Source organism: Oncorhynchus nerka, linkage group LG18 (genome assembly GCF_034236695.1).
Source record: "Oncorhynchus nerka isolate Pitt River linkage group LG18, Oner_Uvic_2.0, whole genome shotgun sequence".
In the NCBI taxonomy this organism is placed as follows: Eukaryota; Metazoa; Chordata; class Actinopteri; order Salmoniformes; family Salmonidae; genus Oncorhynchus; species Oncorhynchus nerka.
Genome location: NC_088413.1, coordinates 23,515,685 through 23,659,863, shown reverse-complemented (window position 1 = coordinate 23,659,863; position 144,179 = coordinate 23,515,685). Strand labels below are relative to the sequence as shown.

Genomic DNA, 144,179 nt, shown 5'->3' with positions numbered 1-144,179 from the left:
TATTGGTGTCAGTGAGAACTGTAGTGACATGTTCTCGCGTGTGTGTGCGTGTGTGTGTGTGTTCTTCGAGTCTTCACATATAGGGTCGTGTGAGGTTTGACTGTTGCATATTGGATTATTTAAAGTGACTGTGCGTGTGTGATGGCTCATATTTCCAGCTCCCATGGCCAGAGGGCCGGACTGTACAGAACTCTGGGAAGAGACGGGGGATTGTGTTCCCTACTCTGGCCTCTGTTAAGTCTTTGTGAAGACCACGCTCGACGTCTGGATGGGCTGGCAGCTTGGAATCAAGCTCTCACATCTCTCTGGCTAAAATCTAGGACTTATCGAGCTAACACATTCCTGTATGTGCGTTAACTCGACCCCTCTGTTTTCCCACTGTAGAAAGTGCATGTAGAACTTGTGCACTGGAGTCAATGAGAAGTGCTATTTGAGTCGTTGTAGCAGATGTATAGCTTCAGGATTACTGTGGTTTAATAGAATGCTCCTCTTTGGATCCAGTCCTAGTTTAAACTTCTGTCACCTTCTCATCAAACATCTGAATTTGAGGATGACAACTTTTAACTTGGAACCACCAAGCCTGTAACGGTGGCAGCCATTTTCACACACTACCTTACTTTAAATCTAGAACTTTGAATCCACTACCTTGTTCCGAGCATAAGTCGAGGATCTCCAAGCACCCAGTCTCCAGCCTGTCAGTGCAGCATTCGGGGAAGATGGAATCGCCATAGCTGATTTTAAGCTGGGCTTTTGGTGTGCAGAGAGCTGAGGGAACCATTCGCTGCCCCTCCCAGGCCATACCTCCCTCCCCCTGTCTTCCCCCTCGGTGGCGGGCCCTTGTGGTGTGTGAGAGCCCGTGGGGGGAGACTGCGGTTCCCCTTTGATGTCAGCGAGAACGTGACGGATCTCCTTGGCGGCGTTGCGCGGCGGTGTGGAATCACTAACCCGGGCTTACCTAACGGGATTTACCGCGCTCCCCTTTTCTCGCTTACATCCCAAATGGAACCATATTCCCTATATAGTGCACTACTTTAGACCAGGCCCCATATGACTAGTCAACAGTAGCGCACTAATAATAGAGTGCCATTTGAGACGTACCCCTCGTCACCCCCAGTGCCATGTGTATCTGTCCTCACGGTCTCAAACCCTGGCCCCATTCAGCACCGATCCCTGCTATGAGAAGACCACATTTCCCAGGAGCCCTTCATGTCCACGCGCAGTGTAGTCTGTGGCAACGTGCGGCGCCATGTGTAGTTCTTTATCCACGACTGCGGGTTTGTAAAGCGGTTCGAGGCGCTGAATCGAGCAGAGCGTTCTGTTGTGATTTGTGAAGCAGCTGGGATCTATTTGATGTATCAGTCTGCCGCTGGATGTCGTTGCCTAAAATTGGCCTACAAACATATACAATATTATTATATTACTATATTTTGTGACCAAACATGACATTTTGAAAAGAGTCAATTATTTAAAGTTTTGAAAAAACATTTTATGGGGGTTAAATTTAAAGGACCATCAGATGATCATTGTAGCATTGATGTCATCTGCTATGCAGGTCTGACAAAGAGCAGGGTGTGTGTGTGTGTGTGTGTGTGTGTCTGTCTGTCACACTGTGTAGACCTCACAGAAAGCTCCAGCATCCTCCCACCCTTTGTGTGCTTCTGGGTCTCAGCTCTCTATAAACAGTATCATTGACACGGAGCGTGCGTCAAACTACTGTACCGTATGGTACATGGCGAGGAGGCTGGTCGACACATTTATTCCATATGGCGTTCCCTCCACGGTAATGATTCCATGTGGTTGCAATCCCCTTATCAAAGTCTTTCATCTTGTTAAGTGGAGCTGGGAGGAATTATCCTCTCCCTAAATTGAAACGACTGGTGTTTTTTTTCTTTCTCTCCCTGTAAGATGAGAAGACAAAATAAGTCCAGGCAAGGATGCACCAAGTGTTCACATAATGTGGTGTGAATTTGTGTTACGACGCTGACGGACTGTGGGACTGTGTATGTTGGTCGCTCATGTTTTGACTATATGGACAGTGTGTCATGTTTTTTTACTTTATTTTATGAAACTTGTAACAGAGCATTGTGGGAATATGGTAAAACATCTATCGTATCGTTTGTGTGTGTGTGTGTGTGTGTGTGCATATTTGTGAGTGTTTGTTTTCATGTGCTCTCTCATGCTCTCACCAAAACGAGACTGTCATCATAGCTGAGGACATCACAACACTCTAGCCCCCCTCGCTTCTCCCTCGTTCATCCATCCTACTGAGGGAAAGATAGCCTGTCTCTGCTCCATGGAGCCAGCCAGCCTGCACAGGCGAGGCCGGGCCCAGCCACAGCACCTGCTGAGTGGGGCTTCACAGGGAATACGGAAAGGAGTGGACAGGCGTGTACTTGAGTTGGGGTGGGGGTGGGTGGGTGGGTGGGTGGGAGGGAGGGAGTGGAAGGTTAGAGAGGATAGTGGCTTTTTTTCTCTACGTGTGGCGTTGGTTGTGTCACTCCAGCTTGTTGTTTTGACTCCCACAGAAGGGCCCCGGTGAAAGTCCCTCCACTCCCCAGGCTGCGTGGCTCCTATTGAAGCCACTCTGTGGGAGCTCAGTTCGGCACACAGGGACCGGAGCCCGACTCCTAGCCTCCCTCCACCACCTAAACACTGCTGATAAGACTGGCTCCACCACAAAGCCAAGACGCCAAGCAAAACAATGTTGTTTTTCCACATTGACGCGCTTCAACTGGAGATGAATGGGGAGACTTTTGAAGTGGTGTGGCTGAAACCCTTTTGATGTCACTAGTTTTATTTAGTCCCCAAATAGTTCCTCACTGTTGCAACATTATCATAAAATCATCCCTTTTTTAGTTTAGTGAAAAGCAGGTCTATATTTGGTGCTTTGTACCATGTAGTTCAGGCAGTAACTGACCGGGACAATGGGAGCTGCAGGGGTGAAACAATGAGTGTAACTCCTCCCAGCGCTCAGTACTTAAGAGAGACCCAGCAAACAGCCCTGACTTGTCCTTGTGTGACTTGATCAATAGCCGCTCTGTTACCGTCAACTTACTCTTGTTTTTTTCCCTCCTTTATATTTTTCAGAAGCTCATTATTTCTTTGTGTGTGCTGTGGTGTGTGTGTGTGTGTGTGTGTGTGTGTGTGTGTGTGTGTGTGTGTGTGTGTGTGTGTGTGTGTGTGTGTGTATGTGTGTGTATGTATGTATGTGTGTGTGTGTGTGTGTGTGTGTGTGTGTGTGTGTGTGTGTGTGTGTGTGTGTGTGTGTGTGTGTGTGTGTGTATCTGACAGCGCTGAAAGATGAATTCTCCTCAGTGTAGAAGGTTGGGTATAGGGCCGGTATAGTTACTGTACAAAGGGGTCTGTGCTCCTCACCTTGCCTCGTCACCAGGCTTTATTAACCCAGCTGTTAAATGGATAGATGGATATAGCACTTTTTCCCCCTTCTTTTTGTTTTTGTTTTTGCTAGCGCACATCGAATGCGTAATTTTTTTTCTCCCCTCTTAACTATTCACAACATATACTGTACACATACTGGCTGGAGTGTGAGAGCGACCGAGCGCGTGCGCGCACACACACTGCGGAAGACACATTTCAGTTGAATGCATTCAAAATGCATTCAACTGAGTAGGTATCCCCCTTTCCCTTTCCTTTCTGTTGGAGCTTGCAGAACTAGGGTGGACAGGAGGAGGGGTTTGCTGTCAATTCATTTTGTGTGGTCTTGGCTATAAAAAACATGTAAAAAAACAGCTCTTTGAATGGTCTTTAATTTTTGGGAAACCCATAAAAGTTTGCCGCTCCTTTGATATCGGCCTCGGAATTGAAAACAAATGCAGCATTCTCCCCCCTTCTCATTTCAACTGCCCTATTATGGAGTTGTGAAGAAAAAAAATCAGCCGTAGATCTCTTTCTCTCCCTCCTTTTCCATCCCCCCATTTCCCTTCCCCTCTATCCTGCCTTCTTTCTCCTCCTCCCTCTCCCCCACTCCCTCTTTTTTTCCTCCCCCTTGTTTTTGAAGAAACCTATGGGGGAGGGGGATCACTGATGTCAAAGTAAAAACCAAGAGCATTAAGAAAACTGGCAAAATGCAATACAGCTGCAATCCGACATGACGCTGGAAAATAGGTCTGAGGAGTAGAGAGCCTCCCCGTATCCGTATTCCCAGGGTGCACAACTGCTCCCGGCCTCGGCTTTGATCTCTTCAAAGCCTCCTACTAGCTGGAGAGTCTTGGCTGCTGCTCACGCTGGAGTGCCGGAGAAGGGGAGAGAGGGAGGAGGGGTGTATGCATGTCGAAGGGGAAGAGAGGAGAGGGGGGCGGGGGGGTCGTCTTTTCCTTTCCAGGGCTGAAATCAATCACAGTGCCGAGGCAATTATGTGTAATTCAACAGGGCCAGATTAGTAACTCTGTTACCTGAGTGACTGACTGCGTGTCTGTAATCTCAGAGACTCACTGACTGGCCTTCGCCAGCCAGCCAGGAGAAGTCACCACTGGGTCACGGACAGGGGAGGGAAGGAAGGGGAGCGAGGGAGAGGTGCTGAAAAGCAGGCCGCCATGCCGCCGTCCAGCAGAGCAGAAAATCGGGCCACAATGGAGTGATTACACTTGCAGATGTAGCCATATTTATGACTGAGGCGAGCAGAGGGAGGGAGGGAGGGGGAGAGAGGCAGGCAGTGATTGCCATGGAGCTCTAGCTAGCTAGCTCCGTCTCTCTAACGAGCCCTGTTCCCTTTGTGTTGGGGCTCGTGCCTGGTGTCGCCCCCTCACCACCGACCCGCTGCTCCCTCCGTCCCCCTTCAGTGCCATATCTCTACCCCTCATGCCCGGTGCCTCGGATGGCCCCCAAATGCCAGGCTTGGCCCAGGCTTGCACCCCGGGCACCCAATTTGCCGTGGCTGGAGAGAGGAGCGCGGCTGGAGAGATAGTCTGCATGGCTGCGGGTCACAGAGAGAAGAGGGAAACAGAGTAGAATGGCACTCCTGCCTCTCTCTTTCTCTCTCCTCTCTCTTGCTATGGGTCTGGGCCTTATCACTGCTACAGTATGCAACACACACCACACCACGGCACTTAGCAGCAGGTCTTGGGTCCTGGGTCATGTTTTGTTGGGGAACAATGCTGAAATGATGCAAATCTTTGCCTCTCCTGAAGTGATTATGGCCACCTGATTCTGATTAGTGTTCTGTAACCACTAGAATTGACAAACATCGCAATATACCAGCCGTCTATTATTGGAACAGATGACCTCATTTAAAGGGAAAGATATTCTCTCTTCCTCATGAAGACGAAAACAGCTCTTTTGTTTAGCTGTGCTCGGCGGAGAGTCACTTGATGCCGGGTGATGAAACCCATAAAGATATCCAGCAAGAGTGTGTTTGTTCATCTGATGAGCTACACTCTGTTCTCCTCTCCTCCTTCCTCTCTCCTCTATTTCCTTTGATCATCATTTTCATCTGGGGCTAGTCTGGTGGTGATGGAAGGGAAGGCTGTTATTTTCTCCTGGGGATACACACAGACACACACATTAAGGACATTAGATTTACACTGGTGTTAAGACAAGGGGTGGAGTAGAGCTGGGCCGATATGGACAAAAATCCATATTACGGTAAATCGACTGAATTCTCATGATAAAGACCAATTGAACGATGCGCGTATAACATTAACGCACACCAAAGTTATTTTTTTGGCATTTATATTACCCTTAACTGCTGTTACTACTACTTTGGATGTTGTAGCTATCGATTGTCCCATTTAACAATCACCCATATTAGCATGGGGGCGGCAGGGTAGCCTAGTGGTTAGAGCGCTGGACTAGTAACCGGAAGGTTGCAAGCTCAAACCCCCGAGCTGACAAGGTACAAATCTGTCATTCTGCCCCTGAACAGGCAGTTAACCCACTGTTCCTAGGCCGTCATTGAAAATAAGAATTTGTTCTTAACTGACTTGCCTAGTTAAATAGAGGTAAAATAAATTTAACACATTTCTCTAATTGGGCCCTAGAGGTTATTTTTTCTAATGAACGATATCAGCCAAATGTCCACGATAAGTGGTTGGTTTGGTCAGTGTCGATCATTTCCGGTTTGTCGTCCCAGCTCTAGAGTGTCGTACCAGCTCTAGAGTGTCGTCCCAGCTCTAGAGTGTCGTCCCAGCTCTAGAGTGTCGTCCCAGCTCTAGAGTGTCGTCCCAGCTCTAGAGTGTCGTCCCAGCTCTAGAGTGACGTCCCAGCTCTAGAGTGTCGTCCCAGCTCTAGAGTGTCGTCCCAGCTCTAGAGTGTCGTCCCAGCTCTAGAGTGACGTCCCAGCTCTAGAGTGTCGTCCCAGCTCTAGAGTGTCGTCCCAGCTCTAGAGTGTCGTCCCAGCTCTAGAGTGTCGTCCCAGCTCTAGAGTGACGTCCCAGCTCTAGAGTGTCGTCCCAGCTCTAGAGTGTCGTCCCAGCTCTAGAGTGACGTCCCAGCTCTAGAGTGACGTCCCAGCTCTAGAGTGTCGTCCCAGCTCTAGAGTGTCGTCCCAGCTCTATAGTGTCGTCCCAGCTCTAGAGTGTCGTCCCAGCTCTAGGGTACCAGTGATTATATGATGTCGTTGATTGTTTTATAAAGACAAACTGAAATAGTGATTAAATGAAACGGAGTGGATTGACTAGGAACTAAGTGTTGACAGTCTTGCTATTCTGTATTGAAAATATATGAAAATACATGTTTTGATTTATAATTATTGATAGACAATGTGAGACAAGGATTGAGCTCTAAAATGAGAACATTTAAGGGAGCTACAGTGGAAAAAAACGTCTCAGTTGGTGTGGCGTCTGTCTGCCCAATCTACCCACCCCAGTACATAGACCCTCCGTTTCGCTCGGGGAACCAGGTGAGACTTTTCATGTCTCCCGTCAGGGGAGACTTCAGAGGGACGTCCTCGGCTTTGAGCTCCCCGTCATCAAACAATGCATCCAAATATCAAATCGATTCAGAGCCCCAACCTCATCCCCCTCTGCCGCCCGGCACGCACCTATCTTTGAGATGAAAGGGGACGAATAAAGCAAGTGACCCCCCCCACCACCTCCTATCCCTCCTCCTCATCCCCCTCTTCCGCCACCAAGAAAAAAGGAATCAAGATGGGCGCCTTGGTGGAGAGAGGGACGCTTCAATTGCTATTCAATCCCACTCCACCCTTCATGTGAACCCTGTACACAGACAGGGTCTTCTCTCTGCACAGAGATGGACAGCTATAATAATGATGGGATATGACAGGTTCGTAGACGTTTCACCGAGATTCTTTGACTTCATAAAAGTCCACGGCCTGGCTTTGGTTAATTCATACCTCTGACATGGCAGGAGATCTGGATAGAGGTATGAACGAATGCTAGGCTAGTCGCCCACCGGAGTGTTGCGTTCTCTTTGTGTTCCTGTGTTTTGACTGTATTCAGACCACAGAAGCTTTTGAGCATTGTAATGGTTTAATGCAATTACATACTGAGGTGCTTTCATGAGTCGGTGATCTCTGTTGATCTCACGCTATCTCTCGCCATGCTGGAAGAGAGACACTACGATTGGCTCAAACGAGATAGGCCTTGTAGTGTAAAGAGTGACGATTGGACTGATGGGAACATAGCTACCCCCCACTAAGTCTAAAATGAGACTCTGATACACAAAGGAAATACTGTACAAGTCCATTATTTTCAAGAGCCACAGAAAATGGAATTGCATTATAACTGTGTTGTGTTCATTTTGTTGTCATTCTGCATCTATTTCAAGTGTAGTGTCAGCTGAATGAATGGTGCTCTCGAGGCTACATGTGTTGGGCTTGGGCCCATGCAGTTTCTTTCTTTACAATCAGGATTTGAATATATCATGACAATGTAAGACGATTACCATTTCTTAAGGGGTGGTTGAGAGAAAGGTTCGACCGTTGTTAGGGACCATGTTTTAACACGGTCATTGTTTTGGTTTGCCTTACCTCTCTACAAAAGCGTCTCACAAAAGTAACCAAAAGGGGCGGAGCTTTTCTTGTGATTGGGTTGATCCTGGAAAGGCTGGCTGAAGTGCTCCCTCGTGTGCATCGCAAATGGCAACCTATTCCCAATATAGTGCACAAATGTTGACCAGAGCCTCAGGGGCCTTGTTAAAAGGTAATACACTATAAAGAGGATAGGGAGTCATTTAGGACGCGGGCCTAGTCATACATGAGTGGAGAATAGCCATTTGTTCCGAGGGGATTACGCCTTTTAGAATAGCTTTGTTTTCATTCAGATCTGAGGAGACTGGCCGTGTGTGTGTGTGTGTGTGTGTGTGTGTGTGTGTGTGTGTGTGTGTGTGTGTGTGTGTGTGTGTGTGTGTGTGTGTGTGTGTGTGTGTGTGTGTGTGTGTGTGTGTGTGTGTGTGTGTGTGTGTGTGTGTGAGAAGCTGAAAATGTGGGGTTTTAATGACTAATTCCAGGCTGAAAAGCAGGTGTTTAGTGTCTCACCGGTTAATCCTTTAAAAATGAGGAGTTGCACCTAAACAACAGCTGGGCTGCTAGTCGGACCTATTGTACTTCTGTCCTTTACTTTATAAAAGACAAGAATGGTTTGTAACCAGATCCACAATTATGAATGCTTTGGTTTATAGTAACGATGACATCTTGATACAGGGCTAGAGAGTAAGATATATAGTAGTTTAAAGCCTCTTATGTAGAAACACCCACATTTTTATCAAAACATGCATTTAAAAAAAAATGTTGACTGACTTTGTAGGTTTCCCCTTCATATTTGACGACGAAGCTGAAATGACTCACTATAGCTAATCCTATAGCCTGCTGAAGTCTATTACCTGGCTATTAGCTGCCTAGCCAGTGGGAGTAGACGGCTAGGAGGCGTTGGTCTTCAAAAAGCAGAGGTGCGCTGAGGTGAAAAGGCCATTGATCATGTGACTATGGGGTCAGAAGTTCACATGTAAGATCGCTAGGACACAGGCGTCATGGCTCTGGGGAAGAATGGATCCTCTAAGTTGCTATGGTTAAAACAGGAGCAAAATGCTGGTCAGCAAAATTCTTTTTAATGTAATATTCATTAATATACGATAGGTGTGCATACAACACATTTTTCTACATTAGTATATGTATGGACATATTTCTTTTTAGATTAGTAATATAAATATATATCAGCAGACGCAGAGTTAGCTCACTGTGTTGCTCTGTTGTCATTGAATTTAGATACCTGCCATTGTGCCAGAGTGTTTACTTCCCCAAGGTTGTGTGTGTGTGTGTGTGTGTGTGTGTGTGTGTGTGTGTGTGTGTGTGTGTGTGTGTGTGTGTGTGTGTGTGTGTGTGTGTGTGTGTGTGTGTGTGTGTGTGTGTGTGTGTGCGCACGAGTGAAACTAGGTCAGTACACTCCCCAGCTCAAGCGGCACCCATTCAAATCACTCACCCCTGATACACGCTCCTCTCCTCAACTCGTGCCGTTTCAAACCATCCTCGTAAACATTCACTCCCCGCCAGCATGTCGCCATCTGCCCCCCACTGGCTCTCACCTTTTCCATGACCCTATGGCTAAGCAACCTACCCTTTCCCTCAATGGCTAGTGTTTACTGGTTAACGCTGTCAAAGAGGACTACTGAGTCAGTGGTTCCAAACCTGTTATTGTACCACCAACTGAATTCTGCTCTTCCCAGAGTACCCCTGAAGTACCCCCTCATTTTACCAGTAGGCCAGGCCTATGGTCTCATTATTCTTCAGTGGGAACCACTATACTACAGTCGGAACCACTATACTAAGAGATGTTAGGCTAGTGTTACTGTATGAGTTAATAGGACGCTAGTGCTTACATGTCTGCTACCTGCCTACAGCTCTCAATATCACATGTTAGTTACTAGTTAGCATGGAGCTAGCTAGCGCTCTGAGAAGGGTCTGCTACCTGCCTACAGCTCTCAATATCACATGTTAGTTACTAGTTAGCATGGAGCTAGCTAGCGCTCTGAGAGGGGTCTGCTACCTGCCTACAGCTCTCAATATCACATGTTAGTTACTAGTTAGCATGGAGCTAGCTAGCGCTCTGAGAAGGGTCTGCTACCTGCCTACAGCTCTCAATATCACATGTTAGTTACTAGTTAGCATGGAGCTAGCTAGCGCTCTGAGAGGGGTCTGCTACCTGCCTACAGCTCTCAATATCACATGTTAGTTACTAGTTAGCATGGAGCTCGCTAGCGCTCTGAGAGGGGTCTGCCAGCTGACTGCTGCTTCCAGCTCTCTCCTCCACAGGTAGAGCCAGGCACAAAGACCCCCACCACTCCAGCCAGACTCCATTCTCCCCCCTCAACGCTGAGCTCCCAAATCCAAACTGACAGCCATTCATGCCCAGAATACCTGGCTGAGAGCAGGGGGGGTGCACAATCTAGGTGTAGCAGGCAAATCCTCTCTTGTTCCTTGCTTTCTAAAACGTGGCGCATGAGGCTGACTTTCTCAGCACTTTTTCTCCCAATCATTCTGTGGTGTTTTTCTCTCTTTTCTCTCCATTTCCCCCTTCTGTTATTGTGTTGTGAAGACTCAGGCTTGGGTTTTAGCGAGCGCTAAACATTAGCTTGCGCTGCATTTTCATTTGTGTGCCCTTCTAAGGGTTCTGGCTCGCTTACCGTTCGTTGTTGTGAATGTGGCGATAACTTGGCATGAATGTAGCAACTCGGCAATCCAAAAGGTTTCTAGTGATATACCATGCAGTGTGTTCATGCAGCAGTGGGGTAGTAGCTAAAAATGGATCGGCAGGGAGAAAAAAAGACTTGCCGTTTGATTCAATAAGAAAAATAAAGAGCGGTGCCAGATTCAGGTGCACAACATCTACTTGTTGTCAGCTTTACCAGTTACCCGATTCAGACCAGAGGTCCATTTCTCTCCATCACCTCATTAGAAACTCATTAGAAACCAGTATTTCTGTCATCTTAGCTGACATTGTAGCCAACTACATGAAAAAATGTACACTCGATTTTAGGTTTTACTCTATAAAAAATGTGTTGCGGGGATCCCTAGACGGTCAATCACAATTTTGCTTGACATTTTAGGTGAAGTGGGTGTGTGGGAGAGTTTGTGTGTTCTCCCTCTCCAATAAACTCTGCCAGGAAGAAGAGCTGCAGTCTGTTGTGTGACTCATTCATTGTGGGGGTTTTCCACTGTGTTTGCCTGGGCTTGTACATGATAAGTGGCGATTACGTTATATAGGTAACTAAAAAAACGTGTGTGTGTGTGTGTGTGTGTGTGTGCACACTTGCTGGTCTGGTCAAGCTGGTAGGGGGAAGCCAGGCCTGCTGACAGTGGCACTTCAGTGGAATGTTTGCCCTTTCCTCAGCTCTTTGATGTGACCAGGTCCTGCTGTGATAATGAGGCCTGCGCCCCGCCGCAAGGTGAACATCCTGCAGGGTGCCCCGGGCTCTGCCAAAACACACCCAGTCCAACCTCCACATAACGCTCTGTCAACCTTCACACAATGCTCCTACAACCTTCACACAACTACCAGGCAAGGCACTAAAAGGCTTCAAAACATTGCCCAGCAGTGACATCATTTGAGTCAATTGGAGGTGTACCTGTAGATGTATTTCAAGGCCTACCTTCAAACTCAGTGCCTCTTTGCTTGACAATATGGGAAAATCAAAAGAAATCAGCTAAGACCTCAGAAAAAAATTGTAGACCTCCACAAGTCTGGTTCGTCCTTGGGAGCAATTTCCAAACGCCTGAAGGTACCATGTCCATCTGTACAAATAGTACGCAAGTTTAAACACCATGGGACCAAGCAGCCGTCATACCGCTCAGGAAGGAGACTCGTTCTGTCTCCTAAAGATGAATGTACTTTTGTGCGAAAAGTGCAAATCAATCCCAGAACAACAGCAAAGGACCTTGTGAAGATGCTGGAGGAAACCGGTACAAACGTATCTATATCCACAGTAAAACGAGTTCAATATTGACATAACCTGAAAGGCCGCTCAGCAAGGAAGAAGCCACTGCTCCAAAACCGCCTTAAAAAGTCAGACTGCGGTTTGCAACTGCACATGGAGACAAAGATTGTACTTTATGGAGAAATGTCGCCTGGACTGATGAAACAAAAATAGAACTGTTTGGCCATAATGACCATTGTTATGTTTGGAGGGAAAAGGGGGAGGCTTGCAAGCCGAAGAACACCATCCCAATGTTAAAGCATGGGGGTGGCAGCATCATGTTGTGGGGGTGCTTTGCTGCAGGAGGGACTGGTGCACATCACAAAATAGATGGCATCATGAGGTTGGGAAATTATGTGGATATATTGAAGCAACATCTCAAGACAGTTAAAGCTTGGTCGCAAATGGGTCTTCCAAATGGACAATGACCCCAAGCATACTTCCAAAGTTGTGACAAAATGGCTTAAGGACAATAAAGTCAAGGTATTGGAGTGGCCATCACAAAGCCCTGACCTCAATCCTATAGAAAATGTGTGGGCAGAACTGAAAAAGCATGTGAGAGCAAGGAGGCCTACAAACCTGACTCAGTTACACCAGCTCTGTCAGGAGGAATGGGCCAAAATTCACCCAACTTATTGTGGTAAGCTTGTCGAAGGCTACCCGAAACGTTTGTCCCAAGTTAAACAATTTAAAGGCAATGCAACCAAATACTAATTGAGTGTATGTAAACTTCTGACCCACTGGAAATGTGATGAAAGAAATAAAATATGAAATAAATCATTATCTCTACTATTATTCTGACATTTCACATTCTTAAATTAAAGTGGTGATCCTAACTGACCTTAAATTGTGAAAAACTGAGTTAAAATGTATTTGGCTAAGGTATGTAAACTTCCAACTTCAACTATATGTACATTACTGTATGTATACTTGGGTATTGTTTTTCAACAGGAAATGTTTTAAAAAATAGCTGTAAAGCATCTTTAACCCATTTGACGGGGATTATCATCTCTATAGTCCTTTAAGTGTTTCCCCATAGAGGGGTCAGCGACTTTGTTTTTAGAACGCTGTGCTTCTAATGACACAAGGAAAGAACGGAGTTTCTACACTTTGAGAAAATGAAACCTGGGTCTTTTCATCAGAGCGGACTTTTTTACCTCTTCATAAGAGGTGAGTGCGAGCCAGTGTGATTGCTTCGCTTGGGGCAATACACTTGAAGCCGGAGGGTCAACGAGTTTGGGTTATGAAACCCCCCATTCAGCCTCTGTTGAATCCTCAATCTGAAAACTCAAGGATGTTGGGTAATACCTCCTAATTCATCTGTGTCCTATTCAGAGCTTCTGTTTGGTGATATGGAGAAATGACACTTAGCTGTAAACGGGGCCCTTTGTTTGCATATGCAGGCAGAGCAGGATGACTGTGGGTATGGGGGAGGGGGGTGGGTGGGTGTGTACACATGGGAGTCTAATCTAGAATGTGTGTGTGTGTACATTAGTGTTTGTTTTGCGGGCTGTATGTGTGTATAGCGTTTCGCTATATGCCCGTCGTGTGGTGTCTCGCTGTGCATTAATGTACGGAGTTTGTATGTTCTCACGGTGGCGTTTGTTGTTTAAGGGAGGACTTATGATAAGTGACTGCTTATTCGCGTGTTAGATTCCCACTGTAATTCAGTACACATCACTGTCGCATTGAAAAAGGGTTTTTAATGTAAGGTTTTGGAATAACTAGTTCAGGCAGCAACGAGCTGGCTTTAGATGCAAGACTAGGCTGAACTATTGGACTGTCACTGACGCTATGAGATTGAGGACAGGGGTGAGGGGAATGGGGTGAGGGAAATGGGGGGGGTTCCAGTTCATAGATGTACATTTCTCTCCGGGGCAGGCTTTCATTTCCTCCTCCACTCCTCTCTATCCCCTCGTTCGTTCACTCCTCCGCTCCCCTCGTTCCTCTCATTACCCTGGGCGCGTGGCGCTCCCCCTTTCCCTCCCTCTCCCCCCTCCATCCCTCGCTGGCGGCCTGGCTTTCTTCTCTTATTAATTGGGTTTCGTTACATTAAGCCCCCTGGCCAAAAGGCCATCCTGCCAATAAAACGTTCAATTTTTAACACTTCACCGAGAGCTGGGCTGGCTGACTGACTTCCTGGGGGTTCAAACCACTCTGGGAATAGTAATTGGTTATTTATTTAAACTTCACCCGGGTTGGTAGTGTGTTTTGGTGGAGAGGTAGTGGAGAGAGGAGAGTGGCGGTCCCTTTCTTTCTGTGGCCTATAAATGGAGAGACACTGGGAGGGGGACGTTTTTGGAGGGGGTGTGTTTGCTCAACTTTGTTGTGCAAAGGTCAGGCATTCCACACACACAGAGCCACTGAGAGGGAACACCTGGCCAGACTATGTATGTCTCCATAGGGCTTTAGTTTGCCTCACGCCCACAGTTCTCTCTATCTAATGCCTTTGTGTTCACAGCTTTTTACAGTAGCCCTGTACGGAGTCATCAGTGGCACTGTGTCTGAGAAGTGTTTAAACAAGCTAGGAGAGGCAGGATCTGGGCTGGTTTTGCTCTCGTCTTGGTTGGTCTCCCCATTCTTTACTTTCAGATGAATTCTCTCTCAGCTGAGAAAGACTGATATCATTTCAGTAGAGGCTGAAGTGTCATGACGATCTAGTCTACATTAATGTACTGTATGTGTACACTGTGATTTTCCTCTGTACTGTATGTGTACACTGTGATTTTCCTCTGTACTGTATGTGTACACTGTGATTTTCCTCTGTACTGTATGTGTACACTGTGATTTTCCTCTGTACTGTATGTGTACACTGTGATTTTCCTCTGTACTGTATGTACACTGTGATTTTCCTCTGTACTGTATGTGTACACTGTGATTTTCCTCTGTACTGTGTACACTGTGATTTTCCTCTGTACTGTATGTGTACACTGTGATTTTCCTCTGTACTGTTTTCCTCTATGTACACTGTGATTTTCCTCTGTACTGTATGTACACTGTGATTTTCACTGTGATGTGATTTTCCTCTGTACTGTATGTGTACACTGTGATTTTCCTCTGTACTGTATGTACACTGTGATTTTCCTCTATACTGTATGTACACTGTGATTTTCCTCTGTACTGTATGTACACTGTGATTTTCCTCTGTACTGTATGTGTACACTGTGATTTTCCTCTGTACTGTATGTACACTGTGATTTTCCTCTGTACTGTATGTACACTGTGATTTTCCTCTGTACTGTATGTGTGACCTCTGTACTGTGATTTTTCCTCTGTACTGTATGTGTACACTGTGATTTTCCTCTGTACTGTATGTGTACACTGTGATTTTCCTCTGTACTGTATGTGTACACTGTGATTTTCCTCTGTACTGTATGTGTACACTGTGATTTTCCTCTGTACTGTATGTACACTGTGATTTTCCTCTGTACTGTATGTGTACACTGTGATTTTCCTCTGTACTGTATGTACACTGTGATTTTCCTCTGTACTGTATGTACACTGTGATTTTCCTCTGTACTGTATGTGTACACTGTGATTTTCCTCTGTACTGTATGTATTTACATTGATTGTCCTCTAACATGCTAGTATGTGCTGACTGACTCATAGACAGATTGTGTGTAGCTTGTCATCAAACAGTCCTGCCTGAAACACAGACCAAAAGGTCACGTGTGGTCAAGCAGGTGTGCAGCGATACAGACATCAGGATAACGCAGCGGGAATATGTGTGTGAACCGGCCAAGAAGAGGAATCGTCAAGCTAACCAGAACATTAACCTAACGTAGCAGGTGTAAAAGAAAGGCCTGAGCGGGCTCAGACGAAACCGGAAGCATCTGGGTTTCAGGCTTCACCTCTTCTCTGCTTTCCTCCTGAAAAACAGGATGCTTCCGGTATCTTCTGACCCTCTGAGGGTGCCAACACATTCTGTTGTCTGTGGTTATACCTTTGATCTGTCTGTCTGTCTGTCTGTCTGTCTGTCTGTCTGTCTGTCTGTCTGTCTGTCTGTCTGTCTGTCTGTCTGTCTGTCTGTCTGTCTGTCTGTCTGTCTGTCCTGCCTGCCTGCCTGTCTGTCTGTCTGTCTGTCTGTCTGTCTGTCTGTCTGTTTGTCTGTCTCTTTCTGTGTGTGTATTTACAATGGTGTTTGTTCTTGTGGCAACAGGTCACATATATTTCTCTCTCTCTCTCTCTCTCTCTCTCTCTCTCTCTGCCTCTCTCACTCTGCCTCTCTCTCTCTCTGTCTATGCCTCTGTCTCTCTCTCTCTCTCTCTCTCTCTCTGCCTCTCTCACTCTGCCTCTCTCTCTCTCTGTCTATGCCTCTGTCTCTCTCTCTCTCTCTCTCTCTCTCTCTCTCAATTCAATTCAAGGGCTTTATTGGCATGGGAAACATGTGTTAACATTGCCAAAGCAAGTGAGGTAGATAATATATAAAGTGAAATAAACAATAAAAATGAACAGTAAACATTACACATACAGAAGTTTCAAAACAATAAAGACATTACAAATGTCATATTATATATATACAGTGTCTCTCTCTCTCTCTGTCTATGCCTCTGTCTCTCTCTCACTCTCTCTGTCTATGCCTCTGTCTCTCTCTCTCTCTCTCTCTCTCTCTCTGTCTATGCCTCTCTCTCGCTCCCCTGCCTCCCTGCCTCCCTCCCTCCCTGCCTCTCTCCCTCCCTGCCTCTCTCCCTCCCTCCCTCCCTCCCTCCCTCCCTCCCTCCCTCCCAGAGTACGTGACCGGACTCAATCAGTAACAGTGTGTATTTTCAGGTGTGGCTGTAAGGGCCCTGGCTGCATAACAGAACAGCAAGGAGGTGAGGAAGGGCTTTTCAGTCAGCGGATTTAGCAGCATGGGGAATCATGGGAATCTGCTACTTTAGTCTCTCCGTCCTCCATGGTTTGTGGAAACACCCCACGTGGTTCCGACACACACTTGATTGTAGCTACGGGCACGCTGAGTCCTCATTGCATATAAATTACAGAAGTGGGAAGCGATTATTATAAACTTCCCCCTTTTTTAGTTTTCCTTCCCCCCTCACTCGGCAGACGATGGATAATTGAGTGGAGCACAAAAGGCAAGTGGTGGGGGGGGGGGGGGAATGCCAAGCAGGCAGTGGGGGAAGGAGAGGTGGTGGGGGGGTGGAGAATCCCTTCCTATCTGAGACTGTACGACAATGTTAGCCAACTGTCAACTAGCGCTGTACACGATGCAAGGGAAGGGGTGGCGATATCAGTGTTAGGCATTAGGGTTAGCAGTGTGCTTAAGGTTAGATTTCAAATCAGATTCTAGGACTTTGTGGCTGTGTTGCCTAGTGACCACTGAATACATACTGAAAATGTATCAATCCCTACAAAAAATGACCATTTAATTATAATCCACATAATAATTCACATTTCCTGTTGCTGCAGGATTATTTTCCTGTATGAGAAACTGATCAAATTTAGATGGGACTTCTGTATATCCATGCAGGTATACACACATACACACACACACACACACACACACACACACACACACAAATATGCACTTGCGTGATCTGTACCAGCAGAATGACTACGCTCCCTCACAATGGTACCCATACTAGATCCTGACTCTGTGTGGAATACAACCTTAAATCTAACAACAGTGGGGTCACCCAGGAAATGAACTGGGTTGTATCTGACCACCCATCCATCTAACCTCCATCCAACCTACTTCACACAAGACACCAGTTGCATTTACCCAAGCAGCACCCCCCATTTTTGACACACACACACACACACACACACACACACACACACACACACACACACACACACACACACACACACACACACACACACACACACACACACACACACAGAGAGAGAGAGCAGCACGCCAAGGCATTGAGCCTCCCTGTTCTGTTACAAAGCAAAGAGTTGGCGCTAGGGTTTCTCCTCTCAAACACCGTGGCTCTCTGCCAGCTCCAGTTCCGCGCAATGAATTTCTTTTCAAACCACATCTGAGGCCGCTTGAAAAGGGCCGGCCAAGCCCGGTTATAAAATTCTCAAATGGAACGTTTATTTCCAAATCCGTGCCCTCTGTCTGTCTCCGTGTGTGAAATATGAATAGAAAAGAGAACCTAAGCCTATTTCTTCCCTGTTGTTAAAAAAGACCGCTGCCGCCACAGTTTGAGCCATCGTCCCGGGGGACAAGAAGGGGAGATCAAATCGCGGCGACATTGCATGACCCTCAATGGTCGTGGTCAAGTCAGAGCTGTGTAACCACTTCCTCTAACTGCGTAGTACAAAAGTATATAAAAAAAAGAAGTTTATTCTTTGTAAACTTGGCATGAAGCAGGGAGTGGTTTAAAGGAAGGAAGGTGCGGCTAGTCCATAAGAAACCACCTGAACTATTAAAGTTGTAAAATGGCAGCTCCTTCAGTTGTACCCGGTCACCTCCAATGACTTGTTTTCTGGGCGAACAGAAATACCCCTCCCTTCTCCTTGTGCAAGTCAAGTCCCCCAAAACTCTTTGTGTCCATTTAATATTGTGACAATTTAGCATTTTATTTTGGCATCTGTATACAGACATCTTGGTGGATGGTGCTGGCTAGTGGCTAGTAGTGGAGCTATGGGTTAGTTAGAGGATGGTGCTGGCTAGTGGCTAGTAGTGGAGCTATGGTTTAGTTAGAGGATGGTGCTGGCTAGTGGCTAGTAGTGGTGCTATGGTTTAGTTAGAGGATGGTGCTGGCTAGTGGCTAGTAGTGGAGCTATGGTTTAGTTAGAGGATGGTGCTGGCTAGTGGCTAGTAGTGGTGCTATGGTTTAGTTAGAGGATGGTGCTGGCTAGTGGCTAGTAGTGGAGCTATGGGTTAGTTAGAGGATGGTGCTGGCTAGTGGCTAGTAGTGGGCTATGGTTTAGTTAGAGGATGGTGCTGGCTAGTGGCTAGTAGTGGTGCTATGGTTTAGTTAGAGGATGGTGCTGGCTAGTGGCTAGTAGTGGAGCTATGGGTTAGTTAGAGGATGGTGCTGGCTAGTGGCTAGTAGTGGGCTATGGGTTAGTTAGAGGATGGTGCTGGCTAGTGGCTAGTAGTGGAGCTATGGGTTAGTTAGAGGATGGTGCTGGCTAGTGGCTAGTAGTGGTGCTATGGGTTAGTTAGAGGATGGTGCTGGCTAGTGGCTAGTAGTGGAGCTATGGGTTAGTTAGAGGATGGTGCTGGCTAGTGGCTAGTAGTGGGCTATGGGTTAGTTAGAGGATGGTGCTGGCTAGTGGCTAGTAGTGGAGTTATGGGTTAGTTAGAGGATGGTGCTGGCTAGTGGCTAGTAGTGGTGCTATGGGTTAGTTAGAGGATGGTGCTGGCTAGTGGCTAGTAGTGGAGTTATGGGTTAGTTAGAGGATGGTGCTGGCTAGTGGCTAGTAGTGGGCTATGGTTTAGTTAGAGGATGGTGCTGGCTAGTGGCTAGTAGTGGGCTATGGGTTAGTTAGAGGATGGTGCTGGCTAGTGGCTAGTAGTGGTGCTATGGTTTAGTTAGAGGATGGTGCTGGCTAGTAGTGGGCTATGGTTTAGTTAGAGGATGGTGCTGGCTAGTGGCTAGTAGTGGGCTATGGTTTAGTTAGAGGATGGTGCTGGCTAGTGGCTAGTAGTGGTGCTATGGTTTAGTTAGAGGATGGTGCTGGCTAGTGGCTAGTAGTGGTGCTATGGTTTAGTTAGAGGATGGTGCTGGCTAGTGGCTAGTAGTGAAGCTATGGTTTAGTTAGAGGATGGTGCTGGCTAGTGGCTAGTAGTGGGCTATGGTTTAGTTAGAGGATGGTGCTGGCTAGTAGTGGTGCTATGGTTTAGGTAGAGGATGGTGCTGGCTAGTAGTGGTGCTATGGTTTAGGTAGAGGATGGTGCTGGCTAGTAGTGGTGCTATGGTTTAGGTAGAGGATGGTACTGGCCAGTGGCTAATAGTGGTGCTATGGTTTAGGTATAGGATGGTGCTGGCTAGTGGCTAATAGTGGTGCTACGGTTTAGTCAGAGGATGGTACTGGCTGGTAGTAGAGCTATGGTTTAGGTAGAGGATGCATATGTGCCTCCTAGATTCAGTAAAAGCTGTGTCGGTCACAGAAGCCCCCAGGTTTCCCCTGGTGGATTTAGCCTTAAGGACAGCACACAATGGAGGCACAGTTTATTAAGAAGTTGAGAGAAATGGGCTGTGACAGCTGCAACTGGGAGAGCACAAAAGAGGTCTTCTCCAATATGGTGGAGGCAAGGGCATTTCAAAAGCTCCTCGGCTTTCTCAGGTGCCAGAGAGTCCGTCAGCAAGCGGGCCGTGTTGGTTTTTCTGCCATGGGATGGAGCTGGAGATATAGGGGGAAGTGTGTGCACGGGTTTGTGTGTGTACCTGCATCAATGACTGCATGCTTGTTAAATTGTCTCATTTATATGGTTTAGGATCCTCTCTCTTTCTCTCTCCCTCTCACTCTCTCTCCATCCTCACTCTCTCTCCATCTGTCGGAAAGAGAACCCGAAGACTGGAGAGCTTAAATGAAAATCCTCCATCCAGGTTCTTATCTCGTTCCCGCAGGGAAGCAAATGTGAGCTGAAAGGCGTAACAATTAAGAGAAGAGGGGTGAGGATGGTATAATTTTAGCCCCAGCTAGTACAGGCATGTCTCTGGCTGCTCCAGGCCCAATTCAGGCCCTCTATTTGGGAGTCCTCTTCGGTCCTCATCCTGGTGGGATAAAGTGCCATTAAAGCTATTCCAACACACAGATTATCCCCTGACCTTTGACCCTGGCTGACCTGGGTTCTCCTGGGCTTGAGACGTCAGGACTTTAGAGACAGGGTTTAGGGACTAATTAGTTGCTATGAGTGAGCTAATTTTGTTTGAAGTTGGATTGAGAATTTTTTGTAGTTGATACTCACTCTATTTTTGATCAGAACCCCTTTTCTGGGTGTTTTTCATTACTATGCAAATTAGTTCTGAAAATGTTGGACTATTTTGATTGAGGATCCAACATTACGTAAGAGATGGTCAAGCCAAACATACTTGATATGTTTGTGTGTGTGTGTGTGTGTGTGTGTGTGTGTGTGTGTGTGTGTGTGTGTGTGTGTGTGTGTGTGAGAGAGAGAGAGAGCAAAAGAGAGAGGGCTGGAGACCTGGGGGTCTTGATGCTTAACCAGGCTTCGGAATCTGACACACATGAAGGCCATTTTAGTAAGGTGTGCATATCTGAGATCCACCCCACCCTACTGCTAAACCCCTGGTTAGGACATTCCCAGAGCGGGTAGGGGGAGAGGTGGTAGTTTGGTGCTAGTCTGTGAGGGGTCCAGTCCGGCAACACAGGAAATTCCAGGGGGAGTCGTGGCTCTGCCACAAATTAGCATGCTGAGAATGTCACCTTAGCACGAATCGCCTTGCTGCAAATTAAGCCAATGAAAGTTACCTAGTGGTGTTTATATATATATACAGTTGAAGTCGTAGGTTTACATACACCTTAGCCAAATACATTTAAACTCAGTTTTTCACAATTCCTGACATTTAATCCTAGTAAAAATTCCCTGTTTTAGGTCAGTTAGCATCACCACTTTATTTTAAGAATGTGAAATGTCAGAATAATAGTAGAGAGAATTATTTATTTCAGCTTTTATTTCTTTCATCACATTCCCAGTGGGCCAGAAGTTTACATACACTCAATTAGTATTTGGTAGCATTGTCTTTAAATTGTTTAACTTTTTGGATAGCCTTCCCCAAGCTTCCCACAATAAGTGGGATGAAATTCGGCCCATTCCTCCTGGCAGAGCAGGTGTAACTGAGTCAGGTTTTGTAGGCCTACTTGCTCGCACATGCTTTTTCAGTTCTGCCCACACATTTTCAAAAGAATTGAGGTCAGAGCTTTGTGATGGCCACTCCAATACCTTGACTTTGTTGTCCTTAAGCCATTTTGCCACAACTTTGGGAGTATGCTCTGGGTAATTGTCCATTTGGAAGACCCATTTGCAACCAAACTTTAACTTCCTGACTGATGTCTTGAGATGTTGCTTCAATATATCCACATAATTTTCCAACCTCATGATGCCATCTATTTTGTGAAATGCACCAGTCCCTCCTGCAGGAGAGCACCCCCACAACATGATGCTGCCACCCCCGTGTTTCACGGTTGGGATGGTGTTCTTCGGCTTGCAAGCCTCCCCCTTTTTCCTCCAAACATAACAATGGTCCATTATGGCCAAACAGTTCTATTTTTGTTTCACCAGACCAGAGGACATTTCTCCAAAAAGTATGATATTTGTCCCCGTGTGCAGTTGCAAACCGTAGTCTGGCTTTTTTATGTCGGTTTTGCAGCAGTTGCTTCTTCCTTGTTGAGTGGCCTTTCAGGTTATGTCAATATAGAACTAGTTTTTACTGTGGATATAGATACTTTTGTATCTGTTCCCTCCAGCATCTTCACAAGGTCCTTTGCTGTTGTTCTGGGATTGATTTGCACTTCTTGCACCAAATTACGTTCACCTTTAGGACACAGAACGTGTCTCCTTCCTGAGCGGTATGACGGCTGCGTGGTTCTATGGTGTTTAAACCTGCGTACTATTGTTTGTACAGATGAACATGGTACCTTCAGGCATTTGGAAATTGCTCCCAAGGATGAACTAGACTTGTGGAGGTCTACAATTTTTTTCTGAGGTCTTGGCTGATTTCTTTAGATTTTCCCATGATGTCAAGCAAAGAGGCACTGGGTTTGAAGGTAGGCCTTGAAATACATCCACAGGTACACCTCCAATTGACTCAAATTATGTCAATTTGTCTATCAGAAGCTTCTAAAGCCATGACATAATTGTCTGGAATTTTCCAAGCTGTTTAAAGGCACAGTCAACTTAGTGTATGTAAACTTCAGTCAATTTAGTGTATGTCAAATTGTGATACAGTGAATTATAAGTGAAATAATCTGTCTGTAAACAATTGTTGGAAAAATGACTTGTGTAATGCACAAAGTAGATGTCCTAACCGACTTGCCAAAACTATAGTTTGTTAACAAGAAATTTGTGGAGTGGTTGAAAAACGAGTTTTAATGACTCCAACCTAAGTGTATGTAAACTTCCAACTTTAACTGTATATATATATATATATATGTTTGTTTGTTTAGGGATAGCATTTGTTATATATTGGGCAAGATTGGGTGTAGTCAAAATGTGTTGGATGGGTTGATGGATGCCTTTCAGATCAAGCGTATAGCCTTTTGAAATATCATGCTATACTTTTACCCATCATTCTCATACACACCGGAATAGATTGATAGTTTTTTCAGACAAAGCCGTATATCCTTTAGAAATGCTGTTTTGTCTCTACAAGTCAATCAGGTCCAGGGTCAGTGCTGGGTGCTCTGATTGTGAGTAGTAGATTTAGCATGGCTAAGCAGTACCATGTGTTCAGTGCTGTTGGAGTGTGTAAGCGGCTGGGGGGCAGCCTGAGTTGGAGGGGCAGGCCTCTGTGGGGGGTGCAGGCCTCTGTGGGGGGTGCAGGCCACTGTGAGTCAGCCTAAGGGTGGGGGGTGGTAGGGAATTGGGTGCTGTGGCCAGACCACTGCTGACGTGATTAACCCTGCCTTTTGGTTCTACTGCAGACGCCTCTATGAGATCTCTCTCGTCCTCTCTCTCGTCCTCTCTCTCGTTCTCTCTCTCGTCCTCTCTCTCGTTCTCTCTCTCCTTCCCTTTCTTGTCCTTCTCTGTCAATTCAAGGAGATTTTTTGACACGGGAAACATGTTCTTTCTCTCTCTCGTCCTCCTTCCGTGTCTTGTCATCCTTCCCTCTTTCTCTTGCCCTATCATCACCCCTCCTCCATCGCTCATCCCTTCTTCGCTCCTGCTTCCCCGGCTCTGGCTCTGTAATGAACTCCTCTTATTCACCAGCTAATGACTGCCTTTGATCTCACTGCTAAGACCTCTGCTCTAACGCTACCCTGTGGGGCTTTCTCTTTCACTCTCCCCCTTCTTTCCAACCCCCTCTGCCCTTAGGCCGAAAATAGGGGCAGTACTCACTGACCAAGGCTAAACAAAGTTTTGAGGTGTTGGGGAAAGGCTGGAAGGGGAGTACATTGAGACCTCCCTTGCGGGAAGGTGTTTTATTTTTTACTGTGCCATTAAAGCCCCCATGCAGTCTTTTTTAAATATTATTTTTTAGCATCACGTGTTTAATAAATCGCTGTTTATTTCAGGAAAATAACTCCATGCCACTTGAGCAAAATATATTTGTAATAAATTAATTCCCTGAGCCTCCTTTTGCCATTGAAATGCTCAGTCTGATCGTATGGGTGTGTTGATACAAATTTAAATATATATATTTATATATATATATATAAATATTTACATACACAACCCTGATTGTCAGATAAGATCGTTTAGAGACTCTAGAGCCTACCGCAGTTACCCCTTCAAAGTAGGAGGATACATATGCAAATAAAAGATTACTGGTCATTGGTCAGAATAATCAGATCAGATTGTGATGTCATGCTGTTGGCCAGAAACTCCATGCCACCTGAACAGGCTGAAATTCCAGGGGGGTTTACATTTCCAAAATCTGTTACACTAACAGAGCATTTTCACAATTTCAGAGTCTTATTTCGACCTCATGGTGTGGAAATATAATTAAAAACAGGAAAATTGGGACTGCACCACCCCTTTCATCTTACCAGATCCTTTGTGTGTGTGTGTGTGTGTGTGTGTGTGTGTGTGTGTGTGTGTGTGTGTGTGTGTGTGTGTGTGTGTGTGTGTGTGTGTGTGTGGACTACACAAATCACCAAACGGCCGTAACCTTGTCATTTGAGAGAGGGCCGGGACTTGATTTTACGCTGTAAAACTCTGTAAATGCTAGCTGCTAAGTGAAATGAGGAAAGGTAATGTAATTCCTTGTTTAATGTGTTCTGCCTCTCTCATTGTCTCTCTCTCCTTCTCCGTTCCAGTCCAATAAGGTTCCGGTGGTGCAGCCGTCGCATGCGGTCCATCCGCTCACCCCCCTCATCACGTACAGCGACGAACATTTCGCCCCCGGACCCCACTCTGGACACCACCCCCAGGATGTCAACCCCAAACAAGGTAGGCAATGCCCCCCTCCCCTCAAATCACTAAAGCAGTGGACATCATTAACCATGGTAACACAAAGGAGACACATTTTGTACACAAATTTGTTTACATCCCTGTTAGTGAGCATTTCTCTTTTGCCAAGATAATCCATCCACCTGACAGGTGTGGCATATCAAGAAGTTCATTAAACTGCATGATCATTACACACCTTGTGCTGGGGTCATTCAAAGGCCACTCTAAAATGTGCAGTTTTGTCACACAACACGATGCCACAGATGTCTCATGTTTTGAGGGAGCGTGCAATTTGCATGCTGACTGCAGGAATGTCCACAGAGCTGTTGCCAGAGAATTCAATGTCCATTTCTCTACCATAAGACACCACCAACATCGTTTTAGAAAATTTGTCAGTACGTCCAATCGGCCTCACAACCGCAGACCCCATGTAACCACGCCAGCCCAGGACCTCCAGATGAATCCCGGTTCGTCTCTACCGGGCAGATGGCGTCATGTGGGCGAGCTGTTTGCTGACGTCAACATGTGTTCCCCATGGTGGCGGTGGGGTTATGGAAGGGACAGGCATAAGCTACGTACAATTAACATAGCATTTTATCGATGGCATTTTGAATGCACAGAGATACCGTGACGAGATCCTGAGGCCTATTGTCGTGCCATTCATTCGCCGCCATGTTTCAGCATGATAATGCACGGCCCCATATCGCAAGGATCTGTACACAATTTCTGGAAGCTGAAAATGTCCCAGTTCTTCCATGGAAGATAGAATACTGCAGACTCACCAGATATGTCACCTATTGAACATGTCCCAGTTCTTCCATGGAAGATAGAATACTGCAGACTCACCAGATATGTCACCTATTGAACATGTCCCAGTTCTTCCATGGAAGATAGAATACTGCAGACTCACCAGATATGTCACCTATTGAACATGTCCCAGTTCTTCCATGGAAGATAGAATACTGCAGACTCACCAGATATGTCACCTATTGAACATGTCCCAGTTCTTCCATGGAAGATAGAATACTGCAGACTCACCAGATATGTCACCTATTGAACATGTTTGGGATGCTCCAGTTCCTGCCAATATCCAGCAACTTCGCACAGCCATGAGGCAAATGGTGGTCACACTAGTACTGACTCATTTTCTGATCCACACCCTACTTTTTTTTAAAGGTATCTGTGACCAACAAATGCATTTCTGTATTCCCAGTCATGTGAAATCCATAGAATCTATTTCAATTGACAGATTTTCCTAATATGAACTGTAACTCAGTAAAATTGTTGAAATTGTTGCACGTTTTTATATTTTTGTTCAGTGTAGTAAAGATTTTCACATCACACCGTATTCATCACTACCCATCTCCACAAAGAGGCATGAAGCCAAAGCTATTCCTCAGAGGGAAATGCAACGTATAAGTTCACCCAGCCACCTACACAAGGTGGTTGGGTGACGTTCTGTCTCAGAGAAAGAAAACTAGAACACATTCCTCCACACAGCGTATCACATCTTCCCACATACCTGAATGAAGCAGAGCTCCTCAGACAGGCAAGGTGGGGATTTACCACACTGCACTGCTGAAAACACTTTTCTTTCTTCTCTATCGTTCTTTATCTTTCTCTACTCTCTTTTTTACCCCTCCATTTGTCACCCTATATAATACTATTTCCCTGTCTGTCTGGGTAAAAACATCCCAGTAAAACCCTGACAGACTGTCTGTCTGGGTAAAAACGTCCCAGTAAAACCCCTGACAGACTGTCTGTCTGGGTAAAAACATCCCAGTAAAACCCCTGACAGACTGTCTGTCTGGGTAAAAACATCCCAGTAAAACCCTGACAGACTGTCTGTCTGGGTAAAAACGTCCCAGTAAAACCCTGACAGACTGTCTGTCTGGGTAAAAACGTCCCAGTAAAACCCTGACAGACTGTCTGTCTGGGTAAAAACATCCCAGTAAAACCCTGACAGACTGTCTGTCTGGGTAAAAACATCCCAGTAAAACCCTGACAGACTGTCTGTCTGGGTAAAAACATCCCAGTAAAACCCTGACAGACTGTCTGTCTGGGTAAAAACGTCCCAGTAAAACCCTGACAGACTGTCTGTCTGGGTAAAAACGTCCCAGTAAAACCCTGACAGACTGTCTGTCTGGGTAAAAACGTCCCAGTAAAACCCTGACAGACTGTCTGTCTGGGTAAAAACAGACTGTCCCAGTAAAACCCCTGACAGACTGTCTGTCTGGGTAAAAACGTCCCAGTAAAACCCTGACAGACTGTCTGTCTGGGTAAAAACGTCCCAGTAAAACCCTGACAGACTGTCTGTCTGGGTAAAAACGTCCCAGTAAAACCCCTGACAGACTGTCTGTCTGGGTAAAAACGTCCCAGTAAAACCCTGACAGACTGTCTGTCTGGGTAAAAACGTCCCAGTAAAACCCTGACAGACTGTCTGTCTGGGTAAAAACGTCCCAGTAAAACCCTGACAGACTGTCTGTCTGGGTAAAAACGTCCCAGTAAAACCCCTGACAGACTGTCTGTCTGGGTAAAAACGTCACAGTAAAACCCCTGACAGACTGTCTGTCTGGGTAAAAACGTCACAGTAAAACCCCTGACAGACTGTCTGTCTGGGTAAAAACGTCACAGTAAAACCCCTGACAGACTGTCTGTCTGGGTAAAAACGTCCCAGTAAAACCCTGACAGACTGTCTGTCTGGGTAAAAACGTCCCAGTAAAACCCCTGACAGACTGTCTGTCTGGGTAAAAACGTCCCAGTAAAACCCCTGACAGACTGTCTGTCTGGGTAAAAATGTCACAGTAAAACCCCTGACAGACTGTCTGTCTGGGTAAAAACGTCACAGTAAAACCCCTGACAGACTGTCTGTCTGGGTAAATACGTCACAGTAAAACCCCTGACAGACTGTCTGTCTGGGTAAAAACGTCACAGTAAAACCCCTGACAGACTCTCTGTCTGGGTAAAAACGTCACAGTAAAAGCCCTGACAGACTGTCTGTCTGGGTAAAAACGTCACAGTACAAGCCCTGACAGACTGTCTCTCTGGGTAAAAACGTCACAGTAAAAGCCCTGACAGACTCTCTGTCTGGGTAAAAACGTCACAGTATAACCCCTGACAGACTGTCTGTCTGGGTAAAAACGTCACAGTAAAAGCCCTGACAGACTGTCTGTCTGGGTAAAAACGTCACAGTAAAACCCCTGACAGACTGTCTGTCTGGGTAAAAACGTCACAGTAAAACCCCTGACAGGCGCTAGAGCATAAAGGCAGTTGGAAAGCCCAGGCACAGTCAGGGTGAGACTTTGGCAGAGGTTCATAGGTCTTGTACTGGTCTGGCCCCGGCACTCCATATGCGCTCCCCTCCCCTCTTCCTTCCGGCTGCCACGCACCGCCCCCTACTTAAAAGCAGGAGGCAGACCAGACAGGATGCGATGTGTGATGACGGGGCAGTTGAGTAAATAATCCAATATGGCCGCCATACACCAGATCCATCCAGACATCGTAGTGATCTTATGTACCTGTACACAGCAGGACAACTGAATAGGAAAGTCATTCACTTCCCTTGTAGCTACAGGATTTCTTTACAGTAATGCTTTCCATAGGGCTCTGTTTTTTGAACATTTGGTCCTCGTTTACAGTCCTCATACATTTTGGTCTGAGTAGTCCCCAGGGATTGAGTATGAGAGTTGATGATAAAACACAGCACAGGATGGAGTTAAATGAAGAAACCGCTGGAGGAGATCCGAGTCTGAATCGATCCACACACTCCCATAGCCTGGACTGGTCCATGTAGAAGAGATGTGCTAGATGAATTAGCTGTAAATGAAGTCCCCTGGCATTTCCAGGTCTAGATACTGTAAAAGAGCTAAAGATATGTAGGAAGCAGAGAGGGTAGTCTCTATCCATCTCTCTCGCTCTCTCTTTCTATCACACTTTTGCCTTTTCGTTCTCTTGCTCACTCGCTCTCTCGCTCTCATTTTCATCAGCCAATCGGCTCGCTGCACTCCATAGCTGGATCAGGACTTTGATCTTCTCGTTAATTATTTAAGAAATCATGGATGTTCTCATTATGGGTCCTAATAAGCTCTAATATGTGCCGGGCGGTAACGTTGGATCGAATGTCAAACTCCGGAGCCCTTTGAACAGACTTAAGACTTCACATTGTAATTTACAATGAAAAAATGTAACACTTAAAATATATTTTAATACGAGATCATATTTTGAAATACAAGTTATGTCTACACGTGGATAAGGTTATGAAAATCATTCAGATGAGAACGTGAGCGAGTAATTACGCACCTTTTTAGTGCCTTGAGTGACCGTGTTAACACTGAGCTCCCCTCACTCCATCTCTATCTCTCCCTCACTCTCTCCCTTCCCTCCTGACTTTCCTATCCTTCACTCCCTTCTCACTTTCCCTCCGCCCCTTGCTCCTTACCCTTCCTTACATCCCCCATTCTTCTCTCTCACGCTCCCTTCCTTCCCTCCCTCCCTAGTGCCCTACAGAGCACCCTGAGACTGGGGTGGTGAATAAGTGGGCTGGGGGTGCTGGAATCCAGCGTTGCTACAGTGGCTTTGGAGATAAGCCTCCTCTCTCTGCCGCTCCGAGGGAGTTAGACCCCTACAGACTGCAGCCTGAGAAGAAAGAGGGGGGGTGGAGAGAAGGGGGGGAAGCATGGATCCATCTGGGATTAGGAGATGGTGTTAATCTGGAGGCGTTTGCCTTCTTCCTCTTCTATGTGTGTGTGTGTCACTGTAGGGCCTTCTACACGGGCCTACACAGCACTCCCTTGACCATAGCTCCCAGTCTGACAGATCCCTTTACCTTAATTTCCTTCACCCTCCCCCTCCTCCCTCTCTCCCTCCTTCCATCCCAGTTTAACTTCTCGCCAGCCTCTACAACAAGCTGAGGGAGGCTGAGAGCCCTTGACCTTGAAGCCCAAGAGGCCTAGCGTTGATGAAGAGAGGGAGAGCTTAGCTGAGGATCCAGTGACAGGGCAGGGCCCCAGTGAATGCTCTCTGTAGGGAGCATTACAGGAAGCACAGAGAGGAACGGGCCTTAATGAACACTCTGACTGGAGGGACTAGAAGGCTACATAGGGGGGACTAGAGGGACAAGAGGGCTACATAGGGGGACTAGAGGGACAAGAGGGCTACATGGGGGGACTAGAGGGACAAGAGGGATACATGGGGGGACTAGAGGGACTAGAAGGCTACATGGGGGTGGGCTAGAGGGACTGGAGGGCTACATGGGGGAGAATAGAGGGACTGGAGGGCTACATGGGGGACTAGTGGGACAACAGAGCTACATGGAGGGACTAGAGGGACTGGAGGGCCACATGGGGGGACTAGAGGGACTGGAGGGACTAGAGGGCCACATGGGGGGACTAGAGGGACTGGATGGCTACATGGAGGGACTAGAGGGACTGGAGGGCTACATGGAGGGACTGGAGAGACTAGAGGGCTACATGGGGGGACTAGAGGGACTGGAGGGCTACATGGACTAGAGGGACTGGAGGGCCACATGGAGGGACTAGAGGGACTGGAGGGACTAGAGGGCTACATGGGGGGACTAGAGGGACTGGATGGCTACATGGAGGGACTAGAGGGACTGGAGGGCCACATGGGGGGACTAGAGGGACACTTGGCACACACACGTACAGTTCATATACTGAATTCCAACGCTGCATGGCACAGATGTCCTTGTCATGTCAGTGACATGCAGGATCAAACCATTCAAAGATGCTGGAGAAACCATTCAAAAGATGGGAGTTACACACACACCCAAATAATACTGGGTGGTTACCCCTCATTCAGGGTCATTAAATGTTCTAACAATAATGTACAGTATCAATAACATGCAAGTCTCCAAACACTTGCAATATGGTGTCTAATACAGCAACATTTCAACAACGTTGGGACAACGCGTCATCTTCATGGTCGGGTCATTGAATGCATGTTCTGTTCCTTTTCATACAGGACAGTACCACTCATCCTGTCTCTCTACAGGCATGCAGCGGCATCACCCCGGGCCGGACATGACCAACTTCTACCCCCTCTCCCCTGGAGGAGTGGGACAGATCACGCCCCCACTGGGATGGTACGTTTAGGATGACACACACACACACACACACACACACACACACACACACACACACACACACACACACACACACACACACACACACACACACACACACACACACACACACACACACACACACACACACAACCAACAAGGGAAGATTGAGACCAACTATATACAGTACTGTACATGTGGATCCATTGAGAAGGGTGACCAGACAGACAGACAGGCACACAGAGGGGAAATAGAGACCTTGGACTCTGTCTCATCAGTGCTGAGGCCTCACCACACTGGTTCTCCCTGTGCCCAGCACATGTCCCACAGACCAGTCCAACAGACAGCCCCATACATGCTCCCGCATATTCAGCTGTCTATTTAGCTGCTCAAAAGACTCCCTGTGTCAGCGGCTCTCTCTGAGCTGCACTATGTTACTCGCTCTGGTATGAGGCCTCTCTCTCTCTCTCTCTCTCTCTCTCTGTCTCTCTCTCTCTCTCTCTGTCTCTCTCTCTCTCTGTCTCTCTCTCTCTCTCTCTCTCTCTCTCTCTCTCTCTCTCTCTCTCTCTCTCTCTGTCTCTGTCTCTCTCTCTCTCTCTCTCTCTCTCTCTCTCTCTCTCTCAATTCAATTCAATTCAAGGGCTTTATTGGCATGGGAAACATGTGTTAACATTGCCAAAGCAAGTGAGGTAGACAACATACAAAGTGAATATATAAAGTGAAAAACAACAAAAATTAACAGTAAACATTACACATACAGAAGTTTCAAAACAGTAAAGACATTACAAATGTCATATTATATATATATATACAATGTACAAATAGTTAAAGGACACAAGATAAAATAAATAATCTCTCTCTCTCTCTCTCCCACCCTGGATTCTTTATTGCCATATCTCTCTTTCCTTCTCATTTCTCCCTTCTCTGGTTGGTACATGCCAGGACAGTCCTGGTATAGACAGGAGATGCTTTGGACCCAGATGCTTCCCTACTGTACTTTTCTCAAACTTATCTCTTGTGTTTTCTTTGAATATCTTTTAACTCTTATTTCACCTAGTGTGAGTATGTTGGGGAGAGAGAGAGGACGAGGTTCTAAAATTATTGCATGGGTTCTTGTTCCAGGTTCTCCCACCACATGGTCCCGGGTCCCCCCGGCCCCCACGCCACAGGGATCCCCCACCCGGCCATCGTCAACCCCCAGGTCAAACATGAGCCCCAGCACGACAACGACCTGATGCACATGTGAGTCCCCCAAACAGTGGCCCTGTCTGGGTCCACTTCACACAGGGCCAGTCGTGAGTAGAGTGTGGGTGGCTCAAACAAACCCCCATACGCCCCTCTCCACTGTTATGCTGAAAACACACATTCCTACCAAAACACACCTCACTATTCTACTCCTCATGGTATTAGCAGCACATTGAGTTCAGGATACTTCCAGGTATTTGGCCACTCAACCACATGTCCCAACAACTCAGCAGTCCAGCCTGCCTTCTCTCCTATCACCTTGATGTGAGGAGATAAGCAACAAGGGACTCACAGAGCTGATAAGGGCCCCACCACGCTTCATTTGGCCCCTGGCATCACAACATGCATACCAACAGAGACACACACACACACACAGAGAGAGAGAGACACAAACACACACACAGAAACAGAGAGACACACACACACACACACACACACACACACACACACACAGAAACAGAAACACACCGAGACAGAGACACACACACACAGAAACGGAGAAACACACAGAGACACACACACCACACACAGACACACATCAAGGCCCTGTGACGCTGGGGCTACTAAGCGATTGGCAGTGTGTGTGCTGGGGGGGAAGGTTTAGTTGCCATTACTGGTGAAGTAATCTCTCTCTCCGCTTGAAAGCTCCAAGACTGTATGGCTGTACCTGATTAAAGGCTCCTGGCGTGGCGGCAACGCCTCGCACGCACACACCCTTGCTTCCAATTGGCTGAGGCGAAACATCCCCCTTGCCGTTTGTTCTCACACTCCGGAGGCGCCCAGTTTCACCGTCGCAACCCCCCTCCTCCGCCCCCCTCTCTTTGTTTTAGCACCGCCGCCGTACCCTTCTTCTTCTTTACCTCGCTCCCTTGTTCTTTTCTCGACAATTGTTTTGCCAGGAAGCCTCAGCACCAGGATCAGAGGAAGGAGCAGGAGCCCAAGAGACCCCACATCAAGAAGCCGCTGAATGCCTTCATGCTGTACATGAAGGAGATGAGGGCCAACGTGGTGGCAGAGTGCACGCTCAAGGAGAGCGCCGCCATCAACCAGATCCTGGGACGGAGGGTACGTATGCGAGAACCCAGGATAGAGCACCCTGACTGGGGTGGAGAACGGTTAACCACCCCCTGTTCTGTAATCACAGGTCTGAAACCGTGACAATGTGATGATGTGTGCCAGGGAAACGGACATAAGACACCGTTTGTGTTCCTGTGTTAACAATAACCACCTGACAGCATCTCTCGTTCAGCTAGACGGCTTCCAGATCATACAAATAGAATCCATAGAACGGGCCTCTCCATGCAAATCATGGAGAGTGTAATAATGTTATGATGTACTGGATTCTCTTTTGTTTTTCGTATGTAACGTAAGTGCCTTAGTGTGTTTGGACCCCAGGAAGAGAAGCTGCTGCCTTGGCAACAGCTAATGAGGATCCCTAATAAATACAACAACAAATGATGTCATAATGGGTGGACTGGTTAGAGGTTCCAAGCCCTTTCTCTGGATTCTCATTCTATGTTTGAGATGTTCCTTCAACTCTTCCACATCAAGGTCCTTCAAGGGACTAATCCCGATGACCATCTCCTTGTCCTAACCTGTTACTTCCCCTCATCAGACAGATCCACTTTCTACCTGACTGACTAGCGGGCATTCAACCAAATGGGCTTTTTCTTTAAACTTACCGTAGATAATAATAGTGTGGTTTGGAAATGACAAAATAATGTTCCTTTTGAGACTGGGAGTAGAAGAAAGAAAGTGAATGAGAAGGAGACCGACAGAACGTGTTGAAAGCCTTAACAGAAAGCCCTGGTGTTTGGGCCAGTCAGCCACAGCAAAGCTCTGTTTGTGGCCTGTGTTTGGTAATTGCCCGCTGACATAGTTTGAAGCAAAAGCGCCGCTAAATTGGAACCAGTGTTTTGATATGAAATCAAAGTATTTTTTTCTCTCTCTCTCTTTCTCTCTCTTGCCCATATGCTAATCTCTTCATCATGTTCGCCCCCTTTAAAAACAAAAATGATTCCCTATTTCTTTTTACCAAGCGTTTGTACATTTTTGTAAAGTATTTTTTTCTTGGAGGGATCTTTGGAGGGAACTTGAAAGTGCAGACCAGTAATTGACTGTGTGCTGTTTTTTCTTTTTTCTCTCTCGTACTGAATCAGTGGCATGCTTTATCCAGAGAAGAGCAAGCTAAGTATTACGAGTTAGCCCGCAAGGAACGGCAGCTCCACATGCAGCTCTACCCAGGCTGGTCCGCCAGAGATAATTATGTAAGTATCATATAGAAACGGATTGGCAGCGGAGAGGTGTGTTTGTGTGTGTGATTTTTGTCAACTGGGATTGAATTTTTCTGACCGGGGTTCAAATAGTATTTGAAATCTTTCAATTACTTTTGAGTGTTTGAATCTGCCTGGAGTGCCAGATGAGCAGGGTTTGCACTTTTGGGGCTATTCCATTGGTCATATTTATCCAGGCAAGGTTGATCAAGCACCGCTAAAGTATTTAAAAGATTTAAAATGCTCTTTGAACCCAGGCCTGTTCAGTTTTGATGTAGGCTATATGTTGTTTACGAATTTCAGAACAGTAGCTAGTATTCTGTGTTAGATTTCTAAAGACAATGCTAGCTACAACATTCTAATAAACATTAGCCTTTTCCATGATAATGGTGTCCATTTTTAGCTGCTATGCTACAGCCTAATGTGTAATTCATAGCACTCTACTTCCATGCTATTATTACCACCATAAAGGACTCTAGTATCAGACTCAGTATTATGCGACACTGAGAATAGTGGCCTGTGGATGGTGCTGCCAGTCTTTGATGTTCCGTATCAACATGGAAGCCTTGGATATGTAAACAGAGTTGATGCCCCTACCAAGAGCGTAGACACTTAGTGACGAGTAGATTACTGTGTGATTTCAGATGGCACAGCACCAAGATGTGTGTGTGTGTGTGTCAGGGCACCTGTCATGTTAGTAATATGTCATGTTCATCTAGGTGTGTGTGTCTGTTCCATATATGTGTGTGTGAGACTGTTCCGTGTGTATGTGACTGTATGCTAGCGCCTGCCGTTGTTAAAAAGTGTGGCTCCAGCACTCACTTTCACTCCACCACCACAGGGGCTCTTTGTAGTGTTCATCTGCCTTCTCTCTGGACAGCCCCGCTCAGCACCTCTCACCTTCTGCCTCCGCCGCCCCGCCGCCACCACACCACGCTGGGGGAAACACTGCAGGACAGGGAGTAGAGGACAGGACAGCATAGGGCAGGACAATACAATGCAGTACAGACATTAGTCTCTAGCCCTTACCCCATTGGTGTTGACAGATCTGAAAGGACTGATCTGATAGGCTAAAGCAATAAGTCAGGAAGCAGTGGATGACCTCCTGGTGTCTGATGGCCTCTACTACCGTATACCTGCGTTCGAATACTTATACTAACCGTACTATTGTGACGTAAATTGAGTATGTAGTATGCTTATTGGTCATAGTATGGAGGTTAGTATACCAAAAGTTCCCGGATGTCGTCCTAAATTCGCCAGAATATGAAAGCAGTGGACACTATTTCTGTGCTCTTAGGACCCATAATGAAATGATTCAGGAAATAGGCGTGGCTTCACAACATTTCCAGGTTTGAAGAAAATGGCGGTAAATATGGAGCAGAAGTCTGACGAGAGCGGATACATATTGGTTGGTTTAACTAATTATGACAAATGTTAAGAAAATGTTGAGTAATGTCATAAAGTAATGACTTTTCAAATAAGTTACCTCACAATTTGTTAGCTACGCTGTCCTTACGAAGCACATAGCATATCATTACAGCAGTATGCACAGGTATGTTAGCTAGCTACCTAACGTTAGTTGGCTACTAATACATTGTTGAACTTGCCAGTATATTAACTATATGCTATCTAATTAACTACCCAACTTTTATTGACTTAGTATTCACAGCATTCTTAGCTTAGCTAAGTGGTATAGTCGGTGTGCTTTCTCAATGGACTGGCTATCTATTCCGATTTCAGAGCACTCTCCTCTTAGTGTGCCTGAGTGTAGAATAACTGGTGAATTTACGAACGCTCAACACCCGTTGAATATGGCCGGTGTCAGTAAACGTCGTCGGCAAAAAAACATAATTAAATTGTTGTCAGCAGCACAGTTAGTCACCAACGCTCTGGATAACATGAATACAGCCTAACCAGCTCTGCTAGGGTGAGTAAAATGGCCAGAGTGAGATGTTCTCTCATTTTGGTCTGGAAGTAGCTAACAGGTTAGCCAGATAGCTTGGGTGCTTGACTGCCATTGTGAGGTCAGAACGCTCAGATCAATCCTACTCCTCTGAATTAACGAACGGACAGTCTGACAAAGCTCTAAGTTTACGAACGCACAGAGCGCTCTCTGGCAGTCCAGATTGAATTTACGAACACACATCGTAAGATGTCTAGCTAGTAATGTGTTATGCTAACAAGCTAGCAAGAGGTTGCATAGCAACAGCATCAACTTCCGGTAGACAGGCGAAGTGCTAGTGCTCTCAACTGAAAGCATACCACTCATTTACAGTATACTAAAATGAACTAGTAGTATATAGTACGTAGTATATACTCATTAAGTATGTAGTATACTGTATGTTTTTATGGGTATTCGAACACAGCTTATGAGTCTCATGGACACTTAACACCAAGTGTAACTTTAGACTGTCCCCTCGCCCATACCTGGGCGCGAACCAGGGACCCTCTGCACACATCAACAACAGTCACCCACGAAGCATCGTTACCCATCGCTCCACAAAAGCCGCGGCCCTTGCAGAGCAAGTGGAACTACTACTTCAAGGTCTCAGAGCAAGTGACGTCACCGATTGAAACGCTATTTAGCGCGCACCGCTAACCGGAAGTTGATGCTGGGGCGGCAGGGTAGCCTAGTGGTTAGAGAATTGGACTAGTAACCGGAAGGTTTCAAGTTCAAACCCCTGAGCTGACAAGGTACAAATCTGTCGTTCTGCCCCTGAAGAGGCAGTTAACCCACTGTTCCTAGGCTGTCATTGAAAATAAGAATTTGTTCTTAACTGACTTGCCTAGTTAAATAAAGGTAAAATAAATAAAACTAAAACTAAGCTAGCCGTTTCACATCCGTTACACACCCCTCCGACATAAACTAAGCCTTTCATAGTACTGTACCACACACACACACACACACACACTCACTGTCATAGACTACTGTACACATCACCTGCCCCCCCTCTCCTCTCTCTGTCTGCCACAGCGGTGTGAGAGGAACCCAGATTAGCTCATCATAAATAAGTGGATTAGTAGACTTTGCAGCAGGAAACCAAAGTGCTGCTCATATTTGACTAGAATGACTGTTATGCTGCTATCTCCACCTATAGTCCCCCTCCCTAGGGGATTTGGGTATAAGCTATAAATCCACACACACTTACTCACAGTGGAGCTCAGTGATCAGCGCTCGCTGGAGGGGGGGTTGACTGATGCTCTCCATGGTAATCAGTCGAGGACCAGCTCTCCCAAGTAATATATGTTTCTGTTTTAATTACGTATTGATGTTTGGTGTTAGGAGACCGAAAAAGACTACATACGCTGCTGCTGCTGCTACACTTTCAGTCTTTATATAAGAATGGTGATGGAGGACGTTTTGTTCATTATAGGTTGTTAGAGAGCACACACTGATACAGGTGGGGAGAGGACAGCCAAGTTTGCTACTTGCTCCGATTGGAAGGCAAGGGTGGGGTTCAAAACCTAACATTCTAGAATGGATCCTACCAAACATGTCTGTTTGTTAGAGAGCACACTGAAGTCAGGTGTGGAGAGGATGGAGACAACCAGCTCTCATAGGCAGGGAGTAGAGATGGTCAGCCCCTCTGACCAATCCCAGCGTGGTGATTGGCTGCAGGCCCAGAGAGCGAGGAGTGCTGGTTGGCTGCCCGGCGGGGGATGAGTGAACAGGGCAAACGGCAGCAGGACTAAGCGTGGTGGAGTGAGGGTGAGTGCTGGAGCCACACTTTAAGCGTTCACCTCGATATTTTCTAGGGAAAGAAGAAGAAGCGGAAGAGGGAGAAGATACAGGAACCGGCTGCAGGTAACCAACCTCTCCCCCTTTTCCTCTATCTCTTCCTCTCCTTTTCCCAATTTCGCTCTTTCTCTCTCTCCCTCTTTCTCCCTCTCTTTGTCTTCCTATCTATCTCTCCCTCTCTCTCCCCTCTCTCTCTCTCTCTCTCTCTCTCTCTCTCTCTCTCTTTCTCTCCCTCTCTCTCCACTCTCTATCTCTCTCTCTCTCTCTCTCTCCCTCTCTCTCCCTCTCTTGCCCTCTCTTTCTCTCCCTCTCTCTTTTCCTCATTCTCTTTCTCTCCCTCTCTTTCTCTCCCTCTCTTTTCCTTCCTCTGTCTCTCCCTCTCTCTCTCTCTCTTTTCCTTTCTCTCCCTCCCTTTCTCTCCCTCTTTCTCTCTCTTTTCCTCCCTCTCTCTCTCCCTCTCTTTTCTTCCCTCTCTTTTCCTCTCTCCCTCTCTTTCTCTCCCTCTCTTTTCCTCTCTCTCTCTCTCCCTCTCTTTTCCTCCCTCTCTTTTCCTCTCTCCCTCTCTTTCTGTCCCTATCTTTTCCTCTCTTTCTCTCCCTCCCTCCCTTTCTCTCCCTCTTTCTCTCTCTTTTCCTCCCTCTCTCTCCCTCTCTCTGTCCCTCTCTTTTCCTCCCTCTCTTTCTCTCCCTCTCGTTTCCTCTCTTTCTCTCCCTCTCTTTCTCTCCCTATTTTCCTCCCTCTCTCTCCCTCTCTTTTCCTCCCTCTCTTTTCCTCCCTCTCTTTCTCTCCCTGTCTTTTCCACTCTCCCCTTTTCCTCTCGATTGTTGTTCTATGAGGTGATGAGTGTTCAGTTTGTCCTGTACAAACTCTCCATGCAGTCTCTTTTGTGTTCGTCTCTCACACTAGCCCAAGTCATTTTAACACTACATGCACCACAAGCAGTAAAAGGCCTTGTCACTGTGAAACAGACCCCTGTAAATGCTGAGATAATCATAGCCAGGTGTTGTGCCATGCTTGTCGCACAGTATTGGGAAGCTATAGCTGCATTCCCCTAGAAATAACCAATCAAGAGGCCCCACTTTGACCATGTGGGTAGTTTCACCTGGAATATGCATGAAAGGTTTCAGCCCCATCCACCCATAACCACCCCTCTCCTCCTCCTCCCTCTCCAGACCCCCATAGAACTCCATTCGACCCCTCCGCCCTCACTAGAGTGGGCTTTCAGAACCACCATGCAGGTACCAGTGTCACTCAACCTGCACCTCTCCTTTGTACTCCCTCCCCCTCTCCTTTCTCCATACATCCATCCCCCTCTCTCTCACCCCCCTCTCTCTCACCCCCCTCTCCACTCCACCTACTTTGGGATTAGTCTGTAAATGCTGGTTGGCTTCTGCTCTCTGGGCTTTGCACTCTATTGGTTGACCTGCTGTATGTCTCTACCACTGTGCTCTTAACTTAAAGCTCTATGTAAACACTGCACCGTTGTGTAGGAACCTATTGGGGGAAAAATATATATTTAGAAATCTAATCACTGTCGGCCCAGCTATAATGTAAACCGCGTGCTCTATTACCATTTCCATATCTATTATCAAGTTGCTCCTACATCTGCATTGCTTGCTGTTTGGGGTTTTAGGCTGGGTTTCTGTACAGCACGTTGTGACATCTGCTGATGTAAAAAGGGCTTTATAAAAACATTAGATTGATTGAATTTCTGCTGTAGTTTGTGGTGAGACACTCCATTAGCCCAATTGGCTTTCTTTTCCTCACCTGGACATGCCTTATGTAAAGACAAACATGTTAAAAGATGCCATTTTCTGCAGGTACAGGCCAGAGAATGAAAACGGCGTACATCTGAGCATAAATGGTAAGACCCCCCCTCCAGTCATGCCCGTCTGGTCTGATAGTATGTGTCAAGCCTTGTACACTGTTTACAGACTAATCCTGCAGGGTCCACCCTCAACTCACCATGGTCATTGTGTCACTCAGTGGAGGCTGCTGAGGGGAGGACGGCTCATAATAAGGTCTGGAACGGAGCCAATGGAATGGCGTCAAACCATGTGTATGATACCATTCTGCTTATTCTGCTCCAGCCATTACCACGAGCCCGTCCTCCCCAATTAAGGTGCCACCAACCTCCTGTGGTGTCAACGGTGTTAAGTCTCAAGGAGTGAGGTGTGTGTGTGTGTGTGTGTGTGTGTGTGTGTGTGTGTGTGTGTGTGTGTGTGTGCGTGCGTGCGTGCGTGCGTGCGTGCGTGCGTGTGTGTGCGTGCGTGTGTGTTCTGGGTGTATGTTGACCTGGCCACTCCATTGACAGTCTTTTGTCTGGCTAGTGAGATGACCATCTGAATCCTCTGTGTGAACGTTGCAGTGCGTGGCTGAGAAACTGTTGTTGTTGAGTCCTTAAATCCAAACTGATGTCCTTATTAGATGTAACTCCAACACGAATATGGACAAAGTGCTCTGCATTATCGAAAGATGTTACTGCTCTTCATAGCAGCACATATTCCTGGAGGAGTGGGAGGTTCCGTCCCAAATGGAACCCTATTCCCTACATAGTGCACTACCATACCCCTATGGGCCTAGTACACTATATGGAATAGGGTGCCATTTGGGAGGCATACGGCCTAGACCCAGATGGTCTGCATGTTTTCTGTTCTACCCGACACTGAATGGAGACTAGACCTTCCAGACTACATCTGGGCTCAGGAAAGCTATGAAACACCACGCTCCACTAGAATACTGTCAAATCACATCGTTTGATAGAGATTTGTTGGCGGTTTGGTGTGAAGTGTGGAGGGTCCTGTTGTGTACGAGCACTATAACACATAAAGCACTACGTAATCAGTCAAATGTTGTGGGGTTGTTCTTTGTGAAAAGTGTCAGTTTGTCATTGGGTAAGTTGTGACCAGCGCCAGTAACAGACACAAACATGTAGAGCTTTTGAACCAAAGTGTCACCAGGCTTTAAACGGTGTGAAATAAATGAATGCCCTCATTTCTACCATTAGGTATCTCTCTCTCTCTCTCTCTCTCTCTCTCTCTCGCACTCTCTCTCTCTCTCTCTCTCCCTCTCCCTCTCTCTCTCTGAGGTTAATCTTATAACATCCTGCTGTCTGCATTTTTATGGCATCCCCTTTCTCTCTTCTCTCTCTTTTGTCTTTCTCTCTCTTTTCTCTCTTTTCTCTCTTTTCTCTCTCTCTTCTCTCTTTTTTGTCTTTCTCTCTCTCTTTTCTCTCTTTTGTCTTTCTCTTTTTCTCTCTCTCTCTCTCTCTCTCTCTCTCTCTCTCTCTCTCTCTGTCTCTCTGTCTCTCTCTCTGTCTCTCTCTCTCTCTCTCTCTCTTCTCTCTCTTTTATGTCTCTCTCTCTCTTCTCTCTCTTTTGTCTTTCTCTCTTCTCTCTCTTCTCTCTCTCTCTCTCTCTCTCTCTCTCTCTCTCTCTCTCTCTCTCTCTGTCTCTCTCTCTCTCTCTCTCTTCTCTCTTTATGTCTCTCTCTCTCTCTCTCTTCTCTCTCTTTTATGTCTCTCTCTCTCTTCTCTCTCTTTTGTCTTTCTCTCTTCTCTCTCTCTCTCTCTCTCTCTCTCTCTCTCTGTCTCTCTCTCTCTCTCTCTCTCTCTCTCTCTCTCTCTCTCTCTCTCTCTCTCTCTCTCTCTCTATCTATATATATATATATATATATATATATATAGGGCAGAACTTACAACGAAATCAAACCCAGAACCAGACAAAGGTTTTCTGCTTGATTGATTCTTGACCGGTGGCTCCCCCCGCCGTACCTAAATTGGACCGCTTTTCTCTTATTCGCCGGCCGCACTTCGCCTCTGCCTCTTTTCAAAGGCGGAGAGACTTTATCCGTGATCCAATAATTAGCTGGGTCTATCCGAGGCAGGATGGACACCACGGCTGATTCATTGTGACAACCTTAAACTCATATGCATAATACCAGAGAGGACTGCCACGACTCCTCAATTTATGTAGATCCCAAAGAGCCTGGATTGAGGTTAGCGTTTGGCACGGCAGACTTCAGGCAGCGAACGTCTTTAAATGAATTTACTTGTCTATTTCTTTTTATATCCGCCCTCGCCTCGATTGTAATGGTTTTGTAATGGTTTTGTAATGGTTCTGTAATGGTTTTGCAATGGTTTTGTAATGGTTTTGTAATGGTTTTGTAATGGTTTTGCAATGGTTTTGTAATGGTTTTGTTATGCATCTATCTATTGACTTTGAAAGGACACACCGGATGTTGTTGTTTATTTTGGTTGATATTGTTTGCACATTAATTTGCAGGGCATGATGAATCACAACACCCTTTTAAAGGAGAGTAGGGTAAGGATCAATACAACTCTTCTGTACAGATTTAAATGTCTGGATGAAAAGGCCACACCAATGAGTGCAGCAGTTCATCAGTGTTTAATTTCTTGGAGTGGATTGTTTGTTATCCCCAGTGGGTCAGACACCAGACCCAGCAAACAGCTGGTTCTCTTACCCCGCAGTTAAATAGCTCTCTGGGAATCCAGCTATTAGTTTGACATTGTGAAATGTGTATTTCCTCCCTCCCTCTCGCTCTCTCTCTGTTCCTCTCTCTCTGACACTTTTGTTCTGACACTCATAACTTTTCACTCTGTCACCCCCCCCCCCCCCCCCCCCCTGGTAGTCTCATTGTCTGACTCAGCCAGTCTGATTCACAGGGAGATGTGTATCTGATCGGGAAACACACATGTCCTTAAAGCTATCTACTTTTCAGCCACTGCGCATTTGTCACAAAGGGAGGGAGACGACTACTAACAAAGGTGGCCTTTTCAATCTGATGAACAGCGTGGGCCATGAGTCACAAACTTTCATAAAAATTCCCCAGCGTGGTAACTGACGGAGTCATCTCAGTCTAACTCTTATGAACGTGCTCTTTTGTTTCCACCCGGTAACCGGATAGCTCTGTGAGAGCACACTTGAATTTCCCCAGTTTTTTCGTGCGAGTCAGTAAATCTGTAGCTCTACGTTTTGGATATAGTTTTTTTGGGGGGGATTCAGCTTGGTTGTTTGAATGTCTTTTTTTCGAATGCCCCAACTAAAAATGGTTTGGAGGCCAAAGATGGTGTGTTTGTGTCGGTAGCTGGTGAACTAGTGCGGTACGAAGCGTTGACTGTAGTGGAGAGACCTCTCTGTGATGTGTGGAGGCAGAAGTCAGCTGTCAGGCTTTGATGAGCAATGAGTGGGGGTGGGGGGGAGCAAGGGGGAGGGAGGGAGGGAGGGAGAGGGCAAAAAATAAAATCCCTCTTGTGCTCAAGAGTTCTCATTCTCCCAACTGTCGTTCCACTCTCTCTGCCCCTCATCTCTCTCTCCTCCCTTTCTCCCCCTCTCTCTCAAACGGCCAGCCGCACTCTCCGGCTGCAGTCAGGCAAGGTTCAGAGTCTTACCTTCAGTTTGATTTGGTGCTGGTTGCCTTAAGGCCACAGTGGAGGACACACACACACTCCACCACCACAGCGTTATTAGTGACCTGGGATAATTGGAATGGTTTCGGGGGGCTGTGAAACACTCAGGGTCTTGCTCTGAGCATCTCAGCTCAGCAGAGTAGAGGAGAGGGATCTCCTGCCTCCTCTTTAAAACTAGACTTCACAAAAAAGGGAAAAAAAGAGTGGCCTCGGCATAAATCAGTGCGACAGCCACCGGCTAATGTTACTGTGGGTTAGGAAGTAGAAACGGAAATGTCCCCTCTCGCGCTCGCTCACTCACTCTCAATCTCAATCTCACACACACACACACACACACACACACACACACACACACACACACACACACACACACACACACACACACACACACACACACACACACACACACACACACACACACACACACACACACACACACACACACACACACACACACACACACACACACACACACACACACACACACAGCAGAGCCCTGTGAAGGAGAAAAAGACAACCTCAGCACTTGTGGCCTTCCAGGGGTGTAGCAGCTGTAGTGGAATGTCTAAACTATGCAGGTGTGTTTTAGTCAAACCCTGGACTTAATCTCTTGCCTCTCCTCCTTCAGAGAAAAGTGCTCTCTTTGATACTTCTTAGGGGCACTTGGGGACCTCTAGTTTACATGTGTGCAACTGAACTGTGCATCCCCCAATGGCACCCTATTCCCTTTATAGTGCACTACTTTTGACCAGGGCCCTATGGGTCCTGACCTAAAGTAGTGCACTATAAAGGGAATAGGGTGCCATTTGGGATGGGTGCCATTTGGGACACAGATATTCACCTAAAGTGGGGCTTTCTGTTTAGACTGGGTCTGTGGGTTTGTTTTGGTTGAGTCACTGGCCTATTGTGCCGAGGTCTGGCCAGCTGCAGGGAGCGACCGTATGAGGGTAGAGCCTCTCCCTCCCTGCTGGGTTTTGTCATGTCTTCTCTACTTCCTCTCCTTCCCTCCCCCTTCTCTGTCTCTCCCCGGTGGCTCCTTGAGACTGCAGATTGAGGGGGTGGTGGGGGTGTGCTGCCTTGTAAAACGTCCCCCCTTCTGAGTTGTTATCTCTGGATCATAAAAGGCCCGCAGGTAACAGAGGGGAGAGATGGGAAGGGAGAGAGGGGAAGAGGGGTCGCAGGAAGATGTTTTCTTTCTTTCTCTATTTAATAAACACGAAACTCTGTTTTGAGATGTGGCTGAGTTTCTACTTCTGCTGAACAAAATGTGGCTCCTATTGTAGGGGGGTTTCTCTCCCTCTCTTTCCTCCTACTCTCTTTCTCTCTCTGTCCCGTCTTTCCTCCCCATTCTCCCCTCTCTCCCCTCCTCTCCCTCCCATCCGATGGTGAGTCTGAGTGGCGGTGGAGCTCCTTTGAAGTGCGCCGCGGCAGAGGGAGCAGTCATTGTACGAGCCCTTTGATAGTGCCGCTCTGGCCTCCAGCCCTCAGCTCCAGCTTTGTAGCTGTGCAGTACTGCGGGGGCACACCACGCCGCGCTTGGCCAGACTTCAGCAGCTCGGGCCCCCAGCGACGGCGCATCAGATGTGGGTAGAGGGGTAAGGAGACAGGGCTCCTACCCCCAGACCCCCAACTCTACCCCAGTCTCACCAGCACATGCCTGAGGTTTGGGCTTTTGGTGGCTCGGTGGGCGGGAGCCTTACCCCCTACCGTTCCTCTCCCCACAATCAAAAACCCTCCCCTCTCCCTTCATCTAGCCTTGTATAGACAGAAACCTCATTTACACACTTCTCTTTCTCTTTTCTTCTCATCCCCCTCTCCCTCGTTCTGTTTCAAATGAACCCCCCCCCCCGGTACATCCCACCGTTATCAACAATACCATTGTCCGTGGTTCCCAGCCCAGACAAGAACAACAACGTTTCTCCCACCAAACCACCCTGACTTTTGGTTGGAGGTTTTCCTGTTAATGTTCTGTCTCCCAGCCAGAGAAAGTGCTGACAGGATGAAGCCAGTTGTTTAAAACATCAGTTTGACCTCTTCGGTTTGACCTCTTCCTTCTCAAGCTGATGGCTGCCGGTTGTGGCATTGTCACAATTTAATAGAGAAAGTGAGACTGCCTGAGCCGAGAGGGGTCGCCAAACAAAACCATAGTTTAAACTCTTCACAGCAAGGTGATTATCTCACCAAAACGGAGCACAGTCAGTGCAAAGGTTGGTCATCTCCGTTTTTTTCCTGGTCGTTTTGACTATGTTTCCTGAACTTAATGCTTTGTCTCAATCACTGGTTGGATTTGAATAGCCGCCATTTTCCTTTTCTTTCCATCCAGCCAATGCTGTGTTAAAACCTGATTCTGACCATTTAGGAAACTTGGCAGAGAAAATTACAAGAATTTCAGGTTTATTTCCAGATTTTAATGCCATCTTGGAGTAAATTCCAGTCGAGATGTACAAGTTCCTGGGTTTCTGTGATTTGGAGTTTATCTCTGAACTCATATTTCATAAAAGAAGAACATTGTCTGTCTAGGTTGCTGACTTTGTGGTCGAGACAGACATGGCAACAAACAGTCAGCTGATTTGGCATTTCCTCCTCTCCTCTCTCTCCCAGAACTTTCTTTCTCTTTTCCCTCTCCTCCTCCTCCTCCCTCTCTCCCTCTGCCATGGTAAAGTCTACAGTCCTGCCTGTGTTGGAGACACCTCGCTCCATTTGGCTTATTTTCACTAATTTGTCGGCTGTGTTTTCCTTTTTCATGGAACCAAAATAAATCCCAGAGTGCCGCTGCAGCGAAGGGAAGGAGGGGGAGGGGGGGAGGAAAGGAGAAGGGGAGGAGTAGAGGAAGGGAGGCGGGACGGGCCCAGCTGCGGGCTCTTTGATTTGCCCCGGTAAGGTGGAGGCGGCGATTGAGAGACGAGGGGCCGTGCCAGTTATCTTAACCTCCCACGCTTCAAAGACCCAGAGCCTGGGCCCCGTTGGTCTCAGTCGCTCCCCCCACCTCCCATCCCCTCCCTGGGCCAAGGAGAGAGAGAGCCAGAGCCAGGACCCGGCCTCCACTGGAACAGAGGAGCGTTTCATTTCCTGCAAAGAAGTCCAGCCGGCATTCCTGAGTGCTAACTGAGGGGAGGGGAGGTGGGCAGAGGGAGAGGGGGCAGGGAAGGGGTCAAGTTGCTTCTGAATCCCGGCGTTTGTGTGTTGGTGTCGGGTGGGTCTGCTGTGAAGCCCTGGCCTGATGCCCCCTCCTGACCCACCACCATCACACCCCTCCATCGCTCCCTCCACCCCCCAGCCCCCCAGGCTTTTTTTTCCCAAGACAGGAAGGACTAAGCCAGGGCTTTTCATCTTGTGGCCGGGAGGGAAGGAAAAAGCTCCCCAGGACGGGAAGGGGGTGCTGGGGCTGAGGGCTGGGCTCTCAGATCCTGGGATAAAAAGGGGGCAGTGGAGGTAAATAAACAGCGACAGAGGCTCTTTCTCTCTCTGCGGCCCTCACTACAGTACCTCCTCTCCTCCGCCCGGGAGGCTCAGGGTCAGCCATCCCTGGGAAAGGCGGCCTCCGTCCCACTCCCTTTCATCCACATGTGGTAAAGCAATCTGGAGGGAGGGGTGTGTGTGTGTGTGTGTGTGTGTGTGTGTGTGTGTGTGTGTGTGTGTGTGTGTGTGTGTGTGTGTGGTGCCAGGGTGGAGTTGCAGGACTCAGCTGACTTCTCAATCCACCAAAACACACTTCTTCTCTGACCTCACCACAAGGGAGCGGTCCTTCCACTAATACACCTTCTCTCTCTTTTCTCTCCTCACATCTTTCACTCCCTACCCGGTCAGACATCTACCTCTGAATCTCTTTCCCCTCTCTCTTTGATCACGGATTCTATTTGATGCTGGAAAATAACCAACACCGCCCGTCCGTCAATAACTGAGGCTAACTCTTTTAGCTATGTTCGCCGTACACCAGTATTTTGAGCAAAACCACTTTTGTGGTTTGACAAACAATTTCCCTTGCATGGATGGGTGGATGGTGGCCGGCGGGGCTTTTTAGAAGGCCCTGTAAAGTGCCTTCTCAGCTTGAGAAGACTCCCTCTACCTCCCCACAGCCCACACACAGCGGTGGCAGCAGAAACGTCAACAAGAAGCTGTATCCTAACTAGATAGCTGGTTGCGTTCAGAGAGAGAGCGGTAGCAGTAGGTAGATGACATCAGGGTGTCAGTCAGAGAGGGGGGCAGAGCAGATGGAGCCAGCTTGGGTCACAGTGACCTGATGTCAGAGTGAGATCAAAGCTAATGCCAACCCACATCCTGTCACTAACCTACGACCTAATGTTCAGTCGGCAACGCCATTACTGCTCTCTGAAGATGACAGAACTGTAGTGCTCCTTCACTCGTCCAGGTCCTCTGTAGTGTGTGTGTGTGTATGTGTATGTGTATGTGTGTGTGTGTGTGTGTGTGTGTGTGTGTGTGTGTGTGTGTGTGTGTAGCATTGTGAGGATGCGGCACTCATTCAATGTATGTGGGATGTGTGAGACTGTCTGGTTTCAGACGAAGTTGACATCAATGTGTTGTTGTGGCTTCATGTGTTTCAGCTCCTTTTTAGTTAGTGAGGGATTTTCCCTCAGACTGAACAGGTTATAAGTGCATTGCATCTCTCTGTTTCTGACCAGTATGAAAGACAGCCAGCACACGAAAATGACCTATAACAGCAATCACTATGGACACGTTTAGGCCATCTGTTGTTGCCCATTGAACTGACAATGTTTCTCTCTCTGTCCTTCAGGAGGAAAACGGAACGCTTTCTCCACATCGTGCAAAGCGAAGGCAGCAGCTATGGCCCCTCTGTTAGAGATGGAGGCCTGCTAGATTCCATCTTATCCCCGACCCCCAAGCCTCAACTCCTGTTCTCAGAGGAACTTGACTTTATACTCCTCTCCTGCAGTGGACTCTCCTATCTGCTGTAGAAACTCTGAACTGAACAAGACAATCACTACTAAAGACCATCCAACCGCATGCAAACCCCCAGCCCCCTGACTCCCCAGCCCCCTCACTCCCCAGCCCCCTCACTCCCCAGCCCCCTGACGCCTTTTTTTCTTCTTACAAGCAGCTCTATCTCAATCCAAGGCACTGCACTGAAAACAGTTCAGCGATTTCACTTTGTCAAACACAATTAACACCTCCCCAAACATACCCCAACACCTGTTTCTAAGTTATTCCTAAGTTATTTGCCACCTCCGTTCCTTTCCTTTGTACAGCCCACTATGTTCGACCCATCAACACTCCCCTTTCCCCTCTCTCACTGGATTTCAGACCACATGTTTGGGTTGCGGCCTGACCCAACACCTCTTTAGACTGACTGCACTATCACAAGGAAGATGGAAGGATGTCAATCACATGTTGTCAAGGAAACATCCTCTCACGGCTCCTGTCCTCCATTTTGTTTTTATTAACGACTAGTTGGTGCAAAAAATATCAACATTTTATGATTATAGCTTTTACTTTTGAGTTGGAATTAATTGAATGCTTTTTTTGTATTTTGAACTTGGTTTAAATTTCTCGGTGTATATTTTCAGTGAATGTTTTTTTGTTTTTTTTATATATATATATATATACTGGTATATATGAAAATAAGCTTTGAACACAGGAAAGCCATTTGTTTTCTTGTTAAAGCGTCTTGCAGAAAAATGAAAATTAAGGCTTCTTTTGATACTATTTGTAACAAATAGTGACCTTGACTCGAGTCTTGCTCAGATGTAAGATAAAGCTCAGTATGTGTACTTTTTAAAGAAACTGTCAGGATATGTCACTTTTCTTGGTATTTTTGCAGGCAACGTTAGGACAAAGGCAAGTGGTTGCTCAGAGGCCTATATTTTATTGTTCTAAACTGACAAATGAAGCAGATATATATTTACCCCAGCACTTGGCAGTGTTCATTTTATTGCCATCAGGGTTGGGGTCAATTCCAGTCAATTCAGAAAGTTAACCAAATTCCAATTGCAATTTGACATTTTCCTGGTTGGAAAGCATTGAAGAGAAGTTGGAGTTGGGATTTTAATGTACTTCCTGAATTGACCCCAAGCTTGATTGCGATGGACTTTTCTCTTCTCTATCTGGTAACTGTGCTCTTTTTGCCCATGTTGTTTATTCCATGCATTTCTGTAACATTTCATTGATTTTATGCTCTATTTTTAGTATTACTTGATGCATTTTTTATTCATTGTCGTATTTTGAATCACTGTCATCTTGGTATAAGCACTTTGCTTCCCAAGAAGGTCACATTTTAACAGTTTCAACATGTTTTGTTTTTTTAAGAAAAATAAAAAGGCATTGGCTCATTTGATCTCCCGACCAGATTTATGTGATAGAAGGTGTACCTTACTTACAGGGCTGGTTTCCGGGAGAGAGATTAAGCATAGTCTTAGTTCAGTCTAAAAACCGATTCTTCTTTGAGCATTGTTTTTAGTCTAGGGCTAAATCTCTTTCCAGGAAACCAGCCCAATAATCTTGTAGCTTGTGATCATTTTTCGGCCCATCATATGATTCCTATCCAGAAATTCTGCATTTGACAACACTGCCACTTAGTGGTCTTAAATAGAACTACCAAGTGGAATTATTGACTATAAATCATTCAAATCTCGAGGGGAAACTTCAAAAGGCTCTAAAACCGACCAATTAAAACTCCAGCAGCATACCGAGACTGAGGTTACGTTCATACAGTCTTACGGCTATGCTGACAAAAGAGAAAATCTACCTGAGTATTGAAGCTGCTCTTCAACAGTGAAATCCATGGAAAAAGGTGAGATGTGATGTCTTATGTATCCAAGATGATCAATTTAATGCCAGGATATAAAGTAATATTTTCAAATTGAGTAGTAGGGATAACATCAAAAGAACTCTTGAAACAATATTAGAAATGAACAGTGGGGTTGAACACGCAGGGGTTGTTGACTGACCATACAGTACATTCAGAAAGTATTCAGACCCCTTCCCTTTTTCCACATTGTTACATTACAGCCTTATTCTAAAAAGTTTAAATATTTTTTATCCCTACTCAATCTACACACAATACCCCATGATAGAGCAAAAACAGGTTATACATTTATGTTATTTTTTTAAAGTACATAAGTATTCAGACCCTTTGCTATGAGACTCGAAATTGAGCTCAGGTGCATCCTGTTTCCATTTATAATCTTTCAGATGTTTCTACAACTTGGGAGTCCACCTGTGGTAAATTCAGTTGATTGGACATGATTTGGAAAGGCACACCTGTCTATATAAGGTCCCACAGTTGACCGCATGTCAGAGCAAAAACCAAGCCAAAACGTTGAAGGATTTGTCCGTAGAGCTCCGAGACAGGATTGTGTCGAGGCACAGATCTGGGGCGCATTTCTGCAGCATTGAAGGTCACCAAGAACATGGTGGCCTCCATCATTCTTAAATAGAATAAGTTTGGAACCATCAAGACTCTTTCCAGAGCTGGCTGTCTGTCCAAACTGAGCAATCAGGGGAGAAGTGCCCTGATCAGGGAGGTGACCCAAAACCCAATGGTCACTCTGACAGAGCTATAGAGTTCCTCTGTGGAGGAAGGGCAACCATCTCTGCAGCACTCCACCAATCAGGCATTTATGGTAGAGTGGCCAGACGGAAGCCACTCCTTAGTAAAAGGCACATGACAGCCCGCTTGGAGTTTGCTAAAAGGCACCTAAAGGACTCTCAGGCCATGAGAAACAATAATGCCAAGCGTCACATCTGTTTTTCAGCGGCAGGGACTGGGAGACTAGTCAGGATCGAGGGAAAGATGAACGGAGCAAAGTACAGAGATCCATGATGAAAGCCTGCTCCAGAGCACTCAGGACCTGACTGTAGCCAAGGTTCACCTTCCAACAGGACAATGACCGTAAGCACACAGCCGAGACAACACAGGAGTGGCTTCAGGACAAGTCCCTGAATGTCCTTGAACCCGATCTAACATCTCTGGAGAGACCAGAAAATAGCTGTGCAGCAATGCTCCCCATCCAACCTGACAGAGCTTGAGGATCTGTTGAGAAGAATGGGTGAATCTCCCCAAATACAGGTGTGCCAAGCTTGTAGATAAATCATACCCAAGAATAAGAGGCTGTAATCGCTGCCAACGGTGCTTCAACAAAGTACCGAGTAAAGGGTCTGAATACTTATTTAAATGTGATATTTCCATTTATTTAATACATTTGCAAAAATGTGTAAAAACCTGTTGTTGCTTTGTCGTTATGGGGTATTGTCTGTAGATTGACGAGGACAAAAAAACAATCCAATACATTTTAGAATAAGGCTGTAATGTAACAAAATGTGGAAAAGGTCAAGAGGTCTGAATACTTTCTGAATGCACTGGGTATCATTAATGGCAGGGTGTGTTGGCTCAAAGGTCCAGAGGCAAATCCATCCCTAGAAAACAACTGTATAAATAAAAATCTCAGAACAACCTATGGGAAACATTTGGAAAAGTCAGTTTAATGCCACAAATTCAGTTACTTACAAACCACACAAAGATGACATTCAGAATATACAGTCAAAAGACAGATTTGAATTGATAACACCGGTCTACCATTCTTCAGGAAGGCACCGTGGGTCGTAGCAGCTGCATCTCTGTTCTACCGTTGTCAAAATTAACCAGCGGTTCTTTCTATTATCATTCATGCCCTTATCAGTACTGGGAGGGACTACATGATCTTGTCCAATCGGAAACTCTTATTTTCATTTTCTGTTTTGTCACGGTGTGCCTTAATGAACAGGCTACAGCTCGTGTTGATTCTGGGGCGGGGTTACTTGTACTTGTAGAAGCCCTCTCCGGTCTTCTTGCCGAACTTGCCCTCGGCCACCAGCTTGTTCAGCATCTCACTGGGCTGCATCAGCGGGTTGCCAGGATCCTTCTCAACCCAGCCTGGAATCAAGTTATCAACACAAACGGTTCACTTTAACTAACTGCTTTTGCATTGGTTTCACACTACCCGCATCTACTTCATTTGATGTTTTTGTTTCTTCAAATATTTATCACCATTTTCAAAGACCACCGGCACCTCTCGTCCATCTCACCATTCTATAACCAAAACAGTGCTCTGCCCCTGTGCCATATGACATGCAGTTATTTTGATTGGGCCTGTTCCTAGCTGCTAATATAGTCTTTTTAACTGGTACTGAAATCACTCTGTACTCGGAACACACTTGTGAAGCAGCCCAACACTCACCGTCCATGATGAACTTAGCCGTGTCCAGTCCTACGTAGTCCAGCAGCTCAAAGGGCCCCATGGGATACCCAGCGCCCAGCTTCATGGCAATATCAATGTCCTCCTTTGACCCGTGGCCTGACGAGAAGAGCACACACACACACACACACACACACACACACACACACACACACTCAGCCATTGACTTTGAATGAAGGGTGACAACGGTTTCATATACAGACAACTATGTTTTGTTAACCATAGATGTTCATACATAACCGTTTGTCACATCCCTCTTGGCGCCGATGCAATTTTCATTCATATACAGGCAAACCATTTGGTGGTGTACCTCTCTCATGTAGCCTGATGGCTTCCATCATGTAGGGCACCAGCAGGCGGTTCACAATGAACCCAGGAGTGTCCTGGAGATGACCATAACATACTGACGTTAGTGAACCGTTTATAACGCATCTGAACGGCATATGATGAACATAATGTATGGTGTAATATGGTCACTGCATTATCTTTAAAGGTGTACAATACTAGCAAAATACTTTATTTTTGTTCAAATGTGCGAGGTACTTACTTTGCAGGACACTGGCGTCTTTCCCAGTGCTTTGCTGAAAGCGAGGAGGGAATCAAAGGTCTCCTGGCTTGTGGCTGATGTTCCAATCACCTGAAGAGGACACGTAAACTACTTAACATCTTTCAATTGAATCTAGTTGATAAGGAGAGCAAGCCCAGTGTCATTTTTTAAAAGCAACTTACGTACGTTTCTAATTTAAACATCGCCATCATGACATAAAAAATAAGTGCTTTGCGGGAGACTATATAGAGACTAATCATAGGGAGAGATGTCCTAAAATGTACACCATACTATTGATCCTTACCTCTACCAGCTTCATCATGGGGACGGGGTTGAAGAAGTGCAGCCCTCCAAATCTGTCCAGCCTGCTGGTGGAGCTGGCTATGTCGGTGATGGGCAGAGAGGATGTGTTGCTGGCGAAAATGGTGTGTCTTAAAATAGAGGAACCAAAAACATCAGGCAACAAGCAAACCCCCATGAGGTACATCCCAATTAGTAACATCAATTATGTGGGATACACAATGCCTTTCCTTTTGAAATATTTGATTTGAATTAGAATAGTTCTAAAATAGTCTATTTTAGGCACATTTCAAGGATACCGGCATAGCTTTATAGTAAGATTAGGAAAAAAGTTCAAATGCAGATAAAGAAATTTGGATATTTAGGCTACACATTCAAAACGGCAACAACAAAATGTTCTCTCATCAAACAGCACCTGCTCTGGCTTGATGTTCATCTCAACACTGATCATCGATAGCTAACTCCTATGGTTATTGACAAAGTCCCAGGCAGCGGAGACAGGACAGTGCTTATGTGGTTTAGATTCACACTCGCTTGGCGAGTAACCTTCAGACCAAAGACATGGGTTGGACCCACAAGCTAATGCCTAGGATTCAGCTCAGTGGGGTAAGACAGTCTTGTGGTGTGTAGGAGACACGGGTTCAAGCCCTAGCCGGTCATACTTACGCTGGTGCCACTTTGTCCAGAGCACCAAAGAGGCCCTGTTTGATCTTGAGGTTCTCCACGATGGCCTCCAGCACCAAGTCTGTACTCCCCACCACAGATGCTGCGTCTGTCGATATGGACACGTTGGCCATCACCTTGGCAATAAACTCTGCTCCTGCCTGCAACATACATGATGATGACTGTCAATGAAGTTCTGCCAACATTTCCTCATTGGAAACAGCAACATTAACATATTAGTGACCAACATCTGGCTTGTCAGCGAACTTCTTCTTGACCACCCTCTTCAGGCTGCCTTCTATTCCCTTGGCGGATTTCTTCAGGATTTCCTCATTTGTGTCAACTAGCACCACCGAATGGCCCGTTGTAGCAGCAACCTATTAGAAAGGGGGAACACAAGTGCGAGTTGTGAGTGGGTGGGACAGGTGTTCACCAGGTTTGACTGTCAAAACGTCACTTTGGTAATAGAACTCCTGAATTGAAGGACATTTCAGGTAGGTAACAAAAACCCTTCTATAACTAGCTAGGTAAAGTAGATAAGAGGTCAAAGGCTACCTCCTGCTGCTATCTTCACCATCTGTGTTGTGCACTGATCAACCTGAGACAGCTTGTGAGACATACTGTACTTCTTACCCAGACATGAACAACCGTTGCATATAATACAGAGTTGTGTTACTGATTAGCCTGCACAACTTATCCCCTGAATTGCCTTGGTTGGCTCCTCAAGTGGGTATCTAACAAGCTAGCTAATAGCAAGCTGGCGTTTAGCTAACCAACAGTAGTCGGTAAGTTCGTGCACTTCATTGCTATATTTAACTGGCTTGTTAGCTAGTCTTACAGCGTTAGCTACACAGCTGGTTAGCTTACAAGATAGCTAGTTAGCCTCTGTAGCAAGCTAATGTTAGCAAACAAACTTCTGTCATTAACAGTTAACGTTAACTACCTGTGCGATACCTGCACCCATCTGACCACCCCCGATGATCGTAACGTGTTTGATCGCTGCATTTCGGACTGCAGAAGAGGAGAGACCTCTGATGACTTGGTGAGTGAAGAAAGCCATGGTTTGCAAGGCGGAGAGGACCGCACCAGAATGAAGGAGCTGGCTGTGGCTGAACGTACAGGCAGACTGACACTCAGACACCATGGAAAGTAGGAAGGTCGTTGTGTGGCGGTGGTCACGTGACTATTTAGCCCGTTCCATGACCTTTCACACAGTTTTGATGTGGCGTGTTTTATTAGATTCCTACTATTGCTCTGATATATAAATTAGTCAATAATACCATTGTAGTTTGATAGGATGCAAGAGCACTTTCTATTGAAAGACAAGAATAGTGTGTGCAACAGATGCATTAAAGCACATCAAGATCATGATGCAATAGATATTCAAAATAATTTTATATAAACTTATTTCAGTCCAGTGAAATACAAATGACAAAATACTCAAGTCATTTAAATACATATTTCAAAAACATGTAACAGAATACTGGCCATCAGTGGATTAACGCACCAAAATACAAAGGGTATGAAAAATATAAGCTATGTCAAATATTTTATTACATAACAGAAGGTTTTTGTCTTTAATATTTACTGTTGCCTTGTTTAGAAGATAGAGCTGAAGGGAAAAAAATGTTGAGGGAACATTAGGCCCTGGGAACATAGGGCCCTGGGAACATTAGGCCCTGGGAACATAGGGCACTGGGAACATTAGGCCCTGGGAACATGGTCCCCCTGCATTGCACCCATTTAGTTTAGAATGAACTCCCAATACCTTTGCATAGCAACTATGCAAAAAAACATTTAAGACTGGGTGGCATCGGTAGCAACATGACAAAAATAACTAAACCTGATTTTTGTCTGGACTATATCTTCTGGTGGAAGAATGAAATAGTATGAATTGACTTATCAAAATAATGTTTTAATTAAAATATGTTATTCATTGTTATTTTAGTAACAGTTTTATAAAAGCAATAAGGCACGAGGCAGTATCATGAATACAGTTACAGACAAATGGGTTGACTGGCTGATGCTGTCGCATCGGGCCAACTGACGCTGTTTACCTGTGACTGTATTCATGATACACCACTTCCTCTTGTGCCTTATGGCTTAATTACAGTGTCAGTGGTTGTTGTTCGTCTGGTGGCCTCACCGCCGGGGCCTCACAGTCACAGTGTATGAGCAGGGGGCCAGGGTGAGGCCAAAGCGCCCGTGCATGGGAGGAGGGGCCAGCCCCTCGGGCAGTCTGAAACTGAAGGCCTGTAGTAGGCTGGTGAACATCAGAAACAGCTCCATCTTAGCCAGCTGCTCGCCCATACACACCCTGCGTCCTGGGAAAGAGAGAGAGAGAACACTGTAAAGATGCACATTAAGTCATGGTCATACTAAGTGCATTCCAATAATCAAGTAAGACTGTGAAATAAAATTATTGAAATGTTCAGTCGTGGCCTAACTGCTTCATACTCATGTAGTGGTAGTATGGGACTTCAACAATCCAGTGAGATTGTAAACTAACCTTTTGAACCTTGTTTCAGTGGATTTTACAGGAGCCTAACTGTAAATGTCCACAGTAGAAAGGCTTCATACTCAGTGTATACCGTGTAACTACACTCCTGTTGGCCAATCGTAGAGCAAGTCGCTAATGGGACACCCCACATACGTCTGTCGAGAGAGACTGCCGAACAACCTACCTATTCCGAACGGTATGAAGCACTCTTTCCTCAGGAGATTCCCCTGGTCGTCTAGGAAACGAGAGGGGTTGAAGTCGTCTGGCTCCTCCCACACAGTGGGATCCCTATGGACAGACCACAGGTTGGGGATGATCACTGTGCCCTTAGGGATCGTATAGCCACGGAACTCTGCAAGACAACAACAGACGAACCATAGCGAAAGGGTTGTACTCTCCTGTTTCTGCTGCAGCAGCCTAGTCTCTGTTGTAGTGTTGGTCTGGTGGAACTGACTGACCAAGTTGTTGAGAAAGCAATTCAAATCAACTTTATTGATCTGACTGTGCATAACGGAAGAGTCAGGTTCTACCATAGAATTAGAATGACTAGTATGGGTTTCTCTCTCCTCACCTGTGGTCTCTGAGGCCATGTGAGGGATGGCCAGGGGGACCACCACAGTCAACCTCTGCACCTCCATGATGGTGGCCTCCGTGAACGGCAGGCTGCCTTTATCAGTGAGAGACGGGACCCTGTCTGGGCCCACCACTGCATCGATCTCCGCCTGCACCCTCTCTGTGGTGTGAACGGGTACAAATGACATGGAAAACATTATTACAAACTAACGAGCGTTGGGAAACAGGACACTGGATATGTTACACATAGCATTATGATTGGGCACTGTACTACATCATGCTTCAACAAGGAGTTCTCTTTAGGTTCCATTGAACTGGTCCTCCACACCCCTCTTTCTGATGTAGTACCTTGGATATCTGGATACACGACCATGTAGAGCATCATCCACAGCACTGTGTTGGTGGTGGTATCAGTACCAGCGATGAAGAGGTCTCCTATGATGTAGAATAGATAGTCCTCTGAGAAGCTACTGTCCGTCTCCCCAGCGGCCTCCTGGGCCAGCATCTCTACCAGGTACATGTCTATGAGATCTCTGGGGTTGGCTGGGTCTAACGTCTCTCTGTGTCTGGTGATGATCTGCTTCAGGAAGGCAGTGATGTCCCTTTCCACTTGCCGTACCTCTCTGAAGACACCGAAGGGCAGGTAGTAGAGCAGGGGGAAGACATTGATGAGGACCGCCGCGCTGTTAGAATAGAATAGAGTAGAATAGATACGTTACTGCCTGTTTTCTGGGAGGAACAGAAATGTGTTAAGCGCTTAAGGGCACACAGCAGGAACTTCTACTTGAGATCAGAGGACCAGCAGCTCTCCAGTTGTCAGTTCAGTTCTCACGTCTTTGAACCAGTTAACCTTCCGGCTACTGATCCACATCTCTAACCTCTAGGCTACCTGTTGGCGATGATCTCTAGGCCGCGGGCCATCAGGTCCAGCAGGGCGCCAAACTCCCGGTCAGTGTGGTGGAAGCGCTGGCCCAGGGCGATGTAGGAGATTACGTTGGACACAGAGTTAGTTATCAGAGGGGTCAGGTCCACTCCTGAACCCTCAGTATCTTCCTCGCTGAGACGCAGCAGCTCAGATTTGACCACAGCCAGCCCCTCAAGGATACAGGGCTCCAGGCTCAACTTGCCCAGGCCAAAGTTCCGCAGCGTGGTGTGGCAGAACTTGCGCTGCCTTCTCCATACTGGTCCATAAGGTGCAAAAACTATGCCTAAGGTTCAGAGAAATGATAAGAGGCGAGGACGGTTAATAGTGCTGTCACTATGCACTAGTACACATATAATTATTTACAGAGCAAAATTACATTTCTCTTTCCTTTTCTGCTTGGAAGACTTTTGATGAGAATAATAGAATATAACAATATAACAGACCATTATAATATCACAATATAATAGAACAATATAATATAATAGAACAATATAATTTAACAGACCAATAGAATATAACACTAGAATATAACAATATAATATAATAGAACAATAGAATATAACAGAACAATATAATAGAACAATAGAATATAATATAGCAATAGAATATAATATAATATAATATAACAGACCAATAGAATAGAACACTAGAATAGAACAATACAAGAGAACAATAGAAGATAACAATAGAAGAGAACAGACCAATATATTATAACAATATAATAGAACAATAGAATGGAACAGAACAATAGAATAACATAACAATCTAATAGAACATACCAATCAAATAGAACAATTGAATAGAACAATTGAATAGAATAATAGAACAATTGAATAGAATAATAGAATAATAGAATAGAGACAAAGGAGGGCTTCTTTTGTTTATAGTTAATCCATGAGGTGCTCTTTGATCATGGGATGAAATACTATAAAACAAAAAGAAGTTGATGCTGGATAGTAAACAATGCCAGAACAGCCTTTGTTCAAACAAACTTCCAATCAAGGCCCTCTCATGTAGTGGAATCTTTTTTAAAGCATTTATGTTTTACGGCTTATGCGTGGCAAGAATAAATAAAAAAAACAGACGTCTTGTGGCTACAGCCTTCATCAAGGTGACAAAGAATAGTGGTGAACAAACAGGTGTATATCCTAACTCTCACAGGAAGTGATTCAATTCATTACCATACTGTATGTAATTGATGAAGTAAAGAAACTTGGAGAAAGACAACACATTCAAGATATGAAGATTAACAAAATGAACATGGAATAACAAGAATGCAACACCACAAAATAAATGCAATATCATAAAAGGAAAAAAGTAACTGTGTACACGTGACCTCATGTTACCAAACTTAAGAATGGAGAATCAAAAAATAAACCCCATCTTTTACAGGAAAGGAGAATAATCCATTTCCTCATTTCGACCTGGCAATATAGTGGCCTTTAGTTTAAAGATCCAGAATGTTTTGCGTTGTGGGAGGTGTTTGAGATCCCTGCGAGTACTGGGGACCACTTCAATGGCCATGGCTTTCAGAGAGTTTGGGCTGTCTATGTGGTGTACAGGCTGCCCAGGTGGGTGCTTTTACATAGGATGTACTTAGAGAAGGCTCTAGGACAGGGTGTCTGAACATGCCTATGCTATAAGGACTGCTAACGACATATATCCTTTGGCTAAACATTACAGACAGATTGGCCATGCCAGCCCAAACCCTCTTAAAGCCATGGCCATTGAAGTGGTTCCCATTTCTCGCAGGTGGGGGGTGATAGTCTCAAACGCCTCCTAAAATGCGAAACGCTCTGGATCTTTAAACTAATGGACACTCTATTGCCAGGTCTAAATGAGGAAATGGATTATTCTCATTTCCTGTAAAAGATGGGGTTTATATTTTGGTTCTCCATTCTTAAGTTTGGTAACGAGCTCACCTGTACACAGTTCGTTTCTTCCTTTTATGATGTTGCATTTCTTTCTCTTGTTATGCCATGTTTATTTTGTTCATCTTTGTATCTTGAATGTGTTTTTCCCCCCATTTTTTTTTACTTGCTCAATTACATATGGTAATAAAGTGAGTCACTTCCTGTGAGAGTTGGGATATACACCTGTTCATACACCACTATTCTTTGTCACCCTGATGAAAGCTGATATAGCCGCAACACGTCGGTGTAAGCCACAACGAAGGCGTTTACATTTTTCTGTTACATGAGAGTGCCTTGATTACTTCTGGAAGTTCGTTTGCACAAAGGCTTTTCCGGCATTGTTTATTATCCAGCATCAACTTATTTTTGTTTTATAGAACAATAGAATATTCACCGGGCAAAACGCTCATCCAAGACCGCTCATACGATGAGTAAAATCGACTCAGCAAAATCTATGGACTATTGTGCTTTCATGCGTTATTACGCACAGGTTGAGTCTAGAAGCAGCACTTACCTTTCCGCTTTGTCATGATGGTAACGGTGGGAATCTCTGGTCTGTCGGAGAACACATCTGCCCGGTTTGAGAGGGCATCCCTGACCACTTCATATCCGTTCAGTACTACTACCAGCTGACTCCCTACCCACATACTATAGATGTTACCGTAAACCTTAGCTTGTTCCGTGATAATAACTTGAGGCGAAATTAGAGCTCGTGTCTTGGACTTTGGGACGTCCTTCTCTCCCCAGCCTCCAAACCTCCTCCAGATGAAACTGGGAACCAGAAACCCGCCGAAATTTCCAACTATTGGCCATGGTTTAGGACCAGGAGGAATATTGGAGAAATCCTGGTGTTTGCGAAATGTGTGCATTAGATAATAGACGGCCACGAATACTGTCAAGGCCAGAATGCAGACATGGGACGGTGCAGAAGTGCCCAGGAGCTCGTGCCATAATTCCATAACCATGGGGTTTATATCGGCTGCAAAGCACAAAAAAATACCTCGTAATCCTTGGAAACGAGTTGAATATTTAGACTATTCGAAGTATAAGTTTAAATATGCTTTTCAGAAGAGTCTGCCATGTTATTTGTCTGTGTACGCAAACGACGCATGGGGATTCCTAGCTTCCTATTGGTGGGTGAGAGAACGGGTGGTGTGATTGGTGCGTTGATAGATGACGAAGGCAAAGGGGTTGAAGTAGTATCTGCACTTTGATTGGACAAAACTGAAGTCAACGTGTTCTTTTTTTATTATGAAGGTATAAATTATGGTACATTAGGACACACATTCATATGAGACTAAAAACTAAATGCACATTGAATGCAAATTAAATGAATACACAATATAAAACATTGAAAACAAACATCTTAAAGTTTGCAATTTAAAATTGCATGCATTTCTATTTAAAGGCACATTTTGGAAATTATATATTTTTAAAGTACTTAATATTCATTAAATCTAATTGATGTAAACGTAATAATGTATAGCTCTATAAAATTCTATTTTTATGTTGGAGTTTTGAGTAAAGCTGCAAGCCAGTGGCAAAGCGCTGCATGACATCGCAACATGTTGACTTCAGTTGAGTTTGTTACAGTAACATTCACAAGAATAAAGAACATTTTCAAATAAACGGACCTCATAAATAACATACATTGTAGTGGTGAAGTACACAAGGACCCAATGTGGACTATGTTATTCTTCTCACATACTTTCCCTATATGACCATTTCCTCACAAACTTCAACTATCCTTCACATAATACTTTAAATCACATAATAGAGCATAAATACTGCATGAATACAAAATAGGTTGGGGTGTTCAAAGCAACACTGGCGGTGAAAGCCTGGTGAACACGACCCTGAACTGGAGTCCCTACTCCTCCCGCAGGCTCTGCACTGCACTGTACTTCTTACAGGAGTTCTTAAGGCAGGCAGGGGGCCAGGTGATTGGCCAGCAGAAGGAGCAGGGCACCTGGGTCTGCACGTTCCTCTCAAAGAAGTTGAACACGGGGTTCCACCAGGTGTTGGTGAGGTAGTTGTTGGGCGAGCACCGCAGGGCCTGTCAACAAAAACAAAAGACAACTTAAACGTGAGCATTACATCATAGGAGACTTCAAATCGCTGGTACTGATACCACCACCAACACAGTGCTGTGGATGATGCTCTACATGGTCGTGTATCCAGATATCTAAGGTACTACATCAGAAAGAGGGGTGTGGAGGACCAGTTCAATGGAACCTTAAGAGAACTCCTTGTTGAAGCATGATGTAGTACAGTGCCCAATCATAATGCTATGTGTAACATATCCAGTGTCCTGTTTCCCAACGCTCGTTGCTTTGTAATAAGGTTTTCCATGTAATTTGTACCCGTTCACACCACAGAGAGGGTGCAGGCGGAGATCGATGCAGTGGTGGGCCCAGACAGGGTCCCGTCTCTCACTGATAAAGGCAGCCTGCCGTTCACGGAGGCCACCATCATGGAGGTGCAGAGGATGACTGGTGGTCAGTTAAGAACAAATTCTTATTTACAATGACAGCCTACCCCGGCCAACGTTGGGCCAATTGGGCGCCGTCCTATGGGACTCCAAATCACGGCCGGATGTGATACAGCCTGGAATCGAACCAGGGACTGTAGTGACACCTCTTGCACTGAGATAGAGTGCCTTAGACCGCTGCACCACTCGGGAGCATTAGCACAACAAACAAAGACAAGAGCCTTACTGAAGAATAAATAGTCCTCTTTTTATTTGTTTTTGTCTTTTAGCAGATGCTCTTATTAAGAGTAACTTACAGGAGCAATTAGGGTTAAGTGCCGTGCACAAAGGGCACATCTACAGATTTCACCTAGTCAGCTAGGGGAATGGAACCAGCAACACCTTTCAGTTACTGGTCTAACCTATTAACCGCTAGGCTACTACCCAGTGTGGCAAAAGGCAAAAAAGATCAGACCCCTCCCTCAATGACCGGTCCAGATCCAGAGCCACATTTATGGGCTCTAAGACCAACTATTGACTGGGAAATAAAATAAGAAACTGCCACAACAGCATGCAACCAGCAGAGGGTGCCAAATGCACGGGAACTACAAGTACTGAGCATTAAACAAGAACCAACCTACAGGAAGACTGAGGAGGAGTGGTATGAACAGACCTACCAAACCAACGCCCCAACGGAAGAATACTTATGGGCATCAGTGCTGAAGGAACTAACATTGGACTAAGTGCTACATAATCTTGAGCACGCGGCAAAGAAAAGTGGCAAGGACATAATGTAATGACACACTGTGCTAAGATAGGGGGAAGATGTTCGGGAGTGTAATCTAACTGAGTGTCTAAAAGAGGTATAAAATGAGGAGAGATCAGTGCCTAGGCATGATCCTCAACCCATATGATTTGGACATCATAGAGAATCATCAGACCAGGTAAAATTACCTTTACTATACTCTGTTTGTATTGACTACTTTGACATCAAGGCACGAGCAAACTATTGACTGGTATATCTTAAGAATTGTGTTGTACACTGGAAGCTCACACCACATAAAAAGAATAAGAGAACAAGGTTGTGAAAGAGAGAACTTCACCCCTCAACAGCGCGAGGCGTAGAGAACTCTTGGGAGCAACAAGTTCCATCTTTAGTGTGTCAGTGACAATTGCAGTTTGGCAAGATTGAAAAAGCCCAGAAATAAGTAAAGCCTCGTAGTAGCCAAGAGTCGATAAAAGGGAATCAATATCTAAACAGTAGGCAGTAAAAAGTGGAACCATAGGAAATTCGGACTAAATAAGAAAATTATAGTATTATAAACAGCGGAGGCCAAAATATTACTACTCTTATAAAGAGCAGTTTGGGGAAGGACCAAGGGAATAGAGCTTCAAGGTAAATATATGGGTGTTTGCTTTGTTTAAGAGTTATAAGAAGTGTGTTAAGCGATTTACATTTGCAATATTATCTGGCATAGTATAGCGCATTAAGGATTGATTGAGCATTATTGATGTATTAGGACTGTAGAACCATTGAATTGTAATAACGTGTATAAGACAAAAAACAGAGTGACTTAATAAAAGCTTGAAACTTTGACAACTAGGCCAGATTAACGATCTGGAGAGCAAACACCTTTGACACTCTCACTGAACAGAAAGTGACCCTGGTTATAGGTTAAATTGCACTAAAGAATATTTCATTGTGTAGACAATAATATATCGTTGGAAAAGTCAATACATATAACAATACTAGTTTCCCAGTGACTACTAGCTGACCAGCATAATAACTAACAGAAAACAAGTTATTAGGTATTGATATATAAAAGAGGAAGACACAAGGTAAGGGAGTATAGGAAGAATCTATAAACATAAAGTAATAAAGAACTCATCTATCCAAGGCCCCATACTAGACCGGGAAATAAGGGAGTGACAACGTGAACAAAGGAACAAACCCAACTCACGCGAAGGGCCATTACGAATACATAGAAGGGTCTAACCAGAGGACGGGGTAGAGGCTTTTGCTGCAGACGACGGGCAAAAGTCAGCACCGTGACACCAGCCAAAAACAATTGTAGACTTTGGCATAAACATTTATCAATAGTAGTAATATGGATATGTAGAACATCTCATTTTGTGCAATTCAATAATCAATGAAATTGTTAACAGTCAGGCAATTGACACAACTACAAGGGAAGGAGCTGTAATAGCCTAGTGGCGGCAGAGTAGCCTAGTGGTTAGAGCGTTGGACTAGTAACCGGGAAGGTTGCAAGTTCAAATCCCCGAGCTGACAAGGTACAAATCTGTCATTCTGCCCCTGAACAGGCAGTTAACCCACTGTTCCTAGGCTGTCATTGAAAATAAGAATTTGTTCTTAACTGACTTGCCTACTTAAATAAAGGTTAAAAAAATAAAAAATAAAACAAGTAAATGTCAGGCCCATTTATGATGTCAGTCTTAGTTTTGACCAGCAGGGGGAGTAACACCATGTCAACACATTATAGCACTTCTATAACCTACACCTTGTGATGACACTGCTATCAAACAAACGTTCACACTTGTAATTCACAGAACTATGGGAGGTTTACACAACATTTCCCTGAAACATGAAGGTCATTACGTTAACATTACGTTAACATTAGGTTAATCATTATGTAAACATGCAGAAAGCGGTCGTCTTTTGAGGTAAATCTCACAGGGTGGGTAGAGCCATCTATCATGAACCTAGCCAGGCCTAATGGATGAGGATGAGGGTGTACTCAGTCGTGTAAACACTGTGGTAGGTGGTTCAGAAGTGTGTGTGAGTGCTTCTGGCATTGCACGTGCACACACGTACAGCTAACCTTGTGGGACACACAATTCAGTCCCATTAAAAATCCTATTTTCCCTAACCCGTACTCTTACCCAAACCCTTAACGTAATTCTAACCCTAACACTAATTCCAACCTTAACCCTAAACCCCCCTAGAAATAGCATTTGACCTCGTGGGGACTAACATCATGTCCCCAGTTGGTCAAATGATTGTTTGTTTACTATTATTGTGGGGACTTTTGGTTTGGAACCATTTCTTATTGGTCTATTAACTTATCACCTGGTGATTTCACCAGGCAGGCAAAAACTACATCCCACTAAAATTGCCTGAAATTTCAGCCTGCCTTTTCAAACAGCTCTTACATTACAATGGCATTATCATAATTTCACATATTATGCCAACCTCGGTGTCACAATATACATAAAACACAGGTAAATCAAGTTTTTGACAGCACTGGGCCTTTTAAACTGCTGTGTTGTCAGTGTTTTCTTGCTCATCCACCAAGAGGTCTACAGAGAAAGCAGTAGAGACTGAACAAGCTGCTTGTCAAAAAGGGACACTTTTTCTACTTTGTCTCATTCTCACTGGTGGGTGTAATTCAATTCATCTTGTAAAGAAGATTCTAAAGCAGCAGTATTCAACTCTGACCCGAGGAGATCCAGAGCCTGCAGGATTTCTGTTCCACCTGATAATGAATTGCACACACCCGGTGTCCCAGGTCTAAATCAGTCCCTGATTTTTGGGGAACAATGAAAAAATTGCAGTGGAGCTGGTTTCAAGGTCCAGAGTTGAGTTTGAAGGTTCTGAAGCCTGGTAAGCCGTTTCTGCTGGATAGTATCAGTCCATCTGCAGTATCATCAAGAATCTACTTGATCATCTGCTGTATTATCTATCTGCTTCTACTACATGACAGTATCATGTCACCTGGACGTTGGCCATGGTGTGGTACCACCAGAAGAGAAACGATGACTCTATCTACATCACAGGAGGTTGGTGGCACCTTAATTGGGGAGGACAGGCTCGTGGTAATGGCTGGAGTGGAATAGGTGGATAGGTGATCTAGAATAGGGGATTCCATTTGTTCTGTTCCAGCCATTATTATGAGCCGTCCTCCCCTCAGCAGCCTCCACTGGGGGGGGGGGGGGGGGCTCGTGGTAATGGCTGGAGTGGAATAGGTGGATAGGTGATCTAGAATAGGGGATTCCATTTGTTCCGTTCCAGCCATTATTATGAGCCGTCCTCCCCTCAGCAGCCGACTGATCAATATCTCACCTGGATGACCAGAAGAGAATGTGTCATTTATTTTTAAGATGTTTCATTGTGACATACACCAGATAGGTGCAGTGAAATGTGTTGTTTTGCAGGTCAGCCATAGTAGTACGGAGCCACTGGAGCAAATTAGGGTTAAATGACTTGTTTAAGGACACAGACAGGTTTTCACGTTGGGTATTCCAACCAGCAAACTTTCAGTTACTGGCCTACCCCTCTTAACACCTAGGCTACCTGCCACCCCATTACTATATCTAGTATCAGCATCATTCTAGATTCTACAGTGTCAGCATGTCACCTGGACGTTGGCCATGGTGTGGTACCACCAGAAGAGGCGTGAGGTGATGAAGTAGGCCACCACCACATCCACACTGTAGTGTTCGTGGGCCACCAGAATACACACCACTCCCACAGCAGCCAGCAGCCAGCACATCAGGTGGTACCACCAGAACGTCCGCGGGGAGTCTGGACGAGACAAAAACACACACAGGAGGTTCTTTCATTTCATTAACCTGGTCAATGTTAAGTGGATGGCCATATACACATATGAGTCTGGAGGAGAGGGGGGGGGAGGGGGACAGACAGACACACACGGGGTTGTGTAATGGTGGAACAAACTCCCTCACGACGCCAGGACAGCGGAGTCAATCACCACCTTCCGGAGACACCTGAAACCCCACCTCTTTCAGGAATACCTAGGATAGGATAAAGTAATCCTTCTCACCCCCCCCCCCCTTAAAAGATTTAGATGCACTATTGTAAAGTGGCTGTTCCACTGGATGTCTTAAGGTGAACGCACCAATTTGTAAGTCGCTCTGGATAAGAGCGTCTGCTAAATGACTTAAATGTAAATGTAAATGTGTATGGGGTCAGTAAGGTCAGACGTTGCATCCTCTTGAACAAGTCCCACACAGGAGGGAAGATAATAGATCAGGGCTGTCAAACTCATTCCATGGAGGTCCTTCTTCCAATTAAGACCCAGACAACCAGGTGAGGGGGGAGTTCCTTACTAATTAGTGACAAGAGAGAAGTGAAAACCCACAGACAGCCCCTTAGAATTAGTTTGACACGTGTAATAGTGCAGGGTTTCCCAAACTCAGTCCTGGGCCCTGCTTGGGGGACCGTTTAGTTTTTTGCCCTAGCACTACACAGCTGGTTCAAATGATCTAAGCTTGATGATGAGTTGGTTATTGAAGAGGGGGAGAGGGGGCAGGGTTTGGGAAACACTGTAATAGAGGATCAGGCCACACCTGGAAAATGTCCCTCCATCAATCAAATGTATATCTGCCTGGTAACATTACTACATAATCCAGGATGCCGTAGCTATGGGACCTTGTTTGACCTAACAGATAATCTAACCTAGATGAGAATATGATATACTTGTTAGTTATTAATAATGAACAGTATTTAGATGTGTGTGTGTGTGTGATATTTTATCCAGCACTCACACTCTTTAATAAACAGGTAGGTGAGGGTAAGCATGACGGTGTGTCCGCTGTAGAGGAAGTCACCACACATGAGGTGGGAGCCGGTGATGGACAGACCGCCGCCGGAGATCAACGTCAGCACACGCTGCATCTTAGCGTGAGAGTCTCCATACAGCTGAGAGAGAGATAGGAGGGAGAGAGAGAGAAGGGGGGTGAGAGAGAAAGAGATAGGAGAGAGAAAGAGAGGGGGGGGGGCGGTTGAGAGAGAAAGAGGTAGGAGAGAGAGAGGGAAAGGGGGGTTGAGAGAGAAAGAGATAGGAGAGAGAGGGAAAGAGGGGGGTTGAGAGAGAAAGAGGTAGGAGAGAGAGATTAGCTTGACAGACAATACAAGCAGCTTCAGTTAGAGGAATAAAGAACATTATACAAAACGTCATTGTAACATCACTGCAACACAAACGATGTTCCCGTGTGGCTCAGTTGGTAGAGCATGGCACTTGCAATGCCAGGGTTATGGGGGACCAGTACAAACAAAATATTAAAAGTATGGACTCGCTACCGTAAATCGCTCTGGACAAGTCCATCTGCTAAATTACGTACAGTTGAAGTCGGAAGATTACATACACTTAGGTTTGTTATTAAAACAATTAGGACATCTACCTTTAAATAGCTTGGGAAATTCCAGAAAACTATGTCATGGCTTTAGAAGCTTCTGATCATTTGAGTCAATTGGAGGTGTACCTGTGGATGTATTTCAAGGCCTACCTTCAAACTCAGTGCCTCTTTGCTTGACATCATGGGAAAGTCAAAAGAAATTAGCCAAGACCTCAGAAAAATAATTGTAGACCACAAGTCTGGTTCATCCTTGGGAGAAATTTCCAAACGCCTGAAGGTACCATGTCCATCTGTACAAATAGTACGGACGTTTAAACACCATGGGACCAAGCAGCCGTCATACCGCTCAGGAAGGAGACACGTTCTGTCTCCTAAAGATGAACATACTTGTGCGAAAAGTGCAAATCAATCCCAGAACAACAGCAAAGGACCTTGTGAAGATGCTGGAGGAAACCAGTACAAAAGTATCTATATCCACAGTAAAACGAGTTCTATATTGACATAACCTGAAAGGCCGCTCAGCAAGGAAGAAGCCACTGCTCCAAACCGCCATAAAAAGCCAGACTACAGTTTGCAACTGCACATGGGGACGAAGATCGTACTTTATGGAGAAATGTCCTCTGGTCTGATGAAACAAAAATAGAACTGTTTGGCCATATTGACCATCGTTATGTTTGGAGGTAAAAGGGGAGACTTGCAAGTTGAAGAACACCAACCCAATGTGAAGCATGGGGGTGGCAGCATCATGTTGTGGGGGTGCTTTGCTGCAGGAGGGACTGGTGCACTTCAAAGAATAGATTGTATCATGAGGGAGGAAGATTATGTGGATATATTGAAGCAACATCTCAAGACATCAGTCAGGATGTTAAAGCTTGGTTGCAAATGGGTCTTCCAAATGGACAATGACCCCGAGCATACTCCCTAAGTTGTGGCAAAATGGCTTAAGGACAACAAAGTCAAGGTATTGGAGTGCCCATCACAAATCCCTGACCTCAATCCTATAGAAAATGTGTGGGCAGAACTGAAAAAGCATGTGCGAGCAAGGAGGCTGACAAACCTGACTCAGTTACACCAGCTCTGTCAGGAGGAATGGGTCAAAATTCACCCAACTTATTGTAGGAAGCTTGTGGAAGGCTACCCGAAATGTTTTACCCAAGTTAAACAATTAAACAAAGGCAATGCTATCAAATACTAATTGAGTGTATGTAAACTTCTGACCCACTGGGAATGTGATGAAAGAAATAAAAGCTGAATGAAATAATTCTCTCTACTATTATTCTGACATTTCACATTCCCAGTGGGTGGTGGTGATCCTAACTGACCTAAAATAGGGAATTCTTACCAGGATTAAATGTTAGGAATTGTGAAAAACTGAGTTTAAATGTATTTGGCTAAGGTGTATGTAAACTTCCGACTTCACTTGTAAATGTTTGGAAGTGTTAATATGAGCCTGTGTTAATGGATAGAATTGTACCTATCCAATGAAATTGCATTTAAACTCGCCAGTGTCGTCATCTTTCTCCCATCAGATCAGTGTACCACAATACCCAGAAAACCTTGATTCCCTGGGGCATATATTTCCAATCGAACTCAAGACCGGATGCGATAATGTTTGTGTTCGAATCCAAAATGGCTTTTTTATGAGCAGCTATTGAGCATGGCAGGCAGATCAATATGAGTTCTGGAGGGAGCCAGGATGAGATCACGGCAGGACGTGGTTCACATGCCACAGCTGACACACACACACACACACACACACACACCTTGGGGGCACAGGTGAAGTGATTGCCGGGTACAGGAAGGGTTGTGATGTACATGGTGACGCAGCGGTACAGGTAGAGGGTGCCAATCAGGAAGAAGAACCTCCGACCTGCAATCGACCTGGAAACAAACACACAAAGGGAAAATAAATGATGTCATCAAACAGGCCACTGTTAAAAGGGCTGTGGAACATTTCTCTTGGACATAGAACATTGGAGGCTGCTGAGGGGAGGACGGCTCATAATAATGGCTGGAACGGAGCCAATGGAATGGCATCCAACCATGTGTTCGATGTATTTGATACCATTCTACCTCCCCAATTAATTCCTCCCCAATTAACGTGCCACTAACCTCCTGTGACATAATAATAATGAAAATGTCATGTTCAGCATATCGTAGCACTTCATATAGCCTACAATCACTGTCTTATACTGTTAAACCTGAATGTTGTATAGTCTGGTTAGAATTTCACATACATGGGGATAGCCTGTGACACAGATATCCCAAGATAACCGTTCTCTTACTTGTATCTGAGGAAAAGCCACTGTATAATCCAGATTCCCACCAGGAGCATGCCGTTGATCTCGGTGACTGTGAACGCCCACTTCACCCGGTCGATGTAGTCAAAGAACTTATCGGGCAGTGGCGGGCTGTTCTCCTTCTCCGGGACCCTCTCGTGGACGACCGTGATGACCACGGTGGTCAGGACCAGGTTGAAGATGGCGTAGAAGAACGCGATGGCCGTCTTCCACCACTCCGTGGGCAGCCGGTTGCCCTTGGCGTCGGGCAGCGAGATCTTGACGTAGTCCCTGTGGTGCCCGATGACCTTGCGTAGGCATCGTTTCGTGTCCTCCGGAGTGTTTTGCCCGTGTTTGGGGCAGTTGGCGTTAGGGAGGACCCCAAAGACACTGGCGAGGACCCCGCTCTCACCATCCATGCCCGGGTCCAGATGGGATGCAGTCGGGTCCACGAGCGCCATGGTCCAACACTGTCTACTGTCCACACACCAATGAAGAGCTCTCTGGTTCACCCAAAGTCAGCTAGTGCCTCTGAGGGGCCTGGATAAATAGGAATTAGTCCTTGTTGTTGGGCCTACTGTATTTGGTTTGACTGAGGCAAAGATGTCTTCCCCCTGAAGAAGAACAAGAGGTTAGGATTTCAGTTTCATTTTGGTTCAAAAGGTGTTTACTGTGTGCTTGTTTCCTGCAGGAGAAAGAAGACTCTGGAGAGACTTGAGCCGTAATGGAAGGATGGAATGCCTATCTGTGGGTAATTATTGGCTAATGTTCCCTCATTGTCTTCAATTTGGCTGGAGACAGACATGTCTGTTGGAAACTCATGACAACCTCTTCTCATTCTTCAGTTAACAACAAGTACAGTACACTAATATCCACCACCATTCCATTAGCAAAAGGACAGTTGTAAACTGAGATACTAATTAATAATACCAGATGTCAAGGAAGTCATCATTACGAAATGCTAGTAGGCTACATATGTAGGATCTTAATCTGATCTGTTGCAGGAGGACATTTCAAATGTGCAGTATATTTGAGGTTTAAAATGGCTTCTGAAATTTGTAATTTCCAATTTGAAGTTTGACTTGATTCTGCCCATCAATTTTTTTATCAAAACCTACAAACATTTCCATTAAATATAATCCACATAATAATTCAAATTTCCTGTTGCTGCAGGATTATCTTCCTGCTATATCCTGCTATATATTAAAAGTAATTTCCTCACCATCTTAAATAAGCATGCCCCTTTCAAAAAATGTAGAACTAAGAACAGATATAGCCCTTGGTTCACTCCAGACCTGCCTGCCCTTGACCAGCACAAAAACATCCTGTGTCGGACTGCCACAGCATCGAATAGTCCCCACGATATGCAACTGTTCAGGGAAGTCAGGAACCAATACACGCAGTCAGTCAGGAAAGCTAAGGCCAGCTTCTTCAAACAGAAATGTGCATCCTGTAGCTCTAACTCCAGTTTTGGGACACTATAAAGTCCATGGAGAATAAGAGCACCTCCTCCCAGCTGCCCACTGCACTGAGGCTAGGTGACACGGTCACCACCGATAAATCCATGATAATCGAAAGTTTCAATAAGCATATCTCTACGGCTGGCCATGCTTTCCTCCTGGCTACTCCAACCCCGGCCAACAACAGTCTGGACCCTCTCTTTCTAAAATTATCCACCGCCATTGTTGCAACCCCTATTACCAGTCTGTTCAACCTCTCATTTCTTCCGAGATCCCTAAAGATTGGAAAGCTGCTGCGGTCATCCCCCTCTTCAAAGGGGGTGACACTCTAGACCCAAACTGTTACAGACTTATATCCATCCTGCCCTGCCCTTTAAAGTCTTTGAAAGCCAAGTTAATAAACAGATCACTGACCATTTCGAATCCCACCGTACCTTCTCCGCTGTGCAATCCGGTTTCCGAGCCGGTCACGGGTGCACCTCAGCCACGCTCAAGGTACTAAACGATATCATAACCGCCATCGATAAAAGACAGTACTGTGCAGCTGTCTTCATCGACCTGGCCAAGGCTTTTAACTTTGTCAATCACCGTATTCGTATTGGCAGACTCAATAGCCTTGGTTTCTCAAATGACTACCTCGCCTGGTTCACCAACTACTTTGCAGTTAGAGTTACGTGTGTAAAATCGGAGGGCCTGTTGTCCGAACCTCTGGCAGTCTCTATAGGGGTACCACAGGGTTCAATTCTCGGGCCGACTCTTTTCTCTGTATATATCAACGACCTCGTTCTTGCTGCTGGTGATTCCCTGATCCACCTCTTACGCAGACAACACCATTCTGTATACATCTGGCCCTTCTTTGGACACTGTGTTAACCAACCTCCAAACGAGCTTCAATGCCATACAACACTCCTTCCGTGGCCTCCAACTGCTCTTAAACTCTGGCAAAACCAAATACATGCTTTCAACCGTTCGCTGCCCGCATCCACCCGCCTGACTAGCATCTCTACTCTGGACGGTTCTGACCTAGAACACGTGGACAACTACAAATACCTAGGTAGACTGTAAACTCTCCTTCCAGACTCATATCAAACATCTCCAATCCAAAATCTTTCAAATTCGCAACAAAGCCTTCATTCACTCTGCGAAACTTACACTAATAGAACTGACTATCCTACCAATCCTCGACTTTGGCGATGTCATCTACAAAATAGCTTCCAATACTCTACTCTGGATGCAGTCTATCACAGTGCCATCCGTTTTGTTACCAAAGCGCCTTATACCACCCACCACTGCGACCTGTATGCTCTAGTCGGCTGGCCCTCGCTACATATTCATCCCCAGACCCACTGGCTCCAGGTCATCTACAAGTCTATGCTAGGTAAAGTTCTGCCTTATCTCAGCTCACTGGTCACGATAACAACACCCACCCGTAGCACACGCTCCAGCAGGTATATCTCACTGGTCATCCCCAAAGCCAACACCTCTTTCGGCCACCTTTCCTTCCAGTTCTCTGCTGTCAGTGACTGGGACGAAGCTGGAGACTTACATTTCCCTCACTAACTTTAAACATCAGCTATCTGAGCAGCTAACCGATCGCTGCAGCTGTACATAGTCCATCTGTAAATAGCCCACCCAATCTACCTACCTCATCCCCATATTGTTTTTATTTACTTTGCTGCTCTTTTGCACACCAGTATCACTACTTACACACCATCATCTGCTCATCTATCACTCCAGTGTTAATCTGCTAAATTGTAATTACTTTGCTTCCTTGGCCTATTTATTGCCATACAATCCTCATGCCATTTGCACACACTGTATATAGACTTTCTTTTTTTTCTATTGTGTTATTGACTGTACGCTTGTTTATTCCATGTGACTCTGTGTTGTTGTTTTGTCGCACTGCTTTGCTTTATCTTGGCCAGGTCTCAGTTGTAAATGAGAACTTGTTCTCAACTAGATAACCTGGTTAAATAAAGATTAAATAAAATAAAATATCAAACTAGTAAATCCTATATCTGTATGTCCCTTTCATTGCCAACTCTTCAACTATCAGCTCCTGTCCTGTGATTTAAATAGTTTGGCTTTAAAATACCACATTTTCTCCCCAAAAAACCTGCCAACCTTCCAGGCAAAAAAAACGAATTGTCGTTTCTCTAAATAGGTAGTCCAGGGATGATGCCAGAACCAAAATAGGAATCACTTCCCCAAAATTTTTCAGAATGTAGCCTAAGCAAGGCTGCTGGTTTGCTTTAATGCAATAGAACATTAGTACATGAAAAGCCATAGCTCCATAATAATGATTTCGGATTAGGATGATGATGAGCAGGGAGGTGGTGGAAACTTCAAGATGTTTACTGTGATTCCACTGCTCTTTATATGTAGGATTAGAATGATGATGAGCAGGGAGGTGGTGGAAACTTCAAGATGTTTACTGTGATTCCACTGCTCTTTATATGTAGGATTAGAATGATGATGAGCAGGGAGGTGGTGGAAACTTCAAGATGTTTACTGTGATTCCACTGCTCTTTATATGTAGGATTAGAATGATGATGAGCAGGGAGGTGGTGGAAACTTCAAGATGTTTACTGTGATTCCACTGCTCTTTATATTTAGGATTAGAATGATGATGAGCAGGGAGGTGGTGGAAACTTCAAGATGTTTACTGTGATTCCACTGCTCTTTATATTTAGGATTAGAATGATGATGAGCAGGGAGGTGGTGGAAACTTCAAGATGTTTACTGTGATTCCACTACTCTTTATATGTAGGATTAGCAAATGAAGGAGATAGAGTTTACTGTACTAGTCATTCCTGGCTGTATCAGCTTAAATCATCCTTTTATCAAAATGCTCTTTGTGGTGTTTACAACTGCAGGCTACTCTAGGGTGTTGACGTGAGTGTTTATTTTAACCTTTTGTAGTTGGATATTTCCCAGAAGCACTGGCTCATTTACTCTTTGAAGGCTCTTATTTTGGTGACTCTGACAATTGCACCAGACAGCCTACTTCTCAGACCTGAGTTCAAATACTATTTGAAACACTATTGCTTTATTTGTGGTTAATTGAGCTTGCATGGCTTAATGGACCAATAGAATAGTCCAAAAACTACAAACCCCACCCACCTGGCATTCCAGGCAGACTAGAGCAAACACTCAAAAGTATTTGAAAGATTTCAAATAGTATTTGAACCCAGGCCTAGGGCTTTTATTTGACTGCAAGTTTGTTCTTCTGTCAAGGAGGATCTGGAACGCTGATCAAACCATTTATAGCTCCTCCCCTGCCTGAGATTATATACCCAGCCTCCTCTCTATATCCTCAGCTGTCAGGAGCGGTTCCAAATGCAGGCTTCACATGTATAGACTATGTGTTCTGCAAGACTGCCTCAAGTAGTTACAGTGTAGAAGCTGCTCACTGTACACCATGTCACATGGCTTGTGTCGTCCACCTTGCATGGATGTTAGGAGATACAGGAAATGGCGATTGGTTGGGAGATGCATGTAGTACATCTGTATGTAGTTGCTGTATGAAGTGTGCTGGCTGGACAGACTGTCACTGTACTGTAGGCTAGGTCTGAGACTTGAGAGAGAGAGAGAAATAGGTAGAGCGAGAGGAAGAATTAGAGAGGAAGAGGGAAAAAAGAGCCAGAGTGGAGAGGTAGAGAGAGATAATAGGTAGAGAGGAGGAAGTAAACAAAGAGAGAGAAGGAGAGACAGAGGGAGGTAGACATAGATGGGTAGAGAGAGAGAGAGAGGGGTGTCTGTGGGAATGACTTAGAACCTATGGACTCTCTCTCATAAAGGGAGGACACCAATCAGGGGGGCTTTGTCCCGATGCACAAGAACACACAATCCCATTGTACCAGCTGACAATCCAGGTAAAAGACACACACACACGTTCAAACACACACAATGCATAGACACATTACACCGACTGCACTGTACTTTGAGGTTTCTTTGACCTAAGAAAAGAGAGCCCAGCCCATTGCTTATCCAGCTCTCAAAGTGAGGGCATCTGGCTTGATTGAAGAGTCCTAAGCTAAGTATAACCTCTGACTCCAAGGCCTACTACAAATGAAATCCTCAGCCAGGGGGTGGATGGATGACTGAGACCACGGAGTTGGTATCTTCTATCACAGATACAGATGACAGCCTTAGTATAGGGAGGCTCCAGTGTACCTGCGAGATTCACACGGCCAAAGAGCAAAGTGTGTGTGTGTGTGTGTGTAACCTGAGACTGACTGAAACCTATTGACAGACACACCTCTCCTGCGTCACATTCCTCCAGGTGCACACACACACACACACACAGAGCAAGGGGTCGCCTTCTGAAATTCAAAGTGAATTTTTCTCTGTTGTCTTTAATTATTAGAGAAAATGTTATTGCAACCACATGCTTAAACTCTCAAAAAGTGAACAACTGTAGCTACAAAAATAAAGAATTGTTCATTTGATGTGGGAGTAACAGACAGTTTACTGTCAACTTTCCAGAGGTGGACAAACTAGCCAAAACAAAGGACCATTACTTACCTAAAGCCACAGGTCCGTTGACTAGTGGTTTCCATTCGCGCGCCAGAATAAAGCACAGATTCTTGGACACAGGAACATGAGTTTATTTGGGACTGAGCCCTTTTACTTTTCTTTTGGGTTGAAGGGGACCCCCATTTAAAGCATCCGTGAGGTCTGAGGTGTTAAACCCTGGTGCCAGGTCCTTAGTAACTAGTGTGTATATATCTGGAATTGATTTAGTGACTCAAAGAGGGTGATAATAATGGTTGGTTAAATACATGTTTCCAAGTTTAGTTGTTTATTGAAACTGAATTGATATGCAGACTTCACAGACCATGTTGAAACTGAATTGATATGCAGACTTCACAGACCATGTTGAAACTGAATTGATATGCAGACTTCACAGACCATGTTGAAACTGAATTGATATGCAGACTTCACAGACCATGTTGAAACTGAATTGATATGCAGACTTCACAGACCATGTTGAAACTGAATTTAAATGCAGACTTCACAGACCATGTTGAAACTGAATTTAAATGCAGACTTCACAGACCATGTTGAAACTGAATTTAAATGCAGGCTTCACAGACCATGTTGAAACTGAATTTAAATGCAGACTTCACAGACCGTGTTGAAACTGAATTTAAATGCAGACTTCACATGTATAGACTATATGTTCTGCAAGACTGCCTCAAGTAGTTACAGTGTAGAAGCTGCTCACTGAACACCATGTCACATGGCTTGTGTCGTCCACCTTGCATGGACGTTAGGAGATACAGGAAATGGAGGAATAATCATTCAGAACTTTACCTTGTGTTTGTGTTTATTCTCAAGTTAAAAGGAATAGATTGTGTTGTTTCATATACTGTAGAGGCATGTTATATTTCCGTAGGTGGACCTTAGAGGTATTTTACCCACTAGGTGGAAGCACTGCACAATTTTATGTAAGGTTTTCAAATTGATGTAGTAGTTCTGTCCTTGTCTATTAAATGTTCTGTATTATGTCATGTTTCATGTGTTGCTACTACTTTTGCACCGGCTAATGGGGATCCTAATAAAATACCAAATGGTTAGGCCAACACAGTCCACATGCTGCCTATCTACCCACCCTAGATACAATTTCCAAACTGATATGAACAGGTCCCTCAGAAGAGAGGGCTACTCACGGAATTTGAATAGCAAAGTAGAGTACTTTGCACCTGACCCGAAATAGGCTGCATCCCGGTGTTCCAACTGAGCCTTCTAGTGTACTGTTTAAAGAACTGTACGGTGGAGTCGTAACGTTGCCTTAGGCAGATTGACCCGACAGTACAAAACATGGTTTCATTCACCGGGGGAAATCGCCCCAACAGCAACACTGAAAGAGAAAATGATTAAGTAATAAGGCCCGAGGGGAAGTGGTACATGAGCAATATACCACAGCTAAGGGCTGTTCTTATGCACGACACAACACGGAGTGGTAGAGTAAAAAGGAAGAGAACGCAACACAGCATGGTATAGTATTCCACTATTCCAATACAGGAGACATGAACCAAAAAGGATGCCAGTAAAATGTACTTTAAATGGGGATAATCTCTGCCTGTTCAAGCTCTCTACCTCTTTTCAGTTCATGATGTGAGAGGACTTCAGGAATGGCCCTTTTCTATTCTCCTGCACTTCACAAGCTTCTGCCGCCTTTTGAAAGGTGCGAGTGCATCTCCGGCTTCCAAAATGCATCTTATACTGAACAAAAATATAGAAATGCAACGTGTTGTGCTGAATTCATTTTTTTAACCTTTATTTAACTATTCAAGTCAGTTAAGAACAAATTCTTATTTTCAATGACAGCCTAGGAACAGTGAGTGGGTTAACTGCCTGTTCAGGTGCGGAACAACAGATTTTTACCTTATCAGCTCAGGGATTCAATCTTGCAACCTTTCGGTTACTAGTCCAACGCTCTAACCACTAAGTTACCTGCCGCCCCGAGATCTCAGAAATGTTCAATGCGCACAAAAAGCTTATTCCTCTCAAAAATGTTCCACAAATGTGTATTTCAACCCTATTCTTAGTGAGCATTTCTTTTTGCCAAGATAATCCAGCCACCTGATATTAAACATTACACAGGTGCACCTTGTGCTGGGGACAATACAATGTCACTGTAAAATGTGCAGTTTTGTCACACAACCCATGTATCAAGGTTTGAGGGAGTGCGCAATTGGCATGCTGACTGCAAGAATGTCTACCAGAGCTGTTGTCAGATAATGTTCATTTCTCTATCATAAGTCGCCACCTCCTGCCAAATTCTCTAAAATGGCATTGTATGTCCAACCGGCCTCACAACCACAGACATGTGTATGGCGTCGTATAGGCGAGCGGTTTGCTGATGTCAACATTGTGAACAGAGTGCGCCATGGTGGCGGTGGGGTTAAGGTATGGACAAGCATAAGCTACAGACAATGAACACAATTGCGTTTTATAGATGGCAATTTGAACGCACAGAGATACCGTGACGAGATCCTGAGGCCAATTGTCGTGCCATTCATCCACCGCCATCACCTCTTGTTTCAGCATGATAACGCATGGCCCCATGTCGCAAGGATCTGTACACAATTCCTGGAAGCTGAAAATGTCCCTGTTCTTCCATGGCCTGTCTACTCACCAGACATGTCACCCATTGATCATGTTTGGTGTGTACGACAACGTGTTCCAGTTCCTGCCAATATCCAGCAACTTCGCACAGCCATTGACGAGGAGTGGGACAACATTCCACGGGTCACCACAATCAGCAAGTTTCGGATAGAACACCACCTTCCTGACTCACAGATGTTTCGCTTTCTCTTATGTAACAAGCTGAGAGGATGGCTGTAAACCAATAACTACGGTCCTGACTGTTGCTCTCTGAACAAAGCTCTATTAGGAATCCTATATCAGTAAATGATATAGACAAGTAACCACATCAAAGGCAACATGTCCTTGTCAAGAAGCCTTCTGTCTCCTCTCCTTCTGTAGCGCTGAGGCCAATACTCAATGTTTTGATGCTTCACTCAAGGCTATCAATCAATGGCAGGTCCCTCAATGCTCTCTCAAGGTTACAGACAGTGCAGAGAGCATCATAAGGGCTAAAATATGCTACAGGGCTTCTATGAGTAAGTAAAGGTGTGGATATAAGTCTATAATTTATTTATATTCATATTTACTGTAACTAATATTTTTCAGATGAGATTGAAAATATTTCTTTCCAATGGTGTCCTCAGCATGACTGTACTGTGTACTGACCTGCAGGTCAACAGATAGCTTCTCCACCAGGCTAGTTTTCCACTGGCCCTCCCAGATGGGTGCACAGCAAAGCCTGTTTTCCAGCAGTCCCTACTGCTGCACCCAGTTCTCTCTCTGAGTCTACAGGGATGGGTGGTGATGGGAAAACTGGCAGCCAAACCTACCCCACATGCTCACAGACTGAGTAATGGATGGCACTCCACTCTCCTCATGTTAGCTATACTAGCTATTTCTAGAGGAGCCGCCCCAGTTGCCATGAAAGCTGTATTTTACTCTAGAGGAGTCGTGAAACTGCGGCCACCATTTTGGGTCCCACATAATGACATGTTACATGACAGCTGTCCAATTATTTAGTCAGATTCACCATCAAAGGGAGGGTTAAAAATAAAGCAGAGTCAGTACCAGAAGTGACTCGGCCCTGTGGAGATCAGAGCTCATCATAGTGAAGAGTCCCATCCAGAATACTATTTTCCCTAACCCCTAACCTTAACCCTAAAACTATACCTAACCCTCAACGTAACCCCTAACACTAACCTTAATTCTAACCCAAATTGTAACCCTAACCACCTAAAATAGCATTTTTCCTTGTGGGGAGTGGCAAAATGTCTCCACTTGAGGATAGTTAAACACACACAGTTAAACACACACACACACACAAACACACAGCTCCCACAGAGAAAGAAACATACACTATTCAAGAGCTTTGCAGTTTAGTTTAGAAATGTTTGGAAAGCAATCATCATCATATTTGAGGAGACATTTTATGGGGAGCTCTAAGTGGACTATGATGCTAAATGCAGCTTCGAAAATATGGATGTATGTTTATGTGAGAGCAGTTAATTATGCATTTTTAGACAGTGGTTTACATACACTGTGAAGGCTTTATGGCACAGCACACAATAATGGAATGAATGATGGCAGGTCAGGAATCAGTGTGTCCTTTCCCACTGTCCAATCAATGCGGTTGATTTAAATAAAGTTCAGTCAGTGAATAGATAAATGCACAGTAATCAATATGAGGTACTGCCTAACAGAGGAATATTGACATATCGTTGTCTGTTAATAAGACCTTTTTAGAAACAACCCAAATTTCCACATTTACTTTGCCTTCTTCAAATTTCTTAGATTTGAGCTCATAATCATTGAGTCTTCTTCTTATTGCAGTGATCGCTCTCTTTCTCCGATACCTCTCCTTCTCACTCAACAATAGGGGCAACAGCATTGGAAGGTCGGCCAATTTAAATCCGTTTACCAAATTTTTACCAGCATGTCACATGTGCAACCAGAGGGAAAAAAATCCTAGACCACCTTTACTCCACACATACACTACAGGACTGTTTTGATATCACAGACTGGAATATGTTCCAGGATTCATCCAATGGCATTGAGGAGTTCCCCACCTCAGTCATCGGCTTCATCAATACGTCCATTGATAACGTTGTTCCCACAGTGACTGTACGCAAGAATATCCTGCTATGCTCTCAGACGAACCATCAAACAAGCAAAGCGTCAATTCAGAATTAAGATTGAATCCTACTACACTGGCCCTGGCGCTCATCAGATGTGGCAGGGCTTGAAAACTATTACAGACAACAAAGGGAAACCCAGATGCGAGCCTACCAGATGAGCTAAATGCTTTTTATGCTCGCTTCGAGGCAAGCAACACAGTAGCATGCACGAGAGCACCAGCTGTTCTGGATGACTGTGTGATAACGCTCTCAGTAGCCGATGTGAAAAAACCTTTAAACATGTCAACATTCACAAAGCCACTGGCCAGACGGATTACCAGTGTGTGTACTCAAAGCATGCGCAGACCAACTGTTCAAGTGTCTTCACTGACATTTTCAACCTCTCCCTGACTGAGTCTGTAATACCTACATGTTTCATGCAGACCACCATAGTCCCTGTGCCCAAGGAAGAGAAGGTAACCTGCCTAAATTATTACCGACCCATAGAACTGATGTCCGTAGCCATGAAGTGCTTTGAAAGGCTGGTCATGGCTCACATCAACAGCATCCTCCCGGACACCCTAGACCCACTCCAATTCGCATACCGCACCAACAGATCCACAGATGGCGCAATCTCAATTGCACTCCACACTGCCCTTTCCCACCTGGACAAAAGAAACACCTATGTGAAAATGCAGTTCATTGACTACAGCTCAGTGTTCAACACCATAGTGCCCACGAAGTTCATCACTAAGCTAAGGACTCTGAGACTAAACACCTCCCTCTGCAACTGGATCCTGGACTTCCTGACTGAGGCCCCTTAGGGGTGTGTACTTAGTCCCCTTCTGTACTCCCTGTTCACCCGTGACTGCATGGCCAAACATGACTCCAACACCATTAAGTTTGCTGACGACACAACAGTGGTAGGCCTGATCACCGACAATGATGAGACGGCCTATAGGGAGGACTACAGAGAACTGGTAGTGTGGTGCCAGGACAACAACCTCTCCCTCAATGTGAGCAAAACAAAGGAGCTGATCGTGGACTACAGGAAAAGGCGGGCGGAACAGGCCCCCATTAATATTGACGGGGCAGTAGTGGAGCAGGTCGAGAGTTTCAAGTTCCTTGGTGTCCACATCACCAACGAACTATCATGGTCCAAACATACCAAGACAGTTGTGAAGAGAGCATAACAAAACCTTTTTGCCCTCAGGAGACAGAAAAGATTTGGCATGTGTCCCCAGATACTCAAAAAGTTCTACAGCTGCACCATCGAAAGCATCCTGACCGGTTGCATCACCGCCTGGTATGGCAACTGCTCGTTATCTGAACGTAAGGCGCTACAGAGGGTAATGCATAAAGCCCAGTATATCACTGGGGCCAAGCTTCCTACTGTCCAGGACCTATATACTTGGCGTTGTCAGAGGAAAGCCCATAAAATTGTCAGACTACAGTCACCCAAGTTATAGACTGTTTTCTCTGTTACTGTACGGCAAGCGGTACCGGAGCATCAAGTTTAGGACCAAAAGGCTCCTCAACAGCTTCTACCCCCAAGCCATAAGACTGCTGAACATTTAATAAAATGGCCACCAGACTATTTTCATTGACCCCCCCCTCCTCCCTTTTGTACATTGCTGCAACTTGTTGTTTATTATCTATGCGTAGTTACTTCACCCCTACCTACATGTACAAATTACCTCAACTAACTGGTACCACCTGTATATAGCCTCGTTATTGTTATTCTTATTGTGTTACTTTAAAAAATATATTATTTACTTTAGTCTATTTGGTAAATATTTTCTTAACTCTTCAACTGCACTGTCGGTTAAGGGCTTGTAAGGAAGCATTTCATGGTAAGGTCTACACTGTATTCGGCGCATGTGACATAAAGTTTGATTTGATTAGCATTGTAAAGTTCAAGCCTGTCTTCCATCAAGACATAGGACCAAATAACATGTGCATGTTCCTACTCTTTTACATGGAAAAATAATTCACCGGCAGCACATAGCAGTAACTTTATCCTTCCCCCTTAGAAGACCAACATGGGCAGGTCTCCGGTCGGCTGAAACCACTCTGTTACACCCTGGTGGCTTAGCCACACATGGGTGGGTGCCTGGTGGATAATTTCAGGGTATGGAGACTGCCTGGGTTCCAGGATTACAGGGCGCTGCGGCGGGGGTGTGTCTGTGTGCTGAGCAGCAGGTCTCCACATTTAACATGTACTTTTCAGGAGCAGCCCTGGTTAGTTAGTAGGACACACCACCTTCACTTACCACCATGTTCTAAAAGGGGCACCAGGGTGAGGTGAGGGTTCCACCATGGAAATAGTCATTATAATGTTAAGGGTTCCGTGAGCTGTTCTGTCTCTTGTAACTCAATGGAAGGCCATTTCCAGACTTTCAGAGACCTGCTGCAATTGGAAATGGGCCGGTATTGGATTAATGTAATGTAATTAGACTAAGAAACATTTGAACATCTACTGTAGCCTATGTCGTTGGCTTGTACATTAAACGTATTCTATTCAAATACTGTATAGTTAGCATAGTTTAGACGTTCAAAAAGAACATATCACCTGTAGAAGTGTGCCTTGTCTACAGTATTTCCTGTTCCACGTCATGCTGCCAATGAATGATAACGAACCTGTTCTCTTGGCCCTAATAAAGTATCTCCACATGACATCCTCATTTCGTGCACAGTATTAGGCTAGTATTCTTTCACCACTCAGGCATCTTTGCTTGCTAATTTAATATAGGGAAAGATCATGTTTTAATTTGGAAACTAGGCTATTTGGAACTGTCCATGACTATAGGCTACACAGTGAATGAAAGAAAAACGTATTTTGTTGTCGAACTACAATGACGTGACCTACTGGCAACATAACATAAATTGGCGATACCAACCTAGATCACAATAATTATCTTCACACGTTGTAATATTCATTCCATATGATGCAATTCACTCTAGGATATTTAGTAGCCTAGCATACGTGCATTTGGTTATAATTCATTTTATATAGAGCATATCGTTTATCAACCTACCTGTCTTGCTTGGGATCCTCTCCAGTTGTGCGCCTTGTTCTTTCAGCGATCAAACTCCTAATGTTTACATGGCTGAAATGAACTCTGTCTTTGAGCGTGCGCTCCTCCCATATGCAAACATACAGTGGTCCAACCCCTCTGTGTATTACTGTACAGCCTAGCCTACAGTCAGCTGCAGAAACTGTCGCCAAAAACATCACTTATTTACGTACCTGCCCACTCCTTTGTATAAAGATTATTTAATAGCAAGCATACAATTGTTTCACCTGACCAGAGGTGATAGACATGATAAAGCAACCTTCCAATTCCCACCCATTCAAAGATATATTGCATAGCATTTTGAAGTGCAAGATATGCATTTCAATCTTTTTCTAACTTCCCATAATGAATTAGGACTACAATGTATACAACTGGATATTTGATTGCAATTCAATTTATTAAAAAATATATATATTTTTTAACTCATACAAAACATCTAAGAAATAAACATGCTCTATTTAAACCAGATTGTTCACGCTTCAAAAGAGGTAAAGCCTAGTCTTAGCCAACTAGGCCTGCATGATGATTAAGAAAAATAGGCTATTTATTCCCAGGCCTGTTCTGTAATGAGGACATTGGATAAGTACATAGCCTATCATCACACTTCTTTCTTTGATGTGGGGTTAGGCGTTTTCCAAAGAAGCAAACTACAGGGCCAAACATATGCAACATTTAGTCGGCAACAAGTTTAAGTTTACAGTGAAATTCTTCACAGATTGATTTTAATGTTTTGTAATCAAGTCTGTCTTTACGATAATTGTTTTATAGGTTGGATAATATTTTGTATGTATTTTTTCATGAGTAGGATTTGCCACAGTACGCGATATAGTTATTTAAATAAGTTATTTCCAATCATATAATTGAATTGGAAAAAATCGAACTGGAGCCAACAAACTAAAATGTCTAATATGAATATGTATTTTATCCAATGTGCATTCCGCACTTATCTCCGCGATGCACACCACCGGTAATAAATAACTGGTCCAGGATATGTTATGTAATCTAGCTCTGTCATCCATAGTTGTCATCACCGTGTCGTTTGAGACTTGCGCGGATAAAACTGATTCAAAATCAGTTTTCAAAGAACAGACAGTTCACCAGCCAATAGACATCACTTCCGATTCCGATGACGTAGGTCGTCCTCATCGGTTCCTGTTTGAGGTTCCTCCATTCAAAGAGATAACTGTCCGTAAAAAGATAACGTTTTAGTAATTGATTTAGTAGGTCGCATATACCTTAACTGGTGACGAAAGCTTTCATTATAGACCGTTATGGAGACTTCCGGAAACTCTTACAAGAAACCGAAGCTGAGCAACTCGTCCAGCGAGAATTGGGTGAGTTGTTGTATTCATTCCTACCCCGGCGACCGCTGCCACGTCAACAATATGCTGCTGAACTATCAATGTTGTCTCTTGTTTCTGGAATTTCTGTTCCCAGTAAAACATTTACTGCTATAATTAAATTATGCAATACTTTCTTAGCTGCGCGGAATGGCCGTGTTGCTAGGATTGAAGAAATGCAACTAGTTAGCTTAGTCTTGCCACCAAATGCCAGACAGACAGCCATTTGTAGCAAGCTATAGCTTGCACGACATTTCAAAAGCAAGCTGTTCTGCCATATAGCAACTGCTATATGCTGCAGTTAGCTAGTTAACTATGAGATACTGTATCTGCTGCAAAATGATCTGTCGTCATCACGATGACCCGTGTATCTTGACGTACATTTTCGTGTGACTCTCAAAATGCTTCTTGCTAATCTACTCAGCAGGAGCCTAGTGACCGATGACATGCATTGGAATGTAGACTTATGTCACCTTACTGTACATTCGGGTCAAACCAGTCCTTCAACGTTTTTGTCAGAATATTGCTGATGACCTTTTGCTTCATGAGTAAGAAATGTGCCTGTCCTGGACTCAGTGCAAGTCATTGTGGCTTCTGTATGTTGCAAAGTCACAGTCAGTGTTGGCTGCAAATGCAAAGGAACAAATGGGACTAAGTCAGTGTAATTTGATACGAACCTAAGGACAGAACAATATTGTGATTGCAGGGAACGCAGAGGGCGACTAATGTGACCTACCAGGCTCATCATGTCAGCAGGAATAAGCGTGGTCAGGTGGTGGGGACGAGAGGGGGCTTCCGTGGATGTACTGTCTGGCTCACAGGTATACAGAAGAACTCAAGTTCAGTTCGCCTGGTCCCAGATCTGTTTGGGCTGTGTTGTCAACTCCTAGGGTCATTGGTTGTTGTGAGACTGACCATAAGAGTTAGCAAGACCACACAAACAGATCTGGGACCAGGCTATCGTCAGTTACAGTCTTCACAAAGAAATGCAAACGTTTTTTTAAGCCTTTCTTTCATTCACTTTATATTCACTCACACTAACTCACCGTTGAACAAGGTTTACTGATGTATTTAGGTTTCAAATACTACCAAAAGACAATATTAGCATTCAATCAACAGTAGCATTTCTAAAGACTGCATCACATTCATCCACGCTCTGCCTTCAATTCTAATATTGTCAGGCACCATTTGTTATCATGCATTCAAAGCTAATATTGACGGCCACCATTTTCATCATTCATTCAATGCTAATATTGACACAATGCTAAAATGGGTGTATTGCTAGTTGGCTACACTCAATACTAATATTGACCAACCACCATCAACACCTATTCCTCACCACTCTCTCCCACCCAGGTCTGTCTGGGGCTGGGAAGACCACGGTGAGCATGGCCCTGGAGGAGTACCTGGTGTGCCACGGCATCCCCTGCTACTCGCTGGATGGAGACAACATCCGCCAGGGCTTAAACAAGAACCTGGGCTTCAGCCCTGAGGACCGCGAGGAGAACGTCAGGCGTATAGCCGAGGTGGCCCGCCTGTTCGCCGACGCAGGGCTCGTCTGCATCGCCAGCTTCATCTCTCCCTACGGACGGGTGAGTGAGGGGGAGGGAACAAGTGAGAGAAAGAGGAGAGGGAGGTAGAGACCGAATAGAAGAGGATATCGGAAGACTGAGGGGAAGAGGTGATAAGTCATGAGAAAGAGGAGAGGAAAGAGAGCAAAAAGAAAGATGGAGAGAGTTAATATGCTGCTACTTGTGTTTTGCCTGTAATTCCCAGTTGACGATTTCAAATACACTATCATCATCGTCAGGAGTTAACTATCCCGTTGTTTGTCTCTTCATCGTCCAGGATCGTGTGAACGCCAGGAAGATCCACGAGGCTGCAGGCTTGCCCTTCTTCGAGGTGTTTGTTGACGCGCCGCTTGATGTGTGTGAACAGCGAGACGTCAAGGGCCTCTACAAGAGAGCCAGGGCTGGAGAGATCAGAGGTAAGGCTAGATAAATAACACATGCTTATTAGAGGTCGATTAATTAGGGCCAATTTCAAGTTTTCATAACAATCGGAAATCCATTTTTTATTTTTTTGCTACACCTTTATTTATCCTTTATTTAACTAGGCAAGTCAGTTTAGAACACATTCTTATTTTCAATGACTGCCTAGGAACGGGGGGTTAACTGCTTTGTTCAGGGGCAGAACGACAGATTTTTACCTTGTCAGCTCGGGGATTCAATCTTGTAACCTTACAGTTAACTAGTCCAACGCTCTAACCACCTGATTACATTTGCACTCCACGAGGAGACTGCCTGTTATGCGAATGCAGTTTGAAGCCAAGGTAAGTTGCTAGCTAGCATTAAACTTATCTCTTAAAAAACAATCATAATCACTAGTTAACTACACATGGTTGATGATATTACTAGTTTATCTAGCCTGTCCTGCGTTGTGTATAATCGATGCGGTGCGTATTCGTGAAAAAGGACTCTCGTTGCTCCAATGTGTACCTAACCATAAACATCAATGACTTTCTTAAAATCAATACACAAGTATATATTTTTAAACCTGCATATTTAGTTAATATTGCCTGCTAACATGACTTGTTGCGAACTGCGAAGACTATTTCTTCTTAACAAAGACAGCCAACTTCGCCAAACGGGATGATTTAACAAAAGCGCATTTGCGAAAAAAGCACAATCGTTGCACGACTATACCTAACCAGAAACATATTTTTAAACCTGCATATTTAGCTAAAAGAAATCCAGGTTAGCAGGTAATATTAACCAGGTGAAATTGTGTCACTTCTCTTGCGTTCATTGCACGCAGAGTCAGTGTATATGCAACAGTTTAGGCTGCCTAATTTGCCAGAATTTTAAGAAATTGTGACATAACATTGAAGGTTGTGCAATGTAACGGGAATATTTAGAATAATGGATGCCACCCATTAGATAAAATACAGAACGGTTCCGTATTTCACTGAAAGAATAAACGTCTTGTTTTCGAGATGATAGTTTCCGTATTCGACCATATTAATGACCTACGGTATTTCTGTGGGTTATTATGTTATAACTAAGTCTATGATTTGATAGAGCAGTCTGACTGAGTGATGGTAGGCAGCAGCTGGCTTGTAAGCATTCATTCAAACAGCACTTTCGTGCGTTTTGCCAGCAGCTCTGCTGTTTATGACTTCAAGCCTATCAACTCCCAAGATTAGGCTGGTGTAACCGATGTGAAATGGCTAGCTAGTTTGCGGGATGCGCGCTAATAGCATTTCAAACGTCACTCGCTCTGAGACTGAGTGGTTGTTCCCCTTGCTCTGCATGGGCAACGCTGTTGTTGATGTGTTCCTGGTTCGAGCCCAGATAGGAGCGAGGAGAGGGACGGAAGCTATACTGTTACACTGGCAATACTAAAGTGCCTATAAGAACATCCAATAGCCAAAGGTATATGAAATACAAATCGTATAGAGAGAAATTGTCCTATAATTCGTATAACAACTACAACCTAAAACTTCTTACCTGGGAATATTGAAGACTCATGTTAAAAGGAACCACCAGCTTTCATATGTTCTCATGTTCTGAGCAAGGAACTTAAACGTTAGCTTTCTTACATGGCACATATTGCACTTTTACTCTTCTCCAACACTTTCTTTTTGCATTATTTAAACCAAATTGAACATGTTTCAATATTTGAGGCTAAATTGATTTTATTGATGTATTATATTAAGTTAAAATAAGTGTTCATTCAGTATTGTTGTAATTGTCATTATTACAAACAAAACATTTTTTTAATTGGCTGATTAATCGGGATCTGCTTTTTTTGGTCCTCCAATAATCGCTATCGGTGTTGAAAAGTCATATTCGGGCGACCTCTAATGCTTTTAGGCATTTTACCATAACTCTCTTATAGCATTAGTATGTATGAAAAAGTTGGAGAGAAGTCTCTAGAGAAAGTATGTAAAGTGTATTGGTTTTGACCAGCAGGAACATGAGATCTCATGTCTTTGGCTTTTGTTACCAGAGGAAGTGCTGTGTCACATCGCTTAGTGAAACAGTGAGTCACAAGCTAAGGAAGCTGCTGGGACAAGATATTCATCTAGTCTAGTGCACCCTGCTGAGCTCGGAGTCAGTTCATTTGTCATATGCACAGTATCCCCACGGTGTGCACAGTATCCCCACGGTGTGCACAGTATCCCCACGGTGTGCACAGTATCCCCACGGTGTGCACAGTCCAATGAAATGCTTACTTACAGGTTCCTTCATGCTAAGCTCTGAGCTGTAGGCATGAGACAATATACTGCGAAGCCTAGTTAAGCTCTCCAACTGGTCAAGACATGATCTACCAGGTGCCATATGTCAGGTAGTAGAGTGACTAATTGAATGGGGGGATGGGGTGGGATTCAGCCCTGTTCGAGTGCGTCCTCAGACCACACTATAAAGAATCTTGCCTCTTCTTGTCACGCCAATCTGGATAATAAACTGTGTGAACCAAAAAGCCTGTCTAGATTTCTGTTAATTTGTGTGACTTGTGCAGTGTTTCCAACCAGAGGTACAAGGGCCCCTGAGGTTACTTGGTCTATCCACAGTGGTACTTGAGAAGACTCATGAGACAATAGGGTTGCTGTTCAAATGCACATGAGGGGGTACTTCAGGGGTACTCTGGGTAGAGCACAATTCAGTTGGTGGTACAATAACTGTTAACGTTTGTGAGCCACTGACTCAGTGGGTAGATATTACCTTCCCTGCAACTTTAATGAAGTCACAACCTTTCTGCAAATGACATATTGCTTCATATTCAGCTATTGTTATTCATGCCAATTGAGGGACTGATTTAGCTATTCCATAAATGAATTGTGACTGTTTTCTCCATGTGTCAGGTTTCACTGGGATAGACTCGGAGTATGAGAAACCAGAGGCCCCAGAGCTGGTGCTGAAGACTGACTCCTGCAGTGTCAACGAGTCTATACAGCAGCTCATTGACCTGCTACATGAGAAGGTGAGAGAAACAACCTTGTCTTTCATCCATCCATTGATGAGGTTTGGCATAAACAGATTCATTGAAACCTGTAACATGGAAGCATGCTGTCATATTTAATTTCCACCACTAGAGGGCAGTGTCTTCACACTTTCAGATTGGGATTCACATTTCCAAAATACTAACGCTTCACAGCTGAATAACCCCCACTTTCACACCCCTGAATTCTTATCCAACGCGATCAACCTCTTGGATGTTCTCGTTTTGTGATGATATTTTGTGCATTTTCACTGGTATAATGAATGAATATTTGTAGGATATAGTGCCGGTGGATGCTTCCTATGAAGTGAAGGAGCTGTACGTAGTTGAGAACAAGCTGGACCTGGCCAAGACTGATGCTGAAACACTACCTGCTGTGCAGATTGGAAAGGTAACCGTTCTCATCAAATACCATTTTTACTAACACCTACTGATGCTTTCTGGGAGTCTACGGAGATGGATAGATTCTAAAGACCTATGTGAAAGTGATAAGGGAACATTTCTGAAAGTGTGATCCATGTTCGACCACACTTTGAATGCCGTTGAACCATTATTTGAGTGCTGATTGACCGCTGTTTGATCACAGGTGGACATGCAGTGGGTTCAGGTGCTTGCTGAGGGCTGGGCCACCCTCTGAACGGCTTCATGAGGGAGAGGGAGTTCCTGCAGTGTCTCCACTTTGACTGTCTGCTGGACGGTAAGATGGCATCATGGCCCTTTCTCAATAATCTTTCCTTGATCCCTGATGTTTTCCTCTTGTCCTCTCCTCAAAATGTTTGCCTTTCTTAATCCTCTCCTCACTTCTCACTGACATTTTGAGAAGGAGGTGCTGTGATAAATACAGGTGTGTTTCTCTGAAGTCAAATAAATCGATTGATGTTATGCTCTATAACGGCCACTAGAGGGAGATGAAAGCTCTCAAAAGGACATGTTCAAATCAAATGTTATTTGTGACATGGCTGAATACAACAGGTGTAGACCATGAAGTGAAATGACTTACAAGCTCTTAACCAACACTGCAGTTAAAATAGACAAGTAGACAAGTCAAAAATAGACAAGTTAAAGAGCAGCAGTAAAATAACAGTACCGAGGCTGTGTACAGGGGGTACAGGAACAGAGTCAATGTGTCGAGGTAATATGTACATGCAGGTAGAGTTGGAACAAGTGGTCTTGATTAGCTCATCATTACCTCAAAATGACCGAATACACTAGTTAATCAAAAGTAAGTCGGATTTTTAGATGAAAGAATCAGAGGGATAATCTTACCATGCTATTGTGTTGAGTCATCGTGATCCTTTTACACTTCAGGCTCAAGACTTTTAATTCTCTGGAAACAAATGGAACCGGTACCTTTTGAGTTGGGCTGAAGGAACACCGCGGGGCCCAGTCTTTGGTATTGATGAAACTGTGTAATTACACCAATTTCCTACACAGAGTTTGAATTTCCAAAAAAGAGTCCATTTGCTTTTATTGCCCACATAACACTGACCCTTAAGGCGACGTGTGTGATGTGTTGCCAATACATACTGGCACACACACACACACAGCATAAAAATGTGTTCAGAAATGATAACCAAGCCAGTGTTTCATTAGCTGTCCGATATCACAGGTGTTCCTTACAGCAACAACTCTCTATTCTTCACAGCACCAACAAGTCCTTTTTGGATCAGGTCTTGTTTGGTTTTTCTTTAGATGTGATTTCAATATGTTCTGGACCAGAGCTAATGGTGACTCTATGCTGTGGTAAATAAGCGGAACTGGGCCTGTGTACTTGGTAGAGAACGCTGAATGACGTGTCCATGTGCAATGCCCTCACTCGGGTTTCGCTTGTTTGTCCTAGCGAGGGAAATGTGAGCGGAGGAAAAGGATGAAGCCTTAATATTGATTGCCTCCACAAACTATTATTTGTCTATTTCCAGTTCCTTGTAGGGATTTGACAGTGGCTGACCCTTACGGCGCTGGAGGAGCTTCCGTTCCACACAATCACCACTGAACCAAACATGACTGGATAGAATTAAAGATCATTTGTTCATTTAACTTTTGCACTTTTACCCTCACTTTTACTTAAGGTTGCAAAATTCTGGTGATTTTCCCAAAATTCCCTAGTTTTCCAGAAATTCTGGTTGGAAGATTCCTGGAATTAAGAGGAAATAAGCAGGAAATATGGGAATCCTCCAACCAGGATTTCTGGTAAACCAGGGAATTTTGGGAATGTTACTGGAATTTTACAACCCTACTCTCACTTCATTGTAATCTGTCCCTGATTTGGAGTCCCAGTTAATAGGATTGACAAGGACACCAGCATTTCCCTGGTAGATGACTGTGTTGTGTGTTTGTGCCAGCTCCTTGTTTGGCATGGGCCAGGCTGGGACAGCAGGCATGTGTGTGTGTGTTCACGTGTCTTATTGAAGCCAGCTGTGTGTGCTAACTCTGTGACAGAGGACGGGTGGTTGGCAGCAATGGCATCCCATCCAGCAACACACCATCTGATCCAATAGGATGTGAAAAGCGTGCTGGTCATGTTGGTTTAATCAAGGTGTAGGGCTAAATGAATCTGCCAACGTCATGTCAACACGGGGCCTCTTTCTTTTCTCTTTTTCTTTCTTTCTGCGCGGGTCAGAAACCACCTGAATGCACAAGACTGGATGGTGTTTGTTCCCTAAACACCTCATATATCTTACATGTCTAAATATTCCCTGGCATAGTATGCAGTAGATAGGCTGTACTTGAAGTTATTGTAGGAGAGACGGTTAAACTGATGCTGCAGGTTTGCTGATGGGGCTGTCTGGTTTCTGACCTATCAACTTCCTCTGTCAGCAGTCTGACGTTGATTTATTCTGTGTCTCAAAGCACTAACATGGCTACCTTCCATGTCTCCTTTCCTTTATTCAACCTCTGACCCCCTCAATGAACCGAACCACCTGTTCCCCTCCCGTCCCCTAGGTGGCGTCATCAACCTGTCTGTGCCGGTGGTGTTGCCGGTGTCGGGGGCGGACAAGGAGCGTCTGGACGGCGTCACGGCCATGGCCCTGGTGTACGAGGGCCGCCGTGTGGCCATCCTCCGCAACCCCGAGTTCTACGAGCACCGCAAAGAGGAGCGCTGTGCCCGCCAGTGGGGCACTACCTGCAAGGACCACCCCTACATCAAGGTCAGTGGTTAGTTCCAGAGACCCCTACCACATGGGCAGCCACGGTCCGGTCCACTGCACCACGAGGGGTGTTGTGCCAGCAAAAGCTGTATTGAAAACTGTTGAGTAACACTCCTACATCAAGGTCAGTGGTTAGTTCCAGAGACCCTATCACATAAACGACAGGGGGGGCTACGGACTGTTCCACTGCACAGCAAGGGGTGTCTTGACTTTCAGACGAAAGCTGTCACTTTTGAAAACTGTCTTGTATCATGTCAAAACGACGATGTTTGTTTTCCTTTGAGTGTTTCTTATCTTTGTTTGGCTCAAACCGGTGCTCTTGACAGCTTCATCTGACAGTGTATGTCATGTGACAGGCAGGAGCCTTGGCGTTCTCACACCTCCCTCCACCAGGTTTATTATCATACACCCATACCTTCTGTTACGGCTCCACAGTCTCCAGAGCTGTGTAGAATGTCCCACTGGTAGTTATTATGAAATGGAACCCTGGTCATAATGCTGAACAATGCAGGCATGGCCCCTGAGATGGTTACCCTTAACGTGATGTTTGATAAACACCCTCCCCATGTCCAACCCAACCAACTCTCCCCTTGTACGCACACACACACACATTCATTCTAATAGAAGACAGATCCTAGGTGACCCTTTTCCTCAGTGCTGCTTATGGAAGGACTGAATAAAGTGGAGTAGTGTCGTAAAGAAATGAGCTGCTGCTGCTCTCCTTCCCCTGTCAGAAGTGCTTGTGTAATCGCTCCATCGCCCTCGGACCGCCCTCAATTTGCACATGTGTTTTATTTGGATCGCAGTCTCTCTCGGCCCCCTCTCTCCATCTGGCCCCTTCAAACGGCCTTTTATTTACACAGGGCTTTTAGTAAAGCTGTCCTGGACTTGGAGCTGGCCCTGCTGAACACATTACCCCTCGCCAGCAGCCACCCACCTCATCCATTCCAAATATACCTGAGCAAAGATGGCAACAATGGTTTCTTATTATTATGGACTGTTATTATATCAGTGGGCGCTCAGGTAGACTTCGTGGCGTCCTGAAATGATCCCACCCCCCTGCTTTAAAAAAAAGCTACAGGCGCCAGCCGAGCCGTGGCGAGGGTTCAGACCTGGGAAAGCTGTCTGGCGCACACACAAGTGTAGTCACACACACGCCACCACGTCACACAACAGGACTGGAGATCTATAACCGGGGAGGACAATTGTGAAATTGCATTTTTGAAACCATATCTTCAAGACTGATGGTGGCAGGAGCCGGGCTAGGGTTATTTTTGCTATCTGTCTCGGGACAATTTGGGCTCCCATTGTTATTATGGATTAGTGTGGGTTTGCACACACACACACACACACACACACACACACACACACACACACACACACACACACACACACACAGAGGGAGCTGGAGTAGTGCTATACTGTCTTCAGCCCAACTCGGTCTGGTGATTTTAAACACACTGAACAGACACACACTAACACCACGGTGGCTCATTTTAAAGCCCTGCCCTGTTGAGTCATTGGCTGGGTGAGATGCTGTGAATTTGCATCTCCTGTTTCACTCAAAATGCCCTTCAATTCAACAAAGTTGAACAGCCAACACTATCTTCAGCATCTCTGTTATCCATTCTGGGTTGATGTTCAGTTGTAGGCACTGTCAGTTTACCAAGAGAGCAGCGTGGTTGGCTGTCCATCAGCTACTCATAATCCTCTAGTGCGTCTGTGTCTGGCGGCTCTGGCCCTGCTGCAGGCAATGTATGCTGGGTAGTGGGTTCTCCCAGACCTGTCACTCACTCTGTTTCTCCAGCAGTGCCTCCTGTCCTGTCTCCGCTATGTGTGTGTGTACAGCTTGCTATGATTAAGGTGTCACTCGTTTAACACACACACACTTTAACTCCCTGCGCTGAAGCCGATCCGTCAACACACCCCTCGCAGGCGGCAGCCCCTCATCCCGTCTCCGTCTCTCTCTGAGACGAGGAATAACCTGCTCCGTATTACGTCGCGGTCAATCCACGTTTCCTGTTTACTCCTGTCCGTGCCGCCAGGGAGATGGGAGCCTTCACGTCGGAAACTACAGCAAGCTGAGTTGTTTAATGTAGCAGGAGTCCCTTTGTATCTAAAACACAGTGTGTGTGTTATCGTGTAAATGCAGCTTTGGGTTACCCCTGAGCTAGCATTCTACTATCATTTTCCATCTTCGAATGTTTAAAAGATCTACTGTATGTTTGGGATTTGAATTGAAACGTTTTTTCCTCAGATGGGTCTTTCATGTCTCAGCTGCCAAAGTGAGGGTTATTCGTCTTCTTAGCCACTCATCTGGAGCCAGTAGATCAGACTAGTTGGATCAAGTGGAATGAAAGGCACCTCTTCACACCGTTACACTGAACTCCATCCATCCTTCCTCTCTGGCTTATTGATGATAACAACAAGAGGGCAGAGTTTTAGCAGCCTTCGGTTCTCTCAATGTTTTCTTGAACACTGAAGATGTATGCAGTGTATACAACCTTGTGGATAATACATGCTCCATCTCTGTTGTGAAAGACGTCCTACTACAACTTACAAAGACTTGGGCGAAATGCACTACCAACGTCTGTCAGACAGTCAGCGCTACTGTGGAATCCTCCTCAGAATATGAATTCTAGTCTGTGGAATCTAAGACTCAGCCCCCATACAGTTACATCCATAGGAACCCACTCCCTTTAAATCCAAACCTTTACGTGCCACTGTGAGCGTTTTTAAATGGGACATCAGAACTGCTCACTAGTAGGCTGGTATTGTTTTCTAACTTCGACTCCTTGAGTAATATTGAATAGCCATTCTCTATAAGACACATTTGTGTATATGCTTCTGGACCCCCCTGGTCCTGCCATAGTCTATCCATAGTCCTGATTTGATGGCTTGAGTACCTACCCTGCAGTGTGTACTCCATAAAGAGCCCAGTGGTTACAGCACAGGCACAGTACATGCCCAGAAAGGCAGACCAAGAGTTATAGCCTGAAACAAAGCTGGCTTTGCCTGGGTTTAGCAGTACTTTGGGGACATTAGAACAATATTGTAAGGAGGGGGGGGGGGAATCGCTTCAATGTGGTCCATGAGCTCATCGTGGATGGTGTCTCGTTGTGGATTACATTACACGTCATATTTTGTGTTCCTCGTGAGTTTTTTCCCGCTAAAGTCGAGAGGGATGCGGTCAAAGGCATAAAGCAAAGGGGATTCTTCATTCTTCCTGGGCTCCAATTTGTAGGAGTCTCAACTTTTTTGGATGTTGTATTTCAAGTTGTCTGGGGGCTGTTATTGATTTATCCATAATCCCGCTCCTTTTTCAGCGGTTGCCAGATTGGGGTGGTTTACTGTTTTGAAACAGTCCTTGATGGCTGTCATAACCGCAGTATGAACATGGTAGAGGAGTTAGACAAGGCCACTTGTTTAGCATCAATTTCAAATGGATCCATAGCCGCAGGCTCTTCATGTACCTCTGACAGGATTGGATAGTTCTAAGCAGTATGGTCATTACTGCACCTCTCTCTTCTTTGATAGGCTGAAATGTTCACCATATTGCTTACAGCTATCCAGTCTTTTCAGATCTGCACAATACCCGGGTTGAAATAAGTTCTGGTAAAAAGGTCATTGAAATGTCCTGGAAAAATATTTTTTGAAAAGTGGGAACCCTGGAAAATATATGAGTCACAGTGAAGTGGGTGTGGTATTGTATGAAGCTAATGGTCAGAGTCTTGTCTCTCTGTCTGGTCCAGATGGTAATGGAGAGTGGAGACTGGCTGGTAGGAGGAGACCTGCAGGTCCTGGACAAGATCAGCTGGAACGACGGCCTGGACCAGTACAGGCTCACCCCCACTGAGCTCAAACACAAGTTCAAGGAGATGAATGCAGGTAACGGTAGAGAGTTAGATCTCTCTCTCTATTTTGCTCTCTCTGTTGAAGAAAAGCAGGATGTCTCAATAAAGATGCAGCATCTAAATCAGTCTTTCTCTGACCTCTTTCTCCCTCAAGACGCGGTGTTTGCCTTCCAGCTGCGTAACCCGGTGCACAACGGCCACGCCCTCCTCATGCAGGACACCCACAAGCGTCTGATCGAACGGGGCTACCGCCGGCCCGTCCTACTGCTGCACCCGCTGGGCGGCTGGACCAAGGACGACGACGTGCCGTTGGAGTGGCGCATGAAGCAGCACGCTGCCGTGCTGGATGAGGGCGTGCTGAAACCCGAAAACACCATCGTGGCCATCTTCCCGTCGCCCATGATGTACGCCGGCCCCACTGAGGTAAGCTTAGGGCTTCCCTATTCAAGTCAATGGTTGAAATAATGGGAGGACTGGCAGCCAAGTCCGTTCTATGGATTCTATTTCTATGGACCTGTAACACAAGCCAAAGTAATGAGTACACTTGGGAGTACACTTCAAGAATTAGAGGCTACTTAAATTGCCTGACTGTCACTGTGATGTAATATGATGATGATTTAACACATGATTTATGAAATCAGCTTAATCTAACATGGATGGCAATTTCCATTCAGAATGAGAAAGTTCAGTATAATCTCTGTCACTTTGTATTGTACGTACTTGATGCCTGTCTAGCTGTTTGAAGTCTCCTGCTGTCCTTTAATCATGTAGTCAGGGTTCTGGGGAGACGATCATTGGGACCAGACTGAGCTCTGTTCTGTTCTGGGAACACGATGCAGCCTGGAAAGGCCCATCATCTGTCTGTGTGATCTCACAGCCTGACATCAAATGCACCACAAAAGCATCCTCATTGTTAAAAGTAGAACCAACCCGTTTCTGATTTTTTTTTTGGAGCCTTCTGAGAATAAATAAACGTTTTATAATGTAATTCCATTGTCCTCCAAGAGTTGCTGCATGTTCTCTGTAATTCTGGCACCTTTGTTGGATAGTGAGGTAGTGGTAGGGATCCCTTCTCTTCAGATGGACTTCACCCATAAAATAATCAAATACTTCTTCACCCTGAAATAATACAACAGGCGTAAGATCAGTCCAGGTCCATACATTTAGGAGAAGATGAACCATCTTCCGGACTCATCTAACACCCTATGAAATGTTTTGTGTTTGACTACATATGCTGTATTCCCATCCATCATAAGTCGAGTTTATTTGTCGTACAGTACCTTCAGAAAGTAGTCATACCTCTTGACTTATTCCACATCTTGTTGTTACAGCCTGAATTCACAATGGATTAAATAGATGTATTTCTCACCAATCTACACACACAATACCTCATGATGAATAAAGTGAAAACGTGTTTTTTAAAAACATTTTGTAAATGTATTAATTAAATGCAGAAATACCTCATTAACATAAGTATTCACACCCCTGAGTCAATACATCTTAGAATCACCTTTGGCAGTGATTAAAGCTGTGAGTCTTTCTGGGTAATTCTCTAAGAGCTGTACACATCTGGATTGTACAATATTTGCCCATTATTTTGTTCAATATTCTTCGAACTCTGTCAAATTGGTTGTTGATCGTTGCTTGACAACCTGTTTCAAGTCTTGCCACACATTTTCAAGCAGATTAAAGTCAAACCTGTAACTCTGCCACTCCGGATCATTCACTGTCTTCTTGGTAAGCAAGTCCAGTGTAGATTTGGCCTTGTGTTTTGGGTTATTGTCCTGCTGAAAGGTCATTAATCAGCCCGTGTCTGGTGGAAAGCAGACTGAACCAGGGTTTCTTCTGTATTTAAATCCATTAGGTTCATTTTTGATCCTCTAACTCTCCAGTCCTTAACGATTACAAGCATAACCATAACATGATGCAGCTACTACTATGCTTGAAAATATGGTGTGGCACTCTGTTATGTGTTGTCCTGGATGTGCCCCAAACATATTCAGGACAAATGATTTGCTTTGACACATTTTTTGCACTATTTCTTTAGTGCCTTGTTGCAAACAGGATGCATGTTTTGGAATATTTTTAAATTCTGTACAGCTTCCTTTTAACTCTGTGAATTAGGTTAGTATTGTGGAGAAACTACAATGTTGATCCATCCTCAGTCTTCTCCTATCACAGCTATTAAACTGTGACTGTTTTAACGTCCCCATTGGCCTCATGGTGAAATCCCTGAGCGGTTTCTGAGTTATGAAGGATGCTTCTATCTTTGTAGTGACTGAGTGTATTGATACACCATCCAAAGTGTAATCAATAACTTCACCATGCTCAAAGGGATACTCAATGTCTGCTTTTTCTATTTCTACCCATCTACCCATTGGTACCCTTCTTTGCCAGGCATTGAAAAACCTCCCTGGTCTTTGTGGTTGAATCTGTGTTTGAAATTCACTGCTCGGTTGAAGGACCTTACACTTATCTGTATGTGTGGAGTACAGAGACGAGTCATTCAAAATCATGTTAAACACTATTTCACACAGAATGAGTCTATGCAACTTATTATGTGACTTGTTACTCCTGAACTTATTTAGGCTCGCCGTAACAACGGGGTTGAATACTTAGTGACCGAAGACATTTCAGCTTTTCATTTATTAGTTCGTAAAATAAAAAAACATATTTCGACTTTGATATTATGGGGTATTGTGTGTAGGCCAGTGACACAATCTCCATTTAATACATTTTAAATTCAGGTTATAGCAACAACAATGTGGAACAAGTCAAGGGGTGTGAATACTTTCTGAAGGCACACGTGCTTACCTACAGGTTCTCTATCCACGATGCCACGTGATACGCAGTACAATGACGTGCTTACCTACAGGTTCCCTATCCACGATGCCACGTTATACGCAGTACAATGACGTGCTTACCTACAGGTTCTCTATCCACGATGCCACGTGATACGCAGTACAATGACGTGCTTACCTACAGGTTCCCTATCCACGATGCCACGTGATACGCAGTACAATGACGTGCTTACCTACAGGTTCTCTATCCACGATGCCACGTGATACGCAGTACAATGACGTGCTTACCTACAGGTTCTCTATCCACGATGCCATATGATACGCAGTACAATGACGTGCTTACCTACAGGTTCCCTATCCACGATGCCATATGATACGCAGTACAATGACGTGCTTACCTACAGGTTCCCTATCCACGATGCCACGTGATACGCAGTACAATGACGTGCTTACCTACAGGTTCTCTATCCACGATGCCACGTGATACGCAGTACAATGACGTGCTTACCTACAGGTTCTCTATCCACGATGCCACGTGATACGCAGTACAATGACGTGCTTACCTACAGGTTCCCTATCCACGATGCCACGTGATACGCAGTACAATGACGTGCTTACCTACAGGTTCCCTATCCACGATGCCACGTGATACGCAGTACAATGACGTGCTTACCTACAGGTTCCCTATCCACGATGCCACGTGATCGCAGTACAATGACGTGCTTACCTACAGGTTCTATCCACGATGCCACGTGATACGCAGTACAATGACGTGACCTACAGGTTCCCTATCCACGTGCCACAATATCCACGAACGTGACGTGCTTACCTACAGGTTCCCTATCCACGATGCCACGTGATACGCAGTACAATGACGTGCTTACCTACAGGTTCCCTATGCCACGTGATACGCCAGTACAATGACGTGCTTACCTACAGGTTCCCTATCCACGATGCCACGTGATACGCAGTACAATGACGTGCTTACCTACAGGTTCCCTATCCACGATGCCACGTGATACGCACAATGATGCTTACCTACAGGTTCCCTATCCACGATGCCACGTGATACGCAGTACAATGACGTGGTTCCCTATTACCACGTGATACGTACAGGTTCCCTATCCACGATGCCACGTGATACGCAGTACAATGACGTGCTTACCTACAGGTTCCCTATCCACGATGCCAATGACGTGTTACCTACAGGTTCCCTATCCACGATGCCACGCAGTACAATGACGTGCTTACCTACAGGTTCCCTATCCACGATGCCACGTGATACGCAGTACAATGACGTGCTTACCTACAGGTTCCCTATCCACGATGCCACGTGATACGCAGTACAATGACGTGCTTACCTACAGGTTCCTATCCACGATGCCACGTGATCGCAGTACAATGACGTGCTTACCTACAGGTTCCCTATCCACGATGCCACGTGATACGCAGTACAATGACGTGCTTACCTACAGGTTCCCTATCCAGTACAATGCCCTACGGTTCCCTATCCACGATGCCACGTGATACGCAGTACAATGACGTGCTTACCTACAGGTTCCCTATCCACACCACGTGATGCCACCTACAGGTTCCCTATCCACGATGCCACGTGATACGCAGTACAATGACGTGCTTACCTACAGGTTCCCTATCCACGATGCCACGTGATACGCAGTACAATGACGTGCTTACCTACAGGTTCCTATCCACGATGCCACGTGATACGCAGTACAATGACGTGCTTACCTACAGGTTCCCTATCCACGATGCCACGTGATCGCAGTACAATGATGCTTACCTACAGGTTCCCTATCCACGATGCCACGTGATACGCAGTACAATGACCCTATCCGATGCCACGTGCCACGTGCTTACCTACAGGTTCCTACAGGTTCCTATCCACGATGCCACGTGATACGCAGTACAATGAAGTGCTTACCTACAGGTTCTCTATCCACGATGATACCAGTACAATGACGTGACCTACAGGTTCCCTATCCACGATGCCACGTGATACAGTACAATGACGTGCTTACCTACAGGTTCCCTATCCACGATGCCACGTGATACGCAGTACAATGAAGTGCTTACCTACAGGTTCCCTATCCACGATGCCACGTGATAGTACAATGCGTGCTTACCTACAGGTTCTCTATCAATGCCACGTGATACGTGACGTGCTTACCTACAGGTTCCCTATCCACGATGCCACGTGATACGCAGTACAATGAAGTGCTTACCTACAGGTTCCCTATCCACGATGCCACGTGATACGCAGTACAATGAAGTGCTTACCTACAGGTTCCCTATCCACGATGCCACGTGATACGCAGTACAATGAAGTGCTTACCTACAGGTTCCCTATCCACGATGCCACGTGATACGCAGTACAATGACGTGCTTACCTACAGGTACCTACATGATACGGTTAAGAATAATACAAAATAAGATGAATGTAATAAAATGTTTAGTACATTTAGCAGGAATATAAATTCAGGGAAGGCACAGTAGGATATGTGCCGGCGAGGGGCATAAAACTAGAATAGCCGCCAGGTTGGAGGGAGTGGGTTCACATGGCCCTGAGTGTCCATCTTAAGACTTTCTTCCAACCTGGCAACCAGCTAACAAAACAATGCACTCCATCCCTCCCTCTCCAGACTGCCTACAGAGTTTAACTGTCGTTTTTTTCTTCTCCTCCTAACTCCCTTTGTTCTCTCATCAAGGTCTTTTAGTTTAAGACTAGCGTTTTTCAGGTTGAAGACTTCCAATTTTAAAAGTTGGATGGGAGCGTATGGGTGGTTAAATAGTGGGATTGGCCCAAGAATGAAGTCTTGTTTTCTTTAGTCATTTGAAACTTCCACTCAAGAGCTCCGTTTATTGTTGTTTCTGTAATGTGTTGTAAAACCGGATTCTCGCATGTCGACGGTGGGCGCTACGTTCGGGGGGGTTTGAGCACTCCTGTCCAAACGTCATTACTGTAATTGGCTGTTTATTATTGAAGAAAGTGCTTTGTAATGTAATTATAGGGGGCTTGCGTCCATGTCCATCGGCGGTAGCAGCGAGAGCAATGTCCACTCGTATTTAAGGGGAATTGTGCTCCACAGTACGTGATTACGAATCAGTCAAGGTAATCAAGTGCTGTTTTTCCCTTCCCATCGGTCTCACCACAATGTGGCTGTTGTGCCAAGGCTTCCTTGTTTCTCCAACCCACTGAAAGAGCTGCCCAACCACTTCCCCTTCTCCTGGCTTCCCATTAAAACGTTCTAAACGTTCTCATCCTCTGAGTGACCAGAGGGGGTTTTCCCATTGGAAATGCTAAAAGGTAGAATTGGCGCTAAATCGGAATTACCAGCTAGTATTTTCACCCATTGGAAATGCCAACATTTAGCGTTGACATTAGTTTTGAGTAACTAAAGCAAACCTTTTTTCCCCCATAAAACCACAGGTGCAGTGGCACTGCCGAGCCCGAATGGTGGCCGGCGCCAACTTCTACATCGTGGGTCGCGACCCGGCGGGCATGCCCCACCCAGCCACGGGCAAGGACCTGTACGAGCCAACCCATGGGGCTAAAGTCCTCACCATGGCGCCTGGACTCATCACCCTGGAGATTGTACCCTTCAAGGTGGCCGCCTACAACAAAGCCAAGAGGGCCATGGACTTCTACGACCCCAAGAAGTAAGCCCTGTCACTCATCGTTTGTTTTTCAGTCTCCATCCCATCTCGTTATTGTAGATCAGCTTTAATATTGTAGAAAGATTATCTCCTTATTGTGTTTGCGTGGAGGACAGGATGATTAATCCCAGTGGAATTGTTTTATTTATTTTTATTTAACCTGAACTTGGCAAGTCAGTTAAGAACAAATTCTTATTTACAATGATGGCCTAGAAACAGTGGGTTAACTGCCTTGTTCAAGGGCAGAACGACAGATTTTTACCTTGTCAGCTCAGGGATTGGTTCTAGCAACCTTTCGGTTATTGGCCCAACGCTCTGACCACTAGGCTACCTTCCGCCCCATAATGAGTGTCTTTATAAACAAAGCTCTACTCTCAAGGTTCGAAGAATGTAATCGGTGGATGTCACTCGTAATACCAGTGTTCTTCAACGGATGTAATGAAGTCCAAATATTACCTTCTTGAAGGTTTTAAGATGTTTCTAAGTCATGGTGACCTTTCTCAACCAATCAGAATTAGTCAACATTTAGTCACACTTTTACCTAGATATCAAAATACTATAAAGGTGTATACTCTGCCGTACAATCTTGATGTGGGTAAGCAGGGTGCGTTCATTAAGACATACAACATAAAACGTTTTGCAACGGAAAACAAATGAGCGGTTCTTTTTTTTCTTTTTTCATCGGTGGCAGGAATGTTGTTCCACAGCCTGTAAACATTATCATGCCTAACTCCAATAACCCAAATTGATCATTCATTAAGCTTCTCCACTGAAACCTCCCATGTGTTTTTCTTCCTTATCTACGGCAAACGGCAAAGCCAAGAATAACAGGAACTTCTTTGCTTTCTTATGCTCTTTACAAAGTTTTGTGGCTTTCTGAGCTTTTGAAGTCGTTCGGAAATCACAGAGAACTGCTATTAATTAAAGTCTGTAAAAAGTCTGTGTACGGATACTGCAGCCGATGACTAATGAAAATCGTGCAATCTGTGTGTGCTATGGGCTTTAATACCGTCCACGCTATCACTTTATAGCCATGTCTGGCTTAGAATATCATGACTGAGAACTGATCTGACTGATTAAAGGAATATGATGACTTAAAAAGTAGGAACTGATTGATCAGAAGGAGTACACACTTTTTTTTTCATGGCGCATGTTTTGATATCAGAATAAATTGAGTTGACAAGATAAATATAGTATTTGTATATCGGGGGGGGGATACCACAATCACCAGGAGAACTAGTCTGAAAGGAAATATTTCCCCACACCTAGTTGGGTTTCACCTAGGCATGGGATTCAGAAATGGAGCACAGATATATATTTCCTTCCTGGATTGAAAGCAGGAGAATTACGACAATAAGAGCCACAACTGACACGGCTGTTTATAATCTGTCTCTCCAAACCAGTAGTCCAGTATGTTGATAAAGGCTCACTCCAGAACCATTTGGTATGTTATAAAGGTACAATCAATGAGTATTTCTCTATCAGCTTGTCTTCTACTTGGAGTGGCTGAACTATCCATTATCCAGTGTTTTTGGACTAGTTTTACAGTTGGATAAGACCGTTTGGATAGCAGTAAATCTTCCTGCTAAAGTGTGAGATAATTCTGCAGTGTGACTCAGTGGAAATGTAAGAGTAATGGGACAAAGGTCCTATAGTGGTTACTATGTCACCACTACTAGAATTCCCCTTGTGCTCTTCTCAACAAGCCCCCTTAAGAACTGCCGAGTCAGCAGTCTGGCTTGTCAAGAACCTTAACCACGTTATATTCTACTCCTTCCAGGAAAGTAATTGTCAGTTTTCTGACTGTCACAATAACATTATATAACAGGCGACTTCATTTCAGCTCAATTGTGGTGTTTTTATTAATATGAAACCTGAAGACCCGAAAAGAGCTACGCCAGAAAATGTCAAAGCCGCAATGACTGTCTCTTTCTGACCGTATCAGTGCTAGGCTAGCAGCTAGGGAGAGCTGAGAGAAAGTAAACGCTAAATCACTATTTCAAAGGCTCTGGTTGGCGCCTTGTGAAATTTATGGCATTCCGTCTGTTCTCGACCACTCCTTGTGCACATTGTGCCGGCCGGCGCTGCCAAATGTGAGAGGAATATAGATGCTAGGCCTAATTGCCAACGATCGCCCTTAAAGTCTGCCTCTATAGTGTAATGGCTAAAATCAGCGCAAGCTGTTTCTCATTTGACCGCATATTAAGTGTTCCTCCTCTGCCGAGTTTGAAGTTTGTGCTCCCCCTCCCCCTCGCTCTCTCTCTCGCGCTCTCTCTTTGTGTCTCTCTCTCTCTGCCATGTCATTTCCACCTATTTTAATGAATATAAGTCCTCCACAATCAGAGTTCATCAAAGTATTTCATCAAAGTTTTTAGGACCAGAACACATTGAGCGTAGTATACAGTAGAACAGGTTCACTGGATGGCAATTCTAGAATGTTTATTTCTTCCCAGCGAGACTGCAAGTGTTAGCCCCATGGCCGAGCTATAGATCTGATAGGAAATAGGACAATATGATAAAAAGGTGTGATTTTCCAGTACAAAATTCACTAATTTATGGGGAGAATACGGTAATTTATGGGGAGAATACAGTAATTTATGGGGAGAATACAGTAATTTATGGGGAGAATACAGTAATTTATGGGGAGAATACAGTAATTTATGGGGAGAATACAGTAGTAGATGTGTTCAACAGTGGGTTTGCATTACGGAGGTCAGGAGGAAGGTGATCCCATTGCTGCCTATGGAGAAACAGAGCTGACTCGTTGGCACACCTGGAGCGTCAGACACGGGGTTCTGGGTTCCGCCACCTGGCTGTCAGCCTGGTCTGCATTGGTACTGTACTGCAGGCTCAGGACTCACTGTTGTGCAGAGGAAAATAACGGTAACTCAGCAGTACTAGGGGAGGAATTAGGGAGGTCATTTAATTGGTCTATTCAGTTGATTTGAACAGGGACCATGTACTACAAAAACACACGTTTCAGGACACTTGAGAAATGATACAGTTGTATCAGATTTAGCTGACAGCTGATTTACATCTGCAAGTGGGTTCAAAGAATAGACAACCCAGAACCCAGAGTCCTTAAGAATGAGATTCATTGACTCATTTAAAGTCCAATTCAAGAATGGAGGGGGAAAAGTGACATTTTCTGAATGAAATTGAACCCCAAACCAACCCTTAAATTGTCCGCGGGCTTCAATATGTAGTTTCAGGAGTGAGGTAGACAGGAGAGGACACTGCAGAATATGTGGAACTGGAGTTTACATCCTACTACAACTCTGCTGGTCAGGAATCCATGATGAGGTTTAATGTGTGGAAACGTCGTGGCTCTTGCTGCGGCTCTAACAGTACAAATCCGTACAAGACGCTCCGCTGCGCACAACAGTCCACACGACCGCAAGCCGCTGGGAAACGAAACCACATTTGACAAATGTGATTATTATGAGGAAAGTGCATTGTAACGGTGGCGAGAAGGAATGTGATTGAATGTTACCCCCTTTGTCTAAATGAAGGAATCTACAGTAGTATCTAATGAATCCAATAATTGACAAATATTTAATTTATCCCCTACTTGTGTGTGGCGGAGTCATGGAAGATTGTATTTAGACTAGTCTGTTTTTTACAGGAATTTTCTCATTTTGGTTTGAGACTAATTAGCTGTGTTTAGACAATTTTTTTGGTCCGTGTTTATTTTTGAACCAGTTGTTTAAACTGAGAAGTCTAACAGACGGTTTGAATTTGACGGCGAAGGTCTGACGTTTAGGTTGCGCTCTCACTTTGCCGCTGGCTTGAAGCAACGTCTCTGAGTGCTGCTGGTTCATGTGTCTGAGGTTCTTTTCATATCCCAGGTCCCCTGGCGGAAGGGGGCTTGAGTGCGTGTTTACTTCAATTACACAAATACATGGCCTTTTTTTCCAAGCATATGAAGTGCATTTTGTGAAGTTCCCTCAAAGAACTCTTCCTAAAATGTCCTTGAATTGAGTTGGTCATGCCATTCATCCACACAGTAAGTTAGAAGATCGATCCTCACTTACCAGACAGCATTTCAGGGTCAGGCTGTTGAAATGAGACGGTGCCTTCTACATTTTTTTTCCTTCATTTTCTTTCAGCCATCAAGACTATGACTTCATCTCAGGGACACGGATGCGTAAGATGGCTCGCGAAGGACAGAACCCTCCGGAAGGCTTCATGGCCCCCAAAGCCTGGGCTGTACTGGTGGAGTACTATCAGTCTCTGGAGAAGGCTACCTAAGGTCAAATGTGGTCAAAGGTCAAAATGGGGAACATCCGGGTCGTATTCATTAGGGCACACCATAGTAAAACTTTTTCAAACGTTTTCCACCAGGAAAAATAAAAACAAGCGGTTGTCATTGGACAAGTCCAGATAGTCCCTGCCTGCTTCAGTCTGTTTCCCTCTGTTTGGTGCCTAATGAATATGACACAGCTATCTCCTCTAAAACAGTTAAAAGATGAATACGAGGACCACTCAACAGCTAGATGTCCCTCTCCAACGCACACACCTCTCTATTCTCCCCTTCTCCTGTATTTTCTCCTACTCTCCTCTCTCTCGTTCTGCTGCTACTGCCACTGGGCTTCAGTCTTACCACACTGAGTATGTACTTTATTTCAACTCACCATTACAAATTGGTTTCTCTAATTGTAAAACTATCAGTATTTTTAAATGTGTTTTAAACTGGAAGTGGGTTCAAATGTTCATTTTAAAAGGTGTGAAGAGGCAAAGATTGTTGTTTTTAGAGAACGATGCAAAAAGTTTCCTCATGATGTAACAAGATGTGGTTTAGTTGAGGATGAAAACATGATACATGTAGGAAGTCAATGCCCCTCTTAGTACTGTTTCCTAGAACTCTTACCGTGTCCATGGCTAACGTGATCATATTGATTATTTTGAGTGTTTGGCTTTGTCCATTTGTCCCCATGCACACTTCAAATAAGTCAGTGGAAAGCGTAGACTCATTTAGTGATCTGAAAACAAGCCATCGCTGTGTAGCTGCAGTATGTGGGTAACTGTCATCTGAGGTTGTTGGCCTGACTGGAACTGTGGTTTGAATTGGAGTTTGCGGTCAAGTTGAGTGCCTTGTCTTTGTCAATCGTTCTCACACAGAGACATTGCACCCCCCCACACACACACACACACACACCTGCTCATACTCCCACTTGCCTCTGTTACATTAAAGCGGTCCAATAGATCCAGGAAGTGATCTGCAAAGCAGATGAGAAGTGAACTAATGACTAAACCTTTAGAAAACCTTCCTGTTTTACCATTAGCTTTATTTCTCCATACTGATAAATGATGTTCTCTTTACCTTGATGTAGCATGTTAGTGAAGTGTTTACCACCTATGACTGGTTTAGTGAACTATCAGTATTTATTTTTTTAGTTGATGTTTATCACACAGGAGGTTGGTGGCATCTTACTTGGGGAGGACAGGCTGGTGGTAGAGACTAGAACAGGATAGGTGGAATGGTATTCCATTTGTTCTGTTCCAGCCATTATTATGAGCTGTCCTCCCCTCAGCAGCCCCCTGTGGTCTGTCACTATATATATATTTTAGTTTGTTTGCTTGTTTTAATGTTCTTTGTACTGAGTTATGATATTTTCCATTTGGTTACTACTGTACAAACATGGGTCTGCTCTGCCAGTATGGCCGGAAGAAAAGATATCGGTTTATATATTATTGTCCATGTTCTCCAATAAAGCATTTTTAGCAAATGGATACATTTAGTATTTTGTTTTTTTGTTGGTTAGCCACAGGCCACGATAGATACATATAAATAAAACTCTCAAATATACTGTGTCATCAAAGAATTCATGTTTAACTCAGAACCAAATCTAATTTGCTTCAAAAAGAACTACCATTGATGAGCTTTTACTGACTTAAACCAGAGTAGGTGATCTCATTCCCAATGTATACCGTTAAAATACCCTGCCATCTCCCATCAGGCACATATAGTGCTGACGTATGTGTGACAACCTGTAATGTTTCAACTGGTCCTGTTGTACGTCTCAGTGCCTCATGTCCACACCTTTTATATAGGAATTTCCATTCGTTTTTAATATTCTCAGACCCGGTACATTGTGCTCACTGCTCAATCATGGTAAAGAGCCCCCTCGTGCTCCATCTCTCTCCTTCTGTCTCTCCCTCCGTCTCTGTTTCTGACACACACACACACACACAGTCCCAGCTCCCAGCTGTGGCCCAGATGCGTGGGCCCTGTGAAAGTGGAACACACAGGGTAAATGCATGGCCTTAAGTCGCCCCTCTCAGACAGGAGGACCCTGGATATTCCATCTAAGCCACCTCATGGAGACCTCCGTAACCAATAGACCTGCCTGCCAGCAGTCATTTTTCTACTCCGCGTTGCCAGACCTTGTTCAATCTCAAATGGTAATCAAGCTCGGACCTCGATACCTCTTCAAAGGGAGAGCTGTTGTTTTTTTAGCTGTAAATGGAGGAATGCTGTAGGGATTTGGGAAGCTTGCCTTACATTTTGGTTGTCCTTTTAACTTTCTCTGAGGGAATGAGGGGCTGTAGTTCTCTGGGGGGGGTTCAGGTGTGCAGAGTTATACTGCAGATTCCCTTCAACCCTTGTGATGTTCTAGATGGATCACACACATTGTATAAGAAGTGATTCTACCATCTATCACTCCTTTTCATCTGAATGAAGAATCGAGACCATTTTTCAGATGGCTCTACCTTTAATCAGATGTGGCTTTGAACTTTTGTCATCTCTGATTTCATCAAATTTGCCAAAGAGTATTCCTTTACAACATGGCTGGCTGCCAGCCCCAAATATACTACTAGAAAGATGTTAATGCTTCTACTAATGTTACTGTGCCATGTACCTGTCTGTCTACTCACCTGTCTGTCTACTCACCTGTCTGTCTACTCACCTGTCTGTCTACTCACCTGTCTGTCTACTCACCTGCCTGTCTACTCACCTGCCTGTCTACTCACCTGCCTGTCTACTCACCTGTCTGTTCTACTCACCTGTCTGTCTGTCTACTCACCTGTCTGTCTGTCTACTCACCGGTCTGTCTGTCTACTCTACTCACCTGTCTGTCTACTCTACTCACCTGTCTGTCTACTCTGTCTGTCTACTCTCTGTCTACTCTACTCACCTGTCTGTCTGTCTACTCACCTGTCTGTCTGTCTACTGTCTACTCACCTGTCTGTCTACCTGTCTGTCTGTCTACTCACCTGTCTGTCTACTCTGTCTACTCACCTGTCTGTCTGTCTACTCACCTGTCTGTCTACTCTACTCACCTGTCTGTCTACTACTCACCTGTCTGTCTACTCACCTGTCTACTCTCACCTCTGTCTGTCTACTCTCACCTGTCTGTCTGTCTACTCTACTCACCTGTCTGTCTGTCTACTCACCTGTCTGTCTGTCTACTCACCTGTCTGTCTGTCTACTCACCTGTCTGTCTGTCTACTCACCTGTCTGTCTGTCTACTCACCTGTCTGTCTACTCTACTCACCTGTCTGTCTACTCTACTCACCTGTCTGTCTACTCTACTCACCTGTCTGTCTACTCTACTCACCTGTCTGTCTACTCTACTCACCTGTCTGTCTACTCACCTGTCTGTCTACTCACCTGTCTGTCTGTCTACTCACCTGTCTGTCTGTCTACTCACCTGTCTACTCACCTGTCTACTCTACTCACCTGTCTACTCTACTCACCTGTCTACTCTACTCACCTGTCTGTCTACTCACCACCTGTCTGTCTGTCTACTCACCTGTCTACTCACCTGTCTACTCACCTGTCTACTCACCTCACCTGTCTGTCTACTCTACTCACCTGTCTACTCTACTCACCTGTCTACTCTACTCACCTGTCTACTCTACTCACCTGTCTACTCTACTCTACTCACCTGTCTACTCTACTCACCTGTCTGTCTACTCTACTCACCTGTCTGTCTACTCACCTCACCTGTCTGTCTACTCTACTCACCTGTCTACTCTACTCACCTGTCTGTCTGTCTACTCGTCTGTCTGTCTGTCTACTCTACTCACCTGTCTGTCTGTCTACTCTACTCACCTGTCTGTCTGTCTACTCTACTCACCTGTCTGTCTGTCTACTCACCTGTCTGTCTACTCACCTGTCTACTCTACTCACCTGTCTGTCTGTCTACTCTACTCACCTGTCTGTCTGTCTACTCACCTGTCTGTCTACTCACCTGTCTACTCTACTCACCTGTCTGTCTGCTCTACTCACCTGTCTACTCACCTGTCTACTCTACTCACCTGTCTACTCTACTCACCTGTCTGTCTGTCTACTCACCTGTCTACTCTACTCACCTGTCTGTCTGTCTACTCACCTGTCTGTCTACTCTACTCACCTGTCTGTCTACTCTACTCACCTGTCTGTCTACTCTACTCACCTGTCTGTCTACTCTACTCACCTGTCTGTCTACTCTACTCACCTGTCTGTCTACTCTACTCTACTCACTGATATCACTTATTCATATTGACTTGAATTACAGTCTCACATCGTCAGTCTCACCATTTTACTTTTTGTTATCTTGGCTAAAACTGTAGAACAACTTTGCTGAAACTGTTTCCAGACAGTTTTATGTACAATACAGTTTGAGATTTCCATAAATGCTAGACTCGACCGGAGGTGCTATACTGTGGGATATCTACTTTGAAAGCAGTTTAGAAAATGGCATTGCATATATTAGAACGGAGGCAAATGCAATAAGGAAAAATGCAACTCAAGTAACATCTAAGGACTTACATATAACTAGTGGCCAGCTGATCAACTGGCAATGCAACAAGATGCCTTAGTAGCGCAGGCTTAATGTACTGTAATGCCATTTGTGATTGATGTGAAAAGAGTGATCTGTTCCTCCTCTAGCACATCCACCACTATCTCTGCTATCCCAGAGATTCTCCAGTCCATAGAAATGCACAGTGACCCATCCACCACTATCTCTGCTATCCCAGAGATTCTCCAGTCCATAGAAATGCACAGTGACCCATCCACCAATATCTCTGCTATCCCAGAGATTCTCCAGTCCATAGAAATGCACAGTGACCCATGTGGCACATATGATGACCTCACACCCCCTCTCCATCGCCAAAAGATTCTGCCGCTTACATGGATTCCAGCTGCATTTAACTTCAATTTCCCCCCCATCTGGTTCTAGTTCCCATTCAAAGCCAGCCATTATAAAAATAGGCTTCTTCTTCTTCTCTGCAAAATGCAATACAATGGTATTTACACCAGGATGTCTGGGGACTCTGGACAGATGAATCAAAGCAAAGCCAACTCCAGCCTGTCATAAAATGGGACAGGGGGGATTGTCATCCTTATGTCTCTGTTCCCAGATCAAGTCCATACTGACTCCATAGCATCCTGGTCACATGGTCTAGAGAGATGACTATATAATAACAGCATAGTACAGTAGGCTAGCCTGGCTCCAGATCTGTTTCTGCTGTGTAGCCAACTCCTATGGTCATTTGCATGACAACGATCAGGATCCAGGCTAAATACAGTATACTAAGTAAGTCTTGGAGCTTGGCGGTCCATTAAGGGGTGTTGTGGAGACAGCTGTAGTTGCATAATGATCGTTTCTCTTTATCGGAGTATCGTCACCACGGTGTTTACACTGTAGCTATGTGATCCTATTACTTTTTTTTGGCTCCCGTCATGAATTAGTGTAGTGATGTCATCCAAAGTGGACATAAATCGCTATGAAAAGACTTGATAACATCAGCCTGGGGGTTAATGACAAATGATTGGCCGCTGTCATGTAAACACACATCGTGTAGCCTTGCTACTTCTACTCGCTGTTGATATATGATACTGAAGACATGTTATTACTACAACATCTCGGCTGGGATAAATCCATGAAGGTTTATTATGTTATCCTGTCTGTGCGTCGTGTCAGAGTGAGACGGGACAGGCCGGGAGACCATTACCTCAGTAGAGGGGGAAGACTAGAACATACGAAGAGGAGGATATCATTCATCAAATGATCCTGCTCTGGCCCGCCGCACATCAAAAGGATATGCATCTGTTTCAGGCAGGGAACGAGGGGAGGACCAAGGAGGAATTCTTCCAGGCTGTTTTACCACACAGGGGTAAGCTGCCTGACAGGCACGTACTGAGGTGGGCTTTGAGACCAGCCTAGCTCCAGGCCAGCTCCAGCCTGCTGTATCTACCCAGCCCATCGCCTTCCCCCTATAGTCCTACCTACTGAGCACTAGCTGTCTGACAATGGGTACATTCCACCTGCCTGGTATGCCTGCCTACCACCTACCTGGAGGAAAGAGATGAGGGATTTTCATGATGTCACTGCTGGGTGCAGTCCCTAAGCATGTGATGTCATAGAACGTATGGTATGGGGACAACAAGTTGGGAGAAGCTGGGCCTAGTTCTAACAACATTGCCATGGCAATGATATCTAAACGCTTCTTTGTTTTATTTGAGGATTCCACCAGACCAGTCAGCCCCCTCTCTCTCTCTCTCTCTCTCTCTCTCTCTCTAGAACAACTGCAGGCATCATTATGGAATTGTCCGTCAAAGGATGACCGTGACATTCAAGTGATAGGCTGGCACACCGGTAGTCATTGTGAAGAATTCCCGCTCATAATCTCTATCAATCTCCCCACACGCCTCTCATGTTGAACAACGGACCACATGTAGCTGCCAGAATAAAGGAAAGGCCTCCGTAAATGAGGGAAACAAAGTATATTGAACGGTTAAGCACAAATGTTAATTAAGCATTTAACATCCCATCATGTTGAGGGTCATGTAGAAAAATGCCCAGTGGCCCATTATTTTATCTACCATGTCTAGAAGAAGAGATCTCAGTGCCTTTGAAAGAGGGTCTCAAAGGAGCTTAGAGGGTTTAAAGGGTGTGTGTGTGTGTCTGTGTGTCTCAGTCACCAGACATCAACCAAATTGAACACTGATGGGGAGAGATTCTGGAGCGGCGCCTGAGACAGCGTTTTCCTCCACCATCAACAGAACACCAAATGATGGAATTTCTCGTGGAAGAATGGAGTCACATCCCTCCAATAGAGTTCCAGACACTTGTAGAATCTCTGCCAAGGTGCACTGAAGCTGTTCTGGCAGCTTGTGGTGGTCCAACACAATATTAAGACACTTTATGTTGGTGTTTCCTTTATTTTGGCAGATACCTGTATATTTGTTCATGAAGGCTTGGAGTTGTGAACTTGATTTCACTACTGTTACTATTGATACTTGGAGTTGTGAACTTGATTTCACTACTGTTACTATTGATACTTGGAGTTGTGAACTTGATTTCACTACTGTTACTATTGATACTTGGAGTTGTGAACTTGATTTCACTACTGTTACTATTGATACTTGGAGTTGTGAACTTGATTTCACTACTGTTACTATTGATACTTGGAAGTTGTGCAGCGAAGGGATGCTACTAAAGGCGAGCAACGGAGGCCTTTTGAAAGGTGAGTATCCGAATGAAATGTAATAGAAACCTGAATGTTTAAAACTATAGTTTATCGTGCTCTATAGTAAGCAAACTTGGCTCGCTGTGACTGCTAACTATTGTCATTGGCTCCTAGCTCTCAATATCGAAGAATTTAGCCTCTAGTCTAGGCCCATGTCCAATGACCTCCTGCATATTTCACACCTGCACCATAGTACCACGCCTCTGAAACAACACAAGCCCTAACAAGAGAACCATTCAATCCACTGTACTGTTTGCAGGTGCATTTGAATGGCATGAATGAATAGACTTAAAGCACCTGGACCCACACGAGGACGACAACACATGGATTGTTCCCCCCTGCACAGTGCCTCTGTCTGCATGATATCTCCTGTCTGCTGGGGTTCCCCAAAACTTCACACCTTGGACACGTAGTGTACTCCTCTACTGTTGTCCACATGCCAAGAAGGTTCAGTCTCTCTTTCTCTGTCATGCTCTTTCTCTGTCTCTCATCTCTTTCTCATGCTCTCTCTCTATCCTATATATATATATATAAGTTTACATACCCCTTAGCCAAATACATTTAAACTCAGTTTTTCACAATTCCTGACATTTAATCCGAGTAAAAATTCCCTGTTTTAGGTCAGTTAGCATCACCACTTTATTTTAAGGATGTGAAATGCCAGAATAATAGTAGAGAGAATTATTTATTTCAGCTTTTACTTCTTTCATCGCATTCCCAGTGGGTCAGACGTTTACATACACTCAATTAGTATTTGGTAGCATTGCTTTTAAATTGTTTAACTTGGGTCAAACGTTTCAGGTAGCCTTCCACAAGCTTCCCACAATAAGTTGGATGAATTCTGGCCCATTCCTCCAGACAGAGCTGGTGTAACTGAGTCAGATTTGTAGGCCTCCTTGCTCGCACATGCTTTGTCATTTCTGCCCACACATTTTCTATGGGATTGAGGTCAGGGCTTTGTGATGGCCACTCCAATACCTTGACTTTGTTGTCCTTAAGCCATTTTGCCACAACTTTGGAAATATGCTTGGGGTCATTGTCCATTTGGAAGACCCATTTGTGACCAAGCTTTAACTTCCTGACTGTCTTGAGCTGTTGCTTCAATATATCTACATAATCTTCCTCCCTCATGATGCCATCTATTTTGTGAAGTGCACAAGTCCCTCCAGCAGCAAAGCACCCCCACTACATGATGCTGCCACCCCCGTGCTTCACGGTTGGGTTGGTGTTCTTCAACTTGCAAGCCTCCCCTTTTCCCTCCAAACATAACGATGGTCAATATGGCCAAACAGTTCTATTTTTGTTTCATCAGACCAGAGGACATTTCTCCAAAAAGTATGATCTTTGTCCCCATGTGCAGTTGCAAACTGTAGTCTGACTTTTTTATGGCGGTTTTGGAGCAGTGGCTTCTTCCTTGCTGAGAGGCCTTTCAGGGTTTATTGATATAGGACTCGTTTTACTGTGGATATAGATACTTTGTACTGGTTTCCTCCAGCATCTTCACAAGGTCCTTTGCTGTTGTTCTGGGATTGATTTGCACTTTTCGCACCAAAGAACGTTCATCTCTAGGAGACAGAACGCGCCTCCTTCCTGAGCGGTATGACAGCTGCATGATCCCATGGTGTTTATACTTGCATACTATTGTTTGTACAGATTAATGTGGTACCTTCAGGCATTTGGAAATTGCTCCCAAGGGTGAATCAGACTTGTGGAGGTCAAGAATTATTTTTCTGAGGTCTTGGGCTGATTTCTTTTGATTTTCCTATGATGTCAAGCAAAGAGGCACTGAGTTTGAAGGTAGGCCTTGAAATACATCCACAGGTACACCTCCAATTGACTCAAATGATGTCAATTAGCTTATTAGAAGCTTCTAAAGCCATGGCATCATTTTCTGGAATTTTCCAAGGTGTTTAAAGGCACAGTCAACTTAGCGTATGTAAACTTCTGACCCACTGGAATTGTGATACAGTGAATTATATGTGAAATAATCTGTCTGTTAGCAATTGTTGGAAAAATTACTTGTCATGAACAAAGTAGATGTCCTAACCGACTTGCCAAAAATATAGTTTAACAAGAAATTTGTGGAGTGGTTGAAAAACGAGTTTTAATGACTCCAACCTAAGTGGATGTAAACTCCGACTTCAACTGTATATATGTGTGTGTGTGTGTGTGTATATATATATATATCTTCCTAATTCTCTCTCAAGAAACCACAGCCAATGCATAAGCAGTGTAGGATCTGAACATATATCTTTCCTAAACCAATCTCAGAACTGTAGTCAGACTGTAGAGAGTGGAGATACCGTATGCCTGAGGGGTACAGGAGAGATAGGGTTGCTACAGCAGTCAGCCTGTTATTGTCTCAAAGTTGAAAAAGGTTTGGAGAGAGAGAGAGTGAATGGGTCATTTTGATGCATATAATATGGGGGAAAGAATGTTGAAGTATAGGCCTAGGTCACGTGATCAAGGTATAGAATAATGAATGAATGTCAATCCAATCTGTCCATATTGAGATAACACACGTGTGTCTCTTGACATGATCTCTACTACATCTTTGCACCTGGAAATAAATCAAACCGACCACATGTTTTTAGTGTTTTTAATAATCCACTTTACCGCCATACAGCCGCTATACAATAGCTCCTTATACAACATCTGTGTGTTGACCCCATATCATATCCTGTGCGACATAGATCACACAACACAGGCACCTGAGTTCACTCCAAGTTCACAAGGTAATACTCACGGCGTAAGGGATAATTGGTACCTGTGTGAGTGACTTCCAGACGCTTGTTTTTCAGTAATAAAGTGTAGTGATGCGGTTTCAGCTCTCACCAGCCTCTACCTTGGCAGGGCACCTTTTGGCAATCTCAGATTCCCCGCGTATCATCAGATGTGCTGCTATCCGATGTCACCTTGTACTTGTCTTGGACATTGTTCTAGCTTTGATCATAAATTGCCGTAATTATTCCGGTGGCCTATACTTTACAGCCTACTTCCCGTAAGAAACACAATTCATGGAACAGGAGAAGCCGGTGCTGTGGTAGTTGTACAGTACACAAGCACAGCGGGGTAAAGGGGAGTGGCCTACCTGACTGGATAAATGGGCCCAATTAAATGCGTCTTTTATGTTTTTCATCAGCAATGCACTTTGCAGCTCTCGCTGCTGCTGCTATTGTGCCGCGTCTTCTCCCAGGCTCTTCATGAGTGAGTCCGGATGTGTAAACGAACCGAGGGTGAAATTGAACCAGCTTTTTTTTCTCTACCTCCTCCCTCACTCCATCCTCCTATTTTTCTTTCATCTCCAAAACACAAATAAATAAATGAAGGGAACCTGAGAGGTGAATGCAGGGAATTGTTCATTTGCGGGTTCCGGAAAACCGGAGAAATCAGGACTTAAATTGGGGGTGTTTGACTGACTCATTTGGCTTTTAATAGTGACACACACACTTAACCCTAGAGTGCCCACAGCCCACACCTTACCGTAATCACATAGGCTACTGTGTCGCTTGTCTTTCTTCTACCCTCTTGTATATATGGCTGGGATTTGCCAAGGACCTCAAGACACGATATTATCATGATACCTTGTTCCCGATACGATAGGTATTGCGATTCTCACGATTCTATATGTATTATGATTTGATACTGAAATGTTAGTGCGAACCGATGCTCCAAACATATTGCTCCCCATATGTCTATTACAGAGGGACAATAGAGAGACATGAGAAATCAAGTTTGGATCAGTCATGGAAATAAAAGTGCTGAAAACAAATTGGCTCCTTATTTAAAAAAAGATGGAGAACAAGCTATGAAGGAACAATACTGGAGTTTGCAGGTACAGCCAACTTGTGTAAAAATAATATTGTGATAATCAAGCTTTATTTATACATCACATTTCAGACATGCAATGCAATGTGTTTTACAGGGGGGTGAAAATAAAAGGTGAAATATTTACTACACAACAAACATAGGATTTCAGCCACCTCAGGTTCATATCATCCAAAATAATATCACACTATGTAACTAGCAACTTTTCCCCATATCACTACTTGTACACAAACATCCATCTATCACTCCAGTGTTAAATTGCTCTATTGTAATTATTTTGCCACTATGGCCTACTTATTGTCTTACCTCCCTTATCCTACCTCATTTGCACACACTGTATATAGACTTTTTGTGTTATTGACTGTATGTTTGTTTATTCCATGTGTAACTCTTTGTTGTTGTACAGTGGGGCAAAAAAGTATTTAGTCAGCCACCAATTGTGCAAGTTCTCCCACTTAAAAAGATGAGAGAGGCCTGTAATTTTCATCATAGGTACTCTTCAACTATGACAGACAAAATGAGAAAAAGAATGTAGGATTTTTTTGTAGGATTTTTAATGAGTTTATTTGCAATTTATGGTGGAAAATAAGTATTTGGTCAATAACAAAAGTTTATCTCAATACTTTGTTATATACCCTTTGTTGGCAATGACAGAGGACAAACGTTTTCTGTAAGTCTGCACAAGGTTTTCACACACTGCTGCTGGTATTTTGGCCCATTCCTCCATGCAGATCTCCTCTAGAGCAGTGATGTTTTGGGGCTGTTGCTGGGCAACACAGACTTTCAACTCCCTCCAAAGATTTTCTATGGGGTTGAGATCTGGAGACTGGCTAGGCCACTCCAGGACCTTGAAATGCTTCTTACGAAGCCACTCCTTCGTTGCCCGGGCGGTGTGTTTGGGATCATTGTCATGCTGAAAGACCCAGCCACGTTTCATCTTCAATGCCCTTGCTGATGGAAGGAGGTTTTCACTCAAAATCTCATGATACATGGCCCCATTCATTCTTTCCTTTACACGGATCAGTCGTCCTGGTCCCTTTGCAGAAAAACAGCCCCAAAGCATGATGTGTCCACACCCATGCTTCACAGTAGGTATGGTGTTCTTTGGATGCAACTCAGCATTCTTTGTCCTCCAAACACGACGAGTTGAGTTTTTACCAAAAAGTTATATTTTGGTTTCATCTGACCATATGACATTCTCCCAATCTTCTTCTGGATCATCCAAATGCTCTCGAGCAAACTTCAGACGGGCCTGGACATGTACTGGCTTAAGCAGGGGGACACGTCTGGCACTGCAGGATTTGAGTCCCTGGCGGCATAGTGTGTTGCTGATGGTAGGCTTTGTTACTTTGGTCCCAGCTCTCTGCAGGTCATTCACTAGGTCCCCCCGTGTGGTTCTGGGATTTTTGCTCACCGTTCTTATGATCATTTGATGTGATCACCCCACGGGGTGAGATCTTGCGTGGAGCCCCAGATCGAGGGAGATTATCAGTGGTCTTGTATGTCTTCCATTTCCTAATAATTGCTCCCACAGTTGATTTCTTCAAACCAAGCTGCTTACCTATTGCAGATTCAGTCTTCCCAGCCTGGTGCAGGTCTACAATTTTGTTTCTGGTGTCCTTTGACAGCTCTTTGGTCTTGGCCATAGTGGAGTTTGGAGTGTGACTGTTTGAGGTTGTGGACAGGTGTCTTTTATACTGATAACAAGTTCAAACAGGTGCCATTAATACAGGTAACGAATGGAGGACAGAGGAGCCTCTTAAAGAAGAAGTTACAGGTCTGTGAGAGCCAGAAATCTTGCTTGTTTGTAGGTGACCAAATACTTATTTTCCACCATAATTTGCAAATAAATTCATTAAAAATCCTACAATGTGATTTTCTGGATTTTTTATTTTTCATTTTGTCTGTCATAGTTGAAGTGTACCTATGAGGAGAATTACAGGCCTCTCTCATCTTTTCAAGTGGGAGAACTTGCACAATTGGTGGCTGACTAAATACTTTTGTGCCCCACTGTATGTGTCGAAAATGCTTTGCTTTATCTTGGCCAGGTCACAGTTGTAAATGAGAACTTGTTCTCAACTAGCCTACCTGGTTAAATAAAGGTGAAATAAAAAATGTAAGCAATGAGACCCAAGGGGGCATGGCATATTGTGAATGTACCACAGCGAAGAGCTGTTGTTTGGCACAATGCGTTACCCTTTCTTAACTTGTTATTATACGCAACAAACATGTACGAATTCACAGCATCAGTGATATGTTTATAATTTGCATGTCGCTGAAATATTTTCCCAGTTAGACCGTCATTTATCTCCATCAGACATTTATTGCAGACCACTTATTGGCATTGTTTTCTGGTCGTTAAAGCACTGACTTGGTCTGTTCAGTCAGTGTGGTTATCCAGAAATATGGAGAGAAAAATTCCAGTGATTCTCTATTTTTTCCCATAAAAGTTTTTATTGCTGTGAGAATGATGGGATTCCCTTTTCACTGTTCCTTGGAGAGGCAGTGCATGCAGCCTCCCTGTGGTACAGCCATTCTGATCGCTCCCCACTGGGACTCGTGGCTGCAGGTTGAACGACTGTCTGAGCAGCTCCTGAAGTAGCCCAGCTGTCTTGACTGGCTCATTACTGATCATCAACAAAAGGTCCTATACCGTCGTCCTCCTCTTTAGCAATACACAGGCTACGTCCGTCGGCTGTATCAACGCATATAACTTCAGTCAGAATTGAGAGGAGAAACCGGATACGGCTTCTCCTTCGCGTTCCAAGGGGTTACGCATGTTTTCGTTTCCGTTGTCCAGAAAGTCCCTCATCCTCATATCACAGTTAGTTAATCACTCGTCTCCATCGAGGCCTGGAGCCCACAGACGAGCCGAGCTGAGCTGAAATGTTGAAACCCAATCAATGTTTACCCTATAACACAGTTAACGTAAGCCAAATTTCAAGGTTAAGTGTAAAAGCAAATTCAATTTTGATCCGCAGGATTTAAACCGCCAATGACTATCTGAGAAAAGGAGAGACATGGTGTGGCACATAGACAACAAGATGGTGAAAATCACAGTTTGGAACGGAACACTGTCCCAGGCTCAAATTGATCTCCAATGTTATTTTTCTCAGTCTTTTCATTCTCAGTCTTTTCATTCTCATTTACATTTAAGCCACTTATCCAGAAAAAATTGGCAAAGACATCCATGGAACAGCCACTACAATGTGATCAAATGCCCTGATCTAAAGTATAACAAATATTAAATATGACTTGGACTGGGCCTGTAATTATGTTGAAATGGTAAGTGTTATCATCAGTTGAATGTGTTGGATAGGATTAAAAGAAGTTGTACTTTTTTTGTCCAAATGTATGACCTCTCTTGATGTATGGTAGTAAAATACAACACAGAAGAGATGATCTCTCATATCCAAGACTAATACGAAACAGCTTTTTCTGGCCTGTAGGCCTGCAGAATGTTCATCCTTACTGCACAGCACAATGATTCATACATTTCTACAAAAACAGAATTCTCTGAAAATGCATTCTGGTTGCCGGGGACGAAACTTCTCTCGTAGTTTGTCCCAAAAAATAACTGACTTTCTGCAATTTCAAAAGGGACCTCGGCGCCCACAACAATTATGAAATGCAACAGCTGGTTTCTTTACTTTGTAGAAATGCTCTGTCTTTGAGTTTGAACATTGTGCATATTACTAAATAACATGGTTCCAGTTTCTTTACCGTGACATTTATTTATGGGAATCGTCTTGGTAACAGTAATGAAAATATAGACCCGTCAACAGTATCAGATATACATCCTCCGGGAGGTCATTACTTTATGATGTGGTATGTTCAGAATCAGATGCCATCCACAAAGGATTCACCAGTCTCAAAGACGCTTCCCTGGGTGCCTTGTGTCAGCCAGTCAACCCTTTGCTTTAGGTACATATCACAGGAGGCTTCTGAGGGCAGGACGGCTCATAATAATGGCCAAAGCGGACTGAATGGAAACCATGTACAGTGCATTCGGAAAGTATACAGACCCTGTGACTTTTTACACATTTTTATTACGTTACAGCCTTATTCTATTATTACGTTACAGCCTTATTCCCCTCATCAATCTACACACAATACCCCTTAATGACAAAGACAAAACAGGTCTCTAGACATTTTTGCAAATGTATTAAAAATAAAAACCAAATATTTAGACCCTTTACTCAGTACTTTGTTGAAGCACCTTTGGCCTTGAGTCTTCTTGGGTATGATGCTACAAGCTTGGCACACCTGTATTTGGGGAGTTTCTCCCATTCTTCTCTGCAGATCCTCTCAAGCTCTGTCAGGTTGGATGGGGAGCATCGCTGCACAGCTATTTTCAGGTTTTTCAAGAGATGTTCGATCAGGTTTAAGTCTGGGCTCTGGCTGGGCCACTCAAGGACATTCAGAGACTTGTCCTGTAGCCACTTCTGTGTTGTCTTTGCTGTGTGCTTATAGTCGCCCCAGTCTGAGGTCCTGAGCGCTCTAGAGCAGGTTTTCATCAAGGATCTCTCTGTACTTTGCTCTGTTCATCTTTCCCTCGATCCTGATTAGTCTCCCAGTTCCTGCTGCTGAAAAACATCCCCACAGCATGATGCTGCCTCCACTATGCTTCACCGTAGCGATGGTGCCATGTTTCCTCCAGACGCGACGCTTGGTAATTCAGGCCAAAGAGTTCAATCTTGGTTTCAGACCAGATAGAGACCAGATAAGACCAGATAATCTTTTTTCTCATGGTCTGAGTCCTTAAAGTGCCTTTTAATGAGCCTACAGAGGATTGGCTTCTGTGTGGCCACTCTACCATAAAGACCTGATTGGTGGAGTGCTGCAGAGATGTCCTTCTGGAAGGTTCTCATATCTCCACAGAGGAACTCTGGAGCTCTGTCAGAGTGACCATCGGGTTCTTGGTCACCTCCCTGACCAAGGCCCGTCTCCCCTGATTGCTCAGTTTGGCCAGGCAGCCAGCTCTAGGAAGAGTCTTGGTGGTTCCAAACTTCTTCCATTTAAGAATGATGGAGGCCTGTGTATTATTGGAGACCAACAATGCTGCAGAAATGTTTCGGGACCCTTTCCCAGATCTGTGCTACGACACAATCCTGTCTCGGAGCTCTACGAACAATTCCTTTCACCTCATGGCTTGGTTTCTGCTATGACATGCACTGTCAACTGTGGGACCTTATATAGACAGGTGTGTGCCTTTCCAAATCATGTCCAATCAATAATATAATTTAACACAGGTGGACTCCAATCAAGTTGTAGAAGCATCTCAAGGATGATCAATGGAAACAGGATGCACCTGAGCTCAATTGACCCCATTACCCTTTTTTGACAAGCTGCTTCAAAGCTGTAATGTTTACATTTATTCTGATTATTTCCAGGGATACAGAACATCTTGAAATATATGTAGATATCTTTGTTAGAAAGAATGCTATATTTCCCTTGACGTAACAAGGCTGAATGTAAAGAATTGTTCAATATACTCCACTCTCCCATCGACGTAAGTTATTTGTTATGTTTTTACTATGTATAAGGTTAATTGGGATACCAAAAGCTGTTTACTGACACACTGCCTGACACCCAATTCTGCCAACAAACGTCCAGCCACCAACCTACATGTGACCTGTCATCTGGCATGTGACAGGTCTGCGGTGTTGTGCTAACATTAGCTAGAGTAGTGTTACTCCACTTTTTCCCACTCTTGACAAATTGCAGCGTTGAGAGGCACCAAAGTGAGAAATGCAAGTGCAAACAGCTTCGCTCCCTCCAACACTGCTGAAATACACCACACTGCCAAGACCCTAGCTGGGTACAGTATAATTCAGCCTTTGGCTCCCTGTGCTATTAAGCTGTCAAATATAAAACCAACAGTATTATGACTACTGTTTTCTGCCTAGATGCAATACTTTAAAGCGACTCATAAAGAGGCACGATCATTTATTTCAAGACTTTTTTTAAATGTTGCAACAACAAACATTTATTTGAATAATGATTTTTTTTTAAATAAAGAAGGTAAAAAGTATTTTTATTGGCATACAACAATTTAAAAAATAATTTTAATCCAAACCACATGAAGACAAACATTTGATACAACGAAACTCAAAAGCACCTCCGTAAAGCTCTGAGAATTTCCATAATTTTGTGGTGGAATTTGCACACTACAATTATCTTTGAAATGATAGGCTAACTGTAAACATTTTGAATAATCAAATGCAACTGGTTGGCCATGAACAATAATCAGAAATTGTATCCAACGGACATATATAGAGGTAATAGCTCTTTCGATTAGTCAAATCAAATGTACTTGTACTACCGTAAAGTGCTGAGATAGGAAGATTTTTATGGTACGTTTTAAACTTGTTAATTAACCTCTATTTCTGCCGCTCATCCTGTCTGCTTTAGCTGTTTATTTGCTAGTTTGATTGTCTGGCTGCAGCTCCCAGCTTTCTCTGAGATTTTTCTACTGTAAATCACATCGAAGCAGACAGTCTGACTGCCTAAAGCCCTGGCTGGTGTACAGAAACTCAACCTTTCTCAGGAGTTCGGTTTAATGAAAGGATCTAGTAGTACGCTGATCTAGGATCAGGCTTCCTGTGACAATGCACACCTGTACATTGGAACCGTCATGAGATCTGAAGCTGGTCTTCTTTCTCAAAACACTGACGGATCATCCTCATCTCCACACAAGTGTAATTACTGTCATCGAGAAAAGGTTGTTGCTTAATTATGTTAACACTATAATCTGCTTGCTGCTGGTTGGCTTTGATAAGCTCAGGTAACATGTGGGTGTGTTGGTTCTGTTGACTAGATGAAACCACACCAGATAACATGGTGGGACAGTTTGGGGACGGCGATGTAAGACGACATGCTTCAGCATGTATTGTAAGGGTATCAATTCAAGTCAATATTGTTCAAGTCAAGGGCGCAACTTTCACTGGGGGGGGCATGTCCCACATTCTGAAATTGCATTTTTTGTCCCCCCTAGTTTAATCATTGGAATGTGATACAAAACCAGGCAACAGTGTGTTTTTAGGACCATGCGGACGCCTCCGAGCGGTCGGGTACGCTGTTTGGAGTGTTTACCCGACTGGATAACAAAAAAATGAACAAAAATGATTATGTCCCCCCCACTTCTAAAACCAAAGTTGCGCCCCTGGTGGGGGACGGTTATGTAAAAGGACATGCTTCAGCCTGTATTGTAACGGTATCAGTGTACTCAATCAGAGACTGTTTGTTCAAGTCAATATCAAAGTGTCTTAGATTGCCTGTTTATCTCATGTTCCCCCTGTGTAACAGTTCATTAAAACAATTTCCGTGTCCATTTGTTGTTAGTCGGACTCCCATGTCATAGGTGCACAGATGAGTTATTAACATGGCCCGTAGCTCTTATGTTCTTCAGAGTCAACATTTCTGGTAAATATTACGAGCTGCACTTTACATGGGAAGAAGGGGACATTTTGTTCTTTGCCGTTGCTTGAGGAGATGGTTTTCTCTTTGTGGCGGCTCAGTAAAATGGTTTTCAATTGTTTCCCCCCGTTGACCACAGACACTTTGTTCACTTTCTCAAGGAGGAATTCCAGGCCCAGCGGCCAAGGCCTCCTCCGCATAGTGACTGAGCATGAAAACATGCCCAATATGCATCACATCTGCCCCCAACAACTCCCATGGGGACGGCATGTTGGCGCGTCAGTTCGAGACGACATTCTCCAGACCTGGTCTTAGCTTCTCAACTTGTGAGTGTAGCCCAAAACTCCATGACAAATGTGTTTCTCTGTACCACAATTAGGCCTCAGACTGCAATTCCCAACTAAATATTGCAGCTGGAGACTTGAAGTGCAATTGTGAAAGACATCATGAGCCTTCTACGTTCTGTTAAATTAGAATTGACATATCCTGATTTGGCTTTGGCTTACACTTGTATAAACGTTTCTCCAATTGTTGCCACTTTTATTAGGGTTAACCTACTGGAGTTCATTAAGCGTGGGTGTAGGTGCTGACAGACCAACAGACCTCCATGAAGTCTAAAGGGGGTAGGGACGTCCAAAGGATCCCAGATAGCAAGGACCATCTGAAAACTAGACTAGTGGTGGAGCTGGCTAGCCATTCTTAGTATCTAGTTAGCTAGTCATCTAGTCACATTGAAAGCTAGCCATGTTAGCACCTGGTACTGTTCTAGCCTTACATGGTTAACGTTAGACTACTTTGTGAATGTTGAAATAGTTATGCAAGTGCGTGAACCAGGGTACTTGTCAGCAAACTAAACGGATTGGAGTCTGTTACGCATATACACTTGTCCCATACAGGTCTACATTTCTCATCAGCACTACACAGCTGATTGAGATAATCAACTAATCATCAAGCTTTGATAATTTGAATCAGCTGTGTGGTGTTAAGGAAAAATACTAAGTGTGAACCCCATGGAGTCCCTAGGACAGAGTTTGGGAAACACTGATAACCATCTTCTCTCACGCAGCGTCTAGCCAACCATGTGTCAATACACCGTCAGCCCATCCTTCATCAGTATAGCCTCTCATTTGTACAAGTGGACTAAGAGATTTACTACAGCTCAAGTCTTTCCCACCTAATCAGTCTTCATAGTGGAGGGTTATACCCAGGACGTCCCAGCTGGCATGCATTATAACATAGGCTTACAGTCGCTTACACACACACACACACACACACACACACACACACACACACACACACACACACACAACACAATGCTTGCATACACACACACGCATGCTATTATAGCGTAGGTAGACACAGTGCATGGTTAAATAACCCTATCAGAGCGACAGTGGGATCCCTGCTTGCACATGGATCCTATTTGTAAAGCTGGAGCCAACAGGGCTCTCTAGTTGTATCTCCTTATGAATAATTTTAATTCAGTCTCGTTGTCAGTGACACATCGCTCCAAACCAGTGGCGTTGTTGGTGCTGATGAATACTTTGTCTGTCAGACCAAGAAAAACAGACACCTCGCTGCATGTGCGTGGCTGCTGTGCTGAGATGGATCTAGTTCAAATAAACGACAGAAAAAGTAGGCTATACTGTAGGTGCCAACTGACCTGAACATCTTATGTCCATATGGGATTGTGATGTTTCTCAGGGAGGGTTCTTCTTCTCTGTTCTAGAGAGTGAGAGGGTTCTTCTTCTCTTTCTAGAGAATGAGAGGGTTCTTCTTCTCTTTTCTAGAGAGTGAGAGGGTTCTTCTTCTCTTTTCTAGAGAGTGAAAGGGTTCTTCTCTCTTCTAGAGAGTGATAGGGTTCTTCTTCTCTCTTCTAGAGAGTGATAGGGTTCTTCTCTCTTCTAGAGAGTGATAGGGTTCTTCTTTTTGTAGTGTGAAATGGTTCTTCTCTTTTCTAGAGGGGTGAGATGGTTCTTCTTCTCTTTTCTAGAGAGTGAGAAGCTTCATCTCTCTTCTAGAGAGTGAGAGGGTTCTTCTCTTTTCTATAGTGAGAGGCTTCTTCTCTTTTCTAGAGAGTGAGAGGGTTCTTATTCTCTTTTCTATAGAGTGGGAGGGTTATTCTCTTTTCTAGAGAGTGAGAGGGTTCTTATTCTCTTTTCTATAGAGTGGGAGGGTTCTTCTCTTTTCTGGAGAGTGAGAGGGTTCTTCTTCTCTCTTCTAGAGAGTGATAGGGTTCTTCTCTCTTCTAGAGAGTGAGAGGTTTCTTCTCTTTTCTAGAGAGTGAGTGTATTTGAATCAATGTCCCAATCTGGAGCATAAAACCACCACAACAAGAGACAAGAACAACAGCAAAATAACACATGTGCTTTGTATAACCCCTTTTATAACTAATATATTCAGCCTCTACCTGTTCCTGAGGCGTTGTGTTTTAGTTTTCTACTGTCCTGAAGCTCCCAATCTCAGATCAATTATTTCAGGTTGGAAATCAGAAATAAATCAGTTGATGGTCGATGCCAAGTTTACCTCAAACAATATTAAAGGCAGAATCTGCAGTCATAACGTAGTTGAATGATTTAGCGAAGACAATATCTGCCCTCATGCCGCGGATTATCTTGTCATAGGTAAATGGAATGGAATGGATAGCTCCATTCCTCTCTAGCTTTCTTCATAGGTTCCTGGCTTCTAGGGAGTTTCTCCTAGCCACCGTGCTTCTGCATTGCTTGTATATTGATGTACACTGTCCTGAATCTTGGCCTGGAGGCAGAACTGAGTGATTTCCACTAGATGGTCCAGTTGCAAATTCAAAATATTGTATATATTCAGGTCTTCATTTAAGGTTAAGGTTAGAGACATTAGGATTAGCAGTGTGGTTAAGGTTAGGTTTAACATAATATTTTATGACTTAACACCTGTTCCAGCTAGTGACCACTCTGCAGATAAGATGGCGAAAAAGGTTAACCTGTGCATTGCTTGCTCTTTGGGAGTTTAAGGCACTTTGTTACAACTGCTGATGTAAAAAGGGTTTATAAAATACATTTGATTGATGGATGGATGGATGAATGATGGAGATTGGAAGGATGATACATAAAGCGGAGGGAAAAGGATGAGTGATTTATAATGTTAATCATCCCAAGCAGCATCATTGGTCAATTGAGACACAAATAAGCCACTGATTAGATGTAAGAGAGAAGAGAGAGAGAGAATGTCTTTATTGTTTTGAAACTTCTGTATGTGTAATGTTTACTGTTATCTTTTATTTCACTTTTGTATATTATCTACCTCACTTGCTTTGGCAATGTTAACACGTTTCCCATGCGAGAGAGAGAGAGAAGAAAAAAAACTCATCAGTCACCACACAATGGTAAAGAAGAGAAGATTGGGATTTTTGCATGATGAGCTCATGCTGTGACCAAGATAAAGTCTTTGGCTAATTGAACGGAAGGGCTTAGAAATGAAAGGACTGCTCTTTCTTTAGTCTCTCGTTTGTTCCGGAAACTTCTTTGAGGTCTCTGTGTTCAGTAATGGATGTTGGACCGAAGACACATAACAGGAACTTATCTTTTGGAATAGTCTCCTCTCAAAGACCATCCAGTTTTACCTCATCTGCCTTTACCACCGGTAGCATAGATTTGCTTAGGTTTGGGCTTCACCATGGTGAAATTGGAAACATACCTCTAGTCGCTGGGCACGCCGCTCTCGTTCTTTTTAAGTTCTTCCTTCCTTTTTAATGTGGGCTTTTGAGGGGAGAAGACAAAACAGGCTTTCGCAGGTCAAAGTTAACACCTTGAACCATCTGGACAGCGAGCATATCCAACCAATAAAAACATCAAGGCCCAGGAGGGATTATAGTCTGATTGTAGTAAAAAACAACCCACCTCTCTGTTAGGAGGATTAGTGTGTGTGTGTGTGTGTGTGTGTGTGTGTGTGTGTGAGACCCATGGAATATAGACAAAATAGAGAAAGAACAATAAGAGTGGGCATTTCACTGTAAGGTGAATTTATTTATTTATTTGAGGAGTGAAGTGTCCATTTGTTTCAGTATACTTCTCCTTGTATGGATGTTTTCCTACAGACATACTAGATGCCGTCTTCAAGTGATTATATAGATACAGGTAACTGCCAAAATAAAGGAAACAGCAACATAAAGTGTCTTAATAGGGCGTTGGGCACCACGATCCAGAACAGCTTCAGTGCATCTTGGCAGAGATTCTACAAGTGTCTGGAATTCTATTGGAGGGATGTGACTCCATTCTTCCATGAGAAATTCCATCATTTGGTGTTTTGTTGATGGCGGAGGAAAACACTGTCTCAGCCGTTGCTCCAGAATCTCCCATAAGTGTTCGGTTGGGTTGAGATCTGGTGGCTGAGACGGCCATATGGTTTACATCGTTTTCATGCTCATCAAACCATTACGTCACCACTCCTGCCCTGTGGATGGGGGCATCGCCATGGTTGCCAAAATAACGGCCACTATAATGGCCTGCCCAGCATGATGGGATGTTAATTGCTTAATTAACTCAGGGACCACACCTGTGTGGAAGCACCTGCTTTCAATATACCTTGTACCCCTCATTTATTCAAGTGTTTCCATTATTTTGGCAGTTACCTGTACGCACCGCAGCCTATATTAATTAATCACAGTGAGGAGATTCAGCTCACCAACACACTACCCTTTACCTCCTCAACATGTTTTTGTCCTTACTGTGTGTGTGTGTGTGTGTGTGTGTGTGTGTGTGTGTGTATGTAGTCACAGGTGGCTGAAATGTGTTGTTTACCACTGCATCTGTTTCCTGTATGTCCCTAACCATGGTCACACCCAAAGACTCACATTTCCCAGTCGCCTGACCGCATCACTTCCTGTATCTAGTGTCTGTAACTGACCTCAATGACTTTGGTAGGCAGTGTTATCTATCTTCTCTGGCCTGGCTATAGAGCGTGCATCATGGGATACGACCATCTTGTGTACGTGTTGGAGATTACAGTATGACTTCGGTCCTAAGGAGGCTGTGGCCAAAGCCTCAAAATGGGGTGTGAAATTCCTCTTTTGGCTAAATGGGGGTTTGTGTTGATTGCATGCTTACTCATAGTTGACTGTTCCCCCTCCCCTTCACCAAGATATATCATTGTCCATATCTTCTAGGACATTTTTCCCCAAGTAAAAGTTTTTCACATTTTTTTGTCCAAACCTCAAAATATCCCAACACCGACTCACATATTTCGGTGACCCATGACTGAACTTGGATCAAAATACACATTGAAGTAACAGAGGGGTTATTCACAGTCACATACGGATTCTTGCGGTAGAGAATGAATTGTGGGTACATTTAATTTGAAATGTGTCTCACAATTCTTCCCCTGACACCCTGAAGGTCTTCTGGAATCAATTGTCGCCTCAACAGAGTGTCAGCACTCTCAAAGAAAGACTCTCTCTCTCAATAAACCCACAGTCGCTTCTTCTGCCATATTAACTGTCCTGGCTTCAGGCATTGAGTGGCGGTTAGACTAGGGTACAAACATTCACTCATTGAGAGAATGTTACTTAATAGAAATGAATGATTATTCCCTCTGTAGCTCGGTTGGTAGAGCACGGTGATTGCAATTCCAGGAATGTGGGTTCGATTCCCAGGACCATCCTAAATGTATGCGTGACAGTAAATCGCTTTTGATAAAAGCATCTGCTCAATGGTATACATTATATGTTATAGGTGGATATAATGTAGGCTAATGTTCTCAGTAGTGGGTGATCAAGTTAAGCATGGACTCGTTTTACTACCAGAGCTCATCCCTTTCATGCAGCTTTTTTCAAATCCTCATTAGAGTTGCATCATGCAGCCTTAGAATGTATTAAACATCCAAACACATAGTCCAACATTAGTATCACAACTAAAGTTGGATAAATAACTGTAAATGAAGCACATAGTTGGACCTGTTTCTTTGTCAACCGCTCAACACAGAATAGCCCCATGTGTTCACTCCCTCACATCGTTGGAGAAAATATCCTTTCTGTTTGATTCATCTATGTTCAATTATATTCTTCATACTATAAAATAATATCATGGAATTCTAAGCAAATCTTGTCTGCTAAATGAGCTAGTGTAGCCCTCAGCCATCAGGACCTAACATAAGGACAACTCACAGTATGCTATTCTGTTCTTCTGAAATGAGCTAGTGCAGCCCACAGCCATCAGGACCTAACATAAGGACAACTCAGAGTATGCTATTCTGTTCTTCTGAAATGAACTAGTGTAGCCCACAGCCATCAGGACCTAACATAAGGACAACTCTGTTCTTCTGAAATGAGCTAGTGTAGCCCACAGCCATCAGGACCTAACATAAGGACAACTCTGTTCTTCTGAAATGAACTAGTGTAGCCCACAGCCATCAGGACCTAACATAAGGACAACTCAGAGTATGCTATTCTGTTCTTCTGAAATGAACTAGTGTAGCCCACAGCCATCAGGACCTAACATAAGGACAACTCTGTTCTTCTGAAATGAACTAGTGTAGCCCACAGCCATCAGGACCTAACATAAGGACAACTCTGTTCTTCTGAAATGAGCTAGTGTAGCCCACAGCCATCAGGACCTAACATAAGGACAACTCTGTTCTTCTGAAATGAACTAGTGTAGCCCACAGCCATCAGGACCTAACATAAGGACAACTCTGTTCTTCTGAAATGAGCTAGTGTAGCCCACAGCCATCAGGACCTAACATAAGGACAACTCTGTTCTTCTGAAATGAGCTAGTGTAGCCCACAGCCATCAGGACCTAACATAAGGACAACTCTGTTCTTCTGAAATGAGCTAGTGTAGCCCACAGCCATCAGGACCTAACATAAGGACAACTCTGTTCTTCTGAAATGAGCTAGTGTAGCCCACAGCCATCAGGACCTAACATAAGGACAACTCAGAGTATGCTATTCTGTTCTTCTGAAATGAACTACGTTTTCTTCATATCATATTTCTTTAGACCTGTCTGAAATAACTAATGGATTTATTGTGATGGTGCTACTTAGTCAACTCTTTGAAAATCAGCCATAGAATGCCAACTATTTGAGATAGTGTACCTACAGTACTTAAGTAACGCTAAGGGGTCACTAATGTGTTGGGGGAAGATCTAAAGGGGAATTTAGCTTATCGAAACCGACACTTGAAATCAGTATATGGGTCCCGCTCTGTGACTTTCCTGTCTGCTGCCAACATCACAGGTTTGGGGACAATGGCACATTGTGTGGTCGTCATTCAATCCCAGCGCTGCCATGCCGTAACATTGACACTGAGTGATGGCATAAAAATGATGTCACCCCGGCTGCCTTCGGGGGAAAAAACAAAGACCTACCTAACTTAAGACATGGCAAATCTGATCTGTGGTCAGGTTAAAGCCAGAGATCACTGGGAAGAAGAAAGACCTACCTACAGTAAATACAATCTGATCTGTGGTCAGATTAAAGCTGTATGGATCACCAGGAGCGTGAAGAGACCCTAATAACATACATGGGCTCATTGATTACACAGCAATAAGGGACTCCAACTTCTCCTCTAGAGTGACGGAGTGGCAAAGATATTTTGTTGACTCTTTCTGGGGTTTGACTCCTCGCCGCCTCATGTCAAGATGCTCCAGAATTACTTTAGTTTACATACTTCTGAGCTGAGGGATGACATCTGCTTATTTAGTATCTCAATGTGACATGCACAGCAGAGGAGGCTGGTGGGAGGAGCTATAGGAGGACAGACTCATTGTAATGGCTTGAATGGAATATTATATAACAGTATCAGACATATGGAAACCACATGTTTGACTCCATTCCATCTATTCCATTCCAGCCATTACAATGAGCCGGTCCTCCTATAACACCTCCCACCAGCCTCCTCTGAGGTACAGTACCCCTCCCAGAATACTCTATCTTTACTGTCCCTCAGTAAGCTTACTGTAAAGAGGCCGATCATTTACTTCATGGATTATTTGTTTTGTTTCATGGCACAAATACTGCATTATTTCTGCCTGCTGATTTGAAAAATGTCTCTGAACTAAGAAACTAAGTAGTTGTACATTTTCTCCTACAGGGAGTAACAAAATGCCTTGGTAATTGTTGTGGTTATTTTTACAGAAGCCCTCTACAGTAAAGTGTTGTGAGTGTGTATAATAACACTGGACCAGCATCTATACTATACCACCATGTGTGCATACATGCATACATACTGTACATGCATACACACTCACACACTCACACACAGATAGATAGATAGATTTTTTTCTTAACCAATCAACAGTCTTACCCAATCAACCCAGATCAAAAGTCTTCACAACAATAATGACCCTTACATTGATCTGCAGCTGTCCACACACTGCCTGCTTGTAATTCTTCCATTAACAATACTACAGCGCGGTATTGTCATATTTTCGAGGTTGACCATTGATTCAATGGAATATTTGGAAAATCACAGTTTACCATGAGAACATGGTATTTATACGCTATTTTGGTGAAGCACGTCGTAAATCTCTCCCAAAGCGTTGCCCCCCAATGCATGCTGGAATTTTGGAATAGTATACAAACCTGGCTACCAGCGCTTTTCAGTCACGCTCTAGTGTAGTCAATAGACAGGCGTGCATAAATGCTCTGCTTAGATATGTCAGACAGCCATGCTACGGAATAGTAGGACATTATTGAACAAAAGCCTTACTAGTATCTGTATTTGTCATTGCTCTCTATACTCCATCTGTAGACAGATGCCATGAGGCTTTAGGTTTAATGTCCTTGTAAGGCTTTACTGTTCATCGAACGCATGAGACATCATCATGGAATGCTACCAGTCTCCAACCGTCTTTTAATCTCTCAAATCAATTGTCTGTAGTAGCGTATCAGTAAGAGGAGATCTGTCCCGCTGAGGCGTTTCAACCCAACAAATATATGTGATGGCGTTAATTAAATCGACGTGGAAACAGATTGGATTTGCAAAAAGTCATCAACATAAGGGCATTCCGCCTTTTTTCCCCCACCCAACTTTTAACCTGACATTGTTGAATTCACGTTATCATTTTAACCAAATGTAAATGAAAACTAGAAGTTGAACTGACGTCTGTGCGCAGTGGGGTGTCTTCTTCAGAGACCTGCGACTCACCACTGTCACACTGCTGACAACAATGGTAGTGTCAGTGTGTCTCCACAGCCCTAGGCAAGGCAAGGCAGAGGAGAGGGCATCATCAGACGGCCGTTTGACTTAGAGTCAGGGGACGGCCTTTCGGGACACTTGATTATCAGAGCCCAGCTTTCATGTGGTCAGCGTTCTCGCTAAAGAGGGGTCACTGTTATCAATTCAGTAATCTGAGGCATTTAAAGGGAGCAACAGGGCGGCATTCTTGTTCCCGAAAAAAGGCTTGACTCTTAGCAAATAGACATAATCCATCTTCCAGGCAAATCAGAGGAATTAACCCCGATAGGTAGGCAGCCTCATCTCTTTAAAAAGAGCCGCGCACACACACACACACACACACACACACACACACCTTTTCAAAATGCCTCCAATTGAACTTCCTGGAATGTGCTCCACAAAGTGAGAAGTCGGAGCTTGCGCAAGAAGTTGCCCAGTTTTTGATTAGAGTGGAGGAGGCTAACGAATCAGAGGAACGTCCGGACGTGTATGTAGTCTGGGTTACAGCCATGCAGAGGCTGGAACAATGACCCGTTTGGAACAATGACCGTTTGAATGAAGTGTACTGTAGTTCCCACTGAGATGCTCAATCGCCTTAGAACGTACAGCTATTGTAAACACGTGGCCTATGGATAGGCTGACATATAGGACATGATATCAGTTACCAGCCATAGAAATACAAACAATAACAGCACTATCTTCCACAATTAAACAAAACACCATTTTCAGTTGGAAGTGCATGAGATAACAGCTTTCTTAGCCTAACATGCAGCACACACACAGTAGCTGCGTCCACGTAGCCTATGGATAAACAGACAATATTCACCTAGAAATAGAAAGCATTTGGTTTATCGGTCCTTGTGGGCTTTAAATGGAATTGAGTGCCAAGCCTTAACAAGATGGCTGGCAGATGTAGTAGGAAGTGGTGGTGCCTCTCCAAAAACACAATGTGTTTCTGTCTAGTCCGTCGACATCTTTGTCTTGGTGATAATAGTCAAGTATGAACAAGACCCCTTTGATGCTTTCTCCAGGATGTCGTCTTCACTACAGATGTAGGATCTTAATTTGATCACCCTGTCATACAGGACATTTTAAACGTGTAGTGTATTAGAGGTTTAAAAAGGTTTAGAGAGATTGTAATCTCGTCTTGTTTTTCCCTTGCCGAAAATGTTTTTTTCCTCTACAACAATCTCCATGAATTATAATCCACATAATAATTCCCATTCCCTGTTGCTACAGGATTATTTTCCTGCTGTAGAAAACTGGCTCAAATGTAAGTTCCTGCATCTGCAACTGTATCTGCCCACTCTCCTTTTCTCCTGTTAGTCAAGAAAACGGAGGACTTGACTTTCCCCTCTTAAATATTGCCAATTTCAATGATTGATGAATTATTTTCTTATCTTCTGTGGTCCTGATATGCTACATTTAGTAAGGGATGTATGTTGCAGGTGACGCACGTAGTTGTTGCTTATTGTTTTTCATTTGGCAGGAGTTGAAACAAAACCCTTTTCACATCACGTAGTTCTTATCTGGATTTCACAAGAAAAATGAATAACTCAAATAATACTGGAAACCACATGCTTTGTTTTTCCAACTTTATATGGAAATACATTTCCAGACAGGCCGTCAACAACGGAATAAGTGATTGATTCCAGTCATAGAAATACCAAAAACACAACATTATTATCCGCAATTGAACAAAAGAAAATATTCTCGTTGGAATTACATGGGACAATGGCTTTCTTATTCCAGGATCTCATTATGGTTCACGTCCCGGAATCAAACATGTTTGTCCTTCCTTTAATGGCCAACTGTGCTACAAATGTTTAGCCACCTGCTGAAACGACTCGGCCATCAAACGGTTCAAACCGCGTCATCGTCATCGCGTCTGCTTGGACCACAGAGGTGGTGGTGTATACACTACAGGAGACAGACAGACCGCTTGGATCATTTGTTTATCGTCTAGCTGGCCTGGGTGTGGCCAGCCCATCTGCAGGAAACTCAATGACTCACATCAAAGTCATACATCAAGAAGAGAACTACATTTTCTCTGGGTTTGACTTTGACTTTGACCACACCAACGACCAACCCCAGCGTCACCACGCATGATTTATAGACGTCTGGTCTGGACCCAACTGTGGGGATGGGGAACGCTGCTTTTACAACTGCACAGGTCACAAGCCCTCCGATTCAACTCCCCTCAAGTCAGAGATAGTCAGGGTGGGCTCCAGGCAGCATTCTGGGCCAGTCGACCTGCCTTTGCCCCCTGACGTTTTTGGGATTGACGCGTGGGTGATTGTGTCCGACGTGGAGGAGGAGAAACCCAACCCAACCCAACCCAAGGCAATACATGCTGTGTGATCCATTAATAAGAACCAGTTCTGATGTGCCGGGTCGAGAAGGTTTACAACAACATGGGTTGCATCCAAGACCTAAACCACAATTACTTAACCAAGTTCCCAGCGTTTGAATCTCCCAGTCAGTGGAATGCTTTAAAAGCAAACATAAAAGCATCATGTCATTCATTTCCTCAACCCCTCCCCCCACCCATACATGGTAACGCATCTTTCCATATGATGATTACAGATTGGAGACATATTGTTTGTTTAGAACCACAGACTGACTACCAGCTGCGAAAGAGAAAAGGCAGTCTGCTGTAAATTCTGCAAGTCAACACAACGGCCGACAGTCTCTGGGTATACATTATGTACGTACCCTTATGTTGTGGTTTGGAATATATATGGATTTTACTGTATAGCCTGTGACTTCAGCAGACAGATTCAAATAAGGAAGGAAAATAATGCTGAGAGAAGTGATTTGTGACTGTTAGTGACCCCCGAAGGTAAGTTTGCACATGCCTCATTAATTGGCAGATATGACCACCTTGGTCATGGACTGTAGGCAGATTTTTCACATGTTGCCATGACTCCATTGGGCTGGAGTTGGTCCAGTTATGGTCTGGCATAGAGAGAGAGGGACTCTCTACCTGGTATTGGATTCTTCCTTCAATCTTTGACTTCCAAATCATAATAAAAAATCATGATGCCTGCCTTCTCTGTTGTCAATTTGTCTCCACATATCGTTTTACAGATGGTTTGAATCTGTTCAATCGATAAATCGCCAGAACTAAATCACTTTTTGTTATGTGATAAACATGGCATGATAACTCAATTACCTTATGATCGCTGGGGTGATCATAAGAACACCAACACTGTTCCAAACATTCCGTCTGGTCAAATAAACAGGCCAAGAAAACAATTACCCCGGTTAGCACCAGCCAACTGCTTTTACACTGGATACTCGTCAATCATCCCTGCTGTGAAGCACTTCCAAACCTGCTGTTTCCTTACAATGTTATGAAGATCCAATTTTGGGGGGCATGAAATCTTCATTAAATCTTTTTTTGTCCTAGGGACTTGCCCATCATTGCGTCGAAGAGGTGTCAGGGCACCAGATCAACCTCACAGCTATCTCCAAAACCTCTAAATAACCTCCAGATAGCCCTCTCCAAAACCTCTAAATAACCTCCAGATAGCCCTCTCCAAAACCTCTAAATAACCTCCAGATAGCCCTCTCCCAAACCTCTAAATAACCTCCAGATAGCCCTCTCCAAAACCTCTAAATAACCTCCAGATAGCCCTCTCCAAAACCTCTAAATAACCTCCAGATAGCCCTCTCCAAAACCTCTAAATAACCTCCAGATAGCCCTCTCCAAAACCTCTAAATAACCTCCAGATAGCCCTCTCCAAAACCTCTAAATAACCTCCAGATAGCCCTCTCCAAAACCTCTAAATAACCTCCAGATAGCCCTCTCCAAAACCTCTAAATAACCTCCAGATAGCCCTCTCCCAAACCTCTAAATAACCTCCAGATAGCCCTCTCCAAAACCTCTAAATAACCTCCAGATAGCCCTCTCCAAAACCTCTAAATAACCTCCAGATAGCCCTCTCCCAAACGTCTAAATAACCTCCAGATAGCCCTCTCCAAAACCTCTAAATAACCTCCAGATAGCCCTCTCCAAAACATCTAAATAACCTCCAGATAGCCCTCTCCAAAACCTCTAAATAACCTCCAGATAGCCCTCTCCAAAACCTCTAAATAACCTCCAGATAGCCCTCTCCAAAACCTCTAAATAACCTCCAGATAGCCCTCTCCCAAACCTCTAAATAACCTCCAGATAGCCCTCTCCAAAACCTCTAAATAACCTCCAGATAGCCCTCTCCAAAACCTCTAAATAACCTCCAGATAGCCCTTTCCAAAACCTCTAAATAACTTCCAGATAGCCCTCTCCAAAACCTCTAAATAACCTCCAGATAGCCCTCTCCAAAACCTCTAAATAACCTCCAGATAGCCCTCTCCAAAAACTCGAAATAACCTCGAAATTGAGCTCAGGTGCATCCTGTTTCCATTGATCATCCTTTCATCGTTTCTACAACTGTGGTAAATTCAATTGATTGGGCATGATTTGGAAAGGCACACACCTGTCTATATAAGGTCCCACAGTTGACAGTGCATGTCAGAGCAGAAACCAAGCCATGAGGTCGAAGGAAATGTCCATAGAGCTCAGAAACAGGATTGTGTCGAGGCACAGATCTGGGAAAGGGTCCCGAAAAATATTTGGAGCATTGAAGGTCCCTAAGAACACGGTGGGGGCTCCATCATTCTTAAATGGAAGAAGTTTGGAACCACCAAGACTCTCTCTAAGAGCTGGATGTTTGCCAAAAGGCACCTAAAAGGATGCAGACCATGAGAAACAAGATTTTCTGGTCTGATGAAACCAAGATTGAACTCTTTGGCCTGAATGCCAAGCATCACATCTGGAGGAAACCTGGCACCATCCCTACGGGGAAGCATGGTGGTGGCAGCATCATGCTGTGGGGATTTCTTTAGCAGTAGGGACTGGGAGACTAGTCAGGATCGAAGGAAAGATGAACGGAGCAAAGTACAGAGAGATCTTTGATGAAAACCTGCTCCAGAGAGATCAGGACCTCTGACTGAGGCGAAGGTTTACCTTTGAATAGGACAACAACTCTAAGCACAAAGCCAAGACAACACAGGAGTGGCTTCGGGGCAAGTGTCTGAATGTCCTTGAGTGGCCCAGCCAGAGCCCAGACTTGAACCCGCAGCGATGCTCCCCATCCAACCTGACAGAGCTTGAGAGGATCTGCAGAAAAGAATGGGAGAAACTCCCCAAATATAGATGTACCAAGCTTATAGCGTTATACCCAAGAAGACTCAAGGCTGTAATTGCTACAAAAGTACTGAGTAAAGGGTCTGAATACTTATGTGAATATGATATTTCCGTTTTGTATTTGTAATAAGTTTGCAAACATTTCTAAAAACCTGTTTTGGCTTTCTGATTATGGGGTACTGTGTGCAAATTGATAAGGGAAAAAAACAATTGAATACATTTTAGAATAAGGCTGTAACAGAACAAAATGTCCAGCGGTCTGAATACTTTTCTAATGCACTGTATGTCATTCCTTCATGGTGATGTTTGTGATTGAAATCATCCATCTTCTCTGGTCTTCCTGGTGCTCTGGGCCACTTGTCTCTCGTCCCTGCATCTTCTCTGGTCTTCCTGGTGCTCTGGGCCACTTGTCTCTCGTCCCTGCATCTTCTCTGGTCTTCCTGGTGCTCTGGGCCACTTGTCTCTCGTCCCTGCATCTTCTCTGGTCTTCCTGCTCTGGGCCACTTGTCTCTCGTCCCTGCATCTTCTCTGGTCTTCCTGCTCTGGGCCACTTGTCTCTCGTCCCTGCATCTTCTCTGGTCTTCCTGCTCTGGGCCACTTGTCTCTCGTCCCTGCATCTTCTCTGGTCTTCCTGCTCTGGGCCACTTGTCTCTCGTCCCTGCATCTTCTCTGGTCTTCCTGGTGCTCTGGACCACTTGTCTCTCGTCCCTGCATCTTCTCTGGTCTTCCTGGTGCTCTGGGCCACTTGTCTCTCGTCCCTGCATCTTCTCTGGTCTTCCTGGTGCTCTGGGCCACTTGTCTCTCGTCCCTGGGAGCTTTTTAAACTGTTTCAATGCAAAACATTGCTGGGGCTTTTAAAACAAAAGCCTAGAGAAACTGACAGATTCCAGCTGAGCAGTGCTTTGGATTTATGGGATAAATCATATTGGTGTTACAGACAGTTGATGTTGTGAAACTTTGTGTTCTTCACTTGGATGTTTGAGTGTGATCTGCCTTGAATTCAAACCACAAAAATAACATCATAAAATCTACACTGCAGGGATAGTGTTTCTTCAAAGTGCAAAAGTCTACGTTCTGGTTGGTTCCCCTTCCTGTTCTCTATTAAAAGCTGATGGTATTGACGCCGCTTGTCAAACAATGTCTGTTTCTTTTTCAACTTCCCTGAGTATAAAGAGAGTAGTGAATAGTGCTGTAACCATCACACCATTCAAGGGCCTCAATGCCACTGTTATGATAGGCGTGTACAAAAATGCATTTGTTCATTCAATCAAACTAGAGTACAGGCCCATCACAGGAAGTATTCACTATTGTAACACATCATAGAAGCACAATACATCCGTCCCACTTCCCTGATTGGCTGCTTGCCCAAACAAAAGAGGTTGGCACACTGGTTTGAGGCGTGTGACGGATCACTTTTAAGGTCAGAAGTGTGTGTGTGTGTGTGTGTGTGTGTGTGTGTGTGTGTGTGTGTGTGTGTGTGTGTGTGTGTGTGTGTGTGTGTGTGTGTGTGTGTGTGTGTGTGTGTGTGTGTGTGTGTGTGTGTGTGTGTGTGTGTGTGTGTGTGTGTGTGTGTGTGTGTGTGTGTGTGTGCGCGCGCGCGTACTAGAGCTTTGCACATACCATAGAGTCATAGAGACTTTGTGGGTGCAGCATGCTGGTTTCGGGTAACTGGCTCTTCATCGTTTATGTTGATAAGGCAGCTGTAGTTCTTGATTAACATGCACTGTGGTTTCTGCTGGTGAATCATATGTTCCATTAATTATCTTTAGAGACAGAAAAACATCCAGGTCACTGATAGATATATGAGTGTCTGGTTGATGACATTTGACTGATTTCTACAGATTCCCTTATCAGGAATGAATAGGAATATTTTGTTTCTGGGCCCGTATTCACAAAGCATCTCAGAGTAGGAGTGCTGATCTAGGATCAAGTCTCCCCTGTCAATATAATCCTATTAATTGTCATCCAAAATGCAAAACTGATGCTAGATCAGCACAATGATTCTTCATTCTACAGATCTCACAAATCTCGATAGCATAAATCTAGATCAGTTTGTATTCCCGATGGCCTTCACCTAAAGTAAGTATACATGTATTACTCAATGTGCCTTTGCACTCCAAAATCATATAGGCACCTTACCTTACCACTTCAAGAAGGTATTATACTGTTGTGATGTTATGGAACCGTCATGAACATAACTTATTCTGATGCAGGGACCATAAACCCAGATATCTAACAAAGGAGTCTCTATATGTTAGGTATATCACTAACCATATCACTGAGAACATTCCTCGCATCATGAGGGAAGCCTTTCCCATCGGCCAAAACAATGCTTATCTGATTGTCTTATACAAGCTATTTTTGTGAATACCGATTTA

The 144,179-nt window shown here is 44.5% G+C and overlaps 5 protein-coding genes across 15 annotated transcripts in view; 2 read left to right on the top strand and 3 right to left on the bottom strand.

Annotated features, from left to right (window-relative positions):
- Positions 1 to 49,985, top strand: part of lef1 (lymphoid enhancer-binding factor 1) — a 57,538-nt gene extending 7,553 nt beyond the window's left edge. Inside the window, exons 4-12 of one of the 10 annotated variants that reach the window (XM_065003799.1) lie at positions 24,784 to 24,916; positions 30,926 to 31,016; positions 32,118 to 32,237; positions 33,140 to 33,305; positions 34,400 to 34,507; positions 38,270 to 38,318; positions 39,425 to 39,490; positions 40,073 to 40,116; positions 48,434 to 49,985. In XM_065003799.1, the coding sequence (XP_064859871.1) occupies positions 24,784 to 24,916; positions 30,926 to 31,016; positions 32,118 to 32,237; positions 33,140 to 33,305; positions 34,400 to 34,507; positions 38,270 to 38,318; positions 39,425 to 39,490; positions 40,073 to 40,107 (768 nt within the window). In that variant the 3' untranslated portion in view covers positions 40,108 to 40,116; positions 48,434 to 49,985. Of the gene's footprint in view, positions 1 to 24,783; positions 24,917 to 30,895; positions 31,017 to 32,117; positions 32,238 to 33,130; positions 33,306 to 34,399; positions 34,508 to 38,269; positions 38,319 to 39,424; positions 39,491 to 40,072; positions 40,117 to 48,433 lie in introns of all 10 variants that reach the window. The other 9 variants (XM_065003798.1, XM_065003796.1, XM_065003797.1 and 6 more) reach the window with 9 other exon arrangements.
- A 2,132-nt stretch (positions 49,986 to 52,117) lies between these two features.
- Positions 52,118 to 55,558, bottom strand: hadh (hydroxyacyl-CoA dehydrogenase). The gene is made up of 8 exons (XM_029656104.2): positions 55,343 to 55,558; positions 54,648 to 54,776; positions 54,403 to 54,560; positions 53,741 to 53,867; positions 53,437 to 53,526; positions 53,200 to 53,272; positions 52,872 to 52,988; positions 52,118 to 52,567 (listed from the first exon to the last, which is right to left on the bottom strand). Exons 1-8 carry the CDS (start codon positions 55,541 to 55,543, stop codon positions 52,449 to 52,451), a joined length of 1,014 nt encoding a protein of 337 aa, XP_029511964.2. The 5' UTR covers positions 55,544 to 55,558; the 3' UTR covers positions 52,118 to 52,448.
- A 219-nt stretch (positions 55,559 to 55,777) lies between these two features.
- On the bottom strand, positions 55,778 to 61,432 carry LOC115126484 (cytochrome P450 2U1). Of its 2 annotated transcripts, none has more exons than XM_065003792.1 (6): positions 60,825 to 61,432; positions 58,362 to 58,680; positions 57,821 to 58,155; positions 57,471 to 57,632; positions 57,084 to 57,251; positions 55,778 to 56,723 (listed from the first exon to the last, which is right to left on the bottom strand). In XM_065003792.1, exons 1-6 carry the CDS (start codon positions 61,273 to 61,275, stop codon positions 56,542 to 56,544), a joined length of 1,617 nt encoding a protein of 538 aa, XP_064859864.1. In that variant the 5' UTR covers positions 61,276 to 61,432; the 3' UTR covers positions 55,778 to 56,541. The 2 variants fall into 2 exon arrangements, 1 of the variants encoding a protein (XP_064859864.1); XR_010459668.1 differs by having other exon boundaries at positions 56,635 to 56,723; positions 57,084 to 57,187.
- Positions 61,433 to 61,535: 103 nt separating this feature from the next.
- On the bottom strand, positions 61,536 to 85,008 carry sgms2a (sphingomyelin synthase 2a). The gene is made up of 6 exons (XM_065003793.1): positions 84,887 to 85,008; positions 71,183 to 71,790; positions 70,661 to 70,778; positions 68,307 to 68,460; positions 67,157 to 67,323; positions 61,536 to 62,366 (listed from the first exon to the last, which is right to left on the bottom strand). The coding sequence occupies exons 2-6, from the start codon at positions 71,635 to 71,637 to the stop codon at positions 62,181 to 62,183; spliced, it is 1,080 nt and encodes a 359-aa protein (XP_064859865.1). The 5' UTR covers positions 71,638 to 71,790; positions 84,887 to 85,008; the 3' UTR covers positions 61,536 to 62,180.
- A 1,017-nt stretch (positions 85,009 to 86,025) lies between these two features.
- On the top strand, positions 86,026 to 110,481 carry papss1 (3'-phosphoadenosine 5'-phosphosulfate synthase 1). The gene is given in 13 exon segments (XM_065003791.1): positions 86,026 to 86,259; positions 86,972 to 87,086; positions 87,622 to 87,857; positions 88,114 to 88,252; positions 91,133 to 91,251; positions 91,547 to 91,660; positions 91,856 to 91,895; positions 91,898 to 91,966; positions 94,213 to 94,418; positions 98,171 to 98,306; positions 98,427 to 98,695; positions 104,522 to 104,751; positions 108,858 to 110,481. Coding segments are annotated over 13 exon segments (1,878 nt in total). The 5' UTR covers positions 86,026 to 86,196; the 3' UTR covers positions 109,000 to 110,481.
- The last annotated feature ends 33,698 nt before the right edge of the window (positions 110,482 to 144,179 follow it).

Bases quoted from the DNA above. Each gene is read 5' to 3' on its own strand.
- LOC115126484 (XM_065003792.1), bottom strand. From the start codon at position 61,275: ATGGTTATGGAATTATGGCACGAGCTCCTGGGCACTTCTGCACCGTCC. The intron at 57,252-57,470 runs GTGAGGAGAGAG...GTTGTCTTGCAG, and splicing joins CATGGCCTCAGAGACCACAG to AGTTCCGTGGCTATACGATC. The intron at 56,724-57,083 runs GTAGGTTGTTCG...TCTCTTTCCCAG, and splicing joins CTTCATACCGTTCGGAATAG to GACGCAGGGTGTGTATGGGC.
- hadh (XM_029656104.2), bottom strand. From the start codon at position 55,543: ATGGTGTCTGAGTGTCAGTCTGCCTGTACGTTCAGCCACAGCCAGCTC. The intron at 53,273-53,436 runs GTAAGTACCTCG...GGTCATCTCCAG, and splicing joins AGACGCCAGTGTCCTGCAAA to GACACTCCTGGGTTCATTGT. The intron at 52,568-52,871 runs GTGAGTGTTGGG...ACTTGATTCCAG, and splicing joins GGCTAAGTTCATCATGGACG to GCTGGGTTGAGAAGGATCCT.
- sgms2a (XM_065003793.1), bottom strand. From the start codon at position 71,637: ATGGCGCTCGTGGACCCGACTGCATCCCATCTGGACCCGGGCATGGAT. The intron at 68,461-70,660 runs GTGTGTGTGTGT...TCTCTCTCTCAG, and splicing joins ACTTCACCTGTGCCCCCAAG to CTGTATGGAGACTCTCACGC. The intron at 67,324-68,306 runs GTGAGTGCTGGA...TGTCTCGTCCAG, and splicing joins CTACCTGTTTATTAAAGAGT to ACTCCCCGCGGACGTTCTGG.